The sequence below is a fragment of the Neopsephotus bourkii genome, unplaced genomic scaffold (genome assembly GCF_033783945.1).
Source record: "Neopsephotus bourkii isolate Nb327-2 ecotype Australia unplaced genomic scaffold, CSIRO-AGI_Nbou_v1 NB_1016, whole genome shotgun sequence".
In the NCBI taxonomy this organism is placed as follows: domain Eukaryota; kingdom Metazoa; phylum Chordata; class Aves; order Psittaciformes; family Psittacidae; genus Neopsephotus; species Neopsephotus bourkii.
Genome location: NW_026901505.1, coordinates 3,918,188 through 4,059,884, shown reverse-complemented (window position 1 = coordinate 4,059,884; position 141,697 = coordinate 3,918,188). Strand labels below are relative to the sequence as shown.

At 42.9% G+C, this 141,697-nt stretch overlaps 5 protein-coding genes across 11 annotated transcripts; all 5 read left to right on the top strand.

The window, feature by feature from the left end:
- The first annotated feature begins 20,635 nt into the window (after positions 1 to 20,635).
- ERGIC1 (endoplasmic reticulum-golgi intermediate compartment 1) lies at positions 20,636 to 78,656 on the top strand. The gene is made up of 10 exons (XM_061360305.1): positions 20,636 to 20,806; positions 42,462 to 42,523; positions 49,248 to 49,320; positions 59,373 to 59,467; positions 60,108 to 60,232; positions 62,742 to 62,846; positions 66,803 to 66,863; positions 68,062 to 68,162; positions 70,843 to 70,965; positions 76,622 to 78,656. Exons 1-10 carry the CDS (start codon positions 20,787 to 20,789, stop codon positions 76,727 to 76,729), a joined length of 873 nt encoding a protein of 290 aa, XP_061216289.1. The 5' UTR covers positions 20,636 to 20,786; the 3' UTR covers positions 76,730 to 78,656.
- A 2,685-nt stretch (positions 78,657 to 81,341) lies between these two features.
- On the top strand, positions 81,342 to 85,864 carry RPL26L1 (ribosomal protein L26 like 1). The gene is made up of 4 exons (XM_061360304.1): positions 81,342 to 81,495; positions 82,516 to 82,688; positions 83,045 to 83,185; positions 85,693 to 85,864. Exons 2-4 carry the CDS (start codon positions 82,521 to 82,523, stop codon positions 85,819 to 85,821), a joined length of 438 nt encoding a protein of 145 aa, XP_061216288.1. The 5' UTR covers positions 81,342 to 81,495; positions 82,516 to 82,520; the 3' UTR covers positions 85,822 to 85,864.
- A 1,827-nt stretch (positions 85,865 to 87,691) lies between these two features.
- Positions 87,692 to 98,144, top strand: ATP6V0E1 (ATPase H+ transporting V0 subunit e1). Of its 2 annotated transcripts, none has more exons than XM_061360307.1 (4): positions 87,692 to 87,894; positions 90,035 to 90,082; positions 94,904 to 95,031; positions 96,278 to 97,001. In XM_061360307.1, exons 1-3 carry the CDS (start codon positions 87,791 to 87,793, stop codon positions 94,995 to 94,997), a joined length of 246 nt encoding a protein of 81 aa, XP_061216291.1. In that variant the 5' UTR covers positions 87,692 to 87,790; the 3' UTR covers positions 94,998 to 95,031; positions 96,278 to 97,001. The 2 variants fall into 2 exon arrangements, with proteins under 2 accessions (XP_061216291.1, XP_061216290.1); XM_061360306.1 differs by lacking the exon at positions 96,278 to 97,001 and adding an exon at positions 97,629 to 98,144 and having other exon boundaries at positions 87,693 to 87,894.
- A 2,392-nt stretch (positions 98,145 to 100,536) lies between these two features.
- On the top strand, positions 100,537 to 126,616 carry CREBRF (CREB3 regulatory factor). 4 transcript variants are annotated; one of them, XM_061360298.1, is made up of 10 exons: positions 100,537 to 100,643; positions 110,016 to 110,193; positions 111,177 to 111,302; positions 112,089 to 113,172; positions 113,686 to 113,784; positions 117,193 to 117,387; positions 119,116 to 119,305; positions 119,750 to 119,823; positions 120,236 to 120,358; positions 120,589 to 126,616. In XM_061360298.1, the coding sequence occupies exons 2-10, from the start codon at positions 110,185 to 110,187 to the stop codon at positions 120,702 to 120,704; spliced, it is 2,016 nt and encodes a 671-aa protein (XP_061216282.1). In that variant the 5' UTR covers positions 100,537 to 100,643; positions 110,016 to 110,184; the 3' UTR covers positions 120,705 to 126,616. The 4 variants fall into 4 exon arrangements, with proteins under 4 accessions (XP_061216282.1, XP_061216281.1, XP_061216283.1 ...); XM_061360297.1 differs by having other exon boundaries at positions 113,683 to 113,784; XM_061360299.1 differs by lacking the exon at positions 113,686 to 113,784.
- A 722-nt stretch (positions 126,617 to 127,338) lies between these two features.
- On the top strand, positions 127,339 to 132,510 carry BNIP1 (BCL2 interacting protein 1). Of its 3 annotated transcripts, none has more exons than XM_061360285.1 (6): positions 127,339 to 127,498; positions 127,638 to 127,730; positions 127,943 to 128,034; positions 128,487 to 128,588; positions 129,270 to 129,388; positions 131,478 to 132,510. In XM_061360285.1, exons 1-6 carry the CDS (start codon positions 127,415 to 127,417, stop codon positions 131,672 to 131,674), a joined length of 687 nt encoding a protein of 228 aa, XP_061216269.1. In that variant the 5' UTR covers positions 127,339 to 127,414; the 3' UTR covers positions 131,675 to 132,510. The 3 variants fall into 3 exon arrangements, with proteins under 3 accessions (XP_061216269.1, XP_061216270.1, XP_061216272.1); XM_061360288.1 differs by having other exon boundaries at positions 127,385 to 127,512; XM_061360286.1 differs by lacking the exon at positions 127,638 to 127,730 and having other exon boundaries at positions 127,362 to 127,498.
- Positions 132,511 to 141,697: the final 9,187 nt, after the last annotated feature.

The window sequence follows — 141,697 nt, the reverse complement described above, 5'->3', positions numbered from 1 at the left end:
CGCTGTCTAATGGTGTTGAAAGGGTTCATTTGCTAAGGGGACAGAAGGGGAGGATGTAACAGTAAAAGTGACTGTAAACTGTCTGAAATAACGTGAGGTTTATCAAAAGCCACAATTCCTGCATTCTTGGACTATGAAGTAACTCAGTGTGGAGACCCAAGAGCGACACTTCACAAGAGGATGTGAAAAAGAAATAAGGCTTTTAAGGGAAACAAAGCACAAAGACATTCCAGTGGATATTACACTGCGCACTCTCCCTCTGAGTCCCCTTGTTTTCATGCACCTTTTTCTGTGCTTTCTTAGCTTTAAGGTGTTTATAGCTAATCTTCGTATTTCATTTGTAACTGCTAAAAAATACCCCCATATCGGTAAATACAGAACTGCTTGTTCATTTTGTGCTATTCAGTTTGTTAAAATATTTGCAATATGACATGATTCTCTCATGTGATAGAGTGAGGTGATGTTTGTGTGTAACAGCGGTTAGTGAAAACACAGTATTAGTCATAGGAGAGAATAACACTTGACTGTTCTGAATGTGAAAACCTTTAGGCTGTGGAAAAAGCCAAACTTTGGCCCACTGTTGTTTTCAGAAGTACATGAGAACACACGGGGCAGAGTGACTCACAGTGTAGTTGTCCTCTGAGTGTCACCTCGAATGGGACAGGACATGATATTCAGGAAAGGGATCTAACGACCCATTTCTTTGTAAATAAAATGCCTTTTCCTTGGCATCAAACGGCTACCTGTCTGACTTGCCCATGTTCCTCATGCCCCATTAGACTTGACAAAAACTCAGCACTGAGGTGATCTCATTGCCTTGCTGTGAAACCTTCAGGTGAGTCGAGCAAGGGTTCGTGCTGTCCTTCTCCAAAGCATTGGACAAACTGTTTCTTGATGGGGATGATTGAGGAGTGAAGTCATACAGCAGCATTGGCTCAAGTGAATTTGCCCAAACATGGGACGTTTCTCCTGGGGGGTGACTGCACGTGTGGCCAGACGCTCTGCAGCTCTTGGAGCCTGTCGCAAGCTGTGATTTCACCTCAGCCACCACACAAAATGCTGAGCTCTGTTTAGACAGAGGCCCAACCAAAGGGCCACTCGCATGAAACTTTTTAGAGAGTGTTTTTTTACAGCTGCTGTGATGTAAAAAACTCACTTGCCAATAAAGGGAGAAAGCATCCCATAAAAGCAGCAGGCTGAGGGGAGCCCTAAAGACTTCTCTTGGAGCATGGTAACAGCCAGACACACCCATGATGGTCACAGCTTTGCATGGATGGGGACCCCACTGACCTGGGGCAGCAGCCAGGGAGCCCTGGGTCTGGTGAGGGGCTGCACTGGCATCAATAGAAAAGGCAGAGGTGCTCTCTAGTTTTAAAACTGATCTGACTACTGCAAGGTTACACTGAGAAGTACAGTGTCTTGGACAGAAAGTGGGGACAAGAGTCCAGGTGTTTACCCAAGGTCTGCTATAAAGTTTTCCTTATGTTCTTATGTATCTTACGGCCATCTGTGAACAGACAGCTCTCGTTTAGCCAGGTAAATCAATCATTAACCCCACTCCCCAGTTAACGGGTTGAGCCAGTCACAACTGTAGTGAAGCTTTGGAGACAACAAATTAGAATTGAATAACTAAATAAAGTAAGGGATTTCTTTTAAAGAAGCAGAAAAACCCCGTTATACCAGAATTATATTTGAACACAACCCCTCATGCGAGCACCCAGAATTTCAGAAACACATGAAATATGAGCCAGAGGCTGAGCTTCACAGTTTGGGCTCTGATCAGTTTAATAATTCAAGGTATTTTTTCCTCTCTTTTCCCCCTCTGTACGTTTCAGGTTTAGTTCACGTGCCAGGTTCACCAGTGGGACATGGGACATGTCACACCATCAGCAAACACTTTGCTTTCCTCAGAGCTCTTTTTCATTTTCTTTTCTTGAAAAAGAGGAACAAGAAGTGAAATTAGCTGAAGGAATCGGGCACATTCTCAAATGGTAAATACAAGAGGAGCATGAATCATCCTCTTATAGAAATGACGAGAAAGGGATGGAAAAGGTAACGGTTTGGGAGAAGCAAGTTGTGTTCTACATGGCTGATTCAGCTCTCTGGACTCAAAATGAATCATCAGAATATTTAAACCATATTACCAGTATTAACACACACAAAACCCCCAAGCTCAGGAAGACTTTATTATGAAACAAATTTGATAATGGGTAACAAAAGAACAAAGGGACTGTGTCCTAAAACCTTCTGCTTGCTCAGCTCTCCTCGGAGGATTGGGGTTTGCTGTGATTGCAATTGCAATGTCCTAACCACAGCAGAGCACTGAGGAGCTTTTCAACCCCAAGTCTTTCAGAAACCAAGAGACACACTCTCCTTTGCCTTCTAGAGCTCTTCAGCAGTGACACAAAGTTTCTAAAACAATTACCCAGTGGACAGTACACGTCAAAGCGTTCATGACTCCTGAGCAGCATACCGTTATCTGGTGATACAGACATCACGTTGGAGATCTGAGTAGGAGCATTGACACTGGAAGCACAGCTTATCTAATTGTACTGGAGCCCAAGTTACAGCATTAATGTAGCAGTAGCACATCAGATTTCAGGCAGACTCCAGACAGAGATAACAGAAAGGTTAAAGGATGGTTTTAAATCCCCTTATTTTCTGGCTCAGCTTAACTCAGGTGGAACAAAAGAGTGGCCCATGTGTCCAGGGATGTTTTCCTTCACATAGGAAAGGCAGTCACTGCCAGGATATAGGACAGCAGAGGCAGCAAAGCAAATCACAAGACTCTTTCACATAATGCATCGTGACATTCCTATAAAGTACATCTGTATAATCCACAAGAGTTTATCACACTAAAAACTCTCAATACCAAAAGAGATATTTTAATAGCTGGTATCCTCAGAGGGATTAAAATGACTTAAAAATCCAAATCAAACTAAGTTTTTGGTGCTCTTTTTTTTAGGCTAAATCTTTCAGCTTCCTTCTCAAATCTCCAATTTAGTATTTCAGCACTAAGGAATGAAAGTTTTCATTCTCTGCTAGCAAGCAAGACTCATAGCGAAGGTTGGCCAAAATCCTGACAACTTATTTTTAACAAAAGCTTTTTAATAAAAGAATGTATATTCCTGAAGTAAATACGGACAGGAAAGGCAGAAAGGGAGAGTGACAGGCAGGGAAACAAATGTTTCTTTGCAAAGAAGCCTTTGAAACATCTGGAATGTTGCAGCAAAAGGTTATTTACCAGGATTATCAGCCAGTCCCAGCGCAGATGGTTCCTATTAGTGTAAGATCAAGAGACCAGCAAGGCTAAAAATATGTGTTTGCTTTTTTAGAAACTGGACTTCGTTTTCTGCACTTTAAAAATAATGATCACTCTTACGCAATTGCTGTAACTTAGAAATATTTTCTTGGAATATTGTTTGGCATGCTGGCTGGACTGCAGGCGCTGGGCCATTGCTATTACTCACAGCCTCTCCCCCTGAAGACTTTGCGATGCATCTTTTACTTAGAAATAGGAGGATGGGGCACATTACACTGAAACCAATGACTTTTGTTTGTAAAGTGTCAGTGCCAAACCAGCTGAATTACTGCTCTAAGCCAGGCTCTTGCCTGGTGGAAATGTGTGCAGCTCCCCTGGAGTCCATCAGAGCACCGTACAGAGCCGCTGTGGGGACCACAGAGCCACTTCCCCAGCACCAGATCAGCAGCACATGCCTTGCCAAGCAGTGCACCAGGGATGGTTGGGAGTGGAGTGCTTGTAGTCTTCCTTGGTAAATCTATTTGGGAATAGTGGATTAGAGTCACTGGAAGAACATTGATTAACACCAGGCAGGAGTCTGGCCCAGTGAGAAAGATAGCAGGCAACTATGTGAACAGATCCTCACCTCTGAAACTCTAAGTGGACATGAGGGGTTCTGATTTCTACTGGCAAACTTCTGTATTTACTGTCACAGGGGGAAACCTCGCTGAATAGATGGGTTTGACTTGCTTTTACACACATTCCTTTTCTTGTGAATGCACTGCCTTTTCAAGGGTAAAATAAGCTTCTGGTTTGCTTTTTCAGCACGGACTTAGCCCAACACCAGGAAGAGGGAAGGGGAGGAAAGGTAAAGAAAGGGAAGGTGAAATGTGGTCTAAAGAACAATTCTTAATTGAAAGATTTGATCTCTCAGTGGAAATACTGATGAAAATTGTTCATGTCTTTCCTGTGAACCCCAACTGAAAAACAGGTTTTGGAAGAACGCATTTGCTAAAATGTTTCCCACTGTCATTGGTCTTCCAGTGGTAACCAATCCTAAAAAGAAAGCAACAGGAATGAGTTCAGCTTATTGGAACTTCTTACTAAAGCCAACTTTCTTGGTTGGGGAAGTTCAGGAGGGTGCCCGAGCATGCAGCACCAGCGAAGCTTGATCACCAGCCCTGTCTTTGACAGCTATATTGTATCCTGTCCATGACAGATCCGTAGCAGATCCACAGAAGCACAGACACCTCAACTGTGACCTGATGATGGCTCAGAAACCTTCTCCAATAAGCCAGAAACTTTCAGAGCCTGCACGCTGGAGGCAGCTCAAAAAGCATCACCCACAGATGGCACTTCTGTCTGAGTTGGGGTACTGCCACGGACCCATGCAAACACGAGTCAGTAAACACAGTCATTGCCCCAAAGACCTTGACTTTTAAGCCAGGGTACAGCAAGGTAGTGTGACAAAGCGAGATAGCCGATCAGATGATTAGATGAGTGCACTTTGTCAGTTAGTTTTGAATCATTTCCCTTTTTTATTGTTTGTGTTTTTACAGTCAGTGCTGACAGAAAAAAACAATGTTTCAAAAGGGAAATATGTGATCAGGATTTCTCTCATTGAAACTTTATTAAGTGGAAAACGATTTCTTGGGGAGGCTAGCTGTGGTGGCAAGTGCTGTTCACATCCTTCCTCCTGGATAGGTGATCTACAAAAATGACCTCGTTGGTGTTTATCAGTCTTTTTTTATGAGGAGGATAGTAGAAAAGCACCCACTGGAGTCCTTCTATCAGTGAACAAACATAGCTCAAGTAGGCTGCAATGAGAATAGGGAACTCTCTTGTCTCCCTAAGAAAAAACAAAGGCAACATAGGGGAAATCTGCCACTGACCCCACTGAAGCTCTTGTACAGACAAAGCATTTGGTCATGTAGGGATGATTTATGACACCTATCAACAGCATCAGATTCACCACAGGAACAGAACAGAAGCAGATGCAAAAAACCTGAAAGTCAGAGCTAGCATGAGAGTGCTGCAGAATGGGTGAATACCCCACCTCCCCCTGCTAAGTATTCGGTGACAAATTCCAAGTCCTATCTCTTTCTTTTCGAACCCAACATTAGCCACTTCTTGAAATAACATCATCCCTCCTCCCTCAGCCCCCATCCAGGGCTATGCACCGTTCAGCAGGGCTGTCAGCTTGGCAAGTGGGCGACCTTCTGTGTAATGTATAATTCAAGTATCCAGTACACAAATGATTGCAGCAGAGTCAGAGAACATGCAAATTATGTCCCACATCCTGCTGTTAGTCATCCTCTGGGGGGAACTCACCCCTACAAAGCCAGTGTCCCAGTACACACTGTATGTTTGTTAATCCTCACTTTCTAAATGTTTCAACAGCAGCAGAAATCTCACAGTTCTTCTATTGAAAATGACTGTAACCTAAACCTGCTGGAGTAAAATGCTCAGAACTTTCCCTAAAAATAGCAAAATAATTATCTGTATTTCATTTTCCTGCTGCATAACAATTAGAGGTATTCCTTTAAAATAGGATAGCAAATTAAATAGAATCATCCATCAAAGGGGATCAAAGCACTTTGCATATTAATTACATTTCAAAATAAGACTCTGAGCTAAGCTTTCTTATAGGAGATAGTGAGTTCTAGGGATTCATGCGGGTGAAAGGAAATCAGGACACTTGGTGATTTACTGTCTGTGACTTGCTACATAACCTTGTACAAGCCCTTTGGATCCTCTGTGCCTCGGTTTCTCTGTCTGTAGGAGAAGAACAGTTATATTTAACTTTGTTTTCAAAGCCTGGAAAAAAACCTCTGGAAAAAGTGATGCCTGATGGTTTATATGGCAATTACAGTGCCAGGATATTATAAGTGGGTAAATAGAGGGATGACCTGACAGATGTATGCAGTGGAGGTCTGCCAGGCAATTCCCAACTGCAGGAGAGGGCTACCTCAGAGGTGCTCAGCAGCTTTCTCCCTTCCTGTTTCAAATGCTTGTGAAGGCAAAACAGAGACTTCTGCCTCAGGCTACCTAAGCAGCACTCACTATCACAGCCACAAGCATCTCACAGGCTTGGGAAGCTGCCACTTTCACTGCGACTTTCTAAGATATCATCGACTGTTTTTATTTAACAGTTCAATGCAGTCTAAGGATAAGATCGTCAAGGTTTTCAGGGACTATCTACAGGAATTAGGTAACAAAGCTCCTTTAAAATTTCACTTGAGAGTGATCTACTGATCCAGACTTCAAGCATGCTGCCCTGCTAGTGCTCTGTGTGCTCAAAAAACCTTCTTCCCTTCTAGAAGAGACTAAAGGGGCAAGTCCTGCTTATTTCTTAGTGTAGCTGGGACAAAGCAATTCATGGCGAATGGTCTAGAATCAATCTCTAGCATTTATGTCATAAAAAGTCATTCTGTTTTATAACACTGATTAACAGCAGCTTATAAAAGAAAAAAAGATCAATACCAAATGTCTTGAACAAAGGTTATTTTCATTTGTACATTATTTAAACAAGTCATGTAGAATGATAAATGCACCTACAACTAAACCTGAGCATCTCAATGTCAGGAAACCGGTATTAAAATTATGAAAATCAGCAACAGAAAACAGCCTGAGAGTCAGAGAGGATGGGCCAAGCAGCTTTTGCTTCTTCATTATCAAATATGTGAAGAATAAACCAAGACAAAGATTCAGTCCAACCTCAGGTGAGTACCTAATTGGACAGGAGTGACCACAGGTATATTCTGATGCCGAATAAGGGCAAACACCACCTTCTGTTTGCTTTTTAGCAGATAAAGAACTATTTTTGAGTGATACCTGAGTGCACTGAGATGTGTTGAATTTTTTTTGCTCTTACACACCAGGGTTATAGGTCCACATATTGGGAGAAGATCTGTCCTGCTATTGCCAAAGCCTTGTTTAATGACTTAACCAGACTTCAACTTGGTGTCCCTTGCAACAGCAAACAAGATGCTCCTGTAGATATGCCAGTGCACGGAGATGCTTTTTATTCTTCTCTTACAAACCAGAATGGCCTACATGGCACCTGGGAGGAAAGGGGGTACAGCTGGTCCCATTTTACTGGAGAGAAATAGAGCCAGCAGAAGCTGAGGACTGGAGAGAGCAGTCGTCCGGGGTGAGGGCAGCCTTTTTACAACCAAACCAGTGCACCCCTGCAGGGCTGCCTTTCCTCTTTTCTACCTGTAGCAGTGTGGCATTGCCAAGCAACAAGGCCAACAGAAAAGCCACAAACATCGCTGTGGCCTTCCTTCAGTTAGGTTTGGCAGTTGGCAGAAAGACGCTTCCCCAGACTGTGGTTGTGAAGTTCGGGGTAGGTGCTTTCTGCAGAAGAGTCCCTTGGTAATGTGCTCCTGCAGAGTCTTGGTCCCTACTAGAAGCAAAGGAGATATAGTCAGTGTCCCCATCTATTACTGGCATGATATGACAGGGACTTCTCCCCTTCTTGTCTCATCCTCATGCAAATGAGGTACAGCACGAGGGGCAAAACTTAAAGCCTCCAGGCTTCTGGGTTGCCACTGCCACCACTGCACTTGACAGAGCTGTTCTGAGATTTGGCTTGCTAATGTCTCAGAAGTTGAGATGAGAACGATTATGGAAATCAGAGACAGAAGTCTGGGACCAGTGCTCCTGGATTGCTTCTTATGGTGCATGTTCTCATCAGCAGTCCTTTGTAATTGCAAAAAATGGTGCCTTGCAGATACCTTGAAGAGACTGGAGACAGACATAGGCATCTCATCATCAGGAAGTCTGTCTTGATAGTCAGCCAAGATCCAAGGGGAGCGTGCATTATTTATTATTATCATCATCGCTGCAACTAACCTAATTTCCCTAGAGATTTGACTCCAGTATAAATGCACAAAGCGGTACCCTGGGGTTGTTACACCATTTTTGTTAACTCTACTGTCATACAAGCCCCCTCCGTCTTCTCTGGGAACTTTCTGCATAAGGAATGGGTTATACACTGACTAAAGTCCTCTGACCACTGCTCTATCTTTACTGCAAGCTGCACTTGAAAGCCATATGATAGGAAAGCAAAAAACTGTGAAATGTCTGCAGAGTCTGACTGACTACCTGGCTCCCCACAGACATCAGCTTTATTGGAGGAAAGCAGAACAGCAGAACATTAATAGCAACAAGCAAAAATTGTTTATTTGGCAACACTGAATTACAAACCCTGAGCTCTCTGCATATTGCACGTGCAGGAACATGATGTCAGCATCTCTGTGCTGGAACAGGAAGCAAAAGATAAGATGTGGTGAACCATCAGCTCTTCCTGAGCACTGGCCTGTCACTATGGTTTTGTTTATGTTATGTTTTACCAGGTAGAGGTTACCAATACAAATAATCTTTCTTTTGTCAACTTCAGCCTTTCTTTTACTTCACAAATTAATTTAAGCTATTGCCAATATACCTTTTCTTTCTAAATACTTGCCTAATTTCTAGCAAGAGGCATGTGTACAAATGCTATACCGTCTGCAGTTTGTGGTGTACAGTCACAACATGGAACTCCTGTCACTTGACTGGATGACAAAGAGAAATAAATCAGAAAATGAAAAATGATGTGCTAGTCATAATGGGTAGGCATTTCAGATATATTTCTTTACAACTGTCAGATGACTATGCAAATATTAGCAGTGACATGACAACAAATGACATTAGCCCACATACGGAAAGAAGGCTAAATCTAAATTTACCAACTCTTCATTTTCATTATTCATCAAAGCCTAACCACAAACACTGGGAAATATCACTGTAAAATCCAGTGAGTGCTTGGTTTTTTCTTCTTTTCTAAACCAAAAATCAGGGGGCTGTTTCCTTATTCTGACAGCACACTGAATGTAGCACACACCGCTCATGGTATTCTCTCATCCATGGCTGCTGAAATGAAACATCTGAGTTTTTGGGGCACTGATGCTTGACAGCAGAGAGAGCAATGCCCCATTAGGAGCACAGTGAGATCCTGCTCACTGAAAGCAACAGAAGCCGGCACAATGGAGCCACTGATTAAGGAGAACAATCATGGAGGATTTCCTATTATGCCAAACTTCAGAAGGAAACAGTAAGCAATGTAAAGGAAATGAGTGCATTTGCTCAAAATGAAAAGGTCAGCCAGCCACAAATTTTCAGCTTTGATATACACGTAACATTTTAACTCCCATTTTTATCACAGATTATACCTTCCCAAGGTCTTCAGGAAGTTGACAGAGAGATTGTGAGGTTATTGGGTGGTGTGAGAACGGAACTAGCTATGATTTACAAACTTGTCATTACAGCATATCCACTTTTGTGTAATGAAGAACAAAGCAACCACTCTAACAGCACCCCTTTTACATCTTCATCATACAGTTTTAAATAACAGCTCCTGTCAGTATCAGAAATTCATACCTCCCCCCTCAAAATACCCTGCGAAGATAGTTTAACAGAATACAACATGGACAGGCAAAAGCTGGTACCCCCCTGTGAATTACAGACCATGTTGCAGCTCTCACAGATTCTGCCAGATGCTCATTCACACTGACACCACTCAAAGCTAAACAGCAGTGACTGTAAATACGTCACAGTTTTTCTACAAAATATAGTCGCATTGGACAAATAAAATGTACAGGACTCCTGGGTTCCATCCACAATATTTCCATCACTTCCCTATCACAACTTAATCTCACCCAATCTTAATTTCTGTTTATAAAACAGAAATAAGAGCATTTTTTGTTTATGTCATGAAGCTTCACTGACTGAAAGATCACTACATCAGTGTTGACCAAACAAAAGGACTATTTCTATCAATGCAATAGTACCAATGGGATTCATATTATTTTAGTTATGCCCCAGCCTTCTCAGTTTTCATACAGGTTTTAAAAACAACTGTAAACTATTTGTGTTAGGTGAAAACAGAAGCTGAACATATCACAATGCAGATGTAAAGGGAGTTTTGTGACGCTTTTAGCTACGGAAGCACACAGAAGTGAAGAGTGAAACCATGGCACTGCTCAAGTTAACAGGAATACTCATAGCATATAATACAAAACAGCTCCTTGTAGAGTGTCTATTGTATCTTACAGAGCCTCACTGAGACATAACTAAAATACGAAATCAAAAAGACTCCCAAACACCACCTCAGGACTAGGCTGGGAGGACAAAATTTCAGTCTATGGTACTTGAATGTATAATGAAAAATCCATTAATGACTCACTTTTTCTAAGGATAGAAAGCAGCATACCTTATGAGTCAGCTTTCTGCTGAGAAAAAAGTCCTACCTTCAATGGACCAGGAGATAGACCATTGAAAAGAGCGTAATTATTAGCCATTATATTGTGGGATAGAGTGGAACTGGCGATGAAAAGAGCAAAAATATATGAAGGACTTAGCTCATGGAGGAACTCCTAGAATCATAAGGCTGACCTTTAAACTCAATGAGAAATAAGAGTTGTATCAATGGACCCTGTCTGGGAAGTTTACTACAGAGTGTTCTGGAAGTCAAAGCACACATTAATTCTGTAGCTGCAATACTAACAAGAGCAGGGTTAAAATAGGTAGGAGAGGTTGCCACAGATGGATGTCTGAATCAATTAGAAAGGGAAAAAATGAGACAAAGGTAAATAAACTAAATGTACAGAGCATTGTCAAATTAGAATGACTGTAACGGGTGAGAACAGAATTTGTATAGTGTTTCAGTCAGATAATATTTACAGATAAAGGAACAGAATCATATATAAAAAGAAAGGTGCTGAATACTGAGAAAAAAAGATATCTGGTCTCTGAAACAATTTGAGGGAAATTACCTGCATCTGTTTGAACAGAATTAAACAGAATAAATACAGGGAGTCACTTTTCTGTTAGCTGTGGGCTAGCAAGGTAGGTTTTTGTCATCTCTCATTTCAGCTCCTAAGTCCTTACTCAAGGGAAACTCCCACTGGAGTCAATTACCTCTTCCTTCTGATTTTAAACAACGCCTAATGCAAACCAAATCTTTTCTACTTTGTGAACTTTTTCATACTTTTGGCTTTCTGCACTCATCTGCAGTAGTCAGACTATGCTACATCTGCTAGCAATATACATACACATGAGTCATGGCACCCTAGAAACATGACAGCTGAGGAGATCAACATTTTGGAGGTTACCATTCTTCTCTCTCCTATTAGTCTTACACTCGATTAATTCCATTGTCTTCAGCAAACTTCAGCATGATTTTTGTGCTGGTGAGTCAGAGAATTTGGCCCTCCACCTGGAATAATATCTGTGGCTTTGGATAGACACAATTCAGCTGTACTGCGTTTTCACGCTTTCACTCCTCCTCATTGCTCTTGCCTAGGATACGCTGCCTACACAAGGCCATCAGGAGAGGGCATGCAATATTACGCCATTTAGCAAAGGACTTTTTCTCGTGCTTTCGATAAGCTAAATGAGTTTAGTAGCTCTGTCACAGATGACCCACAGCTCTCACTAAAACTGCTTGATTCCCAGGGAGAACACGCTTCACTTAAATTCAGTACTTCCCCCTTATCTGGCTCCCCCTCAGAATTTACAGTAAGTGACAAGAAGCTCAATCATTTTTGCAATTGACAGCAAAAGGCAACAGCAAATTTTCTGCAGGCGTTGTTGCTGGGAAGGAATCTTCAGTTCCAGGGGTTCACATTCAGACTGACTATCAGTTTTGACATATTGCCCATTCTGGGGGAACCACGCCTGTCTTACCCCATTTCCCTGACTCAAAGACAGAGGGGACATAGGAACACAGCGTCACTGACGTGAACTTTACGTGGCCTCATTGGTACAACGGGACGCAACAGAAGAGGTTTCTCAATTACATAAAGCTCCAGTATTGAGTCATCTCTATCTTCTACGGCTGCAACTTGTCACTGACGAGTCTCTGGATGGCAAGTGAACGTAACTGTACTGTTCATAAGTCATACGCTCAGAAACATCGGCCTGGCCGTGGGGAAATAGAGCAATGTAAAATGTGGACATAAAATTTCCCTGCAGTGTGGGAAGGTCGTGTGTCTGGCTTCTTGCACAGCAGAAGGGATCTATTCATTTATCCTTAACACCCATTATCATAAACCAACACCTCAGCTTTAAACCTTTGCTAGAGTTGAATGTCCATCAGTTGCCCATCAAATCTCTGTCCTCCTGGAGAAAAGTCTTACGTTAATTAACATAACTGCCTCCATAATTTCTCATGCAGAAAACTGCTCCCTGATCAGAACTGCTTAGAAAACTGGCTGTAAAGCTGGAAGAGAACTGAGGGATGTCATTCTGTGCAATAAACCAGTTATCCAATCAAGAACAACTTTCTCCATGTCAGCACACAAGGCCAACACATATACAACAGCAGGACTAGGTGTATGTCTGATGTAACACCCCGGAAGATGAGAATGGATTTCAATCTTTTTAAGCTTTCAAGTTTTAGGCTTAAGGAGTTGATCTCTCTGGATACCCTCTATTCTCCATGGAATGAGGTTACTGCTCTGAATTGACTCCAGAGGAAACCTTTCCCTGCACAGAGGTTTGAGAGGGAATCTAGGAAAATAAGTTTCATTACGCTAATGTTGGCCTTTGCAAATGCCCTTGTAATGTTTTCATGTAAAGGTTCCGTCTTCCTGATGCTGTTCACACTATTGTTGCTGGCAAAAAACATCCACTGATATGGAAAAAAGACAGCAGGGAAATTCCATTGAAATAAGTATAATTGGAAAGTTCTCTCTTTTTTTTTTTTTTTGCATAGGGTTGTTCCCATGATGATTTCAGGGAAGAGAGCGTGTGAGTAAGAAGATGAGGAAGGGGCAGGGAAACACCAAATAGTGTGAGTGTACACCCTGGATGAAACTTGAAAACAGTTGCCGCAGAATGGAAACATTTGGGAAAGAGAATGGAATAGAGTGAAACACAAATGATGAGAGACTCATGCTTCAGTGCTGGAAAAATCATGATGAACAGGACAGTCATCTTTGTTTATGTGTTTGTTATATCCATCTGACGAAGACAACTTAAAGGGCTAAATATTGTATCACTGAACCCAACCTCATATGCCAAGTTTTATTACCTTGAGGAAAATACTGTAATAAACAAAATCTGTTATGTTGACTTCAGTCAGCACAGGACAGAGTTGTCCTGGACATTATAATTTTGGCAAACAACACTGCAGAATGATAAAATATGAATTTCAGGAGAACACAACATGGATGTTTTCTGGGCCTTCTTACTCATAGACTCTCATCAAATGCCTGTAGATTGCACATCAGGCAATCACAATCTGCCCATGTCTCTGACACCAGAGATGAAAGGGTACAGACATCTGACTTTAGACCATAGGATGTAGCAGAGCCAAACTACATTAACATATGGCAGCTAAGATTAATGTTTGGAAGTAGCCCAGTCTCTGAGTCAGACGGATCCTTTCCGTTCATAAACTTTAAAGTGCCAGGAAAAAAGTTTAAAAGTCCAATTAAAATAAACCCTGCCGTACGCCACTGCAGGCTTATCATTACGGCATGAAGAGGGCAGGAGCATTTTGCTCTTTCTTCTGTGACAAGCTTAGCAAGAAACCATGAAATGGCCTCATAGGAGACAGGGTGAAAGGGCTCTTCTCTGGTGAGGGTGAAGTCTGGAGACCCGTCTGGCTTCCTCTAAGGGCAGGGGGAGTTTTCTCAACTGTTTATCTGTTGCTTTGTTCAAGTCATTTTGGTTTAGTGATTTCTGGTGATGCACATTGTCATTTGAAAGGCACATTTGTTTAGATGAATCAGGTCCCCAGATGCATCTCTTCTTAGCTTCTGCCATAGGCTGAAACTTCTCATCCTCACCTCTAAGTTTCTGCACAGGTCTCCCTACATACCTGTTCTTATTTCTTCCCAGTTCCCTTATGCTGGGCATCAAGCAGCTACTCTCTTCATTCTTTTGTATCTTTCCATGCTTCTTTGTGGGCTTTGTGTATTTACAGCACTCTCTCTCCATCTCATATATGCTAGAGCCAACGCTTAGAGACAATCACCAGTTTGGAGTATGTCTGGCCAAACGTCAGACTGATGAAGTCAGCAACAAGGAGAGATGCTAGAGTGGATCACAAGTCAACTGAAGTTGACCACCCAAAACTAACTCCACCCCAAATAAGAGGCCAGATACTAAAAATGATACCCCAACAATGACACTTCAGAAAGGCTGAGTCCATGGCCTCCAGGTTGAAAACTGGCCGGGCACAACAACCTCTGGCTTCATTCATTAGAGGGTGAATAAAACCTCTTTATAAAAGATTTTCCATAGCCATGCCCTGACTTCTGCTACGAGTTCTTTAGCACTCAGAAATCTCCCCAGGCCACTGACCACCACAGGTCTGCCAAGTGATCAAGTGAGAACGATGGAACACAAGTGTCTTTTGCAGAAGAGGCAGCCTGCTAGCAAATTGCAGGAGCAGCAATTAAAAATCCATATCCTTACTATGAAAAAGATTTAAAAAGACTATGTATATCTTGTCTGAAATATCCCACTGGGTTTACTCAGCTCCCTGAACACTACACAATATCTGGAGGAAACCACTGAGAAAGCTGATAAGGCAGCACAGACAAGCATGCCAAAAGTAAATTGGTGAAGTGCTATTCGATGTCTCACGCACATGGCTTGTTCCAGTGGGTCAAATGATGGGTGAGAACCTGCAGTAGCATGAGTGGCTGCCCACAGAGTGCTGCAGCAAGATTTGGCATGTCTTCCAACAAAAGATTCCAACACCTTCTTTGAGCAATTCCTCCTTGTCAAGGTTTTGGTTTGGTTAACTTGTTTACTGCCTGAGGGACTTTGTGATGACCCAATGCTGTTGAATCCTCCCATACTTACTCTGTTCAAAAATGCTGGTTGCTATGTATTGCTGGCCACAGGATAGCATTTCCTCCTACTAAAGAGAGAACTGGGCACAGCCTGACTTGGCATTTAGATGCTGGAGCTGGCTTCCACAGCTCATACCTAGGAAGAAGCCACCCATTCTAAGAACGTCATTCTTGATGCAGCAAGCCAGGCACTTACCATACCTAGCCCCTCTTGAGCTTTCACACTGACTGCCCACTGAGCGCATACTGATGCAAGGTCTCTGGGAGAGATCCAAAATAGCACTCAGGCACCAAAGTGCAGCTCATGCAGACTGCTGGCGCCTGTGCTCATGACAGCAACCTAGGAAAGCTCTGCCTCCTCTCCTCAGCTTCATCAGATGCTGTAAATGCAGCAGTTTCTGGCAAAAGCTTCTTCAGGTGCCAAAAGCTCTGGCGCCTTTTTGTGCCCAGCAGCCCCACTGCTCTGGGTGGGCTGAATTCTGTCAGCTAGCTCTTGCCTAACATCCATCAGGTTGTCAGTAACGTCTTAAGTACCCAGTTTCCTAGGCATGCTGTGACTAAGTAGGAGTCAAAGTTCACAGCAGAATGGAACTCTCAGGAGTGCTTATGTGCTTATGGGCGTCATTAAGTCATTGACCCCTTCACGGTATCCCAATCCCAATATTGCCACTGTTTCCCAGCTAGGAGCCCTAATCAGCCAGAAATTTTGCACTCCTGGTCACACCATGGTTCAGCTTTTGAAAGCTGGGCAAAGCACACTTCCCCCCGTTCCCCTAAAGTTTCTCACAGCAAAAGACCTTTCTAGACTTTTCAGAGGTCTAGAACTGGCTTCTAGGGCAGTGCTCTTCAGTGCTTGGTGAGTAAAGTACAGAGGTGGCTCATCTCCCAGGCATACTTTCACTGGGAAGACTAATTCAGGTGTCCATGACAAATGTGTTACTAAAACCCATAAGCAAATACTTTTTGGTCCTGTATGAGTTTCACAGTGAGACATTCAGAGGTCCCCTTCTCCTTAGTACTTCCTACTGGCTGACGCAGGCATGTCGCCACTTGGTGTACTAGCTAAGGGCACTTGAAGTCCTTAAGTTCCTAACTATTCCTCTCCAGTGTACAAGGAATTCAGGCATTTAACTCACTGGAGAGCACTACCCCCTGGAGAATCAACTCTTCTTTGCTGCTAATCCCAAATCTCTATGAGTTTTGGCACTCTGTCTTAGTGTTCAAAGTCCTTTGCTGTAGTTAACTGTTAACTTGCATATCCCTTTGGCCATGACCTTTCATGTGTTTGCAGTCTCCTGAGCTACACTAATCAATATAGGGATGCTGTGAAAGCATGAGGTAAGCCTATGGCAGGAGCTGAAACTGCTTTGTTCGGTTCTTTTCCACAGTGAAAAAAGAAACGAAACACAACATTGTTCACTGCAATTTTCCCATAGTAAGTTCCTGGCACCCAAGTGTAAACCAAACAAGCAAAAAGAAATAGTATTAAAACCACAGTAAATGTTCTAGGGACTTTGAGTGGTAGATTCCCCCTAGCATTGCCCAATGATGTGCTTGTCCACTGGCACAGGACAAGGAAGAGGCCACATGGCTGCACAGACCCCTTTTTCCACACTCAAACATACACATGGCATCTGTACCCAGCCCCGTGATCCACCTATCAGATTATTTCTTCTGCATATTGAGCAGGAAGAAGAGAGGTGATTGTTATGTCTTCTTAAGGAAAAACCTCAAATAGTCAATATATTAGGACCTTAGTAAGTTGAGTAGATACTAATTTATTTTACTGTCCATTTAAGGTCAGTCTCACAATAATGGATGGACAGAATAACATATGTGATAAAGATAAATATATACCACACTGCAACAAGACTTAAAGATCACTGTTTTTATTTCTCAGTATTTGGAAAGTGCTGTCAACATTTAGCTTCCTAAAGTCCTAAGAGGAAGGGCTGAGCTTTCATTAGTGATTATACTTAGCCCAGCACTTGTATTTGAATTCTTCACCTACATGCGCATCCTGTTCTTTCAGAAAGATTTCCTCACATGCTGTTATCTATATTTTTAAATGCTTTATAACATTTTTTTCTTCATTCTCTAAAATGTTTCTTCCTTTTCCTGAACGGCAGTTGTGTTTAATGCTCCATGCAGTCAGCGACACACCCTGCAGAATACAACACATAATCAAGTAAACACGCCTTGCAAAGCAATGCGCTCACTTCACTCCCCTACCCACCCTGACACAAGTACTACAAGCGTATCCCATGAACAAATGCACAGGGGTAAAATGTCGTGGTGCACAATGTCCCAAACAAAAAGCTTCAGTTCAACTGAGAGCAGACACACACCTCAGCAGCAGCAGGGGCATAAGTGAATAAGCACTGCACCTTCCTTAACAGTCACTGCACATTCCCAATTGATGAACAAAAACTAATTGACCTCAGTGATGACTGCATGTACCCGGCTTTACCTTTTGCAAACAATGCTGCTCATGAGCCAGTCACAGCACTTACAATATGTTCCCAGTGCAAGAACTGCAGCAAGAGCCAGAGGCTAACATAAAACTCAGCCGTGTGTAAGGAATCACAAACAAAACAAAAGAGGAACTCATACATGACTGTTACAGGATATTATCCAAAACCACACTGAATAGGTAAGGATCAAGGTTACACTTGCCTGTGTAAAAAGGAAATTCTGAGATTGCAAAATAGAGATAATACAATTTATCAGGGATTAATATAAACTTTATCAAGCTAAAACGAAAGAATAGCATATCATCTGGAAATCAGGAATATCTAGGAAACCTGGACAGAAGACATTCCAGCTGAATGAATAAATTTATGGAATTAACACAATTCAAATAAAGCACTTTTTGGCCACTTTTTTTTTTATTTTTTTAATAGGAAGAAGGTACCAGATTTGTTGCTGAGGCATTACTTAGGAATCCAGATACAGTCATCCAGTATCTGATTTACCTAGAAGAAAGAGAACTGGAACAAGGAAATTTTTCTTTTTTTTTTTTTTTGCAAGAAGAATTAGAAATTAAAGGATTTGTTTGCTAATTTTAGAGCTGAAGCTGATCTTATTCTGCAGTCTTAGGTGAATCAATCCTTTTGCTCCATTTTCTTCTCTGATAAAGGGTTTTGAAAATATTTACTTACTGATTTCAGAGAAGCAATGTAATTTGAAGAGAAATGATAGTTTCAGGCCTACTGTTCTCAGGAAAATGTTAGTTTACTGCTCACATGAAAAAGAGTTAACTTTTAAATCGGGTGTCAGCATCAGTTTACTCATTCCAGTTCTAATGATGTGACAATCATTTTAGTTCCCATTCTAATACACAACATGATCTAAGCAGCCGCACCCAGCTGGACTGAGGACAAATTCCTGTTCTTATCTCAGGCTCACTAGAAGCCTTATGTAATTAAACAATATTGTGATGAGGGTCTTATCTCAGGGCATTAACTTCTTCTTCCCTTGGCAAGGATGTAAGTGAGCTAGACCCAATTGGAAAGCTGTGCTGGCACTGCTGTGAGCCCATTACTTTCTTCAGAGTTTGACCTTTTAGTTGCAAATCAAATCTTCACAATGTGAGCTCTCACTGTGTTGTGTTCTTGAGCCTTGAGCCTGCAAAAGGAACGACTCTTCAAGGCCGCCTCAAGATTTGTCTACCATACAACTGAAGTGCTTTTGTAAACCACTTCAGCACTCTCCTGGCTCCTGAGAGAGCTGATGCCTTTGCACAAGACAGTTAATAACAGCTAATGATATTGGGGCCTTGCCAGGAGCCTATGGGAGCACTTGGTTGTGTAACCAACTTGATAGGCACTGGTTTGTTTTGGTTTTTTCCACTACAGATAGTACCCGCTGGCTATGCCTGTGTAATTGGTTGACCTCATGACAGGTGAGAATTGTCTCATTAATTTCAGTGGGTTGTTCAGTTTTGGAGCGCAGTGCAAAGTTCAGCAGGATTTCGTGGCTGATCTGCTAGCAATCTGCTGAATACGCTTGCACAATGTGGTTGGATAATTTAGATGTCTGAGATTAAAAAAAAAATCCATTAGGTATTTTTATCTATTCCCTGGGGGCTTCTGAGGGATTGTGCCTTGTTATCTCACCCTCCAGTTTAGCTTTGAGTAGTCCCAGCATCAATTATCTCTTCCCTTGAAAGGCTATGGCATTGACTAACAGCCCTGATACTGGCAGGTGTTCTCTGCTTGTTTGAATCTGGATTTATTTTTTATCCAGGTATTGGCCTAGCTTCTGGGTGAAAGGGAAAAATGGGAATATGTGGGTCTCTAAGTGCAGAGATTATGACAGCAAGAGGAAGAGGAAGAAAGCTGCAAAATCGCTTAGAAAAGCAGTATGTTACACACAGTATTTCCCTCTTTCTCTTGCCCTGCTTTTAGACTTATAAGGCAGGTAGCTTAAAAAAAGGCAGTACCCTTAAAAAGGGCAGCTGTATTTTATTCTTGAACTGTAATGTAATGTGGACCATACACAAGTTAAAGCACTTCTTAATATAGCAGTGGTCACATTACCTGCAGCAAAAAGCCACTGACTGATGCTATTAGCTGGTGACGTTGTTAAGTGAAGGAGCCCAGGTCCTGTATGGCACAGTGCGGTATTAGCCATGTGTGTTGCATTAAACGTGGAAGGGATGAACTCAGACAAAAGCATTCAGGCAAAATGGCAATACTGGGGCTATTTCTCACCCAAAGAATGGGGAGCTCTTTCTTGTTGTAATTCCTTGGCCTCCAATAAAGCTGCAGAAAGACAGCCCACAGAAAGTGTTCGAGTCATGCTGGCAACCAAAGAGTTCATTCTCTACTGGGGAGAGTTGTGTGTTTCAGTGGTGCAGGTTTCCTTCCTTTATGGGCACTTTGAAGCATGCACCTTTCCCTAGTCTGTCACTGCAGCTTGACCATCTCCAGACAGCACAGCCTGTGCTGCATTCACAAACATCGTCATTATTGAGATGCTCAGAGTGCAAGAGATGCCAAATACAAGCTGAAGCACCGTACCTGTGTGAGCCGGCACACACCTGCGTGCAGGCCCAGGCAGCCCCGTTGTCTGCAGGCAGCTCGGGAGCACTGTGGAAAAGCTGTGCTCCTCACTAACACAGCAGTGCCCGCAGACTGCCAGCAGCACTGTGCTGAGCCTGCTCTGCCAGGCTGGGCCACCTCTGGGCAGCCCCACAGGGCAGCAGCCCGACGGCTGCGGAGCAGCAGGTGCTGCTAAGGCCTGGGCAGGCGCAGAGAAGGCCCACGGGGTCTGACAGGGCCTTTGGGGTGCTGTGGGTATAGAGAGGGTCGGCTGAGGGGGCTGGCAGGGGTCGGGCTGCGTGAGGAGACCACCATGCGGTGCTGGCAGGGCCCTCAGAGCTGCGAGGCACTGCAGTCATGCAGAGAGCCCTTCGAAACAGTGGGACTGGGGTGCTGCCGAAGAGGCGCGGCCGCAGGACTGCCCCGGGGGCCGGCCGCAAACCCCAGCCCTGCCACCCCGCAGGGCCCCGCTCCCGCCGCTGCCCGTAACCCGGCGGCGGAAGCGACGGCCGGCTCCAGCCACCCAATGGGCTGGTGCTGCGCGGCGGCGGGGCCCGTCACTTCCTGGCCCTGCAGCCGGCGGCAGCGAGGCGAGAGCCGGGGCCGGGGGCGGCGGGGCCCGCAGCCTGCCCGGCGCTCGCCACCAACATGCCCTTTGACTTCAGGAGGTGAGTGCGGCGGGGACAACCGCCCACCCCCGCCGCGGGGCCCGGCCCGGCCTCGCCTCTCCCGCCCCTCGGCGGGGCCGCCGCTCTCCGCCCGGCCTACCCTGTCCCCATCACCCCCGGCCGGAGTAGGCAGCGCGGGCGGCGGTGGGCTGGGCCCTTGACCGGCTGCGGGCGAAGTGAAACCCGAGGGAGGAGGGAAGAAGGGAGGGATGGGAGAAGTAGGTCTGGGCAGGGAAGGGACGTGGGAAACTGGGAGGCTCTGCCCAGCGAGCGGCTGTTGCTCTGTAAGGTGTTGTGCAAAGCGAGGTGTGAGGAGTTTCGAGCTCCCCTGGGCAGGGCGGGTGGAGCAGCGGGGCCTGGAGGTGACTGCCGTGGGTGTTGCACAGGCCCTGGCCACGGGTGTCGGGGTGAAGGCGCTGGGGCCTTTCGACTCCCGCCAGTCCCTGAGCTCCCACAGCAGGTTTAGGAGGTTGCTCCATAGGGTGAGGCAAAGCCACACACTGCAGTTCTGATGGTGGGAAACATCACCTCTGCCTTTGGTTTTGGCATTTTGAGTAGATGTGAGGTGTGGAATTTGGCTGTGCTACGGGGCTCCTGCATCCCGTGGGTCACAGTGGTCAGTTTCACATACCAAAGCAGAAGTGGAAGAGACCCCTTTGACTCAGGTGGAGATGAAATAGCCACTGTGTATTTGTTTTCTTTTTAAGCCAGTCCTGAACCAAAGACTTGTAACTTTACAAATTCATAGATGCCATGGGGAAGATGCACAGATTAGTTTTCTCGTGTAGGTTTTATTAGAGCATTAACATTACATTAAAGAAGATACAAGTTTTTGGGAATTGGGAGATACAACTGTTGCTTGATGCTTCTCATGCAGGACCATCATGAACCATACACTTGCACCCCTTTGAGATGACAGGGGGAAACGGAGATAATGCAGGGTTTTAGCTCACCCCGTCAAAAGTCGTGTGTTGTATTTTTGCTGTAATTCTAAATCGGGCCTCTCATTTATACAGGCTAACAGGATCTTGTATGTGATCCATGGGGCACTATTGAACATGGAGGCAGTTGCTTCTGAATGAAAACTTGCTGAAACTGGAAACAGCATCTGCTGGATCATGTGGGATCCAGGGCCCAGAGCCTCGTTTCTGCTTTTGTGTAAAATTTGATAGAAAATTTCTTCTCAGCTTTGGAGACATTCTGCAAACCCTATTGCTGTCTGTTTTCAGACTTGTACAGTACGTGAATAAGGGATCCTGGGTTGTGGCTGTCACTTTGTAATAGCAGATAAAGAAAATGTTATCTCAGATGTCTTTGGAAATGTGATTTTTTTGCTGAGTCTCAGAATGTACATGTGGAAACACTGGCTCACGAAGAGTAATCTTCTTAAGAGGCAGCACTAATGCTTCGCTTTGGAATGGAGCAAAGACATAAGGGTTGAGTTGCAGAGTTTGTGTTAATGAGTTACAAAAACATAGAGGCATCAGTTCAGATCTGCATTTTAAAGATTCACAATTGCAAATAACTTCTTTGTCATTCAGATGGGAGGATTAGAAATAGACACTTCAAAGCACCTCCTCAGATAATGCAAGCTTCCTGAAGTTCAGCTTTTCTACAGATGAATTTTGAAAAGACTGTCCTTGATAACAAGAAATTTACATTTAAAGATACAGAGAAACTATTGTCACATGGAAAAAACACTTTCCTGTTTTAGAAGCATGAACAGAGTTCAGGACCAAAATTTTTGCAAAGATTAGGGGCTGCCTTTTAGCTGTTGTGGTTTTTGTTCATAGTGCAGTCAGTGGAACAAAATCCTCTGAGGTTGGAAAATGTTACTGTTGTAGGTAAAGTATGATGTATACACTTAAAGAAAACATACAGTTACTTTCTGACAGCTATAGAACACACAGTACAATGCTACTGGAGAAATAAGGTTACCACCTGTAGTAAGTTTGTGAGTTTTCCATCATGTAAAATGGAAGGCTTTTCTTTCAGAGACTTCAACTGGATATTCTCTTTGATAGGTACATTTTGGCACCTTGCCTTTACCACACACTTTAAAGTGGGCATTAATGTCTGTAATTAGAGGGCTGGATTGTTAAGAAACTTTCAAAATTGTCCCTACATGCCTTATAGAGTTCAAAATTCAGAGTAGAGAGGCATTGTGTTCTTCTGGAGGCCACAGGTTTCACAGGGCTGTGTTACTAATGCATCTGAAGAAATCACTGCCCTTAACTGCTGTGCTAGAGCATTTGGGACAGTAAGTTCTTTTCCTGTTGAATCCCTCACTTAGAGCTTTTATTTTTAGTATTTTAGAGTGGCAGGACATTGACAGCTAACATCAGTTGTAAAGAGGTGGAAGTCTGGGACTCAAGCTCTGTTTCCACACAGAATAGCTCTCGGAGGAATGGTTGCCACAGTCTCAAATGGAGAAGAAAGACACAAATGATAAGTAATGAAAACAGCTGATGATCAAAAGAGTCCCTGTTCTTCATAGAAACAGAATGGTTTGGGTTGGAAGGAACGTTAAAGATTATCTATTTCCAACCTGCCTGCCATGGGCAGGGACACCCTCCACTAGGCCAGGTTGCTTAAAGCCCATCCAGCCTGGCATTCTTGACCAACTTAAAGTCAAAGGAAGCATTTCTGTGTGTGTGACTAAATCTCTTTCCTATCTTCTAGGCTTAGGGGTTCATATTTGGCCAGACTGAAGAACCCAAAGTGGTTGAACATATTTCTTGGAGGTTGTTTCCATGGTTCAGTCTGAGGCATACTGGTTTGTATCAGATATGGAATTAGCTCATTGCACTTTTTTGTACTATACCTTGGTTTGGTTTTTTGTCTGGAGGACTTCTGTTTTCTTGGCTTTTCAGTGGTTCCCTTTGTTAATATAAAATGCATTTAATTCATAAATAAAATAATATTTGTACAGTAATTTCAAGTGAATAATAATGATTCTGTCCTAAGTATTGTTATGATTGTAATAATACTTAGTACTTACCTAACGATTTTAATTTTTCGAAGCATTTCATGCACACTAATCTCTTCAGTCCTGCTGTGATGTTGGTAAGGAACCAAGTTTTCAGTTTCCAGATTGGAGCTTTCAGTACAGGTCTGTTCAGTGCATGTCACGAGGCACCAGCCCTCCTACAGAACTACTAAATCAGTTTGTATTTCCGGAAGGCCTGGTTCTTTCTCATTTTAAAAAACCTACTTGGCTGCAAGAGCGAGACAGATTTTTCCATTGCCTCTCCCCCTGCTTTCTTAGAATGTGTGTCAGCAAAGCAGCTTCATGTTTATTGAATAGGTGGTTTTAAGTTTTATCACTGGAGCTGAAAGGGTATTTCCCTCTCCAGCTTTTAAGACCCAGTATCACCTGCATTCTTGCAGCACCTGTGGATGGTTAAAATCATAATTAGATTAAAGTGTAAGCCTGGGTCATCTGAATGGTGGTTGTGGGCCTGAAGGTTTCTCACGTGTTGTGTGATCCAGTTAGCAGTGGGGCTTAGCTTCAGCAGCAAGTGCCAGTGATGGGCTTCAGACTGCTCTGGTGTTAAGAATTACAGAAATGAAAATGAAGTGAGTCCCATGCACTGGATGTGGACGTGGTCTAGAGAATTATTGCTGCAAGTTCTTTTGCATCTCTAGGCTTTTTTTATCATCTGCCTGCTTGCATGAAAGAGTTACTGATAGGTTTGTAGCAGATACTGAAACTTCTGAACTATTTTGGTAGCTTTAACTGATTAGACTGAGAAAAGCTAAAATAGGCTGCTCTGAAATCACGTTTTGTTCTAATTGTGGGCAATTCTCAGTTGTGCCCTGGCCACATTTTTAGCACAGAGTGGCAAATATCTGTGAATCCTTATTTTTATTTTTAACTGAGAAATTCAGAATTTATTTCCCATAATTAATCACTGTGATGTTTTCCTCAGGGTTTTGGTTGGTTGGATTTGTTTTTTTGTTGCTTTTTTTTCACAGCTTGGTAACCTGAATAAAATACCAATATATTATATCTTGATTTTGTAGGTCATGGGAAAGGGAAAGGAGCCAGGCTTAGATGGGATTTAGGTACAAATGCTGATTTAGAGTGGAATTTTTTTGTGGCAAAGGCTTATTCCATCTGCACAATACAGCAGCCCCCTGTAGTCAGCTGTTCCTTGGCACATCTATGATAAATACTTATTTTAATGTGGATACTCTGATTCAAAACAACATTTTTGTTGCTTTGGGACATAAGCAGGTCTTTGCTTCAGTTCTGATATGCCTTTTCTGAATCAATTGTCTAGTCTTTACCAAAGCTGATATGCTTCCAACCTTACTGCTTTTAGGAGAGGTAGTATGTTTGGCTGCAATTTAGACCTGAGAGTTGTGACAGCTAATAGTCAAACTGATGCTCAACACACCTGACCTGGCACAGTTGTGAAACCAGTGATACAGACTGCTTCAGCAACATTAGGGAGCTCTGTTTGTCTGCCTTCGATTCCTGACCAGATTAGTGAGGGTAAACCTGCAGATTGTAAGTGATTTGGAAGCTAAGGAGAAAATTTTTTCCAAACTAAGCAACCCCTTGGACAGTTTATCATTCACTTGGAGCTTAAGGAAAATAGCTTTTTCTAGTGTATGGTGTAAGAGGAAACAAAGCTGTCTTTGATAATCCTACCATTTTTCTTTTGACAGGTTTGTGAGGATTGTGACTTAAAATCCTTCTGTAACTCCTGAAATCTCACTTAAAACTTGTAAGGGATTTGTTTGGCCTGTGTTTGAATATCTGCCAATTGTTAAGCAGCAATGGTGACTACGTGGTCTTCTGGCACTGCCTAATAAATATCAAATGTTAGTAGAAACGTACGTATTTGCTCAGGAGTTTCTCATGGGATCGTGGTGCTCTGTACTCCATTCACCTGAGGCTGTCTCTCAGCACATTAAGTAGCTGCATTAACCCACACTAGTTCATTTGGCAAAATTACTTGCTGAACTTACTTTAACAAATGAACTCGCTGTACCTCTCCTACAGAAGGTACATGGTGGTGATAGCAGCAGATAGGAGTGTTCTTGGCTGAAGCAGTGTGGGGAGCACAAAAGAGAAGAATGAACAGCTCAGGCCAGATGATATGGCTTCTGATTAGATGAGTTATGCCTACTGGCTTGTGTGTAGCCATGGCACATCAGAAGGGTTTGTGAGTCTCCTGTACTAAGATGGGCATGATTCTATGCTCTCTTCCACAGCCATAGACATTGCCACTTGTAAAACGCCTTTGTTCAAAATCTTCAATTTTGGATGTGATTCAGGTGGAAGCCATCACTTCCTAAAGTCATGTCTACATTGGTAACTAGTGGCTGCAACACTGTTCTGTATTGGTCAGATAGTTGCTTCTCTATGCTTTGTAGGGACCTGCCCTTCTGTAGCTGCTGAAGCAATAGCTGATCCCTTGTGCCTGGTAACTCTGAAAGGATATTTTCATCTTGAACTGCAGCCACGTCTGGCAAGCATGTTCCACTTCACATTGTGCAATGTCACTGGTAAACAAGCCTTCCAAGTGGTATTGCTGCCACCTTACGTAATTACCAAAGTTGATTTTGGTGCCAGGCAGTACCATGACTAACTTTGTTTCAACAATAGCCCTTTGAGGGCACCTGAGAAATTATTCTGCAGTCACAGCAGTCAGATGGGTGAGCAGAGTTGTACAGAGTCTACTGATGTTTATGCCACGAATATGTGGTTATACATAGCGTATATGTGTGTAAATATTTCTCCCTAAATCTCCTTAATCCATTGTTTCTCTTAAGATAATATTGGAGTATAAAAGTTTTCTTCAGTAAGTACAGAGGTATTAAGGTCTGTCTCTGTAGGAAAGTTTTGTATTGTTCTTTCTGAACTTTAACTGGCCTCCTTTGTTCTCCCATTGATGACACAGATGCTTGCTTCATGCCATCATAGTTCACTGCTGTGAAAATGACTGAATCACACTGTAAACAGAGTTGGAGCAACACCACCAGTATGGACTGAGAAGCTGTGGATGTTGAGCTTGTATTTTGAAGTGTGCATGCGTATTTTTAAGGCATGCAATTCAGATGGTGGAGGTGTTGAGAAAAGAACAGTCTTACAGTGAAATTAAAAATAGTGAAATCATCTGTTTTTTTTTGTCTTCTGTCCAAATACAAGCCCTGAAGTGTTGTCTAGGTATTTCTGTATGGAGCCAGCTGTCCCAAAATGGAAAACTTGTCCAAAAAATTAACCACAATCTTGCTATGACCTACAAAGTCTTCCTTATAGTGAAATATTTGAGTATTTTAGTAGTAATCATGGCAGACATGCAAGTAAAGACTGCAGTTAGTCAAATAGTGCAATTTGCTGCATTTGAATTGTGTGTGTTTGGATGTTTATCTTTGTGTTTGTTTTTTTAAGGATGTTTTCAAATGAAATGTATTTAGTTTAATCCACAGAAGCCAGAAAGAGTGGTATTTAATAGAAGAGCATTCAAAATGCTATGGTAATGTGGTCAGGCATGTATTGCTGCTGACAGAATTTCAGGCAGTCATGACTGCTTAGTAGTTATTTAACAGTCATATACAAAGTCAGATCACTTGGCCTCCTAATTGCTGTCCATCTTTGTAGACAACCGTGTGCTGTGAATAAAGCAAGGTTGGAAAGCTTAGTAAAACACCAGTGGAGCCAATAATGTAAATATGATGTTGTGTTTTCTGGTAAAGGTGAAGTCTTGGAGCCCTTCTTGGGTTCCACATCACTCTGAATCAAATGTAACCGTACTGAACTGAAATCTGAATCTGGCTGCAGCATTATAGCATGTTATATCTGGACTAAAACTCACTGGTAAATATGTCCCCAGCTGCAAGTTGCAGGTCTATCTTGGGTGTGTATCAGTCACGTTTTTCTAGTGAACATCAGTACAGATGTTTCATGGACACTGAGTTAAAACCAGGAACTTTACTTGGAAGCCAGATGATGCACGAGTTGTAGGTAATAGAGTTATATGCAACTAAAAAATAGGAGTGAATTGTAGAAGCACATACAGAAATTCTCATCTGCTTAGACTGGAATTTAAATAGGAGAATCTGAGCTGTTCACTACAGGTTTATTGATATTAAGTTAGATACAGAAAAAATACAATACTGCTGGATGCTCTGGGAAAGGATATGGGGTTTTGCCCCTAAATCTTGTATATTAAGAATGGCTTTTGTTGTATAGAAATTGCTTTGGAGGAGAAGAAAGACTTGCTGTTGTGTGTGTATACAGCCACAAATGCCACTCTCTACTTTCTCAAGTCATGGTTCTGTCTTAACTCTTGTCAGCTTCAGGCAAGTACCAATCCCATTCTGAGCCTCAGTTACTGATTTGTTTCAAGGGGACTGTACTTTGCTGAATCTCTTTTCAGAGCAGTGGCTGAACAGTTTTCCCTTGGAGTGATTTTCTTGGCCTAATCCAGCATAAGATGATGAGCCTGGCAGACATAGAATCATAGAATAGTTAGGTTGGAAAGGACCTTAAGGTCATCCAGTTCCAACCCCCTTTCCATGGGTAGGAGCACCTCACACTAAACCGTGCCACCCAAGGCTCTGTCCAACCTGGCCTTGAACACCGCATTCACAACTTCCCTGGGCAGCCCATTGCAGTGCCTCACCACCCTTACAGTAAATAACTTCTTCCTTATATCCAGTCTAAAGTTCCCCTGTTTAAGTTTTAACCCATTACCCCCTGTCTTATCACTGCAGTCACTAATGAAGAATCCCTCCCGACATCCTTGTAGGCCCCCTTCAGATACTGGAAGGTGTCTGTGAGGTCTCCACGCAGCTAGGAGTTTCTCTTATTGATCTGGAAAAATCCCCCTTCAGGCAGTGGGGTATGGATAGCCTGTGTGTTTCTGAGGGAAGCCTTATGAAGATGGAGCTATTTTCTTCACACAACCCCCCTACTTTTTTTTTTTCCCAGGTGTTAGATTTGTTCATGCTGTTTTGTACAAATCTGATTTTTTTGCTGTCCTAGTGCAGCCAGGACTTAAACATTTCAGAAAGCAGCTTCCCTGAAATTTACACAGTTCTGATGCTCAGCTAATCTCACCAGATCTTGTTTCAAGGTGTTCAGCAGGACCAGGCAGCAACAGAGTCTTAATGTTTTGGGATTCTTCACAGCTAAGACAAAGACTATGGTACAACTCTTTTTTTTCCCGTAGCTGTGTCCTGGTTATGCTCAGAGTTGTGTGTAGGTAATTTCTTGGAAATCACAGACCAACTTTTGTGTTTTGTTCAGCATCTGCTAGAGATCAGGACTTTGTGGGGAGGGCTGAGGAGCTGGTCACTGAGGCCAGTAGCACTGTCAGTACCGGAAACCAGCAGCTGTGGACTGTGGGATGGGGCAGGAGGTAGAGAAACTCTGAGCTGTCAGGTCTTGAACTGGAAAAGGGCGAGATGTTCAGGACTGGAAGCTCACAAAGGGTGGAATGGGTGAGGGATGGCACTGGAGGAAGTGTTTGGGTGATGCAGTGGTGGGAGGCATTGGGGAGCTGCAAGAGCAAGAAGGGGGGATGAAGGCTTCAGAACAGGAAGGATTACAGTATACTTACGACTTTCAAGTATGTGAACTATTTACTTAGTTGGGGGATCAGCCATTTCATCCTCTTCCCCATTCTTTCTACCTCCATCTTCTCTTTCTGATCTACAGAATACGGTACTGTCACTCAGCAGTCGCTCTTGCTTACAGTGGAGGGCTGGATACTTTTAAATACCAGTCTTCCTATTTGAACATTTTTTCTTCATGACACTTTTCTCCTGTTTTGATGAAGTGTAGTTTGCTCACTTAATTAAAAATACAGTTCTCTTCCATCCTTCATTTTGACACCTGCTTTACTACCTAAATGGAAATAAAATGCTTGTTGGCAAGACTCTGCCTTTGAGTATTTGAGATTATAAATCCTCTCCTCCTCCTAATTATTTCTGAAATATGTTGGAGACTAACATTTTGTTTTGGAAAGTACAGTGCTGTACTGCTTCCTCGCCTCCATCCTTCAGTGCCACCAAATCGTTTGCATTTCTGTTGTATTTTCAGCAGTGACAATTGCTGTGTGTTCCTGGGTGATAGAGAACAAGCTTCTTACTCACTGAAGGGATAAGAGCACAACATTTAGAATATGGTTGACAAAAGAGTGTTATGCAGGACAGCGCGGTGGTGCTGGGGAGGCTGGCAGAAGGGAGAAAACAGGAGAAATAGCTCCTTGGAAAGAAATCAATTTAAATGCGAGCAGAATGTGTTCATTTTTGTGCACTCTTTCTGCAAGTGTTGTGGGGGTTCATAGTCCTAGAAATACAGGGTTTGTTGTTTATTGGGTGGGTTCCCCCCCCCCCATACAAACCCTGTACCTGTAACTAGCAGATGAGATGACATAATACTGCAGAGGCCAATGACTCCAGTGTGCTCTCAGCCCCTTTCCCTAAATGTCCAGTTGCCCAAAGGCTGGATTATATAATTAATGACAGTCCTCCTGGCTAACCTTGTTTTCTTGTTCTCAGTACTCCTCCTTGTTTTAGAAACTTCCTCTGTTAGTTTCATTATGTTCTTGGAACTGGAATTAAGAGGGAGGAGCTGGCTGGCAAGGAAACCTATTCCTACATTTCACTCCTGGGCTTACAAGTGTGGAGAGTCAGCAGGTCACAAAAAAATACTGTTTGGTGGATCATGCTTTGAAAGTGGTGTGATGTTGTGAGTGAGGAGACGGTCATACAGAGCATGGAAATTGCAGTCTTCACCTGCTTGCAGTACAGATAGTTTAAAATTGCATTAGCCCCTCCACCTCCTTGCCCAGTCCTTCTATATCAGAGCTGGCTCAAAGTAGTTCAGGGTTAAACAGTTTCCAATGGAGTTTTGAAGCTTTAAGAGTTTGTTCATTAAAGCTCAACTTCTGCAGTATGTGTGTTAATATCCTATTGTATGTGAACGAGGACTAGCTGATTACTTAATGGTGTTTGCATATTATCTGCTGTTACGCAGGTGTTAATCTTATAAAATGTGTTAATAACTGCTTGGTATTTACAAGTATCGGCTTATTAGTCCTGCTTTGAATCTGTATTTGCATCTTGAACTCGCATTCAGGTCTGGTATTTGTGTATTCAATGTCTACTTTCTGTGTAAACTGAGATTAACAGGATCACTTATTTTACATTTCACATGCTTCAAAGTTTGTGTCCCAACACACAAAACCGTTCCTGATCAAGATTGTAAACATGCACTCTAGGCACAACCCTGGTACAGAACCAGGACTTAGCTCTCACAGTGCACATTCAGTTTGTTTTCATAAGCCCATCCTCCTGCAGCTTTCCTTGTACAGACCTTCAAAAAGAGTTGGAACTTTGACCAGTAATGCCTCATCTATTTCCAGAGTTTTTCATCTGTAGATTTCAACATACTCATGAAAGGTGGGCACATGTTACCAGGTGCCACTCTGCAAAATGAAGCTGGAGAAGAAATATGTAATTGGAGCAGAAATTACACAGTGAGTCAGTGCAAGGAACTGAACACAGTTCAGGTCTGTTGGCTCCCACTGCTGCATCCCATAGGCAGGATTGCAGCATGGCTGTCCAGAAGCTGTCTTGAGCTCCTCTCTGCACATTATGTTCTTATCTGCCAGCAGACAGGAAACATAGAAATGTCATTTAAACAAAGAATTAACAATTACAAAATGAAGCACTTGGAGTCAGTAGTTCATATTTTCTTTCCCTGCTGCTGACTTCCTGCCATTGTTTTCCCACTCTGTAAACCAGGGTGAGAGATTTCACCTACTTTGTTGGAAGAAGAGTTACCACTTTTTATCTGTACTGGATCGTGTAGAAGCTGAGTGTTCTTGCAGGGTTGTTGGAGCATTGCCTTTGGATGAGAAGAAAAGCAGTATGATCTAAAGAAAGGATTTACAAATTAAATCTTGAACTAATATTTCTTCATAAAAATAACAAGAATTAATGTTTTCTGTATATGTGTAGAGGAGGGCGCTAGACTAAAGCACCTCTACTTCCTTTGGACTGCTTTAGAGTGAATTTATTGCTGTATAGACATTCTTCTTTCTTTGATAGGTCTGTGGAAAATTCTGGATTCTTGTCCAGCACATGTACAGCAAGGACCATAAGATGCTGAAAATGCACAGGGAGTTGGAAGTCACTGCTTTTTTTTTTTTTAGAATAAAGACAGGTTTTACTTAAAAAGACATGCTGATCTTGATGTTTCCTCAATTAAAAACAAAACAAAATAATCCAACATAATTAGTTCTGACATAACTTTTACTCTCTAAATCTTGTGATTTCATTTTAATGCTTTTTCCAGTATTTCACTTCATATTTGTGTTATGGAGTATGGGCAGGCAGGTGGGAAGTGCCTTCCCAGTGACTGGGTGTTTCAGTGGATGCTCTCTATAAGCCAGCTCTAATGCTGAGTTGCTTCATGAAACCTCTAAAACATGTTGGTGAATACTGACCCTGCAGTACCTTGAGCTGTTGGGGAGGCAGACATTCTGTTACGTGCTTTGTACTTTAGATCCTTAAGCTTTGCTTAGATGATGCACATCTCTGCTTCAGCAGTCAGAAGATGACAAAGATAAAAATGCTCCTTGACACAAAGTAGCATGCCTTTAGTGGGAAGGTTTCTCTAGAAATACCACTGTGTACTGATGGGTGTTTTTCTTTTGCCATTAGGCTCCAGCCTGAATGATGTTGCTCTGACAACAGTCTCTCCATAGCTTCCTTTTGATTCTATGAATTCTCATAGAAGATATGTGAATCCCAGAGAAGGGCCATGAAGATGGTCAGAGGGGTGGAGCACTTCTGCGAAGACAGTCTGAGAGAGTTGGACTTGTTCAGCCTGGAGAAGAGAAGGCTTCAGGGAGAACTTCAAGCAGCTTCCAGTGCCTAAAGGGGCTGACAAGAAAGCTGGAGAGGGGCTTTTGACAAAGGCAGGTAGTGACAGGACAAGGAGGAATGGCTTTAAGCTGAAAGAGGGTAGGTATAGGTGAGCTCTTAGGCAGAAGTTCTTCCCTGTGGGGGTGCTGAGGCCCTGGCACAGGGTACCCAGAGAAGCTGTGGCTGCCCCATCCCTGGCAGTGTGCAAGGCCAGGTTGGACACAGGGGCTTGAAGCAACCTGCTCTAGTGGAAGAGGTCCCTGCCCGTGGCAGGGGTTGGAGCTGTATGAGCTTTAAGGTCCTTTCTAACCCAAACCATTCTATGATGTCCAGTAGTTTGTTTTGTTTTCCCTCCTTTCTGCCTCCAAGCTACACTGATTCTGGGGGGTAGAAGGAAGTTTCTGAGCAGACATGGTGATTAAATTCTGCTTTGTAACACCACCTTCTAAAGTTTTGCTTGAGGGAGAAAATGGAGTCTATTTGTGCACAGTCACCTTTGAATGTCAGATGGACTTAATCCAATTTACATTTATCATGACAGTTTCTTCCTGCTTCCTGTGCCCTCTGTGTAAATGATAAAGCATTTTATGCAAAGTGAATTGCTGTATTCTCAACTAAAAGTGGTATCTCTGCTAAGAGCCTTAATAGCAGCAGGTATTGAATGAGTCATAGTCCATAACCTCCTCTGCTGTCTCTAGGGATGCTTCTTCTAGAAGTGGTAGCAGCAGTGATACAAGGAAAGGAAGTTGTATGGTAGCCCATACTGGTTGAAAACTCTTCAAAGCCAGTGTTCCAGCTCATTTCATGTGCACTTAAACATGTTTCCTGAAGTGGGGTTGACGTTGCTCATTCTCCTCTCCCCACTTCACACCCCCTTGCTTTCCTAAACTTCTAATGCACCTCTTCTGTCCTGAAAAGACAGACTTAAAAATAGATTCAGTTATACAAATCTTGTGGGCTGGTTGTGTTTCTCTGTATCAGATCTGTAGCTCTTGTGTAGAGCCAAATAATGGTGATTGAACCAACCATGTCTTGTCTCTGAGCCAGCTGTCTGTAATATAGCAATACAACAGAAATGTTCAAGGAGGCAGATAGGAAATGGCAAGAGGAAGAAGTGTGTTGAGTGACAAATCCTAAGGCTATGCCCTTGTCTCCAGGGAAAATTAATCCTTTTCAAAGTTAAGGATGTTTCGTCTCTTCAATGGCAGTTGAATAGACATTGTTAGTTGCATGGATTCACTGATGTCTGCATGAAGTAATTAGAGAGTCTGGTGTAATTCAGAGGCATGTAGCCTAAAAATGAATTTATTTAGAATGTCTAAATGGCAGATGCTCTCAAAGAGACACTAGATGTTTTCTAACCTGTTATCAGACAGAGCTTCCTCAAGATGACTTTTATCGAAGATGAAATGGTTGCTGGCACAGGCTTGACTGTCCAAAGTTGTGTTTGGCAGCTGCTTTGCTTTTTGTGTACCTTCCACAGTGCATGTAGTTTTCATCAAAAGCAGTCTGGGATTGTTGTTTTGAATGAAATATGTTCCTAGAAATACACTGTGCAGCAGTATTCCTATCCATCTGAAAAAGAAACACAGTATAATTGAGTGCTTTATCTTCACAAAAAGCACCTTGTTTCTTTCTTTAATTGAAGAACAAGTTTCATAAAACTTAATGTGTCTGCTCTGCCTACCTCTGTGTCATTACGTTCCTTGAAATAGCAAGTATACTGTGTAACGGTAGAAATTCTCTACTTGTAACTCCATTTACTGGTGAGTACATTATGAATGGACTTTGTAAGGAACGGGCAAGTTCTTTGTTATGTTAGTCAGGAATTGGCGTGTGTGTGGAGAAATACTGACATCATGCCTGCTTGTTTCTTGATATTTGAGGCCTGCAGCCATGCTCTGATTCACTTTGGTTTGCAAGGACTTGACACATGGGAAAAACCAGCAGCAATATTGCACTTGAATGTATCTCCAGCTTGCAGGAGCTGTGCTACTTGCTGGTAAAATGGGTAAGGGTATTACCAGCACACGAGCAGAAGCAGAAGGGGAAACAGATTTTGAAAACTGCTTTAATCAGCTTGTTACTGCCTTGTGCAGTGGCAAGGAAACACTTCTTGCATGAAATAGTCCTTAAAAGGCTAGCCTAACCTTGTTTCGCTTCATTGAATAGAGAGCTTGGCCTGCAAATTCAGTATTAGCTGGCATGCCAGGTTTGAGAGCTTGCTTTCTTGCTCTACAAGAGGGTCAGTGGTTTTAGTGTGATACAGTCATGTCTCCGAGAAGGTTCTGAAAAGACAGACTTCCTCCTGCTTTCTGGTTTACACAGCTATCTTGAGAGTGATTTAAGCTGTTCTGCAGATATGTAGATATTGTGTGAGGAAATCTCAAAAGAAGTTTGAGTGGTACAGCCCGTATCAGTGCCCTACAGCCTCCCACTTAAGCGCCAAGTGCTACTGAATACAGGGTTTATTATTTCTTTGCTCCTTTGTAATGTGATTTAAACCTGAGCCCTTGACCAAGGGCTTTTGTTGATCCAGGAAGCCATCTCACCTTTGGAAGATGTATTATGCTTCATTTCTTCTGGTACCCAATCTGTCCCTCTGTGTATGTGTCACAGAAGCCTTGCCTTTCTCTTTCTCAACCTGCAGCCGCTCTGTTTCTCAGAGCAGTCATGTTTCTTACCAAGAAGTAATCAGGGATGGAGTATCTGCGTACCCTGAAAGCCTTTTGGGACTGTTTAGGCTGCGGGGATTCACCCACCAGTCAGCATTTTCTTGGATATCTCAGTTGTCCCCTGTATCTTGGAAACCCTGGGGACATCTCCCCCACACCTGTTTTATTCTCTTTGAAAGACATTATGCTATCTGGTAGATTATGATGGAGCTGTTGCTCCCAACTCATAGTCAATGAACACTTGTCCAGTACTAGGTCTCCAACATGCAGTGTGTTGGAATGCAAGCTCCAAAGTTCTTCAAATTTCTTATTGCAGTAGCAACACCAATTTTGTAATATTTTCAGTATTAACTTTTTGTATCTGTATTCAATAATTCCCCATTTGTTTACTTTAAACAAATCTGCTGTAAAATTGTTAGTTGTTTGGTTAACTTAATAGTGAAGTTATGTTTCTGCTGTTAAACATGCTATTCTTGCATTCACCTCAAGCAAAGTTATTTGTTAATGAAGCAAATCCGTTCAGCAGCACCAGGCAGGCTCTTTTTCAAAGAGATCTCAAAGCTACTCATGTGTAATAAACTTAGGGTTGTTGTTCCTTGACTTGTTATTGAGAGTGAGTAATGTCACCGGGAATTAGTGACCTCGACTTCAAATGTGGTATCTGCTGAAAAATAGAGGGTACTTCTAAAAGCTGGTTAATCTGGGAGGTGGAGAATAAGCGTTGTTTCAACACCCACGTTCTTCTGTGTGAATCACAGCCATGGACCCTTGCTGCTAAGACAAGATGACATGATGTATTTACGCCACCACTGACCTGCTAAAGGTGGAATGTCAGCCATGATACTGGGGGTTTTATTTTATTTTTAATCTTTGACATCTGAAATGTAATTTCTTGTAATGAATGGGTCCTCTGAAAACCTTCCCCTTTCAGTATGTGCTGCAAAAGTACCTACGATAGAGCCACTATGCTTCAAAAAGACTAATGTTTAAGTATTCAGTTGTTCTGAGGAGAAATGTAATCTGCCTGAAGAACAAAAATGTTCTTCCCCGTCTGTGAATATTAAAGCTAAATTTATGAATCATCTGAGGAGTGGAAATGGATGAAAATTAATTTGTTCGCTTCTGATTTATGGTGCCTGAATTTTGTTCTGTGACCAGGTGCCACATGTGAATGTGTTGCACTTTTGCTTGGCCGCTTGGTTAACTGGAATCCAAAATACAGTCCAAGAGCTGCAAAACAATCTTTCCCTTGCCCCTTAGCTAAATCAGTAAAAATAGACCTTGCAGAAGGAAACATGAAAACATCTCCCTGCTGCTCGCTCCAGAGTTGTGTTTCAGTGCTCCACAGACAGACCTAAAGCATCTGCTGTCTCTTTGCAGTGACTCCACATAGTGAGTCAGTAGTATAGGGAGGTTTATAAGCTGTGCTCTGAATATCTGCCTAGGTGACATGGCCAGTGCGTTGCTCCTCTGTTTATGCCACATAGGGGTGGGCATGCTTGAGGGTTGCAAAAATGCTGTAAACTGAAGGAGGAATTAGTGTTCCTCCTTTTCTGATGTGAACTCCTTCACGTTTGAGAGTAACCCTTTGCTACAAGATGTTCAGATTTAACCAATGTCTGGTTAGTTCTAATTATTGATATATTTTTATTGCCTCAAGTTCTTTGCTTCTTGCTCATGAAAAAGTTAACAGCGTCTTACAGAGGTATTACTACAGTTTTTTGCTAAAGCTCTTTTCAGTCTCCAAAGATGTCCGAGAGGATCTTTCTGTTTGGAGGGGTTGTAATCTTCAGTGAAATAATGTATTTTTTACTTCCTTTCCTGAAATATTTCAGATCCAGACTTGAAGCAGTTCAGGTATATAAAGCACACCTTGCCAGTTAGCTCTGCCCATAGCAGCTCCTGCTGAGGGGATGAGCTCATCCCTATTCATACAGCAGGCATTTGAAGTATCTACTCCAGAAAAAAGCACAGTGTTTGGGTAGTCATCTTCTTCCTCCCTATCCCTGGCTTGTACTGTCAATCTGACAGATTTGATAGGAAAGTCAGGAATCACCCCAGGGCTGATGATGTCAGTTTGCTTTGTTCTATAGGGTTTGACCTACCATTGCTTCTGCATACCCTTCAGCCTTGGACATCATCATTTGTGGCTGTCCCACTCAAATGAGCACCACTGCATCTGACTCTGGCTTCTTAAACACTTTGTTGCTTTCTGTGGCTCTAGGCAATCCTGAAAAGTGAAGGTGCAGAGCATATACATCTCTCTGAAGAAAAAGACTTTGAATAGCCACAGCCCATTTTAGCCTAGATACAGCTTTTGAAGTCGTTCTAGTGCTTACCGGCACTTTAAATCTGCCATCCTTTTGTTTGGTCCATCGAACTGCACCCATCTGCAATTTTACCTCACCACCAACTCGTGCAACTGCAATAAGATGAGACCAAACATGTAATTTCAGTGTTTCTGAGGGGACTGTTGCGCACCCGTCCAACAGACAGACGGAGTTCTGCCTCAGACCTGACTTAATGATGTAAAGGTTTGTGAACTCTCTGTTTGAACCTATTTAGGAATGATGCTTGCGCTGCTCTTTTTTGCAGTGCTTTACCAGTTTGTTGACATTCCAGTCTGGAAGGTGAGAAAGGACTTCAAGTCCTTTCAGCATTGGACTGAGAAAAAGGTATTGTAGCATTCCCTCATGTTAGTTATGAATGTTGGTTCCTGCAAAACTCTGGTATTGCCAAACTGCTTTCTCTTTTGTTTTGTTTGTAACCATGCTTTCCATTGAAAGAAAAAACAATAGATAGACTAGATGGGTCAGGGAATTCATTTGTTATGCTGATGACAGCCTAGTTCTATCTTTACCCTCGTATTCTGGTATTGAAAGGTCCAGCCTTCCCTTTGAGGATACATATAACCTGGAGGAAGAACTTTCCTAGCAGAGAGTTTGTTTCCACTGTGCAGCTATGTCAGTTGATTAACTCAAAGATGTTACTTTGCCTTACAAGTCTTGTCCTTCTGAGCAAAGGAAGAAAGTTGCCAAAAGCTATATATAAATAACATGCTGGCTCTCCTGTGGAAACTGTTCATGTACATGCTTCGTAAGTGTAAAGTAATACATCCCAGTGTGAAAGCAGGGCAGACTGCTGCACAGCACTGCAGGTTAAGAGAGTTCAGGTACCAGTTACTCTGAGGCGATGAATATGCTGTGAAGCTACACCCTGGTTTCTCCTGGTCATTTGGGCTCTGAGTACAAGACTATGGAAGTGGATATTCACCATGTAGTACAGTGTGTCTCACTGCATTATGAGCTGGCTTGTGTAACCTTTCTGAACATCCAGTCTTCCTCCAACATTTGTAATATCTTCCACTGCTTTGAATGTGCTAGTATCAGAAATTCGTAATGCAGCTTTTGCAATGTACAGAGAACAAGGTTTCTGTCTGTTCCCAGGGTACAAATACTCTTCCAAGTGATCAGTGCCTCAGGAACTTGGAGGCTTATTGGAATTTTTACTGCAGGTGCTTGCAGGAACATTTGACCTGAGGGCAAGTAAAACTTGTTCCCCTTTACCATGCATGCAACTCCTTGGCCTCCTCCCTCATACATTACACATCGTCTGTGGTGTCTTAATCCTCATTCTTTTCTCTTCCCAGGACAGTGTAAGTGATCCCCTGAAATTGCTTTGAGCTCTGTGAGAGAGGCAAGAAGCCAGTGGCAAAAAGAGGCAGGTTTGTCTTGTAAAGCTTTAAAACTTGGTTAGATTTTTAACCCTTAAGTCTGGTAAGAGCTGTGGTGTTCACAAATCTCTCATTTCTTGGAGCTTATGGTCTCCTGTTACAGTAACAAGTTCACAGATTTGTTTGGGAAGTTTGATGAGGCTTTCTTTGGGGTACCATCTTTTACTTACTGCTCGGATTTTTGTCTCTCTGGTGTCTCACAAACATACTTTTCAAGCTCTCATTGAATCCTATGCATTTTGTATCTTCTTCTATCTCAGAGTTTAATTCAGAGTTAACAAGATAGCTCTCTTCTCTGGCCATGCCAGCATATCCATAATTCTTACCAAAGTTCGATGTCTTGCTGTCCTTTTGGGCATCCAGCTTACCTTTCTCCATGTAAACCCAACTGCTGTTTTCACCATTCCGGATCAGACTAAATAAATGGTACTTTCTCAAGCTGTGGCCAGCATCATATGCTTTATGGGAAGATGTCTGGTACCATGAAGAGTATCATTCCTTTGCCAAAGCATAAACCTTCCTAATTCACATCATGTCTTTTCCAAGCAAATGAATTTTCTGCCAGGGTACTTGCATATAGCCAGTCCTTTTTCTTTTGGACCAGTGGTCTCTTGGATTTACTGGTATTATGTGTCAGTGAGCAAAATCAAGCCAGCAGCATTTGTCCCTTATTCCACAGTTGTCTTTTTCCATTCCCTTGCTGTTCATTTTTGTCATAATTTCAGCATCCTTCTCAAGTTTAAACACACCTCCCCTGCTTGCCTTCCCTTCTGTTGCTTGAATCAGGATATCATCCTTCAAGCCTCTGCATTCATCCATAAGATTCCAACTGGGCTTTCCTCCTTCCTCCCTACCATCCAGGTCTGCTCTCATTGCCTCCTTCATGTACGTTGCCCACTCTCAATTCTGTGCTGTTCCACAGTGTCTGTCCTTATCTAAAAATGTGTTAATTCTACAGAACAAAGCCATAAAAGCTTTATTCAGTTCTCCTGGCTTTTTCTGTACTCTTGTTGTATGTGCCTCTATACTGTAAATTGATGGCTGCGACACTGGTTGGTGTTCTTTGCCTAGCAGGCTGTGTACTCTCACTGTGCTCATACATTAAGTGATCCTTAAGGTCTGTTAAGGACCTCACATGACAACTGTTCAGTGTGCTGTACTGTGCTTCCTTGGAGGTTTGAGCCTGCAGGTGTAGACCCAGCAGTTCACAGAACTCCAGGCAAATCGGATCCAGAGACTTGCTTAAAGCTCTTTTTTAGATGTGTGTCATGGTAGTAGGAAAGGGAGGGAATGTAGTGTTGTGGTAGAAGAGATGGGAAGCAGAGTAGCACAGAGATGGTGAACTGCTTTTTAAGCCCTTAATGTCAGGCAACAGATGTGGCTGGGAGCCATTGGTCGCTTTCTGCAGTGTCTTTGCCTAATCCTAGCTTACACCATGTAAAACTTAATTTGTGGGTTTGGGTGTCACTTATGTTATTAAACTGGCAGTCTGAGAGGAGAGAACTCTGCCATGACATCAACTTTCCACTGAGTTATTTAAAAAGCTAATTTTTATTCTTTTTTCAATCCTGTGGTGGGTCATCATTTTAATACTAGTAAATATTTCTCATTGTAAGAACAAACTTCCTTTTATAGTATCCACATGCGGCTGTTTTTAGTGAATCCAGCACAGAGCTATTTCCTATTTCTGATTGTTCACCTCACACTCAGCAGCCCATGTGTGTTCACGTGCTCATGCTCTCGCTCCCTCTTTTTCTTTCTCTCTTGGCTTTTTTAGCCTTGTTGATCTATTATTGTGACTTTGGCGAGACAACGCCAGCTTTCAGCGTTTAATGGGCTGTGAGCAGGAGCCATCAGCTTCTTCTGGTAGTTCGGCCTGTGAGATCATGATGTCAGCAGCTACTCTGGGTTGCTTTACCATCTGCTGCTGCTATTGCTTTGGTGTATGTGGAAGGAATGTAAACAGCACTTTCCAGATGTTCTCAGGGCAGCTGGAAAACCATAAATGGACTGTTTGGTTCAGGAATATTACTAATCTGTTTTGGAGATGGCAGTGAATAGAGTCATAAAAACTTACAGCTCCATGCGTAGCCTGTGCAGCATGCTTTGTCATGTGTCCTGCAGTGGGTTGCTGGAACAGTTAAGTGATTACATAGCTTGTTCAGGACTTGAGCTGGGCAGATGAGCTATCTTTATATCTGCTCTCCTTCCCTCTCTTATCCTTTCTTCCGCCAGCTACAACTCCTGAATGAATCACAGTGACAATGTCCTCCAAATCTCATGCAGGGCAAATGCTGTTTTGTTCCCCCAGAGTGTCTCCAAGTTGCAAGGGATCTCAACAAATGAAGAGCGAAAAAAAGAGGATCTAGTTTTTAAACTCTCAGTGTAATATTTGGTGTAGTAGGAACTGCTGAATAAACATGGGGGTGTTTCATCTTGTTGCGGTATAGAATACAAATTTGGAAGCTGGTGTCTCTCATGTATCTCCAGAGCTGGAAAAAGCATCAAATCTCACCAACTTGTGGTATATCCAAAAAAGTCTATTTTAGGGGAGAACCAGTCACTTCCTTCTTTAGGGGGTGTGTGTGTGTGTGTGTGTTTTTAATGCATTAATTAATTTTTATTGAGTGGTGGAAAAACTGATGTCAGAGCTGCATTGCGGCTGGAGGCGCAGGAACACGAGGTTGTAGGAAATAATACAGCTAACATAAGGGCAGTGAAAGTTTAACCATGGAGAGTTTAAAATAGCAAAGCTGAGCCACATGGATATTAAAAGATATGACTGAATCAAAACAACGGTCTAATATTAAGCTGGATTTTGGTGGGGGAGTAGCAAACTCCTTGGGTTAATGTCTCTTGTGTATCTGGTGTCCAAGGGTAGGTTTCCTGTCTCGACACCCTGACCACTGACTTTGGTATTGTCAGGTTTTGGCTGTTGTGGGATGCAGACTACAAGGGGCAATACAGGTTATGTCTAACTCTCTTTTTGCCAGGCCTCTTCAGTCAGGAGCCTGCAGAGTATCCTTTTCCTTTTACGGCGGTCTATAAACTTGTCCAGCGTGACTTCTTCCCTGGCACCTCTCACAGTTCAGATTGCACAGATCCATGACAGCAAAGCGGAGGGAGGTGGAGAGAAGTGCTTTGGAAATTGGAGCCAAAAAGGAGCACAGTTACATAATTGTACAAAAGAAAAAGGGTTTTTGTTTTGCTTTTCCTTGTCATATCCTTCTGCAAACTGAAAAAAATGTTGGAAACCTGGATGGAAAAAGTTCAGCATCATTCGTCCCTGTGGGGACGTGAAATGCATTGAAATGTGCCACCTGTTTTATGGCTGTTGCTTTTCCTCTTTCAGGTTTGACATCTACAGGAAGGTGCCAAAAGACCTTACACAGCCAACCTACACAGGGGCTATTAGTAAGTAACACTTCTTTTTGATGTCCTTATATACCCCAGTCTAATATTAAAGATCATTTGGCTTCTCTGTCTTCAGGGGATTTTTTTTAAAGGAATATTAAACACAGGAAAGTATATCCTTCATTGCTGAGACAACTCGTTTTGCCCAGTCTGTCAGGTTGTACTAAACTCTGAGTGCTTTGCCTGGATTTGGAATCTCAACAACAAAAAGTAGTTGTCATGAAAGAGAGGTCCTGAAAGCTATCACTGAAATACCCACTCTGCTAGCTACTGCAGTAGGCAGAGAGCTTCTTGCTAGTGTCTTCCCATGAACAGAAACTGTGAGTCTGCACCAAACACTGGTCAGGTTGATAACTGTAGGGCTTTTTTACCCCTCCTGATAGGCATCCCCTTAGTTAGTGTGGAAAACAACCGGTAGCAGTTGCATTCACAGTTAGTGTACCCAGGCGTTTGCTTGTTGAAGAGACTGGAGGAACCCAGCTACTGCAAATGAGAAATCCAGGTTCCGGATCAGTAAGGAGCAGGGTGGGTGGCAATATGCGGTGGCTGGCAGTGAAGATGATTTGGGAAGCACATATTTCTCTCAGCGTACTCAGGAAATTCATCTGATGTTGTAGGTGGACTAATGAACAGAGATCTTATTTTGTTGTTATTTGTCATGCTTCTAAAGAAGAAAATTTGCTTGGTCAAAAACCACCGACAGCAATCCACTCTCACTCCCATGTATCAATACATAGACTTTGGCTGATATAAATCTCTTGCCTTGGGCCCCTTTTCCTTCCTTCCTCCTCCTGAGGGAGGCTGTAGGCTGAGTAATGCAATTTCACACAATTACATGCAGTGAGCGCACTGTGCAGAGTGGTAAACATTGATCAGGTTGGTCCTGCCAGGCCTGTAATCAGATGCCTAATGCAGCTTCCTGTTCCATTGAACAGTGATTTCCTTTGATCGTGAAGCTGTGCTTCATTCATCCATTCCTGTAGATGGGTCAGTAGCCTTGTATGTCATTGCTGACGTGAGTGATGTCATATCCCTTGGTGAGAGCAGGCATCAGATTGAACTGACTCAGTACCAATGAATCAATGGACACAAAGGAAAGCTCTTTGTGAGCTAAAGAAATATCTCGCTCCTTATTGTGAGGATGGCCAGAGACTGGAACAGGTTCACCAGGGTGATGTGGAGTCTCCATCCTCGAAGATACTAAAAAACAACTAGACCTGACCCTGAGCAGCCTGCTGTCAGTGACCCTGCTTTGAGCAGGGGAGTTAGACAGGATGATCTCAGAAGTCCCTGCCAGCCTCAACTATTCGGTGCTTCTGTGAAGATAGCACATTACTCTAAATATTTACTTTCAGAGAGTCCTTGTCCTCTTTGTTCTACAGACTGCTGAATTACTTGGATGTTGACTCCCTTTTAGGTTTGCTGAAACTGCAAACAAAAAGGTTGAATAAAACTGTTTGCTAATTTAGAGGTGTATGAGATCTTCATGTTCTGAAAGAACACTTTGAACTTGTTGGTGATTCTGCCTTCTGTTTTGGAAACTCAAAGTTCCCACACTGTAACTGAGAGAATTTGTCTTGTTATGAATCACCTGCAGAAGAGTATGTTTTAGAAACAAAAAAAACCATCAAAGGCCATCCAGTGTTAGGCTTTCTGATCTGCAGTAAACAGCTCAAGTGATAAGTCTGTTGTGGGAAGGCTTGAAGGCTGTGACTCTTACTTAAAATTAATAGCTGACTTATTTCTCTCTATTGTTATTTGCAACTTCTCAGGCTTTGATTTTCTTCTCTAACTGGTTCTCCTTCTTTTTGTCAGAGTGTTTTTAGACAGCCTGATACAAGCTTTTGAACCACACAGGCAGCCACAAGCTGTAGTGGCTTTGCATGTGAGGATCTTGTGTGCAGCTTTCCTAATAGGCTTTCTGTCTGACCAAGCCTGTGACTTGTAATTTGAAAGCCAGTGATCTTGCATATTGTAGGAGGCTAAGAATGAGACCAGCCCATTGCCATGCCAGTTTGAAGCCTGGGAAGGTTACATGATTTAGTGATAAATGCTTTAGGGAAGCCAGCTTGTAGTAACACTGGGGGCTTGAGGGTAGGGGAAGATTCTGCCTCTCAAAAACCTTTTAGTCTAGTAAATATGTGAATCAAGTCTAGCTGCAACTCAATTTTGGCTTTCTTAAAGTCCTTCAAGTTTTACAGAGCAGATATAAAATAGACCATAGTAGCCAAACATTAATTTAGGCTCTTCCCACATGATTTCTGCTGAAACTTCAGTATCGCTTCTGGTGCTGAAGGCTTTCTGGAATAGGAGTGGATTTACTGCAGGATTCCTAGTTGCTTTTGGATTGTAAAAAGGCCTTTTCTTAAATAATAAAAAAAGAAGGTTTGAGGTTTATTAGGGAAGAAGGCATAGATCACATTACAGAAGAGATGGAAAATACCAGCTCTGCTTCTGACCACCAGGGCTCAAGTGGCCAGTTCTTCTAGGAAAGAAGCAGCTCAGGGAGATTAAGTGTTAGGGTATTTTAGTGGAGAAGAGCAGGCAATCTCTAACGCAAGCAAATCAGAAGCCAGCTGGGGGGTTGTTGAGGCTTTCCATTATGAATGGTTTTATAATTTCAGAAGTTGCAGTGAATGCAATATAGAAGATATTTCAGATATGTGTAGCAACCCTTCCCATTGGTCAAAATCTGTAGGAACGAAGGAGCCAAGAACAGTCCACTGCAGTTTACTGGGATGAGGTTTGTATAGAACAACATATCCACTGCTGTGGGCTTCTCTGGAAAGAAGTGAAGAAGTTGTTCATTCCTTTTCCTCACTAAAAATCTCTTCTTTCAGACAGCATTGCAAGCCCTGTGCCATTCAGCCAGTCATGCCATTGTTATACCTCTTCCACCAGATGCTTGTGCCAGTGTTTGCAGCCCTTCCCACCACTGTACTGTGTTTGTGATGCCAGCACACGGCCATTCTAACAGACCTGACCAACGTGATGACAACTTGGCCATGTTTGGGTATGTAGGCAGAGCAGCAGCACATGCCCTGGCTGGCTGACAGTTGGCATCTGGCTGGACAGGAGCAGTCTGACTTCTTGAGAGAGGGGCCTGCAACTAGGACAGCTGCTGTAGCAATCCTCCTATTCAACAGTCAGCATGGATGCATAGTTTGCATGCACATGTTGTATGCACACATGGTAACATTATCCAGAAATACTCTGTGCTGTTTAGAGGCTGGAGTTTTAAATACACATCAGGAAATATCAAAGTTATGATTCACATGGCATCTGTAACAAGACCCGTTCCTTCCACTTCATAGAAGTTTGCTCCATTGAATAATAAATACTAATAATTTTATGCCTTAATATAGACATAGATCCACATTCTCAGTCTGTATGATGTGTTAAACACTGCGTTTCTTTCATTTTTTGTGGGCTGGGGAAGAAGAGTCAGGACTATGTAGATGGGGTATGTATCAAAAGGGTTATGTATGAAAAGTTTAGGCTGTCGAAGCTAGTGTAGGAAAAAAACTTGTCAGTTTCCCATCTTTCTGGGATTACTGATTAGCCAACAGCAGTGTGCTTCAGTGTGTCTAACACAAGCAACCTTTGATATATTGATTTTGTTATCATATTAGAGTTTTAAGAAACCTGTCTTAGATGAGCTCTGTGGGAACATTGCTGTGCTTTTGCAGTTAAGCTAAGTTTTTGCATGAATTGTTTTATTCTGTCTGATCCTAGCCTTTAATCTACTTTTCCAAATAGAATGCAGTTGTCAAATGGTGGTGGCAGGAACTGTGCGTTTGCATGGAAGCAAGTAAAGGCCTTTACTATGAAATAAGTAGCTGAAGCACTGCGTGCATAAATTCTTACGTTGGGAATATCGTATTTGCCTGCAGCTCCATGCTAAGGAGATATGCTCATATTCTACAGCTGAAAAATGTTGGCTCTAGAGACATCTTAATGCATAAGACTTTCACGTAAGTCTCACACCAAAGAAACCCCCCTGCCCTGAAAATGTGTGTGTACAAGAATACAAGAGTGACCACACTAAATAGGGTAGTGCAAATGTCTGTGCAGCCTAGTGTCCCCTTGCCAGGAGTGGCCAGCATCTGATGCCTGGGAAAGAGCATGAGGACAGGTTAAACACTTCACCAGGCTTTGGTCAGTTGGCAGTTCTGAACTTCCTGAGCTGGAGGTGGTTCTTCTATGTTTAGTAGGCCTCAAGGGATTTATTCTTCAGGGCATGTATGATTCCCTTTTGAAATGTTACAGACTCTCAGAATTTAGTTGGGAGTTGTGTAAAGGAAAAACCTCCCCTTGTTTTCAACCTTCCCCTTCCCTCCTGTTCCCATACTTGAAGAGACAGTGAATGGTTGTTCCCCATTCATCTCCTTTGGTCTGCTCATGATTTTATATACCCATCTCATGTCTACCTTCAGCAATCCCTTTTTGAAGGCTGAAAACTGACTATGAAGTTTGAAGACTGGCAAAGCATTGAGGAGCTTTGAAAGTCAATCCGTGTCGAGCGTTCCAAGGCATTCTTGCAGGATTTTTTTAGATGTAGGTTAGTGGAATTTTACTGGACTGTATTTGGCAAGTATTGTCACAAGCCTTCACTGCGAGAGCTGAATTGGAAAGTGAACTTGAGGGAGCAAATACACTGTATAATGGAAAAGGAGAAGATAATGATATAAATGGCAGAGAAGAAAGTTAAAAATGCAGAAGAGAGAAAGCTGCAGGAGAGAATTTAGTTAGTAGTGCCAGGCTTGCATAGATGTGCTGGAGAGCAGAGAGGTGTAGCTGATGCTGTTGGAAAGCCTTTACAGGATGATAACAAAGCAGAGAGGAATATGGAAAGCAATTAAAGAAGAAAAGGTTTTCTCTGTTGCAAACACTCTCCCCTGCACATTGCCAAAGATCAGAGATCTTGTGTCTGTGCTTTTGGGTGATTAACAGTAAGAAACACTGGATAAACTAGTCTTGTGCCTAGCTTACTTTTTTTGTGCTCTTACATAGGTATAGATGTTCTCATAAGACTTTGCTGCTGTGCTTTAAGACCTTTCTCCTCCCCCATTCTGTGGTGCACTGTAGCGGTGGCTTAGCTGTGTTACAGCAGTATTGTTCTCTTGACAGCCAAGAAGTTTCCACTTGGAACCACTTGTGTAACCATCTGAGGTTTCTCTTTAGAAATGAATATCCCCTCTTGCTTCCCATTTTCCTACTGAACTTTGTGCATTTTCTTTCTTTCTTCATCCTAGCTAATGGATTTTTTTCACATTTCTTTTAATCCCTTGCACTTTTCACAGGGTCACTAAATTAATCTACTGTTGAAATTACTGTGATGAGGAAGGGGAAGCAACGCATTTCTCTTTCCTCAAAACTATACACTGACTAATCTGAAGAATGAGGCACAAGGCATTAGGTCACTCCAGAGTCTGTCTCGGTATTTGCCTTAAGTACCTCCTCTTTCCTTCCCTTACCTCTCACACTCCCTACCAAAGGAGTTTGTACAGACGTTAATTGTGTGATAAAATTGCTCCCCAGCCAGTTGTTGCTTGAGCTTCCTGAAGAAATGGATGTTCAGACTGCATAGGTCATGTGGAATAAAGTTGAGGAACAGCGTTTTTCTTGCGTATTTCTCAATCCTAATTAGTGGCTATAGTAAAGTGGTCATTTCCAAAGAGTGCTTGGTCATTGCAACTCTGCTGGGACTGAGGAGTGAGCCAGATAGTACCTTGTTGTCACAGCCATGGCATAGCATGCCGTTTCCTGGTGTACTCTTATATACTGATTCATGATGAAGTTGGTCATTTTATGTATAACAGATACACAATGCAGGCCTGTCTCCTTGAACTGGCACATCCCTGACTGGATGACTTCAGTCATCCCTGCTTGAGAGGATTTACAGCCGTGCCTCTTTCCAGCCCCTTCTGAGTGGGCCAGTGAGCTTGTCACTGCTGTGTGAATGTCACTGTAAAATGTTCTGGATAGTTTCCTGGTGATGAGTAACCAGTAATATGACAGTTACTTTGGGTTCCTTCCTTCTAGCTCTAGGTTGGCATTCTTAGAAAAGACATGGGACTTGTTGTCCAGGTACATTGCCGTTCCTTCACTGGGAATTTTCCTTCTTTGAAGAGTCAATATATCAGCAATGAGAAACGTATCACACATTAGCTAGACTAGTCCATTATTACCACGTCTCTGCTCTGCCAGCTCTATCTAGTGGATACTGCAGGCTGAGATGACTTACACACAGACTTAGAACTTGCCAAAGAAGCACAGTGTCTCCTAATCCACAAACCACTGTATGCTTTTGAAGGAAGGAGATGTTGATTTGATTCTTTTTCCTTTATGGAGATTTTAGTAGTAATAAAATTATATTTGGAGTAAGGGCTCCAAAGAAGTTGCTCTGTCAAGCAGCTTTGTCAAGGAGGAGGGAATGCTGGCAGGCCAACATTGTGTGCTGGTGATGGAGGACGCATGAACCATGTGGAGATGGAAAAGGTGGCCCAAGAATTAAGGTACCCAGCAGGATGTTGGGTGTTGGCATGCCACTGAAGTTGCTGCTCTGATGGTCTCATCTGGGTTATTGTCTATAAAGAGTTTTAGCTCTCAAGTGTGTTGGGGTGGCATATCCATGAGGGGAATAATACACCTGTGTGAAAACGGTTTTTGTCTTTGATAGAGGTATAAAACTAACCTTTTCCTTGCCTTGCCTCTTTTCCAGTCTCTGTCTGCTGCTGTCTCTTTATACTCTTTCTCTTCCTGTCTGAGCTCACCGGATTCATAGCCACTGAAATGTAAGTAAAACTCATGTTTTCCTTTGTTTGAATGTATATGCATATATGATTCTTTACAGTTTTACTCAGATAATTGGAAAAATGCTTGCAATTACACTAGGTCAGTTAGTTGTCTAATGGGATTTAGATTCCTTTTGGTCAAGCCTGAATTTTCATTCATTCATTCATTCATTCAAGTTTATAATTTACTAAGGTATGCTAGGAAAATTTGGTTCTAAAATACTTCTGATGGAGAAAACTGCTTGATCCTTTACCAGCTGCATGCTGTATTTCTCTGTTGAACACAATAGATATTTTTCATGTGACCACAGATCACATCAAATTCTTCTGATCCTTTTCAGTTCTCTGGTGATCAGGTGTAAGGCAGCATGAATGCTAAGATGATCAGTGCCACTCCATTGTAGTTTCCCTCTTCTTCCTTAGGCTGTTGATGTCTTGTTCTCATCTAAGATTCATTTCCTCTCTCCTCTTGAATAGGCACTCTACTCTCTACTTGTTTGATTCAAAGTGATTCTCAAAAATTAGTGTGTTTTTCATTGGTGCTACCGTATGTTTAAATCTGTGGTGCCTACTGGCTGAATTCACGTGGTCTTGCCTCTTAGACAATATGGGCCCATTGCAGATATGGTGGGATCTCTGATGTTTTCTTTTCCCCTTGCTTCACTGGGGATAAAATGGGCATCACATTCTGCTTGTCTTTACTGGATATTTTTGAAGATGCTTTTGGAAAAATTAATTGTATAAAACATGATTTATTATTAATGTTGATAGTACCTTTATTTGATGTCAGAGCTGGATCTCTGATACATGCAGATAGCTTAATTCACGTGTGATTTTACCTTATTCCTTTTCCCTTTTGAGCCTTACCTGGAAACCTAGTTAACAGGTTTTGTGCCTGAAGACAAGTTGTTCCAGGTAACCTCTTTGGGACCTATCTTTGAGCAAAATGGAAATAGTTTCCACTTTAAAAAAGTGCTCACAGAGTGAGTATTTTAGTAAATCACATTTCTTTTCTCCATTTTTTGTACTTCTTTTGCCGTGAAGTAAACTTTTCTTAATAACTATTAACAGAGGTGCCTTTGGTACCACAGGTACCAGAGTTCTAGGAAACATTCTCCATCATCCTGCTGATGTGGCAGTGAGCTCACTAGACTGTGATGCACAGTTCCTGGATAGTTGGGAAGGGTGGAACTTCTGTCAGACTTACGTGATGGTCCAGATAGCAACAGATGTCACTGATGAGCAAAAAGCTCTGAAACACATTGGGTTCACATGCTGTATTTAGATTGACCATGCTTTACGTGGCTTCTGATAACCACAGGTGGCTTTTTCACTGTTTTTGTGCAGCTCTGACTTGGGTCAAGAATATTGCTTCAAGAATAACTTTTAACTTTGAGTAATGTTTAACCTTAAGACAGTAGCGTAATCCAGCTCTGGCTAATTTTTACACCCATTGCACGTTTACTTTAGAGATGGTATCTTAGGTTTCTTACTCACCCACTGTTCCTTTGATTTAGTTTGATGCATTTGCTTGTAAAATGCTAGGGTCACCTTATCAAACCACTTCTCTCAGGAGCTGAGTTCTCTTGGTTGTCTTGTTTTAAAAAATAGAGTAAAGCTACACAGATGGCGTCAAGTAAAATAGTGCTTTTTCTTGCTCTCATCTTGGATCTTATTCTCTCATCTGGTTTTCTTTTTTCTTAATGCTTTACCAGAGGAATTAGTAATATTTACCTAATTAGTTGACTGCACATGCCTTTATGTAGTGGTAGTTTCCTGACTAGAGATTTCTTTTTGAACAGCAAAACTATATGATTCTCTGAGGCCTCTTCATGGTCTTTTCTTAACAAGATGATGCATTTTCCGCAAGGATGTTAGAGCTGCTGTAAGTTCCTGCATGCTCAGCTGACAGGTTTCTCATTAAAACATCAGAGAGATGGTAACCGCTTTTCCCAGCAGGAGCTGGGCTTGTAAGCAATAAAGCAGTAAAATTTTAGAGAGGATGTCATGGGAGACACTGAGACAAATGAATGCAGGAAACTGATTAGTCATGGACCATCCAACACAATAGCTTGCAGAATATGAAAACCTTGTTCTAATGAGTTATAGGTCGTCAAAATCTCTCTTGCTGGGAACAGATCACCCACAGAATTTGTCAAGTGGCTCCCCCAGTAACAGTGGAAATAGTTCAGAAAGTCACAGAAGAAAATGCTTCCCAGTTCGGCAACTTCTCCAGTAGAAGTAAACTTTTCTTTCTCCCTTTCTTACTCATTGCTTTCTCTTCTGGGAAGCGCAGTACCTTAAAGGTGTTCAAAGATGTTGTGAACTTCTTGTGCTTCCCCTTCAAGTGTGTATAACTGGTGGTGCATTGCGAGGTAGTATAGTCCCATCGGTTGGAATAAGGGTGCAGAAGAGTGGAGCTCTGTGTGGTCTGGAACAGTATGAGAACTTTGTGCCACCATTTAAACTGTGTGGTAGCAAATAACAGGGGACATACTATTTCACAAAGATAGAGCCTTGTTTGCACATGAATCAAATACTTCTGAAGATACAGAAGTTTCCTTACGTGCACACTTTTCAATTCCCATGAACATTTATTGCATGCTTTGAGTTTCTTTTTGTATTAAGAGTCTCCTACAACAGATACCTCTCCCGCCTTGAAGTTTCCTAGTCAGCCAGGATTTGAATGATTAAATGGAGTGTGCACATGGAAGGGGAGAGCTTTCCTGCTTTGCCAATGCCAGCTGTACTATGAGACTGCAGCAGTTTTTTCTCCTCTTTTGTCTTATTTCCCTTAAAGCAGTCATGCGCTTGACAAAGCTGGATTGCGTGGGAATAGCTGCACATTTTTGATGGCAAGGTGAAATCGAGAGCAATTGGCCTGGTGCCTTACATCAGAGACGTACGAGGTTTGCTGATGTGGACTCATGCTTACCTCATAGCCCTATTATGCTGAGTAATTGTGCGTGTTGTGTGTGTATCAACAGCCTGCTTCAGGGCAAATCAGCAGCAACCTCAACAGCAGTGGTACCCACAGGATTAACTGCCTAACTCTCACCAGTGGGAGTTTTCCTTGGTGTCTGCATCTGAAGTGAGACGTTGGTGTGGTGGTTTGAACTCTTGCTGCAACATGAGAAAATAAAGTGTGCTGCACACCATGCTAACCCTTAATACTTGCTAGCTTCTTCCCACTGTTGGACTTTCTTCTACATTCATATGACTGTAGCAACTTAAATTCCTGGTATTACTAGAAATCTCGGTTTGGTCACTCTTGCCCAACTTCAAAGCTGTTTTTCCTTGACCAGCCCATTGTGTTAGCATCTATAGTTGCAACTGCTAAAGGCTTGTCTGGATGGCAGAAAGCCAAGAAATTACACCCTCATCTCGAGGATAACAGTCGTAACACTAAACCCAAGCAGATTACCTATGTGGGGAAGACAAATGAGCATCACAGCAGCTATGTCATGAGTCGTGTGGGCATTTCTAATGAGCACTAAGATTGCGTCTGTGCGAGGGAGCTTACTTCAGTTAGGAAGTCGAACTAAGACACTGCGCATGAGAGCAGACGTGGGAAGCTCATGTGGCTCTGTAAATGCACATCCTATTTTGCTGCTGACTAGCTTCCTGTGTAGACGAGCCCAGAGCAGGGTAGAAAACTTCTAGTTTCTCATCTTGTATATGTATTGCATGACCCCTTTTCAGTACAATGAAGAGCTGGTGAGGGAAAAAGTTTTTTCTTTCTTTGCTCAGCTACAACCCATCATTGCCATTAAGTGGATGGCGAGTTGAACTCTGGAAACAAAGGATCTTGATTGTTTTTTCCCCCCATTCCTGTCCAAACTGAGAGTGAAAGCTTAGTCTGAAACAAGAGCTTAGATTAACCTCCTCTATTCTGTAAAACACAAAGAAAAGGAGGTCTGTGCTCCAAATTTGAACCCCAGCAAAACTGGCAGTATCAAACACAGTTGTCGCACTGAGCAAATGACTTGAGTGGCTGAAGAAATTATGCTAAAGTGTTAAATGTGTCTGGTATTTCCTGGGCAGGATAGGTAGTAGGTTAAGAGTTGAGAGCAGATTGAGGACTAGAAATTGCTGGGCATAGCTCAGCAGTCTTCCTCATTCATTGTGCTGTTATGTTGCAAATCAAGAATGAAGAAATGGCCTATCTCTTTTTCTAATTAACTCAGATCAGTGCTAGAAGTTAATAGCTGGCAAGATGATAATCTTGCTGTTTTATCACTGTAATTAGGTCATGAATTATGTTCTGTAGGATCAATAAGAGTTTTCCAAGTATTCCATCATTAAGGAGGAAAGATGTAATTAATCTAATCTGTCATGCATTGGCAGCCAGGGGAAGGGGTAGGAGGGTATAAATGTGATAGTTGTGGTATGACTGTAGCTGCTCAACAGTAATTAATCTACCACAGCACATTGTAGAAAGCAACAGACTGTTCCTGGCAATGTTTTTTCTTTCTTTCTTTCTTGACTTATTTTAATGTAGGAACAGGCAAGGAACAGTCTGAAGTGACATGTTCGCCATTTGAAGGCTGTGTCCCCTGCAAGGCAGTTAATTACTTCAGCAGAGTATCTGTAATAAAAATACTGCCTTTGCATAAAAGCATCAATCATGAGCAATGTCCAGATCATTCATTCATTTAAGGTGACTGGATCGCTCACTGGGGATACCTGCTTGCTTTCATCCTTATGAAAAACACCTTGGTCAGTGTATGAGCATCACACAGCCCAGCTCCTATGCTGGGGCCAAATCATGTGCAGCACAACTTGACTGTTCATGGAGGCTGCCAGGTACCGCTAATGTAAGAGGAAGCAAAACACCACTAGCTTGGGAGACCAGCACTGCTTGTTCACACTGGATTCATTTGCATGCCTGAGACTGATCCTGCAGTCCTCTGCTCTCAACTCTTAACCTACTACCTATCCTGCCCAGGAAATACCTAAATATTTGCAGGTAGGTATGATAACCTGCAAAGGCTTTTTTGGTCCTTTGCGCTCCAAGGTACGTGGAAAGTGTTTTGTGGCTGTTGGCCCATGAAAATTTCACCTAACAACCTGCATTATCAAGCTGTGTCAGCAGAGTGTGATCCTGGTGCAAGAAGGGTTTCTTCCGTTGGAAATAATAACCTTGGAGCAGAAGGGGGGAACACAATACTACAACTCATGTTTCCTGACACCAAACTGGAGGTACAACTCCAACTCCACCGGTTCATCCAGTGGGGGCAGATGAAATGCTGGAGCAAACTAGACCAGCATAGGGAATACAGCCTAATAGTTAAGAGGGGAACGGGAGCTGTAATCCTGCTCTTGCTACGGACTGACCTTGAGACAAGCGCTTTTCTGTGGAAGGATGTAATACTTAGCTGCCTACCTCTCAGGGGTGCTAAGAAGCTTAATTAATGTTTGCGTAGTAACATGGAGCTTACCTAATAAACGGTGATATACGTTTGTGATGTGTTGTTATGCCGTTTGGCCTCATGTACTTGTGTGGGTTAGCAGGAAGCGGAAGGTCGTATCATGATGTCATTTGCAATTTCTGACTCAAATCTACATTGACGTCTTTCGAACCCTTCTTCTCTTCCTGCCTCCTGGAGAGCTGTGATTTCTTCCTTTGTAGGACAGTGTGTTTTCTTTGCTTCCCAGCTGAGCCAAGACCTAATCTGGGACAAAGACCTCAATGAAGAACTGATTGAGATTCAGGGCATAGAAGGAAGATTACAAATGGCAGAGCAATAGGCACATGCACAATTTATTACACAGTAGAGAATTGCTGACCTGCTTGTTGTTTCTTCCCACAAATTGAGAAGAAGATGGATTGTTTGTCATGTGTTGGATCTTCTCTGATCCGGCTCACTGAGAAGGTGGTAGTGCTAAAATCTCAGCTTTGGATCGTTGTGTTTCTGGAAGGTGGGTGATGAGAGCTGAAATGGAAAATGGAGCAGGGACAGCTCACCTGAGAAGGTATTTTGAGAAGCTTTGGGCTCCCTGAAGAAAGAACAGTTCTTTTCCGTTGTAGTCTTAGGATCATGGAGACCAGAGAGTGTCTCCTGGGAGTTGGAGGACAAAGTGAAATGCAGCTTGCTGGAGTAAGTGGCTGTATTTTCTGTATGGCTGATAACTGGAGAGGAGGCTGAGTGGTTCTTTGCTGTGAAAGAAGGAGAAAAAAAGCAGGATAAAACTTGAAGCAGAGAATAGGACAAGGAGGACAGAAGACAAGGAAGATGTGTTTAGAGAGCACCCAGCCAGTGTGTGAAGCTCTGAAAGGTCATTGCAGAGTGTCTGCTCTTGTATTGAGGGCCACAGGCTCTTCAGCTGTTGAAGTGCTGAAGTGTCTAATGTCAGGGGCCAGGGCTGCCGGGTGGGAATATTACTGGGGAAGTTTTGTTTCTGGGGAAACAAAGCTGTTGTGTCATCAATTGGAGTCCTGAAGCATGGGGAATGGGTCTGACTTTCTTTGGATAAAATCTTACAGGAACGATGAGCCCTCTTGTGCTGTTTCCCCCTTTCATTCTTTCTCGCGTGCCATTTGCATGATCTGCAATCTCAGCCAAAGAGTCCCTCCAACTTTTTCTGTGTAATGCTGCAAGTTTGCAAGCAAATGGGGTAAGTAACTGTGAAGCCCAGCAGCACCGCTCAGGAATGTGAAGTATTTCGAAGTGGCTCGTTCTAGAAGTGGAGCAGATTCTTTCTCTGTGGATCACAGCTCCTGCTGCATGAAGAAACTTTCCTCCCTTTCTTGAAACAGTGGTGGGAGGCCCAGTGGGCAGAGGTCCACTTCTTACCTTCACTGTACTTTCATAGCTCTGCCCCTCACCCCTGCTTTATTGTGCCGCTTTTATTCAAAGTCCTTAACAGTCACCAGTGAAATGCCAGCTCCTACATGCTTAGGTCTTTGGAGGAGGTACCTGCCATCTTTGGTTCACAATACAACCCTGTATGCTGCCTCTCTTCAACAGCCATAGAAGCAGCTGTATTTACAGTGTCCTGTAATAAAACCTCAGGTTTTATTTCCTTTGTGACCATCCCAGATTCACTGTTAAGTACTGTTACTCCTGGGACACTTCATGTTCCAGGAGGGACAGCTATAAATTAGAGCCAACTTCATTTCTTCCGCTGGAGATGTTATCCCTTCAGGGAGAGTTCCTGCAGGTGGTAAATAGTGCATTTTCCCAACATCCCAGGATTATGTGAATAAATAGGAAGAAGGCTGTGTGCAATTTGGCTTCTTGGCCCTGGGCAGGACAAGGGATGTGTGAGTGCCACTTCTCTGCCAGCTCCATCCAGACCGAGGTGGCAGTGGACCAGGAGGAGATCCTGGAAGGACTAGTCTTGACCCAGGGAGTCTGCTTTACCTGTGAGGTTTCCAGGATGTATTTTGGGAGTAAAATTTCCAGCTGGTTGAAAATTATGACATTTCTTCTGAGGTTTGTTTGCTCCAGCAAGTGCAGTCTCTGATGTGTTATAGTTGTGCCTTTGGTTCCCCATAGTGAAAGGAAACCTCAATAGCAGAGCCGGTGAGCGCTTTGGAGCCCCTGTTAAGAAACCTGGCTGGGTTTGTTAGCTTGGACCCTCTGCAAGAGCTATTGGTGCCAGGAGGAGGCAGTGGCTGGAGCTAGGAAGGAGAAGCAGAGTTCAGCAAGCAGGGTGCTCCATGAAAGGCAGCACTTCAGGTCCAAGGGAGGGAAGAAAGGACAGACTGTCATGAGCTGTCAGATGTCCAAGGAGCGATAGATAGGGTTATGAAATTGGGAACATGAGTAGGAAAAGGGCAGGGGGCTACTAGGTAAAGAGGAGGAGGAGGAAGCAGCCATGAGCCTTGCCCAAGGGACAGGTTAGGAACCGTTGGTCCAGTGACTGGAGTGCAGGACAGGAAACTGGTTTCCTTTATCTTCCACTAATGGGCTGTGTGACGTGGACAAACTGGCCTACTTCTCTTTGCCTCAGTGATCCACTCTGCAAGTGAGTGACCTCACTGCTTGCCTTCCTATGTGAGAGCTGCCATAGGCTCCCTGTGCTCAGCTCATCCTTTGACTTCTACCAGCAACCACTTCTCACTCGCTTTATCACTGAACAGCATATGTGCCTTTGCTTACAGACCATGCCTGATTGCAGGTTTTCTGACAGGTTCCAAATTGAGAATGAGCAAATACAAATATTGACCTTCCTAGAGCTTCCCTCCAAATAGCTGGGATGTTCAGCTGCTGAACCTGACATGTTTCTGTGCCAGCCCTGGCATGAATGCTCCTTTCTGGCAGTAATGTGGAGTTGCCCTCAGCACTGGCTGGGTATGGCCCACATCTCAGACAGCAGAGAGCTGGGAAGAAGCCAGGTGCTGTTATGAAACAGGTTGGCTGGCAGCTGGGATCTTGATGGGAGGACTTGGGGAGCACAGGAAGGTGCACTGGTTTGGGGGATTAATGCCTATCCTGGCTGAAGCTACTCCTCACAACCCTATTAGGATATATGACTTAATCCCTATTGCTACCCAATCTGCCAGTAATAAACACGTAGAAGATTTAATGCATTCCACCCAAGAGAAGAGGGCTCAGGCAAGAAGCTTCTAACTAGGTCACTGATGAGCAATCTTTCCCCTCCCTCTGTGTCATTTTTATTAATCACTTGAAAAATACGTTGAGTAATGATTGCAAGCAACTTGTCAAGCCAATTAAAAACAGAGAAAGGTAGGGCTGTGAAGCTGAAGACAAATGCTGTGCTGGTTTTAAATGAGTGTCTGTAAACCCTACTGACCTGTGAGTAATTACCTCCAAAAGAATTGGCAGCTGTGTGTTTCTCAGTGTGAAGGCTTGTTTCTTCTCAATTCACAGGGCAAACAGTTCATTATGGTCCAGAGATGGATCACCAGAGCAAAATCACTTTGAATCTGTCTTGTAGCTGCCCTTAGTCTGGTTTGTCTAATAGCATGTCTAATAGACTCTTCGGCAAGGGCTTGTCAAAGGCTTTCATGCACTTTGAGCATTAAATAAGTATAATACAGAGTACTTACAGGTACTTTATTTCATGTAGCTTGCTTGAACATAAATTCCCATAGCTTGGTAATGTGTCTGACTGGAAGATAAATTATCAAATCTTCATGTTTGATGAGTCTGAACAGTGTTGGGCTTTGAGGGAGAAAGAGCTGCTGGGTAATACTGCCATCTTCTTGGTTCAGAGTGGCAAGTTCCCCTGCAGTGGGCTCTCTGGGGCTGTTCAAGGAATTCGGCTGTGCTTGTGTTGGGCTTTTTTTTGTTTACTTTTTACATGTCAGATGGATTGAATGTGCCAACAGTAAATATTTGTATTCCTTTTACTCTGTATCTGCATTCTGTCTTCTGTGAAGAATGTGCCAGCACTGTGGGTGCCATGAAACAACATTACTCTTTGGGAGACTTGAATAGTGTGTTAGATCCTGCTGTCCAGGATGTTTCTTCCCATCTGTTCCTGGCTCAGATACTCTTCTCAGTCTTAGTTGTTGTTTTTGGTTAGCAGTCATAGATTGAAATGAGATATTAAGGAGAGAGATTTATTTCACGCTGCCTTCTCTTTCCACTGGGTTGTCAACTGGGTGGCAATAACAAAAGGCAGTTACACAAAGAAGCTTTCCTGTGGGATAGGTGAGAGGGGCCTTTCTCTAAAACTATGTATGAAACAAAACAAAAAAGCATATGCTTCCTTGCCTCCTAAAAGGAGTAATAGCGCAGGTGTGTGGAAGGCTTGCACACTAGCCTGCCACTGCTTCCACACTGGCTTCTCATTTGGTATCACCTTTGGAAACTCAGGCTAGAGAAGGGGCAAGAAGCATAAATCGGCTTCTTTAAAGCTTCCTGCACTTCTGTCAAGCCAGAAGTAAAACTAAACAGTGGTTGCCCCCATGCAGTTGTGGGGGGCTTTTCCTGCTCTCTGGTGACTTGCAGCCATCACATAGTGAAACCCCCTCTTCAAGTACCCTTTTTTCCCTTTCCCATGCAAGTTGTTGTTGTTTTTTTTCCCTGTGAAAAGTAGCTCCATGCCTGAACCCACCCATGTTTTCTGTCCTCCAGAGTTAATGAGCTATATGTGGATGACCCAGACAAAGACAGTGGAGGTAAAATAGAAGTGAATCTAAACATCAGTTTGCCAAACCTGCATTGCGAATGTGAGTACCCCTTTTCACTTACCAGTTTTTCTTTGTATTTTAACCAGCACTTTAAACAGATACAACCTGGTACAGTAGCCCTTCTTCTGTAACAGGGTGGATGGAGATCAAGTAGCTGCAGCCTTTGCCAATATCCCATCACTTTCTGTTCCAAGCCAGGACACCTGTTTCCTTGGACCCTGTGCTCACTTTGCAGCCTGTGTTAGTGGCTGACCTCCCTTGCTGGCTTCTTTCTGAAGACCATTTCCTTTTTTCATAGTGACCTTTTGGTGTCTGGGAGCAAGAAACCTCCCAGGTTTCATTTGTGACTCTGAACACTCCAGCTTGGCTTTTCACAAATCACCTGCCTTGTCTACCTGAAGTTTTTCGGTCTGTGTAATTGAGATTGCAGTCAGCTGGCAGGACATGGTATTTGTGTCAAATAGGCAGTCTGAAACGTACGGTTACAAAGCTCTTTCTGAAGAGCTGGTATGATTATTAGCATTTGACAAATGACATTACTAGCGCAGTTTAGTCAAATGTCTGGAAAAACTATGTCGATTTTTTTTCCCAGTAAAAACTGGGAAGGTGCTTTCCCTGTGCACCCTTCCTGTTATTTCTTTTGTTTTGATTTTTTTATTGTCTCTTCCCACCCATGCAGTAGTTGGGCTAGACATCCAAGATGAAATGGGAAGGCACGAAGTGGGTCATATTGACAACTCAATGAAGATACCTCTCAATAATGGGGATGGCTGCAGGTTTGAGGGCCATTTCAGCATCAACAAGGTGAGTAGGAATGACAGTAGGTGAGTGTGTGCTGGCTAGGGAAATGCTAGCAGGATCCATTTGTAAAATGCTCATGAAAGTCTCTGTGCCAAAGTCTGCTGCAGAGTTGATGTTCATATCCCTAATCACTGGTAAGGTTATGTCTCTCAATGCTGCAGAACAGCGTGGGGAGAGGAGGCTGCATATAGAAGGAGGATGACCTATGGAAATGTGTTAGATCAGGCTTTTACTTTGTTCTCCAAAACAGTTAATTGAGATAGCATTGTTTAATGCAAGAGAGCAGCTCTGTGTTGTAACCCGGTTTGTCTCTTTCAGTGCAGCAGCCTCATGTTTAGGGGATGTATGAACTCCCTACAAATGCCAAATGGCTTCTGTGTTTATTCCTCGCGACTTTTGCACCTCCAAAATCTGACTCACTGTGCAGAGGTCTTTGGCAATGGCTCTATCTAAGTGCTCTTTTATTCCAAGAGCCGCAGAATGACAGGAATGTGCCTTACTAGAGGGTGCCAACATAACAGAAGCGGCTCCATGCTGAGATGTTTGGAATACGTGCATGCGGCCTCTGCGCATGCTTTGTTGGGGTGCTCCACTTTTGTCTCAAAGAATGAAAATGCAGGCCTGGAGGAGGCTCCTCTCTGGGATGGGTGTGTTCAGGATTGAATAATCTTGCTATGTAATGCTGGAGATGACTAGCTGGGGTGGGAGAGGCAGTGGTGGGGCCCACTGATGTCCTAAGAAGGGCACACCCTTTATTCACGCCACTTCATGTACCACAGGCTACAAAATCCTACTTCCTTCTTTTCCTCCCGGGTCATGTTAAATCGCATCTAAAAATAACAAGCAGAAGCTCCTACTGATTCTGTGGCATGGAAAGGATTAGGGACTTTAAAAGAGGACGTTTCTTTCCTCACCTCTAAACCACCAAGATTACTGGCAGCTGATAGTCTGATGATGAACTGGGAAAGGGCTTCTTGAAAGGTAGTTCTTATTCTACTAATTCCCAAAGCACAGAGCTAGAATACTTAGGGTTTTGTCTGCTAGATGTGGTGTGTTCTGCTCACCAAAGCAGCTCAAAGGGGGCTGCTGTATGAGGCAATGAGAAACTCCTTTCACTGCTTAATCTGTGATAGGCCACTAATTGGGTTGTCTCCTGTAGTGGTTGGGACTGCTGTTGGAGGAGAGCTGGCCCAGGACTTCAGCCTCTGAAAGCCTGAACCTCTCATGTATGACCTGCAGTCCTGTCAGAAATTGTACAAGCTTCTGTATGAGCTGGTATCTGAAGTGGGATGTGGCCAGGCTTTGAAACATGACCAGGGATTGCTCCTGGGTGTTGTTCTCAAACCTAAACAGGGAGAACACGGTAACAGTGTGATGATTGTGTGTACTACTTACTGCAGAGTCTGCCACCCTGTTTACCGAGCTTGTGTATGACACAACTTGTGTCCACACCTGAAAGTGTTCCCAGGAGAACACTGCTGTTCCTCAAGTCATTTAAATTAGCTTTCCTGAAAGCACATGGAACCAGCATGTGGCCTCCCATGGCCCTGCTGGTGAGGTGTCCGTGCAGAGAGCACAATGGATACCAGTTGTATAACCGTCCTCCCACTCTTGTCTTAGGCCATGTCAAATTACTCCTCAGTGTTGCTTGATTTCCCAACCTCTTCTTGATAGGAAAAAATTCTTGCACCTTCCGTAACAGTGACCAAGCTGAATCTGCTGAAACACTTCACAGAGGCCAGTGACCTGAAAAGTGTGTGCATTCTAGAGTGATCCCATCAGAATGACACCAGGGCTCATTTTCTGTCTTGGAACTGAGTCCTGAGGTGAAATCTGTATTTTTTTTGAAACTTCATACTTCCCTTCATTTAAAAAATTAAAACTAGAACATTCTGTGCTTGGAAGGGCTATTGCCAGGCCTAGAAGCTGAAGATCTGACTTAGTTTGTATGGGAAACCCCATTGGTTTTAGTGGATTTTTTCACTCTTATATAAAACTCATTTTTAATGTACAGTCTTCTCAAATGTAAGGGTGCTCATGACCAGTACTACAGTAGGAATAGATCCACAGCTTTCTTGGGTTGTGTTGCGGCAGTGGGCCCATTTACAAATGCGAGATGTGGGAGTAAAACATTAAGCAACTGTTTGTTCCCTGTCAGAGACATGAATTTTATTTTAATAGGGATGAAAGACATAGCCTTAAGTGTTAGGAATCCCTAAAGCTGGCAGTGATCCACTCATCACCTCCTAGTCAGCAGCACTGTGAGGGTGCCAAACTCTTGGACTGTGGGATGTAACCGAGCTCCACTCTGTATGCAGTATGGTGGTGTTGGTCAAGTGCAGGAAGGTAATTCAGAGCCTTTCTCTGACATGCCAGAGGTTGTCCACTGCTAAGTAGGTATGTCTTGTTAGGCTGGATGGATCCAGGTATTTCTGCTTCATATCACAGAGCCTAGCAATGCCTTGAGGGATAAAATGTGAAATCTTGTCTTCCTTGTCTTGACTAATTTTAGGTCCCTGGTAACTTTCACGTGTCAACACACAGTGCCACTGCGCAGCCTCAGAATCCTGACATGACTCACATCATCCATAAACTCTCATTTGGGGACAAGTTACAGGTGAGTTCTCTTCCCTGAAAATTTCCTGGCTCTAGGGGAATGAATGCAATGAGTGACTTTAATATTAGACACTTTGGTTTTATGGAAGGGCCATGTACACTGTGGAGAGGACATGAGATAGGACTGTCTGGGCAAGTAAGCCCATCCATTGCATGCATAAAACATACACTCAGTCCAGAAGAGTTTGCAAACTGTTACATGGCACTTCAGGAGGGAGCAGTGTTCGGTCACAGAATAACTGCTGGTTTTATCTGACACTGAAAGTGCTTTTGGAAAACTGTCATAATCTTCATGAAAGGAGTAGAAATGAGGACCCGTGTCTTTGCAAAATGCTATGCAGTGCTGTTTTCAGTATTAATACAGCTTGCAAAATAGCTATGCAGTACTGTTTTCAGTATTAATACAGTAATCAAATCTTGACTGCCTTTCGGAGGAGCAGTGGGTGTACTAAGGGAAGATGTGTGCTTGCTACTGTCTTTACCATGGCACCAGTCAAGTTCCTTTTAATTCACTTCACTGTACTTGTATAGCAGACACCTATTAGTCAAATTGGTTCTGTGAAACACAAGTTAGACTTAGAACTGCCAGTTCCCTGCCGGGAAGAAGGTGGATGTGTGCACTTGCCCAGTGGATGGAGTTTCACCAGGTGTTGCAAGTTATGTAACAATTCCTGATTTCTCAATGAGAACAGATTACAGCACTTCTGTAGCCTACTTCCAAGGAGTTAGCATCATAGGTGGGAGTTATATATGTGCACACCCAGTTTGCGACTCACCCTAAACATTGCTTACCCACAGTCTCTCTGTAATCTTTCCTCAGCACAGACGTCTCATTAGTCTGCTTCTTGTACACCCACTTCCAAAACCCTTTTTCATGCTAACAAGTCTAAGCGTTGCTTTGTAGTCTTCTGATTCTGCTCCCGGCTTCTTTTAGGAAATATCTTGTGTGGGAACGCTGGAGTATTAGCATATAAATAAGCTTGGCTTAATGTCTGTAAAGCACACTGAGATTATGAAAAATATTAGGTAAGTGCTAATAGGGAGTTCTGCAGTTTGCGTGGGAAATCAGCCCTCTAAGGTAGCATTCCCACTGTTTTACCGTGGAGTCTTTGAGTAAGTGCGAATCAGCATGAATGAGATGAGAAGTCTTGGACAGTTGGGGGCAAAGGAGGGAACATCTTCAGTTCTGGGGTGAGAAACCTGTCTAGCAAACATGTAGTTGGCTTCTGATTTGGACAAGGTTTGATTAGTATTTTCAAGTTCAAAATAGCTACTCATCATCTCTATACACAAGGAATGGAGCATGTAGGTGCTGCCGATCCTGTAGGCAAACATGAGTTCAGCAGCACAAATTAAAAGAAGGATATGTTCACCAAACAGGTGCTACCAAGTCTCATCAGAGAGCCAGTGAGTACGGAGAGCTTTAAACCTATCTAGATAGACCTTTGAATATCTCCACCTGCTTTGATGTAATATATGCTCATATTTCTTAAAGAGGGTGAGGAGCTTCTCATTTGCTTGTGTCATGTGCTGGGAGTTAGTTCTTTGTAGGTTGTTACTAACTCTGCCAGAATGATCCACTAAGGTACACACTGTGTTCTCTAGAAAAACAGTGTGAAACAGAGATGTGTATCTCATCTGGCATGGAATGAGCTTCAATTCTTCAACATTAATTCATGCACAGAGTGGCAGACTTTTTGTACATTTTTCCCTCATGTAGGTGAGACCAAAATTCAAACCAGTGAAGTAGTTTTTGCATATCAGGTAAGCCAGTAAAGACATACAGACATACAGAAAGTAGGAGGTTATATGTTTTTAATGATAGAATTCTCTTGAGTGCTAGATTGTGATGCTGAATAATCCTAGTTCTAACCTTGTGAGAGGTCTTGTCTTCCCTTGATAGTTGCAAGGCTGGAAGTTATTTTAGCCTGCTGTTGGTCTCTGCCTGAGTTATATATCCAGCTGTATGTCATCACATGTGTTTGTAGAGGTTAAAGCCTAAGGTGTTGAAGGCCCTAGAAAGGATCTTTTTGAGGTCCACATCGCAGAAGAATACAAGTGTTGGCACTGTTAAACCATTCTCTGGCCTCCCGTACCACTACTTCAAGCACTGGATTTGGCCCTGCTAGTGCAGGACAAGTCCTGAGAATGTCTGGTTAAACAGACTTGCTTAAGTTGTCTGTTGCAAAGCAATTTTGTTACTGTGGCCAAAAGCTTACTCCTTGTTGAAGCCCTTCCAAGTACTTAACAAGGTACAAACAACCATGTTCCCCCAAGGAGCGCACCTGTGCACTTTGTAAAGCAGAGATTAATTATGGACAGCAAGTATTGTAATAGGAGCCCAGAATGTTCCACAAGGAAAATCATGGTAAAACCTCAGACTGGGAATTACAAATGCCATCCGTGTTGCAAAGGCAAGAGAGGCAGAGGCACCAAAGGACCTGCTCTTACAGAAATAGGCAGTTGTGTAGATGCCTGGTGGCTTTGTCTCTTAACTCACAGCTTTGCAAGCTCCCTGTGTAGAGAGAAGCAGAGCAGCCAACTTACATATATAAATAGAAGTGTAGATGCTGGGGAGGCAAGGACAAAACAGAAGTCCAAATATACTGATATGTCCCAGGATAGATACAGCTGGTCGCTGAGTATCCACTCAATATTTACTGTTAGGGTGTTTGAAGTGGACCTTAAAGTCTCTGGCCCAGATATGCTGTAAGAGGCTTATTTCTCGGCTTTATCAAGAATGGAATATAATAGTGTAGCCCAGTCCAGGGGCCCCTCTTTCTTTGTATGCTTTTAAAATTAGTAAAGAATGTGTACAGTCTGAATGTGTAGTCTGGAGATGGTTACTGTTGTGTACAGTATTTGAAGCGCCAGCACATTGAAAGGTGCTGCAGAAGGTTCAGCTGTGGCTTTTGCTCTGTGCTTGTTACCAGCACCTTGCTGGTGATTTTTGTCCCTGTAGAATTCCTTTCTCAGGAGAGAAACAGGTTCAGTTGTAGCTTCCTGCAAATCATCATCCACTCCATAGCATTCAGAATAGGGAAACAGCCATTAGGATGAGATGAATACATCCACATAGTTGTTGAGAGGGTCTGGGAAGGAGATTGCATTGCCCTGTTAGTGAGATGAAACCTTGTCATGCCCATGACCAAATACTTTTCCCAAGCTCTTCTTTCCAGTTGTCTGGCTTAAGATCAGGAATTTCTAGGTTATGGAATTATTTGTTCTTTCTGTATAGTTTACTGTACATAATGTGAATGACGCAACCTCTGATCTACAGCTGTTCCTGTGGAGTTTCCCTATAGAGAGTTCACAAGCTGATTATGCTGGTGGTGGACATCAGACTCCCAGATCGTAGTGTGTGGAAGGCATGGGATGGAAATCCTGTTATTCTGGGCAGATACTCCCATGCCTGGGACCAGCTGCAGGAAAAGCTGAATGGATGGCAGTGTTGGCATGCGTCCTTCCCATCTCTATGGGCGTAGTGTGTATGGTGGGAAAGCTGGGCTAATATGTTAAAGCTATACATGCCCAACTGCTCTGACTGACATGGGCTGCCTTTACAGGAGACTCTTGAGTTTTAACCTGCATATGACTCCCATTTATTTCCCTCTTAGCCTGATAAATTAATTTCACAGTTAACTATGTAAAGCTCTTGGGAAATATCTCACTATGAAATTTCACAACTGGCCTCTTCCAACTGCAATTCCTTTAGCTTTGGAGTGGTTTTGGAATTTCATCTTGTAAGACATTGTGAAATCAACTTTTTAACTTGGAACCAACCTCTGTGGTGATGGTCCCTGAAAGATATTTCAGGTCATCTTTTACTGGGTTGAGGCTTTGTTTTCGGGAAGGCTGAATCAGGCTGATCTCCTTGTTACAGGATAGCATAGGGAAGCGAAGATCAAGAGTACCAAATCAGAGCATAAGTTTTTCATATGCCTTTTTGCTTTCCAGGTCCATAACGTTCATGGAGCATTCAATGCCTTGGAGGGAGCAGACAAACTCAGCTCAAATCGTATGTATTTTTGGTGATTACAGGTCTTAGCCACTCTTTGCAGGAGGGAAAACAGGGCCATTCATGCAACACTGGTGTATCCAGAAGTCTTTAATTTGCCTCTTTAACCAAAATGATCCAGACATTACTGACTGTCATTTCTCCAGTAACGTAGAGAAGGCTTAGCCCAAAATGGCCTGTGCAGCCCTTCTGCAACCTAGACATCATCTCCAGCTCTGCTATGACCAACTCAGAATTGCTGAGGTCTTTGCCCATATCCTGCTGCTATAGCTTCCCTTTCCTGCTGACACCACCACCATAACTTTTCCTTGTTCTTGTGTTACAAGTTAGATCTTACCTTAAGTTCTACTTTGTGGATGGAAGGTTAGACATTTCCATTGTCCTTCTTTATGACCAGCAACACAAAAAGCAGTTTCTAGAGCATGCTACCATTCAGCGCAGTCTTACTGCTTCAGGTGTTCCGGCTCCCACAGGGATATCAGTCTTGTCCACTTTTTGGAAAAAAATTTCTATGGCTGTTCCTGATGCTAAACAACTCTGTTGTAGTTTGGGTTTATTTGGTTTTTGTTTGTTTCTTTCTTTTTTTCTCCAGGAGCCAAATTGTGTTACACTTGGCTAAAGGATCCTGCCCAGAAATCATTTAGAGTTCTGTTTTAGAACTGTTTCAGCAAGCATGAAAAATAGTGCGAGCCATTTAAATCATGGGGAAAATCAGCTGTAGTAAAAAGAAGAGAAGGAAAGAAAGATGGGTACATAAGAAATGGGACTACACAGGTTGTGGTGCCTCAGCTTTTTCTGTCAAAAGAAGCTGAGTGAGCTGTAATTCTAACCTTAGCTGGTTCTTGATTTAACCAGAACAGCTTTTAGTGGTGCTGGTAAGACTTACCATTTGTAGTTCCAAGCAGTTAGGAAGGTTTAAGTGACCCAAACTCATCTCTATGGGTTTTGCTACTGCAGGAGTCTTGGAATGGTGAGCACGTTCTGGTGTCATCCAGCTACCTTACAAAGTTTTGTACAAAGAGCATAAAAGTAGGATGCGAAGTTGTCATTTTGTCTCAGAACCTGAGATGAGGAGGAAGGACATACCTTTTCTGTGACTTACTTGTTGATTTTGCTCATTTACTTTGAAATGTTGTGTGTGATTCCTTTCTCTGAATTCTAATGTATATTTTCGTCCCCTTTCCTTCCCTGACCACAGCTCTTGCGTCTCATGATTATATATTGAAGATAGTTCCGACGGTGTACGAAGACATGAGCGGCAAGCAGCGATACTCTTACCAATATACTGTAGCAAATAAGGTAAAGAAACAGGTAGTTCTTAAAGAAGCTCCTTATTGCAGCCCAGTGGATGCATGGAGGATCTTCAGTCATCATTCCTCCTCCCTCTTGCTCCTCTGTTCTGCAGCCGGGTACATTTGTTTGTAGGTGAGGAGTAGCCTCTGCTGGGAGAAGGAGGAACTGAAGCTCTTCAAGCTTTGTCTTGCTCCTGGTGCCGGCATTTAACAGGGTTGGATGGAGAGGGCTTGTCAAAGCAGGTGGTGGTATTGTTTTAATCCTAGAGAAATGTAGTCTTACTCCTGACTTTCTCATGTATCATTTTAACTGATGGACAGTTATGTGGAAGTTTTGTACATGCTGCAGGAGCTCTTGTGATTTGTGTCAAGATTCATCTGCGTGGAAACTGCAATGGAACTTAACACATAAAGCATCACTTACAAGTGGTTTTGTTAATAAAACAGTGTTAATTGTGTTGCACATATCAGACTAAGTCAGCAGGGTCATCAGCTTTTTATAGATGTTGATTTCAGATATTAAGCCCTTGAACCTGCAGCAGCAAATAGGTACTGGTTGACTATTTCACAGTGCCCACTTTTAGTGGGTTATAATAGTTCTTATAACTTTATAATTCTTAATTTACATTAAATGTGAAAATATTTGTATTTTAATAATACAATGTACTGAACTTTTAAAAAGAGCCCCTGTTTACTTTTTAATGAAAAAAGTGTATTTCAGTTTAGCACCTGACTGGCAAATAGTTTTAAATGAAAGTCCAGAATGGGTTTATAATACCTAATTACTGCTAGTTTGCAGTAACTGGGAATCAAGCATATGCTCTCATCGACTATTTGTTAGATTAACGTTCCTGTCTAGTGACTTTTGGGCATGCACAGTGTGTCCCAATGATTCGGATGTCTCCCTGTATTCAGATTGCAATGTATTTGTTCTGCTTAATGTCACAACTGTTTTTCTGATAAGACTCTTGCGACGCAAGTTCTGATAGTAATTCGGAAAGCAGACAGCAGGAGCTTTTGACGCTTCCATGAGCACGGTTGCAAATGGGGGCATTTGGCCAAGACTGACTCATTAGGGCAGGATTGCTGGTGGGGAAAAGGGGAGAGGAAGGAAAAAATGAGGTCAGTTCTATCAGAACTGAAGGGCAGAGAAACAGTGCTGCATCTGCATTTTCTTCTCATTAAAAACAAGAATTCTCTTATCAGTGCTTTAGCCCTTGTTTCCCACCCTGATCTGTGGGAAAGAGAAATTGGAAGCTATTGGAATAGTCTGGCACAGATTGACAAGTATGAAGAGATTGATACAGCCTTTAAGTGTGGACTGTCTGTCCCCTCTCCCCTTTTCCGTCTTAGACCCTTGTTTCCTCACTTCCCCAGATAGCCACTGTCCCAAGATAGCTGCAGAACTTCTGCAGTAACAGCCCTGAAAACACCATGACTAGGGACTTCAGTCACATTCTGCTTCTCTTGTCATCCATTGAGAAAAACTAGAGGGAAATTTGGGAATTAAGAGATTATTGAAGGAGAGAGATGCTATTTCTCTTGCTCCCTTTGAGCTCACAGAATATAAAATTATCCTTTTTTTTTGTCATGCTTATGGGTGTCCTATTGCTTGTTGTTTCTTCATCTTTCTGAAGTGTTTGAGGTTGCCTTTGCCTCTGTATGAAGGAGAATTAAAACAGAAGAGGTGATCTAAGTTGGCAGGCAGGTCATAGGGCTAAAGAAGGGAAGAGCGGCTGGGTAAAGAGGCAGTGTGTGTCATGCCAATGCTGATGGCTCTCACTGGTTGACAAGTCCCCAGCCTGCTTTGGTTTGATTTTTCTTCAGTCTGTCAAGATAAATGTCCTGTTCCTTGAAACATGATATCTGTTTCCACTGAGAGCACAGACAAAATACTAGCTCAAAAAGATGTGACTTGTGATGCTATGTTGGTGTTAGTGATTGTTCTACATTGGCAGTATGCAGTATGTGGTGTTGAGATGTTGTCCTCTGTCTGATTGATGGCTGTTATTAAAGAAATGGATTGAAAGAGATCATCACTAGCAATTTGAAGATGTCTCTTCCACACGAGCTTGGAATATTTTTTGAACTTTTGCCAATATTTTTGTGTATACAGTTTCATTTTGGCTTTCAGCACAGTTTAAACATGGCACTGTGTGATTTATACCAAGTGGGCAACGCATTCACATTGTTGGTCCCGAGGCAAAGGGTTCCTTTCAGACAGGAGCTGCTGCTTGCTATTTTGTGCATGGACAAGAAGGGATTTTCAAGTTCTTGCAAACTAAATTCTGTTTTTGGATGAATATCCCAGATTTACATACTGGCAGGATAAAACTTCACTTGCAACTGCTTAGAGACTGCTTGTATTTAAATAGAACAGATCTAAGCTAGAGAAATCGATGACAGCCTTTATGTTTACTTCTGTAACTTTGAATAAAGGTGAGACTTAAGCACCATCACTCTCTGTTCGCAGCTATATCATTATCAGACTATAAAGACCTTATTTTCCTATTTCATAAGGGTGGGGGGCAGTCATAGGAATTAACTGTTTGCTTCTTTCAGTCTGATCATTAATACTGAAGAGTGAAGTAAGGGCCAGATCCACAGAAGCAGTTTTATTGCAGACACTCCAAGTGGAATGAGATTACTCACGTTTTCTGCTATTTTCTCCCCACTTTCTTTTCTAGGAGTATGTAGCCTACAGTCACACTGGCCGCATTATCCCAGCTATCTGGTTTCGTTATGATTTGAGCCCTATCACAGTGAAATACACAGAGAGAAGACAGCCTTTGTACAGGTTTATCACATCGGTAAGTTACTCTAAACCTCCAGTTCTCCTGTCTCCTGCCTGCCTTCCATTTCTCTTCCGAGTCTTTCTTGTCCAGAAGAATCAAGTTTCTACTTCAGAGCATTGTGATATGATTGAAATAAAGCAGTACATCACCCAGTTGTACTGAAGTGTAAGTGAAGTAACTGGTAAGCCCTGTGCTCTGACAACTTAATTTGATAGCTAGGCACAAGAAGAAAGAAAATTATCCTATTCCAGAAGTGCCAGACTTTGTCTAGGCAGGATGGTTACTATTGCAGCGTGTCAGAAACTTGGAAGCAAAGCTAATATGATATGCAGTAAAGCATCCTGCAGTAAGCTGTCTCTCTAAGATCTAACTTGCAGAGAATGCAGAGCAGTTGCTTTAATCAGTGCTGCTGCTTGGCTTAATATGGGTATGCTGGTTCCAGGCGTTTACTCCTGGGTAGAAGAGAAGAAGAGCCGCATTATCGAATTCCAGAGGTGTTTTCCTGACAAGTTATGTTTTGATCTATCCAGCTAACATCCTGCAGTACTGATCTCAGCATCTATAACAAAGCTGTACTGTCCAAACTGCTACTTAGGCAAAGAGCTATTTAAAGCTCTTCCAGAACTTTCAAAAATGTGTACTCATGGAGGTGGCTTAAAATTTAAGCAGCAGCCTGCTGTGCCGGTGAGGGGGAATGTTCAGTAGGTGATAAATTGGCTGGAATGAAGACCTTGGATTTTGATTTTTAAACTGTTTGAATATTTTATTTGGAAGTAACATAAACAGTTGTGGCTGTGTTGCACTTAAAGATTTTGATTTTTGCAGCTTCTGATAAACAGCAAGTTCACTTCACTTTAGAAACATGTGTGATCTCTAAGATACACAAATACCAAGGGAAAAGGACTTGAAGCAAATCTAAATGTCATGGTTTAAGACCTTCTCTTCTTAGCACGTCTGTTTGGTTTCAAAACATAATCCTAAAAAAGGTCAAACATCAGCGTTTTATGACTTGGCATCTCATACTGCTTCTAACAGTATGCTCTTATAAGCTTCTTACGCATCTTGTTGGGGGTGAGGGTTTGGAGGTGTTTTTAACAGGAAACAGTGTTTGGAAAGGATTGATAGATGTTATTATTAATGGTCATGTCTGTTGCTAGCATTGATTTACTGCTGATAAGCCACTGTATGCATATAAATGGCATCTTTGTTGAATTCGATACTGTGCTTCAGAGTTTACGTAAGGAGCCCACAGGAGAGTCACTGTTTGCCACCATGACCTTTCGGATTTGAGATGGCCCCAAGTAGACTTTTGTCACGTCCTGTCTGAGAAGTTAGCCAGGGACATGCTGGGTGCTAGACTGCTTAAGAAGAGTTTTACAGTTGATTTTTGTCTCCTTTGTTTGGTCTTTTAAATGGTTATAGTCTCAGCAGCTCACTTGGGGACATTCCAATGGAACATCTTTCCAATGGAGATGCGTGGGTGACACTGATAGCTGCAGTAGCTGTTACGCAGCACATCAGACAAGTGGGCCAGCCAGTCAGATGTGGCTGACTTAGAGGCAAATCCTTGTTACAGATGCTACATCATGACTATTGGCCTGGGACTATCTGTCTGACCCTGGTACAGATGTGCTTGCTCTCATTTAGGCTAGGGATGTTTTACAGTAGGGCAGCCTTGGCTGTGTATGTGCTATACTTTAAAGCTATACAGTGTTTAAGGTGGAATTGAGAATGATGGTGGAGGGGAGCAGTGCTGTAGAGAATCAAAATACCCTTTGTCCTAGGTTTCCTTGCCCTGTTTTGATGACATGATCTGTTCCATTGTCCTTTCCACTGCTTTAGCCCTTTCCTGTATCTCCAGCATGGCCTTTTGCATCACAGTTGCTCTGGAGACCAGTTAGCAATGATCAGTACTGGGCTGAGGTCCAGGTAGATTGTGCTGGGGCATCTGGAGTCATTGCCAAATGGGGCTGGCTATGGAAAGCATCAGCTTTTGTCTGAGCAGCAGCTGCTTCGTTTAAAAACCACAAGAGTGGCTCTGAGGTGGGGGGCATCGCACTTTTGGTGAGCAGATTGTTTACTGGGGCACCCGTGAGGCTTTCAGTACACTGAAATGTGCCCTGGGGGTAGGGAAGATCCTGTTTGAAAGAAACTTTCAGGGGGAAACAGCGTCAATGTTGGAGGGAAGGATACACTGTAGGGGATGATCCCATGTGGAGAGATCAGATGAGAGCTGGGTGTTGGCTTTTCAGCAGAGAGCCAAAGGAGTCTCATACTGCTGCTGGGAAGGTTATCTGATGGTATTTGCTAGTAACAAGTTTGCCCCCAGAAAACTTCAGCACCACTAAGGGCAGCATTATAGCACCACAGCAGTGTTCCCAGCAGACCCATTTGAACTCAGGCCTACTCCTTGGGGTTTTATGCTGTGAAGATTTACCCTAATTTTCTGTACCGTGTGAGAGGTACTTCCCATACAGGACAAAAGGCATTTAGCACAGATTATACTTTACATGTCACACTTCAAAAAAATCAGTACTAAGTAAGGTTTTGTATTGCCTGTGGGTCAGTGCTGTCACTGCGCTGTAACTTTGCCATGGATCCTGGGGTTAACCACAGGCACTTGGCATAGTGTTAAACACAGTAGTTTTTGCCTGTGGAACTGTACTGCTTAAAATCAAGGCATCTCCCCAGAAAGAGAAGCCATTCATGGCCTCGTGGTTGAGGTTATGGAGCAAGGGGAAAAGTTTCACTACTGAAAATTTATGAGTTCTGTAAGTGGCCAAGCTGAAAGAAGGTTTTATCATGAGGTCAGTGCAGGGCTGGGAGGGGAGGGTGGGCAGAAAATAAGCCAAAGTTCTGCTAAAGCATTCAAAATCCACAGGAAAGAAGAGAATTTTTTTCCTGATATGAGAGGACTCTTGATCAGCCACTCCCCAGTGATTGCAGGGACAGTTATTCCAGCCCTAGGACCTGTTACTGATGGGTATCATAGACTCAGTCCTGTGAGGTTTTTAAACCCAGGGCAGCGTTATTGCACAAGATGAGCTTCGGGTCAGCCAGAAATCTCGGGGGGGGCTTCTTCAGTTTCCCTTGCTAGGAGTTACCTGGGGATTCTACTGGTCCTCTATGTCCTTAAAAGTAATGTTCAGATTTTAAGACATCCCAGAGGTCCACAGTCACGTATCTGACACCCACCTTTCTGCCGTCTTGCTTGCCTTGCCTTCTACATACCCACTCGTGTTTTGCTTCCACTGCATCCCATCCACTATCCTATAATCATACTCTGTTCAAAACCCTCAGGTGTATCCTGCACTGCATGGCCTCTCACTGCTGTAATTATTACACTTCTGTATTTCTTTTCCTTCCACCTTTAATGGCCAGGCCTGAGTCAAACAGTAACCTCATGAAGCCAAACACACATTATTCCCAGCATAAAACTCCATTAAATATAAATCAGTGCATGATGCCGAACTTCCTTCCACACTGCTAAAGAGCAACGCTCCATACGTATTAGATCCGTGATGATAAGGAAACACGGTGGTGCAGCTTCTGGGCTGACCTAGAGACCAACCCTGGTACTGGTTTATTTTCTGTTTCAACGAAACAAGAGGGCTGTGTGCGTGCTGGGAGGCAGGCTCCAAGCGAGTGCCAGGTGTGTGTGACTCATAAACACTCAGCAGTACCGAGCCATGCAGAGGAATATATGTTATTTTTCTATTCCCCACCCCCCTGCTGCACTGAAATCACATTTTCCTACCATATGATGCAAAATCTGAGTGTTGGATGGTTTTTCTGTTGTTTGCGGTGTAACATCTCCCGTCAGCTGAGCTGCTGTGGACTGAAATAACCCAACTCCATTGTGGTCATTCTTCCAGAAAAGTCACCCTGCGTCATGCTCTGAGGGGCAGCAGGGAGGGGGGCACAGCGGGCAGGAGATGGACTTGTCCCCTAAAAGTACTGATTCTGCCTTCAGCTGGTGCTCTGGGTCTTGAAGCCTTTGTCTGCTGGAATGCCAGCTGTCCAGCACGAGCCGTGTTTTCTGCCGCTTATCTCACTGAGCTCACTAAATACATATATGCTGGTTATAAATACACATGTAAATGGGTGCTTTATTTCTTGCTGCCTGTGCTCACTATTAATTGTTCTGTTGCCACTGCTAACTCCCTCTGAGCTGAAAGAGCTGAACACTGCTGCTGTGTTACTTTTTGCTTTGTAACTTTGACCATGGGATGTAGTGCTCTGTGGGACAAGAAATGGCATGGTAGGTCTAGCATGTCACTGGGTGCCCCCGGTGTCAGTTGTTTTGTGTTTCTCTGATAGTCTGCTATGGTGGTTTACTGATTTGGGATTCCTTTCTCCCTCTTAGCTTCTAGCTCACAGCAAAATCCCCCTTTTCCTAGGCAGGCCCTTGTCAGGAGATAAGCTATGTATATCATGTCCCCTTACGACTGACTGATGTCTCTTATTCCAGAGACACCTAATCCTACACAATGTGAAAGACCAAATTAAAAGAGCACTACAGTTATGAAGTAAAAAATGTAGGAGTTAGGAAATGCCAGGTCCTGTTTAATTATAACTTGGTTGTTAATCATTATTGAGTTACATTATGTGTATCATATTTTCCATGTGAGCCCTGCTTTGTGCCCTGCACAGGGTGGGATGACACCCTTTGAGGAAAGTTTCTTCCCATCCTACAGTATTTTGACTGCTGCCTTATTACTAGCAGGTGGTTTCTATATAAGTCTTACGTTTCTATATAAGTCATGTTTCCAAATGGACTTTGAGACAGCTATTGTCATGGTATTGAACTCTTTAAATGTTTTCTCCTTCACAGTTTCCCTGGGAGGCAAGTTTGGCAATGCCCCCATTTCGCAGATAAGGGAATCGAAGGAGTGTGTTGCAAAGTCCATAACTGCTGGCCTCTGAGTTTAGGTGCTCCAAGCCAAAGTACTTTGGTTTGACATGTCAGAATACTTTTGTGTTTTTCTATCACTTGAGAACCTGAAGTAGGCTGTTACACTCATCAGGAGATTATTTATTTCCTTAACACGGTTCTTGAAAATGATTACGTGTTTTACTGCTATTTAAATAATTCAACCAACACATATTGCATGGAAAACTTCAGGCCACAAAGAGTTAAGTTGGCCGTGCTTTTGTAAGCAGCCCTTGTAATGGAAAGTGTTAGACAGCCTTAGCCGGAGGTGTCACTGGTAGCTAGGTTTCTCTGTTAGTCACTGTCCTTCACATGCTATTTAAGTATCTTTTGCCTGTTTGCAAATGCTGTATCTTGTGAAACAGGGAAAAGACTATAAGGCCATGGTATTTGTAATAGAAAACAGTAATAGGAAGATATGAGCAACACAGAGCTTCTAGAAACTTTTTTAGGTGGAGTTTAGCCCAGAAAGGAACAGCACTCATGCTGTATGCTCCTAGGGGCTGGGATTTATGGTTGGCTCTGGCTATGATGAGTTCAGATTAGCACTAAGTTATTCCACTGTAGGGAATGGTTTTCTTGAATAATTGTCATGTAATTACGTCCCCAGTACTGTTATCCGGTTCTAACCGTGCTTCCAGAAAATACCCTAGCAGTAGGCAATCCTTTCCCCCAGTTTCAGCTGTGTAAAAGTTTGCCTCATCATTGACAAACCTGTTCTCTCTCTGTGCATTTCAGATATGTGCCATCATTGGAGGAACATTTACTGTAGCTGGGATCCTGGACTCCTGCATTTTCACGGCATCAGAGGCCTGGAAGAAGATCCAGCTGGGGAAAATGCAGTAGCAGTGAAACTCTGCCCTAGTCTCCAAGGATAGGAGCAAAGATTGAGAAATCTGCCACTACCTGTTTTTGTCTTTATTTTCTATTTGATTGAATCAGTAAGTTTTTCTCTGATCAGACTGTTCAGTGAGGACCTCTTCAACAAATCAAAGAAATCTCCATGCATTTCAGAGCTCTGAGAGTGAAAAAATCAACGGAATCAGGGCATGGATTTTGATTGTCTCCCCCCTCCCCCCGAAAGAGGTTGAAATGCCATATACGAAATACACCATCAGATCTAAGTAAGGATGACAGTCTGTTCTCTGGGAGGTTCCTATGGCAGTGTACAAACTAGGTAGTAGATTGAAAAGAGTTGAGCTGTCTTGTGGCACTTTTTGGAATTCTGTTGGATTTGCATGATTAGACAATCGACTTTTGTATAACGCAAAAATTATACATTAGGAAGAAATTCCACCTGTGCTGCCAAAAAGGTGATGATGTATCTGTTGGTGAGGAATGGAAAATGTTAGTCCCCATAGCAAAATTTAGAGACAGCAGAAATAACATCAAGAAATGTTTTGTGCTTTTATTGAAAGCTCTTTTGTTCAGATATGACCTTTCTAATGAAATGAGCAAACAAGAAGGGGAAGCCTTCCCCTAGCTACCTTTTCCTGGGTAATCTGTGATCCAGGCAGTGGAAGGCTTTTCTTTTACTCTGAATGTAAAAGTGGTTTCATTTCTTCCCAGAAACTGAATATCCAGTCTTGTGTTTACAGGTGGCATGAAGTAAAAAAACCAAACTGAGCAACACAGTTTTATGTGGCCTTTGCTTTGAAAGGGAATAGTTGTCTTTACGGCATTAGCTTTTATTCTTCCGTATGTTTTTGAAACACAGACCACCCAACACTCTGGATTCTGCACTTCTGCTTTATTATTATTGTTGTTGTTATTTTGGGAAAGGGTTGTATATTCTTTGTGTTCAGAAAAATGGTGCAGTCTTCCGGGTGGATAAGCACAGCTTACTGTCTTGCTTCATGTGTGCATATTGAATACACCTGTCAAACACAGAAGTCTGTCTTTTCAGGGTTTAAGGTGCCTCCCTCTACCTTTAAAATCCAGTCAGGCATCTTTTCTGAGCCCTAGACTGACACTGTTCACCCACAGGTACACCGGTAGCAGGGCAGGCATTCCCACAAGCTGGCCCCTGCTAGCAGCTGTTTTGTTTTATTCCTTAAAATGGTACCTGAGCTTCCATGCCCATTCATTCAAGCCTTGTCTTCTGGGGCCTCCAGTAAATGGAGGGAAAGCTACTGCCAGGTATGGCTTGCATGTAATGGTAGACACGAGTTCACTAAAATTAGACCAATACCCGCCAGCGCATTTTCCATAGCCTCCTAAATGTTCCTTGAGTAGTAACAGTCTCCGCATGCTTTGTAAATGTCTGAGCTGAGGATACCTAAATTTTAAGTGTTCCAGGATGGATAAAAACCATAAAGTAAATCTCAAATCAATGCTGTAAATTCTAAGATGGGTGCAGGATTTCTCTTGGATAGTATCTACTGCCCGCTGCCCTTTCCTGGAGGCAGAAGCAGGCAAACATTATACTGTAATAATATGAATCTTTGAATATTCAGTGTTAATGATAGAGTCAAATGCATTTCAAAAGTATTCCTAATACGTGTCTGTTGGAATTGTCTCTTTGCTTTGGAAGTAGGGAAGGTAGCCAGTTTATCCACACGCCAAAAAGAAGAAGCCAACCACAGTCCCCTGCTGTCCTCTGCCCTGTAGTGACTTTGGACAAATTACAGCATTGGAATTTTTCCCTGTTCTTATTATGGACTGATTGCTATTGCTTTAGGTGTAAACTGGATTGTGTAACTTCCTGTATCTGTTAATGTATGGATAGATTTTATACATTTTTTTCCATTTACAAAAATCAACTTGAAAATGAGATGCTTGTCTTCATTTCGGTGTGTGCGTCCATGTGCTTGCGAGTGGTACCCACTGGATAGAGGCAGCTGCCCAGTAGGAGCCGGGTTTTCCATTGCTATTGCCTCTCTTGCTGGCAGAAGGATTTCCTCTAATCCACTGTGGCCAGCTGAAGCTCACAGCAAAAATGTCCTGGTTTTTCCTCCTGAATTTGTTGAGTCTTTGCTCACAGCTTGTGAACCCAGTGGATTACAAGGATGTAACTATCCGTATCTTAGCAGTGCACCCTTTTCCTGAGCTGTGCAGAAGACCTTTGTAGTGCAATGGATTATACTGTTAGTTTTCTAAAATGTCTTCCCTGGTGTGATGTCTTAGACACAAACAAGCAAAGCTTGTTGCAAATCCCTTGTGTCCCCTGGCATGTTATTTCTGCCCTTCTCTCCCTCCTCGGTCTGTATTAAAACGCTGCCTTCTGTGCAGTGCAAGCCACTTCTCTAAACCAGACCAGTGAAATTGCTTGGCTTTTTTTGGAAATGACAGATGCATACTTCAGTGTGCCTGCTCTGTCTGCCAAAATGTCCACTGAAATAACATAATAAATCACTTCTTTTTTTTTTTGCTAGATGTGGAAACAAAATTGTACTCAAGTTCTGGCAAAACCCTGCTGAAGAAATGGTCCATACCTTTCTTTTGTAAACCACGTCTAAGCCTTTGAGTATTGCCAAGTTAATGCTACCTTCTGCGTCTGCTCTAAGTTGTGGCAAGCTTGTCCATCAGACGTGGCTGGCTTGGGCCATGTAATGATGCTACATCATGTGTTTACAGAAGAATCTGCTCTTAAAATGTGAAAGCGAGGTGGTTTCTCTTGTGGCAGTCCTGCCTCATGCATGCATGGCTCGCTAGATTTCACTTGTATTTTCAAACACTTTCTAGAGACAAAATGAACTTAGTTATGCTTTTATACGTCATTACAAACAAAGATATTGTCAAGCCATAGTGGAAGGAAAACCATCAACTGGAGGTGTTTATCCATATTCCTGTCTTTGCTCTTCCAAGTCAGTATTTTGACAGAAGTATTTATGGTTTTCCAGGAAAGGCACCCCAGTAGGAAATAAAATATTTAGAACTTCCTTTTTAAATTATTCTTTCTAAAGGTACACTCCACCATGTGGTGAGAACCTGTGGCATAGGATGCTTTGTAGTGGTGGAGTTAAAATGTTTCACTGTAGGGAAAGCTGTGCTTGGGTATATTCTAGATAGTATGTGGACTGCTGAAGATTATTTTTGAAGAAAAAATATGGAAATGGGGTAAGAAAAAAATCAGATATTTGTGTTTCATCTGATTTATCACGTACTTAACCAACCACTGCTCTGTAAAGAGCTGCAGCATAGATTGTAATGTCTGTAGTTAGTTTTGGTATATCTCTCATTTAAAGTTGTTTTTTATTTGTGTGATACACAAGCTGTTTGGGATGAAAATGGCTGTGATGAGTATCTGCTTTAGAACAGGGTTCTGAGGTTCCAGATGAAATATGTCAATGAGGTGTTTCTCAATAGTCCTGGGAAGAAAGGAAGAGGAGGGCAGGGGAGGGAGGACATAGCCCTGTAGTATGTTACGGCAATGTTTAAAGCACAAATCTTTAGCATTTTTACAGTGGAGATTATTGAGGAGTTTTGGCATTTCTAATTTGGAACCTTATGTTAATAAAATATTAGCCTATTAAGCTCTATAATTAAAAATAAAACTTGTGTTTTGGTGGGCTTCTTGTTGCACTACTATTGCAAAATCAATCTAAAAGGGGTTTTTTTGTTGTTTTTAATTATTGTTTCAGCAAACTAAGCCTTATCACACAATGAAATCACTGTAAGCCAGGTCACGGTGTAGAAAGTTAACATGAGGCTCTTTTGTAATCAGCACTGAGTCATGTCGGGACATTCAGTGCTCTGTTTTGAACAGTACCAACTGTCCCAACCTCCCTTATTTAATGAGAGGTGAGTGGACTGTGCTTGGAACTTGCTGGGTTTGGCTTTAGTCACTGAGCCACTTGGTATATAAAATAACCTGGGTTTTTTTACCACCCTCTCTTTAATTTCCTTTTAGCCTTGCTTCACCAAGCGTTGAAATAAGTGTCTGAGGCAATTATTGAAGATTAAACAGTAAAGGGTTACAACACAATGAATTTGGGCACTATGTATCTCTGCCATGTTAAGAAACTGATTCCTCTTAAGTTTTGATATTGCTTATTACATTAGTGTCTGCCACACAACATCTTTGGGAAGGAAGAGCTCATGCCCCCTTCCAAGTGAGCCTCAAGAACATACTGGAACTGGATGTGCAGCAGGAGCAGGGTAGTGCTGAAAGTTCCTGACTCTGCCTATAGAATGTGTCAAGGCACTGAGGCCGGCGTTTGTCAAGCTGTCACATTGCTGCAACTCAACACTATAGAAACTGTTCCATATAAACCCAAAACCCGGTCCAGTGTTCTACTGCTGCTGACCCCCCTGCTAGGTTCATATCGACCACCACCACCTCCCCCGGGAATGATTTTCCTTGAGACTAAATTCATCTGTGTCCTGGCAAGATTTAGCAGCACCGAATCTACCGGGCCGGCGGCGGGAGGAAGCTGGCTGGAGGCTTCTGCCTTCATGCACGCCCGGGGAGGATGAATCGCTCCGGTTCCAGGCACGGCGGCAGAAAGGATGCAGGAGCAGGACTGGCGAAGCTGTGACCGCCGGCCACCAGGGGGAGCCGGCGGCAGCAGCTGGGCTCGCTGGTCTCGCGAGACCCCGGCGGGAGTTCTTGGCGGCGGAAGCGGCGCGACTTCCTCTTTCCGGGTGACTGTGGCGGCGGCGGCAGTGGGGTAAGGGCGGCCGGGTATGGCCTGTCCGCATCCGCCGCCATCCTGCGCGGGGCGGCCCAGCGCTGTGCCCCGGTGGCTGCGGCGCTGCGGGGGCTGTCCGGGGGAAACGGGAAGGGCCGCGGGCCAGGGGTTTTGGGGGACGCGGCCCGGCTCGGCGCTGCTGCCTGCCCGGAGAGGGCAGCGGGGGTAGCCGGGGCTCGCCGGCCCTGAGGCGGATCTGCCTTGAGGGTGGGAGCGTGTCCCGGGCAGAGGCGGCGGGTAAGCCGGTGTAAGATTCCGGCCCTGGAGTATGGCTGCAGGCCTGCCCCGAGCTGCCTTCGGGGGTGCCCCGTGGGGCTCGGACTCCGGAGAGAGCTCCCGCTGCCCTGGCCTGCTCTCTGTCAATGGGTTATTTGGTTAATACAGCTCAGTGTGGTCTTCAGCTTGCGGCGTGCCCTGGCTTGATGCACAGCCCAGACCAGCCTGCACAGGAGGTGGAGTTAAGCACAAGTGTCGCTTAATGGGCATGCTTTTGTCAGTCAGGATGAATTAACCATGACAGTCTTGTAGTGAGGTTGTTAAGATTTGGAGAAAGCCAAAAGCGTTCTGCATTTCCTGATCTGTTGTATGCACCTGTCTGATGGTGTGCTTTTATAGGAGATCCCTGAGCAGTATGAGTTCCCTCTTTCTTGGAGTCCAAAATACATGTTTGCTCTATGAATGAAGCTGGTCTATGCTACAGTGCACAGTTAAGACTTGTCAGTCAGATGTCGTGCCTTCTGAGAACAGCGAGCTTTGAAATAGGAAGAATGGTCTGATGTGCACGTGTGTAGCCCATTTGTCAACTACAGGGTCACTGTTGATCAAGGAAGAGGTTTAAACCTTGCTTGAAGCCCATTCTGTAAGGTGTATTAATTGGGAGTATGATTTAAATCAGTTAAGAAAGTTAAAATTGCTTTTTTTATGTGCTAGCATAGTTTGTGTGGGTAGGTGATAGAGCACTGCATGTAAGTTGTCAAACTATTGGTTTTCTTTCTGCAGCCAAAATGAAGTTCAATCCATTTGTGACCTCAGACCGCAGCAAGAACCGCAAACGTCACTTCAATGCCCCTTCTCACATTCGGAGAAAAATAATGTCCTCCCCTCTCTCCAAGGAGCTGCGGCAGAAATACAATGTCCGCTCTATGCCTATTAGGAAGGATGATGAAGTCCAGGTGTGTGCACTGTCTTTGAGTTGTACCAGCACACGTGAACTTCTGGCTGGTTTAGTTTTCATATATAGTCTGTGTGAAAGGGAAGGGCTGGGCAAATTCACGTTGTTGCTGGAGCTGTGCCACAAGTTTTGCATCATAGACTTGGGTTGTTGAAGTCACATCAGTGACAAGGAACATACAAGGAGCACATTATATTTTTCCATTTTAGTAATTGCTGAAATTGTCCAGTAATTGATGGTTTTGTGGCACGTGTATACAAAGAGCAGAGTTGGGATTTCAACCTGTGCAGTTTGGTTTTTTGTTGGGATAAGTAGATACGGTAATTGTGTAAGGGATGCTTCCTGTGTTGTGCTCAGGTTGTGCGGGGACACTACAAAGGACAGCAGATTGGCAAGGTGGTCCAGGTGTACAGGAAGAAATACGTCATCTACATTGAACGTGTTCAGCGAGAGAAGGCGAATGGCACAACTGTCCACGTGGGGATTCATCCCAGCAAGGTACAGTGCATGACATGGGATATGAAATGCATGAGGAGACCTTGCTGGCAAAGGAAGATGCTGCTGCTGGCAGGAGTCGAACCTTGTCATGCCATGTGAAGTAATGGATGGGGATACTCCAGCACTGGGGGATAATAAACAAGGAAAATGGTGTCATGATAGTAGGGAAGGGAATTGAAACCAAGAACTCCTTCATGTTTCTAGGTCTCATTTGGTGGAGATGATGCTACAAGACTTTAGAGTCTTGCTGAATACTTTGAAGAGCTTGGTATTTTTAAGGCACAAAATGGATCATTTAGAACAATCTTTTGTCTTTACTACATGGCATTTGCACTGGTTAAGGAGGTGTTAGAAATATTTAGATAGGTGCTCAGAGTTGTGGTATGTGCTTGTGTGCTATTTAGAACAAAGTTCTGAATCTGGTTTTAGCCTGAAACCATTTAACATGTTTAGAGTTCATGAAAACCAGTCAAAGCCTGTTAGGATCATAACAGGGAGACATTTCAGATTAAATAGAACAACTAGCCAAAACCTGGTTTGAAGCTGGTGAAATTAGTCTGCTTCAGCCTTGCCTTGTGGGGACACGTACTGAAGTGTTGGTGGAAGAAATCCAGTTGTAACAGGTTTTCTGATCTAAATGGTTGGTTATGTTCAGCAGAGGGAGAGCAGGGTTATTCCAAAACAACATAATGGCTTGTGTGCAGTAATAACATTTGATGGACAAGGTGACATTGCAGTGGAGCCAGTATGCATATTGCTTGTGTGATAAATAGCAGTGAAGGACTTCTGTGCTGGTCCTTTATTTCTGTGAAGTTGTTTGTCATTGGGAATCAGACCTTAAAGATTCTGGTTATTAATGCAAAAGGAACAGAAGAATGTAGTGGGGTGGAGGAACAGTTTTTATCTCTCTTAGGTAAAGAGGTAGGAATCCGTACCAATTATGAGATACCTACATGCACAATGGAATTGAGGAACGTGCAGGCCTGCTGCAGTCTATAAGGTTTCTCTGAGATTTGGTTGTCAGTTGGATTTTAAGTTACTCTTTTCAGTAATATCAGTACATTTATATTTTTGGCAATTTGAGGGGGCACAGGAAACACTGAAGATCAAAAAATTAGGCTTTGTTAGAAAACCAGTGAGGCTGTGGTAACAAATGGTCCGTGCAGTTTATCTTTGATGTGTCGTTGTTAGTAGTGTTTGATAGTTGCCTGGCCACCTCATATCTGTGTCTTTACATGAGTCACTGTGGTGCATGGGCTTCTGCTGTGGCCTGTAGTTCAGGCAGATGCATTGGCTGTTCAGCCAGTACAGCGATGAGATGCTAACAGCCAGCAACAGCAGCATGGCTTTCCAGTGTTCCAGAAATTTACATAATACTATTTAAAACATGAAGGAATTAAAATAGTCGTCCATTACTTGCTTTTGTGGTGGTGGGATCCACTGTACTGCATTTCAGGTGGATGCTTGAGCAGCATAATGGAAATGATATTTACTTTGAAGGAATTATTTTATTATGTAGTTAATGGAAATCTGGCTGCTCTTCAGTTAGTGCATTTGGCTGTGCATCAAAAGGAACTGTCCACAGACCCTGATCCCTCAGTGTACCTGGGACAGTTGTGACATACACGCTTGTGAGGTGGGCAGATGCCAACTTTATGAAGTTTTAACTGTGCCAAGTGCAAGGTCCTACACCTGGATCAGAGCAATCCCAGGCACAGCCACAGGTTGGGCAGAGAAAAGATTGAAAGCAGCCCTGTGGAGAAGGACTTGGGGGTGTTGGTCAATGAGAAACTTAACGTGAGCTGGCAGTCTGTGCTCACAGCCCAGAAAGCCAACTGTATCCTGGGCTGCATCAAAAGGAGCATAACCAGCAGGTCGAAGGAGGTAATCCTGCCCCTCTACTCTGATCTCGTGAGACCTCACTTAGAGTATTGTGTACAGTTCTGGTGTCCTCAACATAAAAAGGACATGGAACTGTTGGAACAAGTCCGGAGGAGGGCCATGAGAATAATCAGGGGACTGGAGCACTTCCCCTATGAAGACAGACAGAGAAAGTTGGGGTTGTTCAGCCTGGAGAAGAGAAGGCTGCATGGAGACATTGTAGCAGCCTTCCAGTATGATTGGGTATAAGGAAGAAGTTCTTTCCTGTTAGGGTAGTGAGGCACTGGAATGGGTTGCCCAAGGAAGTTGTGAATGCTCAATCCCTGGTGGTGTTCTGGGCCAGGCTGGACAAAGCCTTGAGTGACATGGTTTAGTGTGAGGTGCCCCTGCCCATGACAGGGGCATTGGAACTAGATGATCTTAAGGTGCTTTCCAACCCTAACTACTCCATGACATACAGAGGCAATTCAGCACTTCAGTCCTGCCTGGATCAAATGATACGGTCTGTGGAAATAGCACTTGTGTGCCAGGGCTGACCTTCTGGGACCATGCTGTGTTACCACAGCTCTGTTAGGTTGCTGTGCTTCAACACTGAAGTGACACTAAATTCTTTATCCTTTCTGTAGGTGGTGATCACCAGGCTAAAACTGGACAAAGATCGCAAAAAGATCTTGGAGCGTAAAGCAAAATCCCGCCAGGTTGGCAAGGAGAAGGGCAAATACAAGGAAGAAACGATCGAAAAGATGCAAGAATAGATTATTTCCTATTGAAACCATTAAAGAACTGCTAAAATTTAAACCTATTGTGTCTTCTTTAGAAAGTCTTTATATGGTATCTGATTTGTGTTTAAATGTTCATTCTCATGTTTTGATGTTGGCTGTGTAAAAAATACTTCCACTAAATCAAGAACCTTTTAAGAAACTAAAAACTCTTTCTCCATAAGGAATGTTTCAACCAATGTTAGAGTAGTACAGTTCTGAAACATGCATCTCATGACCATTGTGCTTCTGTCTCTTCCACTGATCTTTAACACTTACTTAGATGGGTTCATGGTTTTAAATGAATGTGTTCATTCTGTGCACCATATATAATGAATATTTTACCAGGCATTTAAAGTAAGCTATTTCTTTCCATTAATCTCCTGTAATCCTCTTAAATTATGTGGGGTTTTTCAACTGTCTTAAGAGTTTGATATTAGAGATGACATTTTAGAGGTTCACGAGGCACACTGTGGCCAGACATAGCACTGAATTTGCTGTATGATGTCTTGGGCTCTTGGATTAATGGTGGAGCTGAAGGACAGAGATTTAACTCACCAGTGCTGTGCAGCAGAGCTGCCTGGTTTGACAAGGGTAGGAGTGAAGGCAGGCTCAATGCTGCTGATAACACTGTTTTGAATGCACTTTCCTGTAAGAGGAAATTATGTTTTTAGTACTTTATACACATAATTGAGAGCTGCCACAGCTAGGGGAAAACTGCCCTGCAACGAAGTGGATTTACTGGCTTAGTGAATAGCCTTCTTAATTGCTGGTACAGAGGGAAAGCAAGCCAGCTCCTGCTGAATCACACTACTTTGAAAACAGGGATGCTGAGGATTGAGGAAAATCAGAATTCCAGGTTGGAAGAGACCTTAAGGATCATGTGGTTCCTACACAAAGCCTAGACTAGGTGTCCCAGCACCCTGTCCCCCTGACTTTATTCATAAAGAGTGTCCAGTGGTGAGGAACCCACCACTTCTCTGGGGAAATATTTCCATGGCTGACTGTGCTCATTGTGAAAGTTTCCTCTTCTATTCAGCAGTAATTTCCCCAGAAATAACTTGTGCCATTAGCCCTCATCTTTTCCATGTGACTGTGTAAAAAGGAAGTCTCAGTCTTCTTTGTAGCCACCTTTTAAATACTCGAAGGTGGTGATGAGGTCTCCCCTGAGCTGCCTTTTCTCAGGGTTGAACTAGCCCAGCTTTCAGGCTTTCCTCACACACATCCCAGTCCTCGGATCATCTTTAGGGCCCTTCTCTGGGTCCCTTCCAGCCTGCACACTTTTTGTACAATGGGGACCAAACCTGAGCACAGTATTGTGGTGTGGCCTGACCAGCACTGAGTGGGACAATGACATCTTTATCTCTGCTGGTGATGCCCTTGACGTCGGCTTAGTTTGCCGCAGCAGCTCGCACTGACCTTGCTGTGCCCCAGGGCCACACGTGCATTTCTGAAGCCATTTATAGGCAGAAACTCGGAAGGCTGCTTGAGCCTTTCAGCGTCACTTCTTTTATGCCTGTTCAAAGCTTTTATGTACCCCCGCAGCCCATGCGAGCGCACACGCTCCTGAATGATGTTTCTCTTCACCTGTGCCAGTGAACTGAACACGTCCTTCGGCTCCGCTGCTCCTCCCGGGCCCTGCCCGCGGCACCGGGCGCTCCGCCGGGAGGCATCTCTCCCTTCCCAGTCACCGATGAGCTCGAAGCCAGCGCTTGCCCCCGGAGGAGCTCCGCCCTTGCCCGGACAGCTCCGTTCCTCGGGGCCCGGGTTGGTCCGCCCGCCGAGGCCCGCTCCCACACCGCCGTCGCGCCGCCAGGTGCGGCACCGCCCGCCGGGCTCCGGTGACGTCGCGGGCGCTGATTGGCGCAGGCAGCGGGGCGGGGTGCTGCGGCCGGCCGTGAGGAAGGGGTGGGGAGGTGCCGCCCCTGGTCGCACCGAGCTGCTTCCCTCCGCCGCCGGCCTGGCCATGGCGTACGGTGGCCTCACGGTGCCTATCATCGTCATGAGCGTTTTCTGGGGGGTGGTCGGAGGCGTCCTGCCGTGGCTCATACCCAAGGGGCCTAACCGAGGGTGAGTGACTGGGGGGAAGGCCGGGGTCGCGCTGAGGGGCTCAGCGATCTCCTGCCCGCCTCTTCCCCTCAGGTTTGGCGAGCGGGCAGTGTGTGTGAGGAGGTCCCCGGGCGGAGGCGAGCCCGCACCCCGAGGCGGCGGCCTGGCGGAGGCGCGCCGTGCCCTTGCGGGCCTCCCGGGCAGCAGCGGCCTTGCGGCTCGCCTGAGTTCCCCTATTCCTCGCGGCCGAGGCCCGGCGGCCGCCGCGGAGCCCCGCAGCGCCGTGTCTGCCGGGCTCGGAGCCGCCGCCTCCTGCCGCAGTGTTCCTGCGGGCTCCCCGTCGGTGGCGCAGCGCGGAGGGCGGGCGGGCCCAGGTGCCTGTGCCAGGCGGGCTCCAGCCCGCGGGGAAGGCCGGAGCCAGGAGCGGTGTCTCCGTGCCTTAGTAATCCGTTACGGTGTTGAGTTTTCCCCTCAAGCCCTGTAAACATCCGCATACACGGCCTCCTGTGGTGAGGCCGTCTAACGTTAAGTTGGTGTTTGAGCAATGACTTCCTTTTAGTTTCTTTACTTGACCTTCTCTAACTTACTTCACCATCAGTTTCGCACTGGATGAGGGTGAAAAAGAATCGCTGTAGTATATATTTGTGTGTTTTAATGTATGTTGGTGGCCTGAGGACAAAAGCGAGGGCATCTAAACAGACGTTTTTCCTACGGTGGTCGTAGCTGCTCAGATTAAAAGTAGACAAGTTTTTGTCTTTCTCTTTTCCCTAGGAGATAATGACTTCTTAACCTCTCTTCCTCTCTCTGACATCCCCTCTACTCCACAGGTACCGACTGTCTTTTCTCTCAGTTGTTTGTCTAAACTTGGAGGAATTTTCCTCAAGTTCTGTTTAGCTCTGGTATTTGATGCATCCCTGTCAAACCTGGAGGGTGTTTTGTGCCTGAAAACTTGCCTGTCCTCAGAAATATCTCGGAAATACGTCTTCCAGGCATGTCCTTAAAGCATGTGGGTCACCAACAGATGTTCTATAGTTACACCAAAATGTGGTTGTTCAACAAATGTGATACAGAGCACTGCTACGTCCTATAGCATGTAGCAGAACAACAGCAAAGAAAACCCCAAAAGCCTCTTTCTGAATACAGTTGTTCTTTTTCTAACAAGAGAAGTTAATGCAGACTTTAGCTGACCTAAGAATTCACATTGCACAGGTTAAGGCTCCCAAACAGTGACTCGGACTCCCTGGAAAGGATGGGTTTGGAGCTTAATCCAAGGCTATGTTAGCTCTGTAATGTTCATTTTAAAGCGGATAAGGTGGGTGTGTGTTGATAGATGAAAAATATTAAATGATTACCCATGTCAAAAAAGAGTTAGAAGGAACTAACCTGGCATGAGGTTTTGTTCCTTGGTTTGGGGGAGGAAATACATAGAGTGAAACCCCTTTTTATAATTAGAAGAAGCCCAAATAAACAAAACTCTTCTACTTTGTTGCTAAGTTCCATTAGTTGCATAGATCAGTTGCTGCTAGGAAATGTCATTTCCTTTCCTCACATTTCAAAGTCATGTGTGTACAATGTCATTTTATCATTTTCAGTTTCAAGAGCTGCTTGGTTCTTGCTTCTTTTCAGCTTAATAATGATTTCTGATACAGTTTCCTTTCAGCAAGAAAGGAAAATCTTGTAGTTCAGATTTTTTGTGTTCTGTTTGCAAACCCCTCGCTCATGATGTAAAATTAAAATATTTATTTTTATACTGAAATTTTCTGTAAGGAGAATTTTGCAGTTTTGTAAGGAGAACATGTTTATTGCTTACTGTTAGCGTTACAACATCTAGCTTCAATAGTTTATTAACTTGCTGGTGGAATTGACTGTGAAATTGAGTGAGGACACTGCATGTATAAGATTTTGCTCCTCTTTGGGGTGATTTTTGTTAAATGTAGCTGTATACTTCTGTTTGTCAGAACTGTGTCAGCTCTTCTGCTGAGCCTTAGCTGTGCCTCTGCAAATTATTCAGCTGGAAGAAGCTGGAACACTTGCGTTGAGTCACCTTCCACATGATCAAAGTTGAAGTTGTTCTTGTTTGCTGGGGTTTTTTTTTCAGTCTATCGTGTGGTCAGTCATAACATGACACCTAATCAGATGTTTCTCTTCTTCATTTTTGCAGTGTTATCAACACAATGCTGGTGACGTGTGCTGTTTGCTGCTACCTGTTGTAAGTATAAGTAATGTCTTGCCTCTGATGTAATCAAAAGTTCCTTTTTTTATATCCTCAAAACATTTAGGAAGCAGCTTTTCGAATGTGTCACAGATGTAGAAACAATGGTATTCTTTGACAGGTCTTGGAATTTTTAGTTCTAAAGACCTTCAGCATGCTGAAGAAAACATTTTCCTGAAGGAAGATACTATATGAAAACAAACCTGAATTCCTTTTATTGTTGTCTGACGTAACTGTTGTGTTCTGTGTTGACCTGATGTTGCTCCTTTCCAGTTCGCTGGCTTGTTCACTCACAGGTGTAATGGCAATTTGTCAGTTCCACAAGTTTTCTGATTCGTAGTAGGGTGACGACTCTATGCCTTTTTTGTTTTATATAAGTTACACTTATTTATGAGGTGATATTAATTTAAACCTACTGATGATTTTTGCTTTACTTTGGTTGAATATATTCTCAAAATCCGGTAGGTGGAAAAAAGGGTGGAAAAACGTGTGGCTTTTGTATATGACAATTTTTGTGACAGACTTGTGTGCTTTGCTGTATTAAGATCATTTCTGTTTAAATGCATGGTATATTTTCAGGCTGCCTCTTCTCTATAACAGAATTAGTAAAAATAACAAGAAGTCTGGTTAGATCTTTAAGGCTAACTTGTAATAAAATCATTATTCAGAGTTCCTTTTGAACCTGAGTGGTATTTATACTTTCCTGAAGTATTTAGGTGTTATTTATGCTATTCTAAGGAGCTTAACATGAATATTTAGAGAAATGCATCTCTAATCTCGAGAGTCATTCTTAGGAACTGGCAGTTAAAAGCCATATTATCAGTGTTGGTATGTTCCAGGAGAGGCCTGTTTGGTTCCATGTTGGGTTAGTTTGTGCCAGAGGCTTATGCAGGTTTGATTTAGATTAATAATGTGATATTCAAGATTTTATACAGTTTAGGCCTTTTTTGTTTTACTCTGAGTATTTGACACATGAAGTCTTACATCATTTTATTGGCTGATTTAGAAGTACAGCAGTTTGGTTCTGTATTTTGTATCTATGCAGTTTTTTTAATTCAAAAAACTACTGTTGAACAGATGTAGAAGCTTGAAGAGGTTTGTTGTACCAACAGCTTGAATTTGGGGCTCGAATTTGAGAATCTCAGGGCTATGAAGGCCTCCTTGACCGCATATGAAGTTCAGGGTTTTGGGGTTTGTTTTGGTTAAAATTCTCACTTAAGTTCTCCCTACTTTGCGTTTTAACAAAAATAATGCTCTATTCTTCAAAAATCCTCAGAGCTCAGGGTTTGTTTTCCTTACTGTTGAAGAAGGATAGTTTCCTTGAAGTCAAGGCCACATGGCGTCTGCAGAATCTGGATTATGATGTGAAATGTATTTGTTGCAGAATTTCTTGACTGAATGCTGTGAACTCTTCAAATGTACAGTGGTATTTCACTTTTAAGTTTAATGATTTTTGTACAAGCCTATGATAAATCTAGTGTCATTGACATTAATTATAATCTGTTCTTGCATGTCCAGTGAGAGGTTTCTTTTGTGATCTTGTAAGCACTGACTCATTTTCTGTATTCCCTTTGGCTTTTGCCAGTTACACCTCGAAAAAGAGAAGCAACACAGTGTTCTACACCATCAGTAGCTACACCCAACCACATAAATGACATATATAGTATCTGTTTGCTAGAAAAAGCAGATTTTTCTTCTCGTGTTCCAAGGTAGAATTTGCCTCATCGCAGACTTTTTATTTCCTCCCCTGAATTCTGTATAAAATCACAGAACAGCCCTGGTTGGAAAGCACCTCAAAAGATCATCTGGTCTAACCTTTCTTTATTCAAGTGTCTGTTCTTCCCATATTCTTTTCCTCTTTCAGGGGAAGCATTGAAAAATTTTCAGACCTTATTTCATATGACTAAAGAGAGAGATCAATTTTTTCATACTAGTTTTGAAGGAAGCCTGAAAATGGTTTCTGAGGATTCTGTGTTAGATATGTTAGGGTTAAAATTACTTGTGTTGTCCCAGATATGGTCAGCTTTATTTGCGCGTCCTTAGTAGGTGGCTGGTGCTGTTATCTAGATCTGCTTTCATGCTCTGAGTTACCTTTCTGGTTAAAAATAAGGAAAAAGCATTTCCTGTCTTCATTTAACAACACTTGTCTGACAAATTGATTTGCATCAAACTGAATTTGTGTTAACTGAATTTAAAATCAAGCAAATTTCAATGTAAAGCTCTTCCTTCTGTGTTTAGATTTAGCAGTGATCATTCTGCATAACCATATTGATCACATGGTGTTAATTTGGTTGTCCTATGGAAAAATTTGCGTATGTAAGTGCATTGTTTGTGTACATATATTGTACCCAGCAGCCTTTTGAAGGAGAATACATGAGCCTCGGGAACCTGATAAAATATAAGGCAAAGGATAAGGAGTTACTGCTGCGGAAATTACAGCTTACACCATGTTTTAAGATATTGTCGAAGTCTCAATCTATTTTGATGTTTCCAAAAACAGAAACAGAACCATGTTCCTGAAACAGAACCGTGATGTCCTAGCAGAGTACAGGGTGCTTGAAAAATGGTATTTACTGATGATTCTGAAAGGATTAAAGTACAGTTGCCCAAAATGGCATTTAAACAGAGATAGCAGGACCTTAATTTGTAATATGCAGCATAGACAGATGGCAGTTATGGTAGAAAGACCTTTTAAACAATCTTCCTGGTAGAGCATAAAGGACTTCAATTTCCTTGTCTGAGCTGGGTAATTAACACTAAGTGTTGTAAGTGGTATCTGGTAGAATTTAAGGACCTGTGGGTGGCTCGAATGCTGTATTTGATTTTAGCAGCTCTAGAGCATTACACGTTCGATGTAGAGTCTTGCTTTGTTTTGCTTTGAATGTTGTGTTTTGTTTTGTTTTTCATTGTCATGATAGGGCATTGTATAATGCAGAATCACTTAAGCAAAAGCTTTTTCATTACTTACCTTGAATACAAGGCAGTCATAGAGTTCAGTGCATAACTACTGTTTTGAATTTTTATGCCCTAGCAGAGCAGGAAGGAGGAATATACTGTTGACCTGGAATTTTACTGTGGCTCAGAGCTTGGATATCCAGCATGGCCCCCAAAATAGCTTTTGAAAACTGGACAGTGATTGCCTACAGCATGGTTATACGGCTGGGACACATCAATGTTTTCAATGTGCTTCCAGCTCATTTAGTTGTCAGCCATGCTGGGGCTGAACTTAGGAAGCAGAGAGGTGGGATTATTTGTACATAGAGTTCCTTCCTTCCATGCAGTGAGAGAATAATGTGCTTTAGCAGGCTTTTAGTGTTCCTACCCTCCTCCCACTTCTGTTAGTTCAGGATGCTAAAGGCAGATGGTACAGTGCTCTGGCACCCTTCTATCTGTCTTTTGTATCTGAAAATTAACCCCCTTGCAAAATAAATGCCATGATATTTTTAAGAGCTAGTTTACTTTTCCCTTAAGTAAATACAACATCATGATTAAGGTGCTTTCAAAAGACATTGCTGTCATCGCTTTGGATAGCAAAGTAGAAATATGCCAATAACCTTTAGGTTGACTGCTGGTGGTGTCTTGCTGATGATTTAATTGCTCTGTAGAGCCTGCTGTGTATTTCAAGGCTTGCAGGACTGGTAAGAGGGCTGCAGGCTCAGTATATCATTGTAGCAAGTCCTACTCCCTGCAAAACTGAAAGCAGCATTGGAACTAAATATTTGTAAATTGCAAGAGGATTGAGGTGTTTTCTTTAAGTCTTTTGCCCCTGGCTGCCCTGGGCATTTTACAGCCGAACTGCGCTTCATCTGCTGGTCAAAGCATCAAGGTTTGTGTGGAATTTTCCATGACTGCCTAAGCACTCTGATACATTTGTGGCAGCTCTCGTTACAAAGCTGCTCTGCTTTTTCTCCTCCTTACAAAGCATTCTAGAAATAGCAGACAGATGAGCCTGTGTGTTTGCTAAATGTGTTTATATAGTTAGTATTTAGCATAGATTTAAATCCATGGAAGCATCCATTGCTTTTTCTGAATCCTGTAATATTTACAAAGCAAATATATATTTTAACAGTGGAATATTTATTTCTGTTTAGTTTTCCTGGATATTTTCCACAGACTACATTCCTCTTGTTCTCTGTTCTGGCTATGGCTTCTGCAGTATTAGTTTGCGAACTGCTCTGGTGACAAGGCTGCTGTTGCTGATGATTTGGCAGTGTTGTCATATTGGTTTTCTTGTTGTGGATTTGTTTGTGTGTTCCTGTAGCATTGCACCCTTTTGCATCAGGTCCCTGTTTCTTGACCTCTATTCCAGGTTTAAATTCACATTTGTTCAATCTCTGATGAAAAATATACTGCTTCTGCAAGGGTAGATTTTCATACGTTGTGAATATAAGAGTAAATGAGAGAGAATGTTTATGAAATGTTTTTTGTTTCAAGGGTGCCTCAAAGGCACTGAGAAACGGGCTCTCTCTCTCTTATGTTTCTGTATTCTGAGCCCACAGATATCTGAGTTTTAGATGTCTCAAAACACTTGTCAAACAAAAAAAGGATGAGAGAGATGCTGTCAGCTGGTTTTGTGTTGTTTTAAATTGAACAGGCCAACCTCTTTCAGTTGCAAAATGATTTGGTGCCACCCCTTCATTGCTGGTACCTCGCCTTTATGTTTGAGCTTGAATGAAATCTTGATTTGATACTAGACCTTCCTGAAAATAGTCTTTTTGTCTCTGATAGTACTTGTGCTTTGGACAAGCTTTTCCGTTATTGTAAGCTTTGTGATTTGGCTGATGTTCTCTCTTTTGGGTTGGGGGGGTTGTCTTGCAGTTGGCTGATTGCGATTCTGGCTCAACTCAACCCTCTCTTTGGGCCACAGTTAAGCAATGAAACAATCTGGTACCTTAAATACCACTGGCCTTAAGGATGTCTGTCCTATGCTGAAATCTGTTGACTAGGTGAGTATGATCAGATTAATATTTTTGGTACATTAAAGCTTCAGGAGAAATGGAGTAGTAGTTATAGGCAGTGTGTTCAGAATTGCTAGCTGGTTTGCAGGAGAAGTCCACCTTTATATAGTCTGCAACAAAACATCTTTTGGATGTTAATCTTGAAGGGATACCATGAAAAGCTTGGTCTGAATTCTTGTCCAATTACTTTTCTCTGCTATCATGTCATGTGGTGCTGTGTTCAGCAAGCAGGGGTTTGTAAAGAGAACAGAATGTTTCTTCTACCAACAAAAAGAAAATCAGGCTGGGGTGTCTTTTACTAGCTGGCGTAAGTGCATTTCCTAAACTTTAACCATTGTTAAACCTCTCTTTAAGCTTATGACCATTTCACCGAGACCTGGCCTGATTTCCAAGGCAATGTAGAGTTGCCTTCATTCATCTGGGAAATCAGAGTGAGAACTGTAGTTAGAATGGTTCTTCTCTCCTACAAACTACAGCACTAACACTGAGCTTACAGATGAATGTTGCTTTGGGGTTTGTTTGTTTTTTAATAATAGCCTGTGTGTAACTTTAATCATAGACAAGCCTGGTTGTTGCTCTCTATGTAGTGCTATTGGAATGCTGCTGTTGCAGTTCCTGGGCATGCTTTCTGACTTGATCTGCAGTAAATACAGAGTCTTGTACTACAAGTACCATGATGACTTTGGGTTTCTTTGGAACAGAAGCATTTGGAGTTGAAGGTTCAAATGAAGGATAACTGTGGAAACAAGTACCTGTGATTTTAGTTCTTATGCTGGTAACTGAATAACTTAGATGTGCTTAGTTTTTTCCCTGTTTGGCGTAGGGTTTTCTGTCCTCTTATGTTTAACTGTCTACCCCTTTGCTGTTACTACTTCTGTTTACAAAAGTCCAATAGTAGCAGACAGATGACAGTTGATGTTACAGCTCAGCTAAATGCTGTCTGTAAAGCATCCTGAACATTTACCCTGAAGCAAAGCTACACTGCTGCAAAGCAGGCTTCATCTGAATTGTGGTGTTGTCAAACTGGCATGTGTATGTGTCTATATCTTCTCTTCTAAGCAGCAAGCAGAAGCTAAAGGTAGACAGCCCTGCTTCGAGGCCTGTAATTAGCCAAGTCAGACAACCTGAATTTCCTGGGTACATTTTCACTGCTCATGTGTTAACATATCATGAGCTAGCTAAAACAGAGACCAGTGTATTCTGGTAATGGACAACAGATCTCCGAATCCTGTAGGATAATTCAGTTGCCTGGGATCTGAAGTGATCTGTGTGTTGCAAGCAGCAAGGTGAAACTGGAGATGAGATACAAGTCGTGGATTCCAGCTGCCTGATGAAAGAATCAGGTTTTCCCTCTTCCTTTCAGTAAAGAATTTTCCAGAGAGCTGAAGGTAGATATATACTGAGGAAGAGAGGGAGCTAATGTGGGATGGCCAGTAAGTTTATGTGAGGAGCTGTCATTTTTTAACTTATTAGTGAAGAATTTGAGGCCTATATAGCACATGCTGTTGTGTTCTGTGAGGCAGATTGGTTTAACCTTCGATCTGTCTGATTTCATTGCCTTAATTTTGAAATAAAATGAAAGTTCTCGTCATCTTGAAAGAGAATGATTTTAAAAAATAAAAGCCTATAATAGTCTTCAAATATCCTAGTTAAATGTTATGTTTTCTTGCTAGAAATGTGCTGCTTCAGGACATACCATTCTCCATGATCTTGTTTGAATTACTCGTGTTGAGAGAGCTGAGCAGCAAGGATGTGGCTGCCTTGATCAGACTGCAGCGTCCTGTCTTGTGCTGTTGTGTACCTCTGCACTCAGAACCTCCAGTTGAGTTTGTCACTAGACAGGTGCTGTGAATTAGACTCCATCTGACACTGCATGGAATCCCATAAATATAGCTACTGTTACATATTTGGTCAATTATTTTTGGCTTTTAATAAGTGTTTTTCTAGCACCTATTTTGCTTGACCAACAGAACAGGCTGAAAATGCACACAGAAAGCATTCTAGTGAGGAGCTTCTACAGACATTGGCTTGATCGAGCTGTGCCATATTACAGAAGATCGGCCTTTCTTTTAGGTCAATATCCCTCCAAGTGATGATGATGTATCAGATGACATGTATGCATAATCAAGTTAATGGCAGTACATAACCACAGCTACAGAAGTCTGCATGTTCTTATGTGGGCTGTAGCCTCTTCTAAGCAGTGTGACCCAACGCCACCTTTTGTCTGCAGATTTGTAGATTTAATCTGTATTCTCAGACCAGGAACTTTCTTCATGCTATTAAGTGCAGGAGGTATGATCCAGATGACTGGATGCTGCTACAGCACTGAAAACTTTCTAGGAAATAGTTGTTCTGCAGCTTGCTATGTGACTGTAACAACTTGCACTACCTTAAGGAATGAAACTGCTAAGAAAGCAAGAAAGTAGGTATTATTCTAGAAGGTCCATACAGGTGAATTATCTACAGTTCTTCACTATTTCTCAGTGTGTTTGTGGAATGGAAATTGTTGTGGCTACCAACCAGGTCTTCAATTGGTCAGCAGTCTCCATGGAAAGCAATAATGGAAGTTGCCTCTTGCTTTGCAGGTAAAGAAGAGATTTTCTCCGTATGCAGCACTCCACTGCCCAAAGATTTCCTTAACATAGTCGGTTGGATACCAAGCCTGCATTAATGCCTTAACCTTTCTATTGTGCTTCAAATGGCTTGTTCAAAGCCCTGTATTTTTTCCTACTGTACTTTTAACAGTGTGCCTAATGCAGTTTATACTCCTCTTTGGTGCTGTAAATTTTTGTCTGTTAACTTCACATGTGATGAAAATGTCTGAGGTTTTTATGGGTAATAGCTTTCCTGTTCATTTTTCTCACTCTACAGGAAGACTGTATATATGTTACAAGCCTTAGGTTGTCTATTGCTGTGCTGTTCGCCCCTGTTCTGTTTGGTTGCGATGGGTAAAATATCTGCAATAAACTGTATGAGGAGAAGACGAACAGTGGTGCCACATGTTGATGGCATTTCTTCTTTTAAATGAATTGTATTCTTGGGAAATTTGGCCTGAAGTTTCTCATGCCTGGAAATAAAACTAATCTCTGCTTTATACATAACGTTCTTGTGCCATGTTTAACTGTTATGATGTACATTTTAGCGGATTTAATCAGACAATAGCTAGCCAAAGTTGAGCTGAGGAAACTTTAGATGATGTGGATAAACTGTAATAAATGCATGTCGTGTGATGAGATGAGGATGCTTTTGCTGTCTGTATCAAGACCTCTCAGGTAGTTCTAAAATAGGACTAAGTCAGCAATTTAAACTTGCTGGAGGGTCTGCAGGTAGAATTGAATGCTTACTTAGCTCAAGCCTCTTCTCCATGTACTTCCCATTGATCGATACTGGGGGGACTCAGTAGCAGAGATAATGTGACTAGTTTCGATGAAGTATGAATAGTAATTTTGATAGGAGATTGATTTACTCCCTGGCCTTTTTTGTAGGATACATATAGCAACAAGCAGTTTGAATTCAACAGCAAACATAATTGTTTTATACTTGGTTGACACTTGCACATGAAATTGCAGGCCTGATAAAGCACATGGCAATGGAGGCCAGAGATGAAAGATTGATGGGGCCCCTCGATGCTAGCTGAGTCTCTGGGGCTGGGATGAATCTAGCAAGTTGTGTGCTAAGGAATCACTTCACAGTATGTAAATACTGCTGCATCACAAGAGTCTTCATGTGTACTTCTTGCCTCCTTACATCATGGCCAGATAAACTGCAATTATTCCTTACTGTGTTCTGTTCTTATGTACAAGATGGAATGGTTCTTTTTTTTTAACTTTTGGATAGCTCTGTTGAGTTGTTCAGTGGGATAATACTTGTGTTACTGTACAGGAAATGCCAACATCCTGACAGAATACTGTAACTTGCAGTGGTTGAAAAACGGACAGAATGAATTGCAGAATAAGTACAGACATGTCCATTATGATACAAATCAGCAAAGCAACTGCAGGGCCTGGAATAGTGGGGTTTTCCTCAAGTTACCTACTACCGAGAGCCGTACTTTAACATGTGAGAAGTTGCTCTATAGTCTGGCATATAGTTCCACAGAAGTTGGAAACCAAATGATCTTGTAAAAGCTTAAGTGGTGGCTGGTTGGTGTTTCTGAAGCACGTGGATAACATATGTTGACCTCATGGGAGGAGGAAGAAATGCTTCAAGACATTGTTGACAATTTTGGGTATGTAACAGTTTTTAAAATATATTGATCTGCCTGACTTCTACCCTGAAGCGAGACACCAGGAAAGAAACTGTGCTGTGACAAACAGCCCTATTGGTGTTACCACTTTTTGTAACAACCTTTCTGTTTCAGGTTTTAAGGGATCACTTGTAGAAGATACAGAAGTGAAACAGAGATGATGTGGTGCTCATCACAGTGGGTGAATTTAATGTCAAGAGCTATTCAACGCTTGAGCCAACAAGCCATAGTTCAGTCTTTCGGTGTTTTCCAGCTAAGGACACTTCCCTCTATCCAACTGGTTAATATTTTCTCTGGGACAGATACCAGGTAGTAGCCTGATTTAAGAAGTTGAAAAGATGTGTTGTTCAGGTACCGTTTTTTTTTGCACGACTGCAAGAAATCAGAGGAGACACACTGGTGTTTAACACTGCAGGTATCCAAGCTGGTAACAGTTTCTTCTTGTTCCTGCAAGAACAGAACACAAAGTGTTAAGGTACATGAGAAGGAAATTTGCTGGTGCTTGACATAGGTAGAAAGCCGGGTCTGCCCTGGTCAGTCTGATCTCATCCGTGTGTTGATACTTTGGGGGAAGGAAGATTGAAGAAACTGACTCTATCAAGTCATGAAGACTTGAACTCCTAAATAGCAGCAGCAGGTAGAGCACGTGTTCAGGTTGGAGACATTTCAAATACTTTTGATGCATTAATATTGTTTCGGAAACTCAAATGTCTGTGGTTGTGCCCCTCCTGGGATATTGCTCTGAAATGTGTATGGAAGTTTGAGGTTTCATCTGCTGTAAATTGTGGAAGCGCTTTGCTTGTACGAGGGCTTTAAGTTAGCTGTCAGAGCTGGGATGCTGCTGCTTCCAGAACCACGTATTACCAACTCTGGGGCAAAACAAACGTTGGTTTGTATTTTGTCTTGCCAGCCATGGAACGCAATCTGGTTATTACAGGAGTTAAATGCTCTTTACAGCTGGTATGACGGGCACGGCTGGGGACCAGGCCCCTATCCGTGTGCGGATATAGGGCTGTATGGCAGCAGAGGGCAGGGACAGGACAAAGCCGCGGCCACACGAGGGACACAGACCCGGCCGCACGGACCCTTCCTTAAATACCCCCCCGCGCGGCTCTCCGCCGTCACGTGACGAGGGGGTGGCTCCCCCCCTTTCCTCCCCCGTCGTGGCGGCAGGCGGCGATTGGCTGTGTCGGCCTCCTCCCGCCCCGCCTTCCCTCCCCACGTGAGGGGGGCGAGTCACGCGATTTCCGGGAACCCGTCAGGAAGGGACATAAACAAAACAAACCCGCAGCCGCATGGAGGGTCCGGGCCCGAGCGCGCGGGGCGGCGCCCCCTGCTGAGCCCCGGCCGCGCGGTGAGTGCGGGACAAGGGGGGCGGCCGCGGCCTGGCGGGAGGGGGGTGCTGCGGGGCGCAGCGAGGACGCGGCTGCCGGCCCAATGCCCCGCGGCGGGGGGAGGCGGCCGAGGGGCGTCCCGGCGGGGGGGAGGCGGTGTTAGCGGGTGCGCGCCGGGCAGGGGGCTGCAGGGTGCGCGGAGGGGCGGGTCAGCCCGGCTGCGGCTCGCCCCGGGGCAGGTGGCGGGGATGGTGCCCGGTTCCCACCGCTCGGCTGCGCTGGGGGGTGTGGCAGCTGGTGCTGCGGGAGAACAGTGGTGCGCGGGGGGTGTCCGGCTCACGGAGCTTGAGGTGGCGCGCCCGGGGGGACAGCACTGATGTGGCTTAAGGGCGCGGTGAGGGGCTACGGGGGGACGCGGGTTCCGCAGGGAGCTGTCGGTGTCCCTTCCAACCTCCGTCCGTAGGGAGCGGCCCGTGCCTCCACAAGGAAAAGTGACTCTCGCAACCAGCGCCAGGGAAACGAAAGCGCTGGGGAGACCGGTCGCGCTGGCTGTGCGGGTGGAGGGGCGGCTCGGCTGCCCGGGCACACGGTGCCGGGTGCAGAAGGGCTCGGCTGTTCCGTGCTCTGTTGCTTTTCAGGCTCGGAATCCCCTCCTTCGCTTTCGACCTGTTCGAGTGCTCGGGGGATGGTCGGTGGGAACGGGGAGTTCCCTGCCTGAGGCGCGTTGGTGTCCAGCGGGACTGCCCCGGTCCGTAGGGAGGAGGCGGAGAGGGGTCCCGGGCCGGTGCGAGCGGCGGGACAGCGGAGGAAGGACTCTCCCCGCTCTGACACTACTTTTATGTAACTGACCGGGACGGGGGGTGCGGAGCTTCCCCTGCGGGCAGCAGTCCCGGCCGCTTGAGAAGGGGCTTCCCCAGGCAGCGGGGGGAGGCCGCGGGGGCAGCGGGGCAGGGGAGCCCTCCGCTCCCTTCTCTCTGCGCGGGGACCCTGGGGGGGAGGCCGGGGCGGGTTCTCAGTGCCCCGCAGGCGGGAGGGCGCTCGGCGGAGGGGGTCCCGCGGCCGGCCCGGTCCAGCGCGGCGGAAGGGGGTTTGTTTACATGTCGCCTCACCCTAGCTTGAAAGGGCCGCTGGGCGGGTGAGCGGCGGGGGCGGCGGCGAATGGGAGCGTGCGTGGCTGGGGAGCGAGCCACTGAGCGGGCGGGGAGGGCGGGGCGGCGCGGCGGTGGCCGGGCTAGGCTGCGCTCCGCGGTGGCTGGCGGGGCGGCCATGTTGGCTGGGAGGTGTGTTAGTGGGTCAGGGGCGGGAGCCGCCCTCCCGGTACCTGCCCGCGGGTGGAACAGGGGGGCTCGGAGCGGCGCCCCTCGGTGAGGAGGGTGCCCGCGGTACCGTCCCCACGGAGCGCTTTGCCTCTGGGGGTCTCTTGTTTGTGAGGGTCGCGCCACTGGGGTCTGCAGAGTGGCCGATCCCGGCCGGCAGCCGGTGCACAGTGCGGGCCGAGTATGGCCGCACACTGGTGGGCCCATTCCCCGTCTTTGAGGGGAGGCTCCTGCCGTGAGACGGTTCCCACAAACTTTACTTACAAAACAGCGGTAACTTCCTCGGGCCGTCTCCGGTGTGTCTCTGGTGTCTCCCCACATGGGTCTTGGACACCTTTCCCGGTCTGGGTGAAGTTCCAGCATGGTTTGAATCAGGACAGCTTGCCCAAAGCCCCTCATGTCACCAAGGAGCCAAGCTCGAACCTTATTTCCCCCCCATTCAGAAGGCCCACGGCTTGGGCATTATTTCGGATAATGATGCATGTGGCATTGCCGGCATGCCCTAATCTCATCCCTGTAACGTGCAGCGTGGCCAGCGCAGCCCACAGGGCTTCTCAGGGCATCATCTGGTGTCACTGATCAGATATCAAAGATAATTTAATGACCAAAATTCACTGTGTCACGCTCCAGTATAAGCACATGCCATTTTTCCAAGCCTCTACACAAGTTTCAATCATCAGCTATGCCAGCCGAAATGTTACCTTCTTGTTTAAAGAAAGCGTTGTCTTTGTGTTGCTGCTGTTCAAGGGTAGCTTGTTGAAATCATGCCACATGTAACCTGCAAAATATCGATTCTGACATCTTTCAAACACTTCAAAGTATTTTAAAGACATTGATAAAAAGGCTCTTTTCCTAAGGTCGCTTAACCAAGTGCTTTTAAGCAGACTTGTGGGGAGGGTTGATGATTATTATTACACATATGTTTTCATAGGAAGGATAATAAAGAGCAGACACGGCTGATTTAGAAACTTGGTTGATTTTTATTGTTGGCAACTTAAATGAGAAGTCAGATTTTCTATAGCAAATATATTGGGTGGTTGCTTTAGCAGGCAAGGCTTTTTGTAGAGATATCAATGTTCAGTGATAGTACTTTTTAGAGGCATGAATAATAACTTAGGGGCCCCCATACAGTGTTTTGTAGCTGGTAGTTTAGCTGAGCAAAGAAAGAATTGCTCTGGGGTGGGAGTATTAACTGATGAGAGAAACGTTCAGCAGAGGCATTAAGCCATTGACCATCCTTGCCATGTTGGGTTTTATTTTTTAACTAATGAGAGTGGCAAAGAGCCTTCTGAAGGACAAAGGTTTGAAGTCCCTTCCGCATTAGCAGGAATTAATTGGGAATAAATAGAAGCTTCTGGCTGACTAGTAGACTGATAGCATGGTATAAATAAGGGAACCGGTTTAGATTTCCATGACTTGCGTGTCCATGCCGTGTGGTTTGTGAAGCCTAATTAAAATGTGGTTTAAAATAGAAGTTTGATAAAGGTATTTGGCACTGCATAAGAATGCTTGAAAGTCAGCATTGGCTAGAAAGACAAGCCAAAAATTTTATGAAAATTGTGGATTTTAAGGTTTAGACCTCGCTCTGATCATTTCCCTGCTTATAGCGTTATATTAAAAACAACCCAAACCCTTCTGATTTTGAAATCTGCTGGGGTTTTTAAGTTTTTTTGGGGGGGGGGGTTGGGGGTTTGATTTTGCTTTTTGGACTGTTTTGACTGATGCGTTTTTCTGGTGTGTTGCTGGCTTTGAAACATGCTGTGCTGATAACCCGGGGTGAAGCGTAGGCTTGATTGTACCATTCCCTTCATCATAAGAGGTTTTTTTCCCTTGTGAACTATAGAATTATTTCTTACCCTGAAAGAATTTGCACTGTCAGAAAAAATACAGAAACAACCTTCCTGTAGGAATGTAGAATATTGCTGGAGATTGTCAGCTAAATGGCTGTCTGCTTTTGCTTTTGTTTTCTGTTTGCTTTGGCCGCATTCTGCTTCAGGGGAAATCTCTGGCTCAAGAAAATTCTGAATCTTAGTCTTGCTGCTAATTGTCTTGTGCAAACAACTCTCTTAACTTCGTAGTGGTACTGTAATAAAAACTCATACTTTAACAGTAAAAAGTTATTTAAAGTGATTTGGAGTATGTTAATATAGTTGTAACAAGTTTTACATCCCACTCTTGGCACTAGAACATTAAGAAAATCTCAGTCTTTGTTCCAGAATGTACAGAAAAGCTATTGCTTCTAATAGGAGTACATTATGCTCCGTCCCTGGCAGTGTTCAAGGCCAGGCTGGACAGAGCCTTGGGCCACATGGTCTAGTGTGAGGTGTCCCTGCCCATGGTAGGTGGGTTGGAACTAGATGATCTTAAGGTCCTTTCCAACCCTAACTGTTCTATGGTTCTATTGTTATTTCTGGGCATAATTGTTATAAAACACGTAGATGCAATATGTTGTTTGTTGGGTTAAAAAGGATCACTTTTGTTCTTCACCATCTTGCATGTTGATCAGTTATTGGCACGTGCCTATTTGCTTATGCAGTTGTGTTGAAGTGGAATGACCCTCCGAAGCTGGGCAGCTGGCATTGACACATAGGGATATTAACTCAAATAGAGAATGTAGTGCTGTAACTCATCAGCTCCATTACCAGAGACCAGAGCTTCTGTTTAGTGGTATCACTTCAGGATCTTGAAGTCTGTCTGCTGTGGGCAAGTAGGATTAGAAAAAACTGGGCAGGAAGGGGAGGTCAGCAGAGGAAAAGGGACAGGGATAGTGAAGTAGCAGTTTCCCTCTCCTGAAGGGAAGAGACTTAGAAGAAGTGAAACAGCTTTTGTGTCTTTAGTTCTAACTGGCAATGCTCCATCAAACTTAGGATCTGAGTGTCTTAAACAGATTGTTGTTTGCGCTCAGGGACAGTGGAAGCAAAGGGCGTTATGTCTTGGATGCCTATGCTGGTATTTATTATGAATACATCACTGAGAAGGTAGAGGGACGTGGCTGCTTTGGATGAGCAGGTGAATGAGGCTGTGGTGGGTGAAAGCAGAAGGCGACCTTTTATAAGAGTGTCTGCTCATCTGCTAGGAAAAAAAAAACCAACTTAGTAGTGGGTGAGAAAAGTGAACAATTTTTTGTAAGTCTGGCTAATAATTGAAGAATCATGTAAAAAGAAGGGGAAAAAAACCCAACACCAAACAAAAAACATTGCACTCAGAAACCAAACTAAGAAAAGTATGTTCTGTGCTTGAAGACTGCGCTGAGCAGACTGTGTTCTGTAATAGGAGGCAAATTGGCACAAACTGGGGAAGGGAAAAAAGTTTTAAGAGAAGTGTAGGAGAACTTCTTGCATCTTTATCTGTACTTTATAAAATGTCCAGATACAGCAAACACTGCATAGCACATAGTAGTCCTTTTAAAGTACCTGGCATAGTGCATTCTCTGAATTTCAAAGTTCGGTGTATTTAATGTTTTACCCTGAGTTTGTAGGTTTAGCATTGACAGGCTCTCGTGACTTACAGGTTATTTATCTGCATCAAAAATGTAACTTGGACAAACTGTGCTGCATAATGCAGTCACCATCATGAAAAGTGTAATTGTTCATGTAGTGTATTTAGAACAGGCATTTAGCTGCTGTGATAATAAGCACTGTACAATCAGCAAAACAGTGTAGCCACGCTCTGTGTGCCTTTCAAATCGAACAAAATGCACATCTGAATTGAGACCGAAATAGCAACTTCAGTTATAACTACAGTACAAGTGATTCATGCAGGTGACTGAGGAAGACTTTCAGGGTTGTCAAGCTGAAAGATTGGATTTCTCTTATGGGGGCTTCTAATGCATTGTGGCAGAAGCAGATTTTATTGGTCTGGGGTGGTGGCACAGGAGCTGCCATGTGTCTCCTTAATGCTACATGGTTTGCGTTTAGGTACTCCTCTCTGTGAGTTTAAACATACTGCTGCACCAGTGATGTCATGTAATAGCCCACCATTAGATTATTTGAAGTTCAGGCTCCTTGGGTGTCTTGGGAGCACTATTAAACTATTCTAAATGTGCATTTTTCAAAAAGTAAATATAAATGCAGAGGGTTTTTTTTTTTTAATTAGGATTTCTCATTAGATTAATGAATTATTAATCCTATAGGACAGGTTTTGGTTACTTACTGATGAGGATTTTAACCAATGTGTATACACGTGCCACCATCAGTACCCCAGATTCTTAAATGTTAGAACCAGAGCAGTTCCTGAGATGTCTTGCCTTCCTCACGCCCAGTGAAGGAGCAAGCCTCTCCTGGGAGCACAGCTCTGCACTGCTGTCACTCAAGAATCTGCAAACACAGAAGCAAACCCAGGGACTGGCTCCTTAATCACCTTAATCTGATTTCACTGCAGGCTGCTGCCAGAAGGCGGGTGGCATCCTGCCCAGTGCCTGCGGCTGCATATTCCAGCTTCTGTTCTTGTGAAGTAACTACAGGATTTCACCTCTGTGTCTCCGCATTTGGGAAGGGCTGATGTAAGGCATCAATGAAAATTGTCCTGAAGTAGAAATTTCTGCTGTATTTATCTTCAGTAATTCTCATTCTGCTATTCTTGAGGTCTGCCACAGATCTTTCAGTTCATTCAAATCTGTATTCATTATAGATAACAACTGTACTTCTGCTATTGTAACTCGGTCTTGAGCTGAGTGTTCCAATAATGATAAATTCTGTAGAAGTGGGACTTGAACTGCAGTATACAAAGTTATTTTCCTTCACAGCAAGTTCAGATTTTACATCTGTGCTTCCATATGTCATTGATTTCTACCATACATCTTTATTTACCATCGCATGAAAAAATACTGGTAGCTAAGTGTGAACACTGGGAGGCTTTTAATGAAGAACTTGATGATCCTGGGGAATTAAGAAAGCAGTTGGAAGTAGGTCTGCTTTGCAGGGAGCATGAAGCATGCCTAGATTGTGCAGCTTCCCGAGTCTTTCTTTTTATGGACTCAATGAGTTTCCTTCATCCGCAGAGCTACCAAGAAAGATCTTACGTTGTAAAATACTTGAATAGATCCTAATGGGATTCAAAACACGTTTAAATATTAATATTAGAAAATGTCAAGAATGAAATCTAAAGAGAATTATGGGAAGTTAGATTAGCTGATACACTGTTTTGACCTGGGAGGAATACGCTGTCATTCTTAGATGGTGCTGTAAGTTTATAGCTAAAAGATCACTCCAGTCTTTAAGACATTAGAAGCATTTTGAACATTTAGTGCCTGTTTTGAGGGTTTGTAAATGATCCAGAAACTCCCTCATCCTGACACTAGGAAGTATCAGTCAGTTGTTGGTGAAATCAGTGTCAGTACAGTAAGTTTCACCACCACGCCTTTCCTAGTTGTGTATGAAACACAGTGGAGTGGCTTCAGGTTTGTGTTTAGCAAAAACATAGTAAAGGGTAATTGGTAAAGGAGAAGCAAACATCTCCTTTCTTGCCCCTTTATATCATGCAGTGGCAGAACTTCCACAGTCTCTGGTCGCAGATGGTGGTGGTGGTGTTCTGGTGTTGACGTCAAAGTATTAATCTGATATTCTGTTGAAAAAGACATCAATCTCTGTCACTGTACATGGAAAGAGAGTAAGATACTACGAGGGTGTAGAGTGGTATTAAAGATTATCTCTTTCTTGCCTCTTTCTTTGCATATGAGGACATCATTTATTTGTGTCAAAGAACAGGCCCCTTCTCCTAGATCAGGCCATGTTGAAAAGTAAGTTATTCATGCCACATTTAACAGCGGAGGAAGGACTAGTTCTGTTGTGGCTTTTGCTGGGTGAAAGGGGATGCAAATTGTTGACGCACATTGCACTGGGACAGAAACAACTTTGAATGTCACTTCAAGATAAGTGAATAGCGCTCCCTGGAAGTCTTAGAGTGGAAAGAAAATGTTCTCAGAAGGAACTGGCTCTTACTCGACACAGGGCCCTACAAGGAGTGGCTTGCTTTGGCAGTGGTAGCATGGTTTTACTGACAACTTGCGTATAACTGCACTTGCAACTGTGGCTCTTTATATTTTGCTTTGATAAGTAAAGTCTTTTTTGCATAATGTCTGTTTTTACCACAGTCTGATGGTATATATGCTGAGGCGTTGCTATTCAGCCTATATTTAACAAAATAGCTGAGATACTATCTGAAAGTAGGAATAATCACGGGGATGCTGTCATGTGCTGGTGGGAGGAGGGTTCTGAGCGTAGCTTTGCTGTGGGAGAACACTTTTACTTTACTATTTGTTTTTCAAAGCAAGAGAATAAGTAGCCTGAGCACACTGCACAAAGTCTGACTTAGGAGCAATGCTGAGTGAAGGGTTCTGCTCAAAGAAGGAAATGTATTTTAACTGATGTCACAGTTTAACCCCAACCGGCCACTGTGCAGCCCCCCAGGCACTTGCTCACTTCCCCCACAGAGGGATGGGGAAGAGCATCGGAAGGGCAAAAGTCAGAAAACTTGTGGGTTGAGATAAAGACACTTTAATAGGTAAAGCAAAAGCCACACACACAGGCAAAGCAAACCAAGGAATTCAGTCACCATTTCCTATCCAAGGCGGGTGTTCAGCCACCTCGGGGAAAGCAGGGCTCCATCACATGTAATGCAAAGACAAACGCCGTCACTCCCAACATTTTCCCTTCCTTCTTCTTCCACCAGATTTTTGTGTTGAGCATGATGCCATGTGTCATGGAATATCCATTGGATCAGCTGGGGTCCCTTCAGTCATTGCACACCCCCCAGCCTGCTCGCTGTGGGGGTAGGATCAGAAAAGGCCTTGGCTCTGTGTAAGTGCTGCTCAGCAGTAACTAGAAGATCCTTGTGTTATCAACACTGTTTCCAGCACAAATCCAAACCATAGCCCCTTACTAGCTCCTATGAAGAAAACTAACTCTACCCCAGACAAAACCAGCACAACTGATAATGCTGAAGAACTGTACAAGTGTGATGGTTCAGGGGTTTGATTATGCTCCTCTAATGCCTAATGCTGCTTTTATGTTAAAGAGACTTTATATAAGGGTAGGGTTCATGCAGGCAGGCAAGAGAGTAAGCAAGCAGCAGCCTTGAAGACAATGTACTTACATTAGATACTAAGGATTAATACCATGGATGATTTTTTTTATTACTGCTTTTGGTATAACATTGTTCTTTTTTACTTCCTATTACTCATGAGTCTTCTGTTACGCTTTAGTGTAGGTACAGTTACTGATGTTTGTGCTAAGACGCTTGCTTTTCTACGGTTCAGTTTTTCCTTAATGTTGCTAAAAATGCAAGATACAAAACCTGGAAGAGTCTTTAGATAATCATCTGAAGTAGCAGCACGTCTGTAGGAACTACTAAACTGGTAAAATTACTGATAGGTAAATTGGACCAATTTCAACATGCACCTTACTTGAAATCAATCGAGAAGAATTGTGACTAGATCATTATTAGGCAACTCTGACACCATTTTCACTTTGTTCTGTCGGGGAGGTCTGTCTCCCCCCTTCCTCTGCTACTGGCCGGGGAGCACACTTGCTGTAATCCTCTGCCACTAGATGTTGCTATGTGAGTGATTGATAGAATCTTATCTGATGCTGAAAGGATTCATCTTTTAAGAAGAGGAGGAGATATCGCCGAAACAGTATTAGTGCCTGCTCTGAAATTATTCTGAAATTGTGAGACGTTTGCCTGAGACATTTTTAGCATTTATTGGCTCTGTTCTATTAGTCATAAAGATTGTTTCTCTCCTGAACACCCAGCAGTGTGCTAGTCATTATTTCCAATTAGGCAGGCTTTTCTTTTCATGTGTCTATAGAGCTCCTGGTCTCCGCACAGAGGAAAAAAGGCAACAAAATGTAACTCAGCCAAAAAGGGCTTTGCAGCAACTCTGTTCTGTAGCATCTGTGGCTTTTCATTCGATGAAAGGTGGCAAGAGAAGAAAATTGCTACACATTCCAGCATGAGGAATAACCACTTTTCAGGGGAAATTTTTGTCTTTACTTCACTTTGGCTGTTTTTAAGCAGTACCTTTTTGATGAAGGCTTACTTACCTCCTTGGGGGTTTGCTGTGTTTATTCTACACAGAAGTCTACAAATAAAAGAGCTCCATCAGGGTGAACTGAAGTTACCCTAAGGAAAAATTTCATTGCATGGATTGTGTAAACTCACTGAGACTGAAGTAAAGCTGGAAAGGAATCTACAAGTGAATAAACCAAGAAGTTTGGAATTGGATTTGGGGAATCTGGGCTTGGAAATGCCTCAGGTAAGTCACTTACGGTTTTACTTGCTTCTGGACATAATTTTGCTTCCTTATTTACAGGAAAAAAAGAGGAGGGGGAGAGAAAGTTTAAGAGCAAATTTGGCGTTAGAAGGCAGAATTTAGAAGAGATTAAATGGTGTATACTTTTTAGGATCCCATTAGTGTCTATGCTTGGAAGCTGTGCTCTTGGTGCTGTGTTTGTTCACACAGCAAGATTGAGCAAAGTTGTTGCCTTGATGAGGGTGGATGCCTGGAGAGCAGCCTTTTATTACTGCAGTGATTCACCCATCAGCACACCGAATGACTTTCAGCAGAACAGTGTTTCTCCCTTCCCAACCCTCAGGGCGAGTGTGTCTAGAAGAAAAAGAGGTCTGGAATTCAATGTAGCAGAAAGCCTAGCTGCCCATTCCCTGCATGCCCAGTCATCCTGTATAATGTTTGTTTGCAAAGTTCTACTTTGCTCTCAATAGGTATAACACTCTTGATTGAGTTGAAATAAATCTTACTTCTTTTACAACCTCAGGTGGAAATGTTATGAGTTCCAATGGTTCTACAGTCAATGCTGTTTTAGTACAAAATAGCTTGTACTAGGGTGAAGGCCCTGCCAGCGTGTAGTGCCTATTGATACTCACACATCCAGCCAGTACTCACTCTCCTCTTCTACAAATGCTACCAGATCCCTAAACTTGGCAAATGCATGAGAATTTCAAACCCACCAAAAAGAATGAATGAGCAATGGTCTTGCAGCTATATGATGAATACAAATGTGTCCTTTGATTAAAGAGCTGCGTGTTGTTAGCTGCTCTTAAAGCATTCTCTCAGTCTGAGAAATGACATGTTTATCTGGAAGGTAAAAACCTTCCAGTTGCAAGTATAGCACAAGGTCAGAGTCTTGGATGAAATGGCAATGCTGTCTGTGTTTTGTTGAAGAAAATACTATGGCTTTTTATATCATGCTTCAAATGTCAGTATCAATTCTGTTGTAGCCCAGTGTGAGTGGAATGGACCCTCCTTTTGGGGATGCCTTTCGGAGCCATGTGTTTTCAGAGCAGACTCTGATGAGCACAGATCTCTTGGCAAGCAGTTCAGATCCAGACTTCATGTATGAACTGGTAGGTCATCTTCCTGTGTGTCTGTATAACCTCCTCTCCTTCATTAATACCTTGAGTTTGTGTAGTAATAAAGGGGTATTTGTTCAAGAATGCTAGAAGATTATTCATTACTGCTAGCTGCTGATGAGGGGAGAGCCTAACTGCTTGTCCAACTAATGCCATGCTTCCTCAGTAAGTGCTTGTTAAAGCTGGCCATCAGGAGAGGCTTGATAAGTCGCAAATAGAACTGTGTTGACCTTAGTCATGGTGCTTGAGACTCTTCCTTACAATATTTTCTGCAAGAGCAGTTATGTGCTACTTCACCCAAGCTGTGAATGCAGGGGAAGGAGAATAAAAATTTACTCATGAGATACTTATACTAGCAACCTTTTTCTTTTCTTTCTTCCCTATATCAGTAGCTCATGGTTGTTAATTGACAATGTTAGAATGAGCTTTTCCAGGGACTGGTAAACTTCAGCATATTTTGTTAAGCACACAGCAGAGATTGACCTAGGTTAATAGAGACTAGAACAGCTTACCTGTGATGCCTTTCCTGGATATTTGTACTAGTCTAGTTTCTGATGGCCAGAGGAATTTGCAATAGCAGAAAAAGAAGCCGGCAGCATTTGACTTCTGTCTTTAGCAATCTCTTCAGAAGGATCTGCTGCTGAAGCGTTGAAGCTGGACTTCACTGACCCTCAAAAGAATCTTTTAGTTGCTTTTTAAAAGTGAAGTTGAGATATCTTCATATGTTCTTTTTTTTCTTTTTTTTTTGTAATAATGTTTAACTTGTCTCATTATGCACAGGACAGAGAAATGGACTATCAGCAAAGCTCCAGAGACAACTTACTTTCAATGGAGGACTGCAAAGACCTTGAGAACTTGGAGTCTTTTACAGACATCCTGGACAAAGAAGCTGCTCTCACCTCAAAATGGGAGCAGTGGGACACCTACTGTGAAGACTTAACGAAGTACACTAAATTAACCAGCTGTGACATCTGGGGAACAAAAGAGGTGGATTACCTGGGCCTTGATGACTTTTCAAGCCCATATCAAGATGAAGAGGTGATAAGCAAAACACCAACACTGGCTCAGCTTAACAGTGAGGACTCCCAACCTGTTTCTGATTCACTCTATTACCCTGATTTGCTCTTTAGTGTAAAACAAAACCCTTTAAATCCTTTGTTACCTGGCAAAAAAATTGCAACCAGGGCAGCAGCCCCAGTCTGTTCCTCCAAGAACGTTCAGGCCGAGGCACCTTTGTCAGACTGTGTTCAGAAGGCAAGCAAACCTGCAACTCAGCCTGCTTCCAGTACACAAATCATGGTGAAGACCAATGTGTACAATAATGAAAAGGTTAACATTCATGTTGAATGTAAAGACTATGTCAAAAAGGCAAAAGTAAAGATCAATCCTTTGCCACAGAGCAGACCAGTGCTGAGCCAGACACATACTGATGCAGCAAAGGAAAACACCTGCTATTGTGGTGCTGTAGCAAAGAGACAAGAAAGAAAAGGAATGGAGTCCCCGCACAGTCACAGTACAACTCCTATTTTGCCTTTTAAAGAGACTCAAGAACTGCTCCTCAGTCCACCCCAGGAAACCCCAGGGCTCATTGTTGGGGAGAGCAGTCTTTCTGCCAGCACATCGGTATCAGATTCTTCACAGAAGAAAGAAGAGCACAACTATTCTCTTTTTGTAACAGACAGTTTGGGTGAACAGTCAGCCAAAGGAGACCCTGAGGAAGATGAGGATGATGAGGACGATATTGAAGATGAGGACCATGATGAAGGATTCGGCAGTGAGCATGAGCTCTCTGAAAATGATGATGAGGAAGAAGATTATGAGGATGATAAAGATGATGACATCAGCGATACTTTCTCAGAACCAGGTACCAGCAGTGTCAGGTTTTGTTAACACAGAGGTTAACGGATTTGTCTGCCAAGTGGGAAAGAATGCTTTTGAATGCTTTATTGTTACAGATGAGCAACACTGACCTTAAATTAGGAACTTCCATCCCAGATTTTCTAAGTTTGCAAAATACAGTTAACAAAAACTAGACCAGGTCTCTATATTGCCCTGTTTCCAGAAAAACTGTGTAAGCTGTGGTCACGCACAAAAATAATAGCAGAGTAGTAGTAGTAGTAGAGAAGGTTGTAGGGAAACTTCCTGCCGTTTTTATCTTCTCTTTTTTTTGTGGCTTGATGGGATGTGTGGAGCTTTCTAGTGCTTGCTGCTTTGTATTTATCTAGATTTGTGTCTGTTGATAGCTGGTATGAAACCGCAGCCTGAGTGAAATCATTTCATCCTTACTTAAGTCCTACTGTAGGTATAGTTTTCCACAGAATCCAAAGAATACCTGGTACTGAAACTAACTGAACCATTTCTTGGTGGTTTTCAGCAGTAACACTTAGTGGGTCTTCAAAGGATACTGAAATCCTCTCTTCTGCATGTAGAAATGGAGCCTTAACAACAGAAATAAGAACTAACCTTCACCTAGAAGGTAACAAAGCGGTAATGTTGTGTGAAAAGAAAATATAAAGGGAAAAGGACAGGACTGTAACCAAGTACTAGTTTCATTGTAGAAAGTGTTATAAATGCTTTGTTTTGAAGCATAAGAATTGAGGTATTCAGACATTTGGCAATATGTAACTTCAGGGGGGAAAGCAGCTGAAATTTTGCCTTTTTAAAAACAGCAGCTTCCCTAAAGCTTGTCACTGTTTGTCATAATGAACTCTCAGATTAAATTATTTTCTAAGTAGATTTCCTGAGTTGGCATTAAACTTATTAAGCATTATACCCTTTATGTTATTTTTACATGTACATTACACATTTTTGTTAGCATTTTAAAAGCTCTTCCTCCCTTCTTCTGAGTTCAACTCCCTCTACTTTTTGGGGCTTTGAATAGCTATTAGAGCTCTGTAATGATTGCTGTGCTGCACAGTGCTTTGCAGCCCACGGAGGCACATTGCACAGGAAGCCTGGTAACCTTGAGAAAGAGATGTCATATTAAAAGGCTGGATTTCAGTTGGTGGAATTACATTAACTGTTTGTCACTTGTTCAGATTTTACTGCCAAGCTCTCTTTCTAAATACATCTACATCACGCAGTAACAGAGGAACTTGGCTTATACCAGCTTGCTAGGACTTGAAATGAAGCTATTCACCTGGAGTAAGGTGATACTAGAAGTTTCACCATATGTTTTGATTCTATTAGAAGGTAATGTCTTCAGCTGTTTTAATTATGTCACTCTTGTACTTTGTGTTGGGTTTTTACCTTTACACTAAAGGTAAACACTGTGGATAAAGTTTCTAAAAATAGGCATGGCACAGGAAGATTTAACCTTCCATAGTGCTGAAACCAAAATCAGTTGATAAATTTAGGCTTAATTCACTGAAAGGACAAAACCTCTTAGTTACTGCTGCCTCTCTGTTGTATTTTATGCACAGTTGGCTTTTGTTTATTCTTCTTTGAATATGTTTTTTGAGTCCATGAAGTACATTCTTGAAGTGTTAGTGTTGTCTGAGGAGACAGTGAACTTCAGAAATAGCCACAACATGACTGGCTGTCAGGCAAGTTTCGGGAATAGACCTTTTTATTATCATGATGATACAAATTTACCTATTTTGGTCACCTGCAAAGGTTAATTTTTACATGAATTATCAGCCCAGGCCTTTTCTAACAGTTCAACTTTTCTTTCCATTACTGGTATATTTTACCTACCTCATTTAATGTAAATATTTGTAAATGACTGCTTCTCCCCTCAAGAAGTCAAAAGACTGCAGAAATGGGAGATGCAGCAACTGATTCAGTTTTCAGTAGCACTGGAGAAGAAATAGCCAGAAAGGAAAAGTGTGTGTAGAGACATGGAGATTGTTTAAAGAAGCTGCACTGCATCTATTTTGAGCACCTGGACCATCAGCTGGAGGAAGAAGACTCATAAGTAGTTTGACAGAAGTCGGTATGACTAAGTGCTAAAGAGAAAGGTTTTTCTGGTTTAGTTTTGGTGGGGCTATTTTTGCTTTTAATGTGGTAAGATGCAGAAGTAATGTCTGTCCTGTTCTCTGTTTTACTTAATTTAACCCTTGTGAATTTAAACCTAAAACCATAGTAAGGGATGTGAACAAAGACTTTTAGGAGGGAATAATGAAGGGCTTGAAAGGTACATACAAGAACTAGATTATTCTATGTAGCTTAAAAATTATAGCAGGTCAATGTTAGAGTTGCAAGGCAGGACGCATTAAGTCAACGTAATTTAACTTCCTAACTTAATTATAGTTTAAATAAGCAAACAGGAAGTCTTGATTTTAACCTTGTACATTTGTACACATCAGCTCTTCAAGAGATTTGTTTTCATCGGTTGGCTTAATTCTGTGTTATGAAGATAGGCTAAATTTATACACATCTATATAAATGAGTTACATAGCTTGACATGTTTTTTCAAGTGGAAAGTAACTGGGGGTTTTAAGAGTATTTTGATACTTATGTCAAACAGCATTTGAGTAAAATGGAAAGACAGTAGAAATATTTATGGTATTTGAAACTATATTGAATGTAAATTGTCATCATTTTGGCTATAGAAGAAAAAAATGTTTCATAAACCATGTGTTATTGTTTGATTTGCCTTTAAAATACTGCCTTTTCACTAAACTAGAGAAACAAAGTGAGGGAGTTGATGAAATTATTAGAAACAGAACTTTAGAGCTGGTTTCATCCTTCTGGGCATCTAACTTTTAATCATACCTTTGGTTATGAGGTGAGAGTCAGAGCAAAGCAAGAAAGTTTGTTTTTTCTCTTTCAACTGTTTTTTTCAAGTGCAAACATACTAATTGAGTGGTCTGTTTTAAAAAGAAGAAAGTCTTCTTTGTGCTACTGGTAAGGGAGGAAGGCAGGGGTCAAGGCTTGTTACGCTTACAGTCCCTTCAATGGTTGGCTTTTCTTTAACCTTTTCTTTAAGCTTCATCGGTGTGAGTTTTTCTTTAATGTAAACTATTATATAGGATTTATCGCACAAGGTGATGCAATGGTTTGAGGTTTCTTAACCTTAATATACATTGCCTTTATTTTCTGAAACTCACATTGGATTTTAAAAGCTGTGGTTTGTGTTTCCATAATTATGGTATAATATTTATGCAGTGTGGATAGTGGCATTACAGTGTCCGTGCGCTTCATGACCAGTGCATCATATCACATGCGTCATAATAGACCTCTAAAGTTTCGTGTAGCTTTACTGTTGATCATTTCATCCCACTTAAAGAGGTGAGGAAGAGATTGAACAGCTTGTGTCCAGATACCTTCAGTTTAGATGGTCTTTTCTTAAGGGCTTTAGGTCATTGTCCTGATAACACAGCCCCCTTCCTCTAGTCTAACAGAGATGGGTGATCTGATTTATTTCCCAAAAGTATTCAGACTCAAGGAAGAGCAGGAGTTGGACTCGATAAGCCTAATGAGTCCCTTCCAACTCAGAATATTCTATGATTGAATAATTTTGCTTTCTTTATTAGTCATTTGCTAATTCATCTCTATTATCTGCTTCTCTTCTATACTTTTTGATTAGAGATTAATTAAAATGGAAGAACACTCTCCAACAGCTGTTTTCTGTACTCTGCAGTGGTGGAATTGTGGGGGAGAACAGCAATAGAGCTTAAGGGGTCAGAGAACATAAAGGGGCTTTCAATACATAAATAATTTGTCTCTTTTCAGCTAATGAAGCAACATCACTGGCTCAGTGTCTGTCTCTGGATTTAAGGCAAATACCCAATAGTAGTTGATGATGAAAACAAAGTCTGTTAGATAATGTAAAACAGGCCTTGTATGTGGTTTTGCTTTAAGCTTGAATACTCAGCCCACAGTTAAAGGGCTAGAAACAGTTTTGTCAACTTTATATAAACAATGCAATGTATCCTTTTAGGGTATGAAAATGATTCTGTGGAGGATTTAAAAGAAATGACTGCAATATCCTCCCGGAAGAGAGGCAAGCGAAGATATTTCTGGGAGTACAGTGAGCAACTAACACCGTCGCAGCAAGAAAGAATGCTGAGGCCATCCGAGTGGAACCGAGATACATTACCAAGTAACATGTATCAGAAGAATGGTCTCCATCATGGTAAGGAAAGAGTCCTAGTTACAAGTGAACGTCTTTCGTTCTGACACCTTCAGTAGCCCAACTCCCATACTTGCAATTGCTGAGAAGTTGTATTTCGGCCATGAAAATAAATCATTAAAACACTGGAAGTCTGTTGCTCGATTAGCAGAGCTCTTCACAGTGTCCAAGGAAGGCACAGTGAACGTACAGTAGTAACTTTCAGTGTGGTTTCTTCACAGGAAGGTCAGTGAATTGAAAATTGTAACTTCCAAGGGCTTTCAGTGGAAACCCCAAAAGTTGCAAATTTTCTCAGTGCAATACTGTAAACATATTGGATGGGTCGCTTGACTGGGATTTGTTCCTCATAGCTGTTAGTTTAAGTCTTGCTTGAGTTAGAAATAAGCTGGAAGTGATCTGAAATGCAAAATTCATGTTAACCACAGTATGACCCAAAGGACAAGCAATAAGGCATGATTGTCTCTTTTTGCTCCTCCCTACTTGTTTCTCCCACCTGTGTGAATGCAGCACAGTGAAGCAGTTCCTCTTCTGTGAATAAACTATTTCTTTAAAATACCCCTTAGAAACTTGAACTAATTGGTCTAATAACTGTGTTTTATTCCCGTAGCTTTTTGATTAGCAATTTGCTAACCACAGACATGACTAACATCACCCAGAACAAACCACTCTTAGGAGTAATGTTTGCTTTTTTGTCACAGGACCTCTTTGGTAGGCTGCTCCATTTGACTTTGGCTTTGAAGGAGAAAATGAAAGCAGCTTCCCTGGTTGGAATGTTAACATTCCCTTACAGTTGTAAATTACTGTCTTTAACGTGGCAGTTTACCTTCTGTTCACCCAAAGGATTTTTTTGTTGCTGTTACTTGTAGATCTGTTCAGGGAATAAAACTTGGGATTTTTTTAAAGTCTCCATAGTTTTCATATTCTTATTTATCTTGTAGTGAAATATCAGTACCTAAAGTCATATTGCTACTCCTTTTGAAGGTTTATATCTATACTTGTTATTAAACAACAAATAGCCAGACATGCCTTGAGGACTCAGTCCCACCAGGTACTTGAAGGAGCAAGTGACCTTTAAGTCAGGTGCATATGCAAGGGATTTTTAGGATCAGTCACTAGAAAAAGACACACAGGAGGGGCAGAGAATCTTAAGAAATAAAGATTTGGTCTTGAATACTTGTATTTCCGTAGGAAAACCAGGCCTTAAATAGATTCAGATACACACAGAAGGGTGTATGGATTGTGTGGATCATTTAAGCTCAGTATCACTGAAGATGATTTCAATACCAGGCCTCAACGCTATTTCTTAGTACAGACCTTTAGCAATAAGATTATTGAGGCATTTCATCAACTTGAGTCTGCAAGAGGATATATTGGCTGAACATGTAAGTTAGCAAGTTACAGTTGGGGCAAAACTACTGCATTTGAACTTTTGACGTATGTTCTTCAGGACAGTTGTGTGTGAATACTGTCTGTGACACCCAGTAGCTTGGCCAGCAGTATTTTCTCTTATCTGATCTGGATACAATATGAATTGTACAAAGCAGTTTGTCTGGAAATGTTCTTTCTATTGTGAAAGGCCATAGGGATCACATGATTCCAGTCCATTCTCTTGCAGTGAACAAAGGAACTTCAGCTGCACCCAAAAAAACTACATATTTAAGAATGTTTTTCCACAGGTTTGTGTATGTATTGTGTCACTTCCCAACTCAATTTCCTGCATATTTAAAACAGGAAAATATGCAGCAAAGAAGTCACGGAGGACTGATGTAGAAGACCTGACTCCCAACCCCAGAAAACTTCTACAGATTGGTAATGAACTGAGGAAACTGAATAAGGTGATCAGTGACCTGACGCCAGTCAGTGAACTTCCCTTAACTGCCAGACCAAGGTCAAGAAAAGAAAAGAACAAGCTGGCTTCCAGGTATGTATTAGATAATGCCACACGGATGAGTAAATTTTGATTACTACAACTGTACAGTTAAGATCTGACTAATTTTTGGCTCAAGAGATCCTGCTTCATCATGGCAGTTCCTGCAATGGGATAATTACCAAGTTACCAAAAAGCAGGGAGACTGGCACTTTTGGAGATGTAATTTGCCTGTTTCCTAAATAATGATGTGTTTCCACTGGAAGCTGGCTTGCTTAGCTGCAGGGTAAATGATTGATACAATGATAAAATCCACTAGTGTGAAGTGTAAGCAAATACAGGTAGCAGAGTGCTTTCGGTGAAGTTGAGTGAGTAGATAGATGATTTTGTACATCACAGCTCTAGGAGTGTTGGTTGATAAGTTCGTGTGGCAAACAGATGCTCTTAATATTCTGGAATTTTTGTTAGTGTTCTAATTCTTCCCCTCTTTTACTATAGGGCTTGTAGACTAAAAAAGAAAGCCCAGTATGAAGCCAATAAAGTAAAACTCTGGGGTCTCAACACGGAATATGGTAAATACAACTCTTCACATCTTAATTTCTTTTGTTCAGACAAGTGTGTGTTTTGCCATCATGTAACTTCGGTCATACCTGGCACTTTACAGAGAAAACAGGGTTGGTACAAACCGAACAGTTTTGTTGGTACAAAATCACTCACTCCGTAAATCGTATGTAGATTGGGTTACCTGCAGTGTTGAGCTACTTTACAGATGTAAATTACGTAAATGTATATGTGTAATATTATAGAATCATATAAATCTTTGTGAAAATATGTTTACAGATATAAATTATTGCATCTCAGTTTTACAGTAAGTGTGATGTGACACCTTTGGCGCTTTCAGATAACAGTGTGTGGACAGCCGTGGATCTCTTTTGCTCCAGGAGGGATGTGCTGTAAATCTAATCCAGATTTTCTTCTTTGCAGATAATTTACTGTTTGTGATCAACTCCATTAAACAAGAAATAGTTAATCGGGTGCAGGTACCTAAAGATGATAGAGGAGTCAACATGGAACAAAAATTGAACATACTTATTAAAGACACTCTTGGTAAGCTGTAAACTTGATGTATTTGCATGCATGTGAAGAGACAAATAATCTATGATACTTTAGACTGCAATTTCTGGAATAGAGAAGAAAAAGCAGCTACGTGATTTCAGTTATTTATGCCTTTTGTTGGTTACTAACCAAAGCGTTCATTGGCTTTGTATTACCTATAGGAATGCATGAGTACATGCTGTGAGTAGCACCCTTACAGCACATTTTCTCACCTTTCTTAGGACTGCCTGTAGCTGGACAGACATCAGAATTCGTGAATCAAGTTTTAGAGAAGACTGCAGAAGGAGACCCCACCGGTGGCCTTGTAGGGCTACGAATACCAATGTCAAAAGTTTAAAGACACGACTTCAGCTCTTCTCATCAGTCAGATTCTACCTGTGTTGTCAAGTACTTCATTGTAAATTGCATTCTGGTCTGCATGTCAGTTTAGCATTACGTACACACTTACAATTAGGTTCCATTGGTTTTAAATAACAAAGTAGTAAACCAAATCAAAGCATGATACAAAATGCTTAATAGCATTTTTGGACCATAAACCAGGTAGTTTCAAAGCTGCTTTAAACTTAAACACAGAGATGAGGATTCTTTTGAAAATTAAGTTCTTTAGGACCAGAATATATCACTTTTGATTTAGAAGCAAAAACATGGGGTTGCTAGTAAGAAATGTTAGCATATGCCAGATACTCTGACAGGTTTATGCTCCAAGTAAAATGAGAGGAAGCATTTTTCTGGTAAAGCTGTCAATTTAGGGAGGTTTTTGTTCCTTTTTTTTTGTTTGTTTGGTTGTTTTTTTTCTTTTTTTAATAATTGGATTTTCTTTTTTTCTTCTTACAAACCAGTAAGCTTTCTTTGCAACCATTAACTTGTACATAGCACACGTGGCAATAGAGCTAGTGTGCCATAGAAGACTTTAATTTTCTGAGCTTAATAGAGTATTTAAATGTCTGTGCAAGCAAGAGAAAAAAAGTATATTCTTTGTGCCTTGTATTTTGGGGGGAGAGCTCTCAGTATAAGCTGGTAAAGTTTTGTATGAAGAAAACCCTGAGGGGAAAAACCAAGATGTATAGATGGTAAGATTATAGGTTTTAATGTATTTGTTCCAGCTCTTACAATTTTTTGAATGTATATAGGAATATGTTGAAAATGTAGATACATGCCACAGAGTCTATGTATTGTATAAAAGATGGCTCTAGAAAACTCAATTTCGGTACTTTGGCCGGAAGAAAACAAATACTTGCACATTAATGCGATTGTTTATTTTTGTACCAAAGACAAATGCAACTGATATGGCGAACTGCCAGTCTAAGTAAAGTTTTGCACAGCTTATATGATACTGTACTGAATGTAAAAACACATGAAAAAAAAGAAAAAAAATTAAAGGTCAGGGTTAGGGATCTTACTGAACTGTGAATTTTTTTGTTTGGGTCCAATTATCTACAGAAGGAGCATTCATACATAACGATATTATTTTGCTGTTCTTGTAGTTCGCTTCCATGGTAGATAAGTTGGTGGCCATCTCGGAGTCTTTAAATCTTTTTTCTCTGCACTTACTGTAGGAGATTTTAATATATTTGGATTTTAGTAAGGTATTGGTAAAATAGTTTTCAACTTTGAGAATTTAAAAAGAAAAAGATTATTTAGCTTGTTGTAGTATACTTCCACCAAACAACCAAAATAAAATTATTTTTATTGTAACGTGTATATATGTAAAGAGAAAAAAAGAGCTACAAATATCTAATTCCTTAGTTGCCACTTTTCCAGTTGATGTATTATTATGCATGTGATGTTTCCAAGGATCAACACAGGCTTCAAACAAAACGAAACAAAAAGAAATTTATAGACTTTTATATTTTTGTACAGGTATTTCGAAACTAGCTTCTTCAAACTTCTATGTGACTTATTCTTGTTGATTCAGTAGTTTCTATGATTGAGGAATATTAACACACAGTTCTTATTTGCTCTTCTGCTAATAAGACTTGGCTTTGTAGTCAGTGTTAACGTACAGATTAAAAGCTTTAGCCTTTGATGAGAAAGTCCTTTATCTCAAGGCAAGATCATTCTCTGGTTTCATGGACCCCCTTCCTTTTCCTCCCTGTTCTTTCTCTCCCTATTTAAGATGACAAAACACTGTTTACTGAAAATAGAAATACCAAATATTTTCAAATGTAGCTGCTGAAAAGAAAAATGCAAAAGTCCATGAAGGCTTTTTCCCCGCTCCCTTTGGGGAATTTCTCCACTTCATTTCTAGTTTGTCTGAGTTTGTTTTGTACTGTGATTCCTTTTTGTTTATAAGTAGATTATTTTTATATCCAAGCTTGTACTATAAAAACAAAGTCTGGATCGGTAATAGCGCAGTAAGAGTGGCCGATGAAGGTGGCACTCCTGCCACATACTTGTGAGCGTGCACACAGCTTACTTTATGTCTAAATATTTTGGAAGACTCAAAAGGGAGGAGGAGGCCAAAATACCACTACTGAGCTGTACAGAAAGTCTTTCCTACAAGAGACTAAACAAATACCCAGGGCAATTTAGGAAAAACTCTGTAAATCCACTTAAGACTTGCAAAATCTGAGTGGAATGTGGGTGGTTTTGTTTCAGGTGTTTTTGTTGTTGTTGTTGTTGTTGTTCTTGTCGTTGTTGTCAAGGTGAGGTTAGAGTTGGCTGCTGCTTTACACAGTGGGTCAGATGTATTCCTATTGTAATTATTGCTGATGTTGCAGTTATTCCGGAGATACATACGGCCCATAAAACCCCGACAAAGAATGTCTCTTGTGAAGTTAAGGCCATGTCTGTACCAAGATTTGAATACTGTTGTTCCTTTCTGATGAATGGTGTTGCCTCACTGCTCAGATATGAGAGCTCCTTACACTATATCCAAACTGTGTAGGCAAGGCAGCATTTCTAAATGTTGAGAGCAGTTTTGCAATCAGGTAAAAACTTCTGTGACAAATTAAACTGACAAGGTATTTAAAAAGCCCCTTTTTTACTGCTCAGAAGTACTGGGCAAATACAACTTTATAGCTTTTTATTTTTGTCTGAAAACCAGAATATGATTTTGGTCTAGCATTTCAAAGTAGTCTTTGAATCTTTAGTGAATTCCATACCTTTGCATTTCGTGTTTTCTATGTATTATTTTAAGTTAAAAGCTTTTAAATAGTTGAGCTTTTTAATGTTGACACTTTATTTTGTAACTATTTATATGTATGTATATCTTAGAAAAGCACTTTGTTTAAAAAAAAATACAAAAAAAAAAAGGAGAAAAAAGAAAAAAAAAAGAAAACTGCGTTTTATATGATTCCTGCCACTTGCTGCTAACTCTGGGCTGGTCAGAATGCTGCAGCGATACTTGATATAAATAAAACCTGGCAGTAAAATGTAGAGTAAAGATAAGACCTTTTGCTGGTTTAACTTTATCATAAAGGTGACATAGGCAAGCTGTGCAGCTTTACATTTTAACCAGGGGACTCTGTGGCATTTAAACCGTCTAGAAATGGTTGTACTTTAATGCCAGTAACAATCTGCTTCCTCTAGTGTCATTAAAATATATACATTTAGTGTATACTTATCACAAACAAAAATCTTATAAGGGTATAAAAACCAACAAATGTACATGTTCTGTTTTTTGGCAATTGTGGCATGCATTTTTGGATGATCTTTAGAGAAGACCGTTTTCTAAAGATTTTCAGTGTTCATACATGGTATGTGGATCTTAATGAAGTCCTGGATTTTTTTGTTTGGTTTTGAGTGTAGGCATTGTGAGTATTCACTTTTAATCTTATATCCAAAAGCAATTATATATTTTTGATTTAATACAAACAAAAGCTCTTCCTTTTTCTGATACACTGGATTCTCTAGAATTTGTTTCCATATTAAAAGCATGCTGTCATAACTGCTCTTGTTGAGATCTTGTCAGTCTGAACTTAGGTGCCACACTTTGAATTGATGGACTGCTTGTTCTACTGTACCATGTATGATTCTTGTCCTTTCCTACTTCCTTCATAACAGATGATGATGTGGCTTTATATTGTGCCTTACTTGTACATCTAGAACTAAATGTTTTTCATTCCCTCTGAACTCCTCAAACCTAACCCTTCTGAAATTGAATCACAACTCATAAAAGCATCCTGAAGAAAGTCTGGATAGATCTGATTTCAGTTTCTCTCAGTAGTAGTCCTTTTGTATCTCTATGGAAGACCAGTTTTTGAATGGCCTTGCAAAATGTGGGGGTGCTCGTGAAGGGTGTTTTTTAGCCCCAAACCCTTTTTGCTAACGCTTCCTTTTATGGTTTATTGAACACATATACTGATACCTGGTGAGTACTTTTTTTTGGATGAGAGACTTACTACTAAAGCTATGTTTACGTGTGGATGGGCTGGATTTTCTTACCATACCAGTTGAAATCATTGTGATTTGATGAAGTTGCATTGCTGTAAAGCTGATGTGAGAGTCGGGCTCCGCTGTGTTGAGTTCCTAATCCTTATAGGTAGATGTCTTTTCCATACTGAAAGGGCCAGGAAAAAGTGTTTTTAAGAAGAAACAAACAAAAAACTTAAATGGGCAAAGGGTCTTTTGACTCATCTAGAAGCAACCAGATACTTCTGAAATACAGTCGTGTCAGTTTTGATTTTATTTTAGAAAGTCCTCCCCCAATATTTATCTGATATTTGCCTTCATTAATAAGACATGTAGCTTATTCACAAAATAGACTGGATGTGCTTTTCTTCTCAATAAATCATTTAAACATAGCTATTTTTTTAAAGCTCTAAAAGACTTTATCAGGAGAATTTCAAAGGGTTGTATACAAGTTGCCTTCAGCAGAAATAGTAGATGCAATTCTGTTCCTCAAACGTGCTTGCAAGTCTTCCTGAACTTCTGTTGAGGCATAACCCAATTATGTACCGTGAATGTTAGGATCTGGTTTTGGCCTTGAGACCTGAATTTCAAGAATGCATCTAATCGTGATTTTCTTTTCTTTTTGAGTCGGAGGCTTCAGTTGGAATCGTCTAGTTAAGTGTGCTGCTAGATGTGGTCTTGGCTTATTGACACAGCCTTGCACACAGCTGAGGTTTATTTTGCTTACCCCAGGGATTGTGTGAAGTACATTTCAAACAGTTACTGCTTGCTTCAGTGACTGACGCTTCGTGTAACTGTATTAAGGGCATTAGTATGTTGAGAAAACACCACTCTTTAATATCTCCCAATATAAATTGGGATTCTTCAGTGTCATTAATGAAAGATGGCACTTTTAGGTTGTATCTTCTTTGCAGCATACAAAAATGTCTCTATCCTTCTACAATTTACATTTCACAATATGCCATGTTTTTTCCCCCAATGCTTCTAGCATGATAAGAAGGTGTGTGTGCGCACTGAATTATAATCCTCAGCCTCTTAGACATTCATGAACTTCCACAAGAGCAAATACTGACTATGCATTTATTGTCTTTCTAATGAGCTGTGGAGCTAAAAGTAGAGCCAGAGCTATTTTAAGCTACGCTTTCTTCTTTTTTCCATTAAGAAAGAAAACCAAACCACCTCCAAGCTTTTTAGAGCACATCAGTCATGTTCAGATTTCTTCTTAAGAATATTCTGCAGTTGGGTGTAAATCAGACTTGGGTGAGTTAACTAGCTGCTGTGAGGAAATCTGGATTAGATTTGCTATTGGCAAAACCATGCTCTGCCCTACCAAAATCTTCTGATTAAGAAGCAAAACCTAGTAGCAGCACTTAATTTTTACTAATCTTTCTTATAATGATGCGTATTCATACATTCTGATTGGAATCATCGATCCTTGCAGAACATCATATCCAAGTAAAATTTGTTGCTCAGTATTTGTGGTTGGGTGAACTCTTAAGGCTGATGACACGTGCAGGTGAAGGTGGTTGACAGGTAAAAAGATAAAAGCATTTGAAAACATGGCATCCTATTCTGCCTATGCTTGGGGTTATGATTGTAATGCTGTATTCTATAGTCAACTTCCAACTGGAGCTCAGAAACACTTACTGAAAGTCTTGTCTCTGTTAGCAAATAAATTTACCTTGTTACAAGCATGATCTGTTAAAGAGTTGCAATGTTAAATGTTGGTTAATAGTTGTGCAGTTATTTTTTTTCGAAGAGGCACAATTAAACTCTTGACTTTGTTTACTCTGTCACCCCCCATCCCTAGCACTTCTATTCAGATACGGATTCATCAATGTATGCAACATCCTTTGTAATTTAAAATAAAAATTGTGGAGGAAATGCCATCTCGAATCATTGTGTGTAGTGACAGCGGACGGCGTGTGCGGCCCTCGGCCTCCTGGTATTGTCAGCTTTCCTTGGAGGGGAGCGGAGCAAGGCGAGGAAAGAATGTGTTCCCCCTGGTCAGCGATCCTGCCAAGAGCTGCCTGTCAATGGCCAGCATGGAGGGACCATCGGGAGAGCCCGGGCTGCAGCTCAGCAGCTCCTTTGGTTGGTCTCCATCTTCAACACCAGCCTGCGTTGTCCAAACCTGGTGTGTTCCAGAGCAGGGTCTGAGGGCAGGAGGGGAGCACAGCAATGCAGGGGGCGAGATAGGGAAAAGGCAAAGGGGCTGTCCCGTTGCGTTGTCTTCCCGCTCCCCCTCTCCGGGACACAAGCGGAACCTCGTGTTGTTCCCCCAACATGGACACCGGCCACCCCCTGGTACTGAGGGTCAGAGACCTTCCCATCCGCGCAGAAACCCGGGGCGGTCTGTCGGGTGCAGAACTGTGCAGCCATGCTGCGACCACTGCTTCTCCCAGTGCCATGGGCGGTGCTGCTCTGGGGCCTTCCTTTGGCTCATAAGGGCAAAGGGACCCACCTTAGCCCTCCTCTGCTAACGAATCGCCTTTCCACGGTTCCAACGCAGCGCCTGAATTCACCGTTTCACTACCCAGTAACTATGGAATCGGCACCACCGGCAGCACTACGGAACCGCCGCCCCGCGGGCAGCCCTGAGCCAAGCCCCCGCCACGGCTGTGCGGGACGGCGCCCGCAGGGGGCGCCCGCGGGCCAGGCGGGAGGGCCTCGGCCTCCCCCTCCGTTCCCAAGATGGCGGCGGCCGGTTGCGTGCCGGTACGGGTCTGCCACCAGGAGATCGTCAGGTTCGACCTGGAGATCAAGGCGGCCGTGCAGGTACCGCCGTGCAGGTACCGCCCCGCGGCGGGTCTCCGCTGCCAGGGCTGCGGGGCGGCCGCCGCCTTGTGCGGGAAGCCTCGGCCGGGCCGGGTGATGCCCGCCGCAAGGCCGCGCTGACCGGGCCGTTGTCTTCCAGGACATCCGGGACTGCCCGGGGCCGCTCAGCGCCCTCACGGAGCTCAATGCCGCCGTGAAAGAGAAGTTCCGCCACCTCCGTGGCCGCATTCAGGTGAGGTTCCCGGCCGAGGCCGCTGCGGTGACCGGCCTGCACCGTGCGGCCTGCCGTGGGGCGGCTGGTGCGAGGCGGGAGTCCCGGCTGCGGCTTGTTAGTTCATTGTATCGATCCGCTGTTAAAGCGCTCCCTGGTCGGGGTTGGGGTGTGCGGGTTGCCGGTGGCAGCAGTTGTTGATCGGGCTTTCGTGTTTCTGCTTTCCACCAAAGGAGCTCGAACAGATGGCAAAGGAGCAGGATAAGGAGTCAGAGAAACAAGCCTTGCTGCGGGAAGTGGAAAACCATAAGAAGCAAATGCTCAGGTGGGTCGGGCAGCTGGTGCCCTGAAACCAGAGATAATCTGGCTTCTGTACAGCAGCGTCTTTTGGATCCTGTTTGCAAATGCAGTTGCTGACATGATGCTGTTTTGCCCAAGACCAAAGAAGGATCAGGAATGGAAAGAGTAGGACTCCCTTTTCCTTTCTTCTCTCTTGTCCTGACTCCCTAACTGTGGTCTGTCCCTTTGAGCAGGTGAGAACGTAAGTAGGTGGCTTGAGAGTCTGTCATCTGCCAGCTGGCATAGTTTGCTTCCCTTGCTCCATAAACAATACACTTAGGAGCAGAAATGACATGATGGGATATTGTTACTCTGGTGTAACATAAAGTCCATGTGCATATCTGGGTGCTCAGTTACAGTAGTAAGTGCTTTCTGAGAATTGTTTTCGCTTGCAAAGTGATACCATCATGTTATAACATTGTACTCTTGTGATTTCAGCAATCAGGCAGCTTGGAGAAAGGCAAATCTAGCATGCAAAATTGCCATTGACAACTCTGAGAAAGATCAACTGCTTCAGGGAAGAGACTCCTTAAGACAAAGGTATTGGACCATCCCACTGTACGATCTGAGGTTTAAATAGCGTGTGCTGTATTAACTGGATTTAAATAGAAGCGACATAGCAGTTTTAAGTTATTTAATTGTATCTGGAACATAGCTTTTATTTATGAGTACATTTACCTCTGATGGAGATTTAAACTGTTAAGGGTTGTAATAACCAGGTTTTCTTGGCATTGTCATGTCTAAGTGGAAGAGGGCATAAATTAACCTTCAGAGTTACTCTATCTTTTATGTTAATTCTAATCAGGATTATAAAAAAGTAATGGATCATTATACAAGCTGTTCTCACATGGAAAACTGGATGTACTCATGTATCATTTTTATATTGAAAGCAACAAATGGGATGCTCAAGATAATAAAGTTTGTATCAGTGCTTCCATACCAGCTCCTGAAGGTGTAGAGTCATGGAGGAATAAGTGGTGCCGTATGGGCTCCCATGAGACTCTGAGCCACTAGCCATTGTTTTGGCTCGTGGCCTTAATATTTTGTAATTTGTTTTGATTATTTAGTGAAGATAATCTTAAAAAGTAGTTGTGTCTTTTGCACGCTGGCAGAGATGTGCGGTGCCAAGCTCTGTTCTAGGCTCTGTGACAGCAGCATTTTTCCTGCAGTACCTGGAAGCATAATTTTATCCCTTCCTGCTTTACTTTTTTCCTTTCTTAGGAAGACTACAAAGGAAAGTCTGGCAGAGAGTGCAAGTAACATCACAGAGAGTCTGATGGGCATTAGCAGGATGATGTCACAGCAAGTCCAGCAGAGTGAGGAGACCGTGCAGACCCTTGGTATGGATGTTATTTGGGTGTTTGGGTATGGTTTGGATCATTGAAGCACCTTTCACCAGTCCTGTTAGATTGGGTAGGGGCAAACTGACATGGTGTGGAGTATAGTGGAAACCTGCTTTGCTGCAGGAGAATGTACTACGATGATAATTAAAGAGTCATCCAACAGAACTCCTCTAACAGTTAGACATAAATGCGACATAATAGTGTCCATTGTGTGGAGCTGTTTGGGATTTCTGTTTCATGATTATGAAAAGGGGGCAGGATGAAGATCTTTTGGTTTAGTTTCATGTTAAAGCAATTGTAAAAGCACTGTGAGCTCACACAGTGCTGAGAACGTGTTTGGTGTTTCTTAGTGCTACTGTCCTGGCATGCATTTGGTAACAGCAGAGAAAATAAAAGCATAGGTGCAAGTCCATACACAGAGGAAACTTGGTATGGCTGGAATACTCTTTTCACCCAGTCTCCAGCTGGGATGACTAAGAGACAAGGAGATCAAGTGACTTGAACCCAAGGTCACTTGCTCTGTCAGCAGTGCATCAGGGACTGTGAAACCAAGATTTCACCCAGTTCTTTGGCTCAGACTCCCAAGACCATAAATCAAGTGACCTGTCAAAACTGGTGATTCATGAAGCATTTGGATGTTGGATCTGTGTTGTCTGGGCCTCTTACTAGCTCTGCTTTTGGGCAGGAGAGGGAACAGTTTAAAGATGAGGATAAATAAAGATGAAGATAAAACTTTTTTTTCTCTTTGTTTTCTGCCCTCATCTGAAGATGGCAGCTGGGCACCGGTTGTTCCTGCAAAAGTAGCATGTTTCTTTTCCCATTAAAAAGACAGTTTGGCAGCCACTTTTTCACCCTGTTTCTGACTGAACAGCACTTGGAGTTCATCAGGGGAAAAACTGCCAAAGGTCATTTACAAACCCCAGCTGCAAATTCTGAATCAGAGTTAGAATTTCCTTCTTACCAAGTCCTTTCCTAGCACACAGTGAATACACGTGGCTGTAAAGTGGGGAAGCTCTGCTTTGTCATTAATGATGAGAAGCAAGTTTTCTATTTTCACTTGGATCAGAATGCTTTTTTAAGATGTAATGGTTTAAAGAACCTTACGGATGTAGTTCTGCTGTGCTTGTTTTTGTGAACCAGGCAACGTGCTTGGAGTTTGACTTTTCTTTGATCAATCAGTTCAGCACAGAGTGATGTACCAGCATTTCCAGTTGCACGCATTCTGTATGTATGCAGTGTATGGGATGCATTCCATAGTTGAAGAAAAAGGGAACTCCTGGGCTTTTGCTGTCATTTAGTAATTTGAAAGGAGGAAGGCTGAAGAGTTTGGGGTATTTGTTTGTTTCCTCACAGGGAAAGAGAGGTTAAAAGGGACCAATGTTCCATCTTGCTGTTTTGGCATATTCTCAAATTTTGCCTTTAGTTGAGACCAGTCATCACTTTTCCTCTAGTTAATTTCTTATTAGGAAAAAAAAAAAAGTTTGTCAAAAATAATTATTAAAAACTCCTTAAGTTGAGCTGAGCAATTAAGGATTTTTGACTGCTGATGCTGCTTTCTCACTGTCAGAAAGCCCATCTGAATCACTCTGAATTACTGCTCTGGTAAGGGGGAACAGTTTGGATTGTGCAGTTACTATACTCAAATACTGACCTGTCCCATTGCTGCTAGAATGCATGCTGACAGTGATGGTGATTTCTCTATTAAATTGATGTCTCTGGCACCATTCTTACGTCACTTGTTTCCAGTGAGCCCTCAGGTAGCACTGATTTTTGTTCCCATTAAATGTGTGAACTGGATTTTATCTGGGAAGCTAAAACTTGAAAAATTCAGGAACAGGACATAGAGCCTTTAAGCCATTCAGTACTCTGGTTTTGCTTTGCATTTTTCCTTAGCACATCAGGACTGCTGAGGTGTGAAAGCTTCTGTCAGAACAGAGTCTGCATTTGTCTTACCCATAAGTCAGTCTGACCCAGAAGGAGCTCACAGGCGCTATCTGTATTAGCAAATACTGCATCCTTATATCTTTTGTCAGGTATTTCTGAAATGCAACCAGCTGATATTTTCTTTTTTTCTCCTCAACTTCAGCCAATTCTTCACGAACCATCCTGGAAGCAAATGAAGAATTTAAGTCCATGTCTGGGACAATTCAGCTGGGGCGGAAGCTAATAACCAAGTACAATCGCAGGGAGCTGACAGACAAGCTGCTCATCTTCCTTGCCCTCGCCTTATTCCTGGCCACAGTGCTCTATATTTTGAAAAAAAGACTCTTTCCATTTTTGTAAAATTCCAAAGATAAACTCAATTGTTACAAAAGATCACAAAGAGGTAACAGTAGAGCTTTTGAATTTGAACTAAAAAGGGATATTGCAATAGCTGAAAGAGCGTTAGAGCAGGCGTAACTTTATACTGTCCTCGTGGAGCATGTGACCTGTATAAGAAGACTTTAAATGAACACGAATCAGGAAGAAGCAGGTAGATCAAGGTGTGGAAAGAAGAAACACCAATTTGCCTGTTAGTCTGAGGAACCAGATGAACACTCGAGGAACTAGGCTCTCAAAGGTGCCAGTCTTAACTTTCAACCTCTCTTCATTTTGCCTTGAAATTAACTTTGGTCCTTGGCTTGGATTCAAGGCTGCTTTGACATCTGTGTGTAAGGTGCTGAGAGTAAGAAGAAGGATGGAAGAGAGAAACCCGCATACATTCCATTAATAAACTATTGTATCCATTGTAAACTGACTTCTGTTTAAAACCAAAGTCTAATGGAGTGAAAGAGCCTGAATGGTTCCTAGTATAAAAAGTCTGTTTAATACTTAACAGCAATGATTGCTTATGGATTACGTTTCCTGGGAGTATGACAAATGCAGTCTGGTTCTGTTCCTCTGGCCTTGGGAGGGCTCTGCACAAAGCAAAAATGGGAGCTGTACTTGTAACTATTAATTCATGCAACCTATGAGAATTACATTGCCCATCTGCTGAAATCCAAAGCCTTTCTTCTCCTTTTCTTCCTAAAATTCTACTTGATAATCTGTATTTGCAAAATACTGCCAAGTTGTGCAGTGGAAAGTTTTTATTGCTAATACAGTTGATCTTTCCTCAGTAAAATCCTCTACAATGATTACTTTCCCTCTCTCTTATGCTTTAGTAATGGCAACTGACTTAATACCATAAATACCAAACTGCCATACTCCATGTAGTGCCTTGAAGTACCAAAATCTGCACTGCAGTGTTCTTAAAACTGATGTTGTTATCTTCTCTGGAAATTGTTTCAGTATTTCTCAGAGCTGACTGGTAAAGTTGACATTGTGTTTAGGAAATTCTCACAGAATGCTTAAATACCACCTTAATTTAGTAGTTAGAAATAAACTTTTTTAAAAGGCAGGGCTTATAGGTACCCAAAGAAATACATCATGAAGCAAATTGCAGTATAGCAGTTTGTGACAACTGAGACTAGGTTACCCCTGTAGTTGTCAGTAGAGTGTTCAGAGAGGTCTATTACTTTGTCACTGTAATAATATTAATTTGCTAGATCTTGTCAGTAATCATGATTTACCCTTTTGCTGGCACCTGCTGCAACCTTGGTTAAATACTGATGTGGTGGTATGTTGTAGTAATCCAAGCAGGAGCACAGGGCAGTTGAAGTGGTGATTCTGTGGCTACGTGCACCAACAAGAGAAGCTGAAATTTGTAATGGAGTTCAGAATCGACGGCTTTGCATGGACAGTTGATACCTGAGCCTCTTGGGGCTGGAAACCTCTGCACTAGGGTTGGTGCATCCCACAGAGGGCACCACTGCATGGGATTCAGGAGCCTTTTCTTGCCCTTGAAGTCATGTAATATGCAGACAGAATGGACGTGGCTTTTTCTGATCACTTATTGTAGTTCGGTGCAGCTTTCCTACGGCTTTCCATGGGATGCAGAATTACATACAGATTGAAATAAACTGACAAGTGTGCAGATTATCTTTTGAATAAGGGAGGAATTAGCTCAAAAATCATACATTGCACAAAGTCAACATGTGTGCTTTCTAATAATGGCAAAAGCCTTGCTTTGGAGGAAGTCTGATGAGCAGACTGCTAACCAAGGAGCATCATGTAGTCTGCAAGTTTGGGCTACAGTGGAGCAAGTTTCATTCAGCTCAGTGATGTGGACTGTTACATTTCACACCTATTATCTCTAGCATCTGGCTCCTGCCCTTGCTGGAGCCCGCTTGTCCCTGCCCAGATGGGTACAAACATACAGAGGGTGATAAAAGTGTGTCCACCTGTCCCCTAGTCTTGGGAAATACGGTTTAAACACAGTATTTAAGGCATGAAGGTCATTGAGATTATAAATATATTTCTAATGAATTGCTGCTCAGTCAGCAGTTCCCATTTTCCATATCAGCAGTGCAGAGCTGTTTTATGCAACTGCAGAGACATCAGTAAGGTTCCCTTTTCAGGATTTTTTTTCCCCATTGCAGGGGGTTGGAACTTGATGATCTTAAGGTCCTTTCCAACCATAACCAGTCTATGATTCTAAGGCTCCTTACTGCTCCTAGGTCAGATACAGCAGCCCAGCTTTAGCTTTTTCAGCCAGCTCAGAAACTGTCTCATGTTTGTGAAACACTGTCTCTGCAGGTGGTCAGGCACTGGCTGCCTCAGTGTTTCCTCCCTCGTGTGGATGCAATGTAAAAATAGGTTGTTGCTAATCTCTGAGATACCGGGACGCTCAGCAGCAATGCAGCGCGACTGTCTGCAGGAAGTTACACTGGGTTATCTCTGCAACGTGCTCCCCTCGGAACAGATCAACCTTAAAAAAGCAGCAGCATTCTCACAGCACTCAGAATTCCAGTAAAGTTTGTTTCAAAGGGATGATATTTTTGGGTGGGGATTGTAATGTGGGAAAAGCAAAGGTCTGTTGCTGAATGTCTTGGGTTTTGCTCTGTTTTCCTCTTACTGAAATCGTAGCTTTCAGACCTTGACCTGCTGGAACACTCTGAGGGCAAACAAATAACTTCCGAGGACCTTCCTTATGGCATTTGCTTTGTGTTGCATCTGGATTTCATTAAACAAATAATCTAGTCCTTTTGCAAACACCTGCTCTGTCTAAACTGTCAATTTACAGTCCTTAGAGACGGGAAATACGTGAAAAAAGATCAAGGACAACTGGACAATTTGGGAGAGGGGAAGAGTTGAAATAATCCCTGGGTTGATCTGCAGCACTTGGTACTTGACCCATTTCCTTCCATCAGCAGCCACAAAGTATCCAGGCTCCTGATGGGCCAGAGAATGAAAAGAAATAATCAGCAGAGACAGCAAGATCAATGTTATTTCCTCTTTGCCGTGGGAGGGGTGATTTGGTGAATCCCTAATGTGTGGGGCCAAGCACCCCCAGTGGTATCTCAACAGACACCCTGGCCTGGTGGTTGGGTGCTGGAGCAGAGCCAGAGCTGGTGGTAGGTGCCTTGGGTTCCTCCCAAACCACAGTGGGGTGGATGCCTCAATCAGCCCATATAGCTCAAAGCTGGGGATGGTTGGGTTGGTGTGCTCACATGGCATCTCTGCAGGCTGCAGCATGGTGTCTGGCTTGCTCCTCACCTGCAGGCCTCGTTCCTGGCTTCAAGGTAGGTCTCTAGATCTGATTTTTTGCATAAGTGAGTGGGAGCAGTACCATGGGAAGAGGAGGTGCTTGTGTTTGGTTTTTGTTGTCTGATATTTGTAACGTTTGTCAAGGGAAAGTTAGGCTTGTGCAGCTCTGTGTCCACAGGAGGACTTTGCCCTGTCTGCCTTTGGGGCAGCACACTGGTTTCTGTGGCCAGCTCTGATTGTGAAGATAAGGTTGGTGTGTTTTAAGGTCTTACTTCTGCTATATGCCTGAGGTTGTGTTGTGAAGGGTAAAAACTGGCATCACACTTGTTTATTTGGAAAGGGGTAATGTTTTCTTAGGTGTTTCACTCTTCAGCTTTGCCCTGACAAGTGCCTCAGGGATGGTGAGAAAAAGATCCTCTCTGGTCCCTCTGCACTTTTGGACTCAGGCATGACTTGGGGCTAAGAGTTGGAGTCCTCCTGAGAACAGGAGCTCCATGACTACAGAATGTGTTTGGGGAGCTTCAGAGGAAGAAAGAGGGCTCTGCAGAAGTGTCTATGGCTATGCAGGAGGGTTCGTGCACAAGCAAAAGCAAACAGGTACTGGATGTGGTCGCTGCAAGCTGATGGTGGGATTCACTGTGGCAGAAACGTTGTAGTGAAAACTGTTTTCCTTCAAAGAGTAATGCTCCTTCAAAAGGAGGAGCAACGAGCTACTGTGAGTTTAAAAATGGCCTGAAATCTTGCTGTGGAGTTCAGGGTCTGAGACAAGCAGCTGGGAGCAATCAAGCAGCTGTGGGTTAATGAACTCCTGCTCATCAGCTCGGTGGTGGTGAATTGTCCTCCAGCAAATGGGGCTGAGGCCATTTAAAGGACTATGGGTGTTTTGCTGTGCAGCTGGAGCCACTTGGGGGTGAGGATGGGGCAGTTCTGATGCCTCAGCGCATTTAGAGGTTTAGAGCTTGCTGGTTTGTGAGAGTCTGTGTCAGCTCCTGCCTATGGAGTCCAACCACTGAGGTTGGTTTGCTGTTTCTGAACACCTATGGAAAAGGAAAATGATGGGAAGTTGACCCTAGTGTGTCAGGAGCAAAACAACATTGTTGGATATTTAGCTGTGTTGCTAGTGTGTGGTTAGCAGGCTGTGGATGCGGAAGTGATCCTGGTCTCCATTCCAGTATGTCTACAGCAGAAAGGTCAAGGAGCAGGCACCTGCCGGATATCCAGTGTTGCCATAGCTGGTGTCATGGGTATCTCCCCAGTACATCCCTGAAGTGTGAAGGTCAATTCCTAAGCATCTAGTTACACGTATGTTTTCAAGGAAAGTTGTCTTTTATGTTTGCAGTGAAACTTGGATCTGAGGGAAAGAATTTGAAATAGTTCTAATGTGTGACTGTGCTGAAAAGACTGATTTGACTTATAATTGTGTTGTTATCAATTATAGTGTCAGCAAATACAGGAATAATGCAAGATAACTCTGTGGGAAAACAAAGGAGTAATATTATTGAATTTATTTTTTCATAATTCCCCCCCACCCCCTTTCCAAGAATTGAGGGGAAATCAAGTCTGTATGTGAGGTCCTGCTTTGGAAATGCTTTCCACATAACTGGCTTTACCAAAATGGAAGGGTGAATTCATAGCTTGGACGCTTCTAAAAATGTCTCTGCCAAATGTGCATGGCTGCTATCACATGCCAAGTGGTCCAGAGCAAGTCAGGCTGGAATCTTTGGGGGCTGAGAATATCCAGGGGGCATGTGCATACTTGTCTGCAAATACGTGGGGCTCTTCTTTGGAAGGGGGGACAGAAATCAGCTTACCATGGCTTCACCTCCCTGTTTGTAATGGTGTGATTCCACCAGAAGAGAAATCTTAAGTGAGTGGTTTAGCAAGATGTGTGGTGTCTTTGTGAATGCTTATTGATGCAAAGTGCCCCAAGCCCTTCATGTGATTGGTGTCTGAGTGCTTGCTCTGTTTCTGTCCCTTAAAGGTGAGATAAGTGCTCTGGAACAGACAGCAGGCGCTGTGTACCCCAACCAAGAGCACTCAGTGCTGCCAGAGCAGGTTGGCAGCTGCGGTATGGGTCAGTCCTGATGCTCTGCAGTATAAATGCCAAGTGTCCCCCAATTAATTTTCTCTAATTGCTAGAAGATTGATGCAGTTATTTCTCTAAGGGAAGTTGGTGAGGAGGAGCCTTGCTTCCCAACTCAGCCCTTTCAATAGGGCTGGAAGCTTTCTCTGCTGCTGTTCAGTTTCCCTGGTTCTCCATGTTTCTCAAAGTCACAAGCCAGTTGAGGTTGGCTGGAACCTCTGGAGGTCTGAAAGTTTAAGTTCTCTCAGGCTTATTTGTACTTTTAGGTCTTGGACTTTTACATTACTCAAGAAATTGTTTTAACCTAAAAGAGGTGTAAAGAGCTTGTAGTTGTGCTTTAAATGTTAGTACAATGTTTGGTTCTCTCTTCTAACTCAGCAGTTGGTATCACTGAATATTTCTCAATCATATACATCTTAAGGTACACTTATTAGGGAATAATGGGATCAGTTGATGGTGATGTAATCTTTCCAAGATTTGATGGCTGCTGGATTTGTCATGTCTATAAAGGAATAAGGTTATTAGAACCTAAAATGGTCACAGGTGAAGTCAGACTTCTCACCTTTCTCTGCTGGGTATTGCATTGCTCAGAGCTTGGTAGGAAAATAACTAAAATGCCAGTGATTTCTAGAAACAAATCTCACATCACATCATTGAAATTCATACTGTGCTTCTTGCACAACTAGCTCCTGCGGTACCTGGAGCAGTATCATTTTTATCTTTCCAGTTGCCCAGTGTGCTGTGAGTGTCCATGCTCACAATGAATATTCACTGAACAAACACTTCCCAAGCAGCTGCTCAAGCAGGGATAACCCATTCCTGAAAACTAATGCTCTGGTTGCGGGCTGTGTTGGGATCCTTGTCTTGTGGATTAATTGCAACTGTGAGCCACCAGTTATTACTCCATCTGCTATCTCTGCATCTGTTCCATCGCACTGTTGGGTTTTCAGGTGTATAAAATGCATCGGCGGCTCTTGCATGATCCTGACACTATCTAAAGCTGTTTGGGGACTTGCTTAATGCAGGTGTCTGTCCCTGCAGATGACTGTGGACTTGTTCAGGCTGCAGCTGTTACACTGAATAATAAATAATAAAAACCTGAACTTCATTGTCTTCTTGCTTGTATAAATGGTACAAACAGGATCTGGGCTGCTCTAGCAACAGGGCAAATGATGAGCTTAGGCTTTAATTTGCTCACAGGAGTATGTGATGGAAGAGTCTGTGCCAGTTTGTTTGGGTGATGTGTTGACAGAGGTGCTCTGTATGTGGTTGTGCACTGTAGATGTGTCTTGAAGATGTGATCCTCTTCCATAGAAAAAGAGAGCAACAGGTTGAGGAAGGAACTGGGAATCTTTATTGATTTAACTGCATTTAGGGCCTGGCCCTTCATGTGGGTCACATGGACGTCTCCAAGTCAGCAGATACACAGCCTGGGTGGTTAATACTGAAGTCCTCTACTGTCTGTACTTATTCACACTTCTGCAAAGTCCCTGGAAAGAGGATACCTGGGGTCTGTGTGTCTCCATGTAGATGTGCTTGGTGAAGGGCAGCAAAGCCAGCACTGCTTTTCCAGGCTAACATCCCTCCTCTGTGCTATGGGCTGGGGCTGCCAGTCCACCCATGTGAGCAACTGCAGATTAAACTCCCAGCTCCTGGCACCGTGTGATCATGTAAAGTATCAAATTCTGCTTGAGCAAATGTATGGTCTTCACAGTAGCAAACAAACAGGTTTAATGTGAACCTATGGAATACATCATTAAAAAATCAGCTTTCTATTTACCTCTGGTTTGGGGTTTGCTTTTAATGTCATGATTTTAAGCCTATCATGTAAGTGTTGAGTGCCTAAATTGGAACCTTGGAGTGTTTGCAAGTGCCGGTTTCTCTTTGCCTAGCTACAGCCTCACCTACTTACTCCCACTTACTCTGTGAGCAGGGAGGGCTCAGCCTGGACTTCCTGGGCTTGTGTGGTGTTGAGGTTCCAGCATGGACCTTGGGTACTACTGTAAAGCAAAAGCTGCAGTAATGATTGCTGTGTGCCTACCCCAAAGGGATGTCTTGGGTACTAAAATGCTGGGTAAATTGTGAGGCTCCTGCAGCCCAGCGAAACCATTAGGAATAATTTGGTGGGAACTGAGAAGCAAATCAGGTGAGGGTTTTCTTGCTGGGGTGCTGTGACATCCACTGCAGCCTCCCCGTTCCACTTGGGCTTCCTTTTATTTTTAACCTCACAATGTGAGGCTGATCAGATGCTATCGCTTCTGACCTTTGTCTCTGCTGCAACATCAGAGCTGACTCGCGTATCCCACTTATCTCCTGCTTTTAGAGGCTGCCAGGCAGGGTCGTGGGCTGTGCTGCAGCGCTGCCGAGCGCCTTGCCCCGCGGTTGGTGTCGGTGGCTGCATGAAAGGAAAATGCCACTCGGCTGCTCTGAGCCTGGCCTGGTGATAATGCTGCGTGCGTCCCTCTGGTCCCACGATAAGCGCCCAAAGGGCAGGCAGGGAGAACGTCTCCACGGGGATCAGCGCACACCAGGCCCTATAGATAGAACCACATATATATAGAACAACATGAAAGCTTTTTGCTTTCTTCTTTTCAACAGCATGATGGCTAAGTATCACATCCATGGACGCTTTTGGACCTGACCCCTCCAGAGGTCTGGTTTTGTACCCACCAATTCTTCTGTTTGCATCATCCCAATGGAAACGGAGATTTGAAACTGAAACCCACATGGGCTGCAAAGCACAATTTCCTAGTCCTGATAAATGCACAAAGGCCAGGAGGGGTGGATCAGGTTCCCTTTATCTTCAGAATGGACAGCAGGACAAGATTTTTCTGTTTGGGTTATTGGCTTTTCCATAGGTGTCACCCAACTCCCAAAGAGTTATTGCTGCTGCTGATGGGAGATAACTCTGTCAGTGGCATCTAGGTGCTGACATTATGGCTAGCTAGTCAGAAATGAAGATAAGATTTTTCTATATTAAGTCTATTGATCCATTTGGCCTCCTGTCCTGTGTCTGATAATAGCAAATACTTGATGTTTCCAAGAGCAGCGAGCACTCCCCTGTTCTGTATATTGTTACATATTGCATGTAGATATATAAAAATGATCTATTATATGTATATCAATCCTGTATATTTTGGATTAAACAATGACAACTTCCTTTCCGAGACATGTTCTTAAAAGCATGCTGCTTTCGCTGCTTCTCATTTGGACATAAAATTGCAAATGTTGCTAAGGATCATTATGTTATTCCCATTTGTTTAAATGTCAGAGATGATATTTGAAAATAGCTGAAGCAAAAATGCAAGTAGCTTAATGCCAGTGACTCCTGGCTTTCACTGACTTGTTTGTGCCAGTAATCTTTCTGCTGACTCTAAACCAAGCAGCCAAAAACCAAAAGGAGGGGGGACGAATCCCACAATTCTCTTTATCTTCAGATTTGTTTAAAATTGTCTTGTCTTTGCCCCAGTATCTTGGGTAATTGCAGACTTTGACCCAAACTTAGTTCCCGAGTTACAGTAAATAACTTTGTAGACGATAAGGTAATATTCATGCTGCAGGACAGCAAGTGGGAATTTACATCCTCATTACTGCAAGTTAATTAATTTCTCTGAAGATGTGGGTGAATGTTTAGGTTTGCAGATTTCAGCAAGAGCTTCTGGTTTTATCACCTTGTCAAAAGCCATTACATTAGCCTGTTAGAGGATTCCAGGAAAGATAACGAGCTCTGGGAGAGAAACTGCCAATTAGGAAAAGCTTCACCTGGAACAGCAGGCAGTAAATATAGAATATTCCTCCCCAAAAGAAAAAGGTCTTATGTTCAGTACTAAAATCTAGATGAAGCCTTTGCTTCTGCCTCTGCAAGAGGCGAGTGGCAGCAAAGCTATTTTTGTGGATTAAAGCCAAAAGGTATTAGCAATCCTTTCTGTACTCGCGCACAGTGCCCTAAGGCACTGGATTTAGTGCCAGTGTAATAATAACCACACGTGTACTGTTAATTAACATATCTGAATCTCATTCCTGTGAGGTACCTTGTCTGTGACCCTGTGTGGGAGAAAAAGCTCTCCTGGGTGAGCGGAGCTGCAGGGTCCCTCGTGGGTCCAGAGGTGCTGCAGCTTCTCTAGGAACGTGTTCATCAGCCCCAGACGCTGCTGGTGACAAATGACATTTTCTTTGCCTTTGTACACTGGGGCGCAAGGAGCGACGTTTACATTCAAGATCAATTATTTTTAACTGGAGAATGATAGCCCTGCAGCTACATTATCTCGAGGCTTAATTCACATCAGTTAAAGCTTTTCAAAGGCTTATTAAAATTCCTTAAGTGTGTCCAACTTATCAGCAGTTGAGTGTCAATGGCATTATACAAATGTTGCTATTGGAAATAACTGTTAAGTATTGTTTGACTGTATTATTCTCATATATATATATTGTGCCTGTGACTATTAATACTACTTAGTACTTACATGAGTCCTTTCATCTGGTGATCATAAGGCATTGCTCAGGGAAGCAAGTACCATTCTCCTCTTTCTAAATATGGGAAAACCATCATGTCCAGCCTCTGCGTCTCATACTTGGGTTTAACATCTTCCACTGAATCCTGCCAGGCTTGGCTCTTGGTTTGCTCTGTCAATTTTTAACAGGACTTCATTTATTTG

Coding starts and splice junctions, on each gene's coding strand:
- ATP6V0E1 (XM_061360306.1), top strand. CDS start 87,791: ATGGCGTACGGTGGCCTCACGGTGCCTATCATCGTCATGAGCGTTTTC. Junction 87,895..90,034: donor CCCAAGGGGCCTAACCGAGG/GTGAGTGACTGG, acceptor TCATTTTTGCAG/TGTTATCAACACAATGCTGG. Junction 90,083..94,903: donor GCTGTTTGCTGCTACCTGTT/GTAAGTATAAGT, acceptor GTTGTCTTGCAG/TTGGCTGATTGCGATTCTGG.
- ERGIC1 (XM_061360305.1), top strand. CDS start 20,787: ATGCCCTTTGACTTCAGGAG. Junction 59,468..60,107: donor GCCAAACCTGCATTGCGAAT/GTGAGTACCCCT, acceptor CCACCCATGCAG/TAGTTGGGCTAGACATCCAA. Junction 70,966..76,621: donor TGTACAGGTTTATCACATCG/GTAAGTTACTCT, acceptor TGTGCATTTCAG/ATATGTGCCATCATTGGAGG.
- BNIP1 (XM_061360285.1), top strand. CDS start 127,415: ATGGCGGCGGCCGGTTGCGTGCCGGTACGGGTCTGCCACCAGGAGATC. Junction 127,731..127,942: donor ACCTCCGTGGCCGCATTCAG/GTGAGGTTCCCG, acceptor TTTCCACCAAAG/GAGCTCGAACAGATGGCAAA. Junction 128,035..128,486: donor CATAAGAAGCAAATGCTCAG/GTGGGTCGGGCA, acceptor TTGTGATTTCAG/CAATCAGGCAGCTTGGAGAA.
- CREBRF (XM_061360297.1), top strand. Junction 111,303..112,088: donor CAGACTTCATGTATGAACTG/GTAGGTCATCTT, acceptor CATTATGCACAG/GACAGAGAAATGGACTATCA. Junction 117,388..119,115: donor GAAGAATGGTCTCCATCATG/GTAAGGAAAGAG, acceptor TATTTAAAACAG/GAAAATATGCAGCAAAGAAG.
- RPL26L1 (XM_061360304.1), top strand. CDS start 82,521: ATGAAGTTCAATCCATTTGTGACCTCAGACCGCAGCAAGAACCGCAAA. Junction 82,689..83,044: donor GGAAGGATGATGAAGTCCAG/GTGTGTGCACTG, acceptor TGTTGTGCTCAG/GTTGTGCGGGGACACTACAA. Junction 83,186..85,692: donor TGGGGATTCATCCCAGCAAG/GTACAGTGCATG, acceptor TCCTTTCTGTAG/GTGGTGATCACCAGGCTAAA.